Here is a 144,179-nt window from a genome sequence, read left to right on the forward strand (position 1 = left end):
AATACTAAAGAAATTTCATGTCATGTAGATTCTGAAATCTTTTTTAATTCAGTAAAGAGATCTACCAAGTGCGCAGACCATTAAGGATTGCTTCTAACTTCTCAAATTTTGCGCGTGAAACTATGAAACATTTTAGTTATTTAATGAAAGTTAATTAAGGAGTACCTTTTTAATCGTAAATTTTGTTTTATGAAAACCATATAAAAATTACATTTTACTATTTTCCCAACGTTCCAATTCACTAAGAAGAAGCTCTTTTCATAGTATTACTTAGAACTTTTAAAGAAACTTTATAACTGGATATATACACCTCAATCAATAAACAAGAAAATAAGTTTGAAGAGAATTTTTTCGAAAGTCCTTTATTATACAGTAAAAAAATTAAATTAAATGTTCCATCTTTCTAAATCTTGTGATAAAATTCTCCAGTGACAAAAAAATTGATATTTAGTCCAATTTATTGTCAAATTGAAAATTGCCAACAGAAAAAAATTCGTGCGGAACTTTTTAATTTTTAATCTGATTCTCTTTATGTTACATACGAAGAGAAAGCGTCAATATAGTTAAACGTGTTTGTTTCCAGGATTCGAGCCAAAGAAAAAAAACAGGAATTTTCAGCAATTTTACTACCAGTCATTAATTTCCACGTCATTAACAGACTATAAATTAAATGAATCGAACCGAAAACAGGTAAACACGTTTAATTCTAATTTTCTCTACTCTGTAATTATATCAAAATTCATTAAAAAATATTTTTTAATGATGATTTTTTATCATCATTTTATTAGTCTCCGTGGTGCTCTCCATCAATATTGTTTTAATTACAAAAAGGCTAGACAAGGTGGAAAGAAGAAAATGCAGTTAAATAGAGAAGGGAAGAAACTTTGAACATGTATATATATCTTTTACACAAGTTACTTATTCTAACAATTATTTTCGGATTTTTAAGCTCAGACAACATATAATTTTTATTACTTTTTTTATTGTAAATTATTGAGAAATTCTTACCAAAGCAAATCAAACTGCATTAGCATGGTTTCTTTTGTATGCTAGCTTGCAGTGTTTTCTTTCTACCTACAATGTAAATATTTATTTATGCCTTTGCTAACATTCAGGGGAAGAACTTTAGCCTGACGCAGATTTCATAAACATTCATAAGAGAAGAAGAAAATGAAAATATAGATGTATATAACTTTATATAAAATCCCTGCCAGTCCCTATAGGTCCCCCCTAATTCTATATTTTGCATGTCATGCTGGCCGCTCAACTGGAATAGTGGTTAGCGTTTCTGACTGCCCAACCGAAGGGCCTGGGTTCGAATCCCGGAGATGGCATAGATGTTTGCAAATGTATAGTGTCGGTGCGGCATGGAGGCACTCATATTTATAGTGAATTATATTTAGAGCGGCAAACCGTGTGGTTTGGTGGAAGGGGAGAGGGGTGGGACACCCTCGGACCTGTCCCCCGTGGTGCTCTCCATCAAAACTGGGGGCGGAACTGAGCCAAATCGCGCACTGTCACCTGTTAGGTGCTCAAGGCTGTTACCAATGACAAGCTTAATCTTGCTCTCCTTGCCAAGAGGAATTTCGTGGGCTTTGGCTGAATACGTCAGACAAATAAGCATAAACAACAACAACATGTCATGTTTCCTTTCCACTGAGATCTATATATTTGTCACCAATATACAACCCCGATGAAAGGCAAACCTTGTAAAAATTTCTTCCCCAAATGCAAAACTTGATCAAGATCATCTGATGCCCTACGATCAGGCAAGTACGCGACCCGCCAAATTTTATCCTTCGTAAGCTGTGCTGACTTTAAAGAAAAAAAAAATCGGGATAATTTCTAATATTTTCAGTAAAAGATATATAAATATTAAGTGAGTTCCAAACACTGCCCTAAACACGTATTTACATTATCAGCCTAGCCCTCGATAAAAGCCAGCCTCATTGAAAAAAGTCGGGGGCTTAGGATATTTTTGAATAAGACTACGTTGTAAATTTTTTCTAGTATTAGAAATATGAGGAGCGAAGGGCCCATACTTTTTGTTTCTTTTTTGCGTGTGAGATTAAATCTTCAGTTTTATTTACAGCAACATGCTGCGACTATACACAAGTCGGCACATTAAATGTGACTTACATTTTTGATAGATTTGTAGCAAAAAAGAAGGATCAGACGGACTGCAGTCCAGCTAAGGCAAAGCGTAGAAAGAAAGTGCGTAATGTTCAGGATGAAATCTTAATTCAAACTGAGTTAGTTTTGGTTCTCAAAGCATTTTGATTGGATAGTTAATATTGCTGTAAAATTATTATTGGCTGCTTGAGTTTTAATTCAATTTACAGCACCAGAATTATGTAAGAGTCATATGGCATAGATTTTTCTCGAAATGACGCAGTGCAAATAGATGTTGCTATTTTTAGAATAGAGAAAGGAAATTAATTTACGCTGCTAATTTAATCTTTTACATATTCTTTATTTTTCTTCCGTATATATATATATATATATTTACTAAAGTAATGTTGATTATATTATCTCCTAATATAAAGTGAGTAGAATGTATCTGAATGAAGTAACCCAGAAGTATGAAATATAATCCCGAAAATAATATTTTTAAAGGAACTTGAATTTAAATCATGAAAAATAGAAATGTAAATTTTTAATATGAAAATTAATAAACCAAATAATTATCGTCATTGATAGAAAATTGGTTGGCTTTTAAAGGGGAACAAACTAACTCCCGTTCAATTAACAATAATTAATAAATGCGAAAGTGTTTCGTCTTTTACTCATGTAAGAATGATGATGCCAAACTAGCAATTTTAGTTAAGGCCAAAATTGTAGTCGAGTTTTAATTCAATTAGTGAGATTAAAGTGAAATTTAAAGTGAAGTACTATAAAGAATTCATTTGAAAGTAGCAGTTCCGTTAAGTTAATGGATTTTTTAGAAATCTCGAGATATTAGAGCCAAATTAAGTAGTAAATATTTTTTGCAGCTATTGCGCAAGTATTATTTTAAATTTATTTCCATTTCAATGAATTTCAATTAATTAATTCTATCTCTATATATATATGCAGTAAACATGAACCACTTAATGGACCACTTTTAAGAGTCTTGCGGGAGTACTTTCCTCAAAGGAAAAGGGACCAAGAATGAAATGGATGGTGATCTATCAATTATATGTATGTGGTTCATAATACAGAGTGGTTTTGATTAAAGTTACCTTATTTAGACTATGTGGAGCCGTTCTGGTAAACCTATTTCATTGAAACTTGGTATATACACTGCTCGACATTGAAAATGCAACACCAAGAAGGAGTGGTCAGAAATTTATGCAAATTTTAGAGTAGACGCACGTCATTATGCGAATGATGTGAAATGCGCAGCTCTCCGACGCACGGGAAGTAAGATATAAGGGAAGGAACGTGCAGAAGGGGAAATATTCGTGTCGTTATTTCTGCCAGACGAATTATCGAAGAAAGTTGGTTTATGTCCCGGAGGATACGTGTTATAGGAGAGAATGTCAGGCCTCCGTCAACGAAGGTACTTCCAGCAGATAGATGATTTTACGAGGAGTATGGTGATCGGACTGAGAAGGGCGGGTTGGTCCTTACGTCAAATCGCAGCTGATACCCACATGGATGCGAGCACGTTGCATCGGCTAAGGCGAACATGGTTGGAACAAGGAAATGTGGGAAGAAGGAAGGGTGTAGGTGCAGCCAGAGTGACGTCAGCACGCGTGGATCGACGCATCCGCCGACAAACTGTGACGGTCCCGCAAGTCACTTGTACCGCGATTCTGCAGCATGTGCAAGATACCCTGGATGTTCCCGTGTCGACCAGAACCATTTCCCGTCGATTGGTTGAACGTGGCCTGCATTCACGGGGTCCGTTAAGAAGACTGCCATTGACTCCACAGCATAGACGCCAACGTTTAGAATGGTGCTGAACTGGAGCGATGTGGATGACAGAATGGCGAAACGTCGTGCTCTCAGATGAGTCACGCTTCTGTTTATCCAGTGACAGTCGCCGTATACGTGTGTGGCGTCGACGTGGAGACAGATCTAATCCGCAGTAACTGTGAAACGCCCCAGCGTGCGACAACGTGGCATAATGGTTTGGGGCGCTATTGCCTACGATTCCAGGTCACATCTAGTTCGTATTCAGGGCACTATGACGGCCCAACAATACTTGGATAATGTACTGCGGCCGGTGGCAATCCCCTACATTCAGGGGCTGCCTAATGCAATTGTTCAGCAGGATAACGCCCGACCACACAGTACTCGCATCTGCCAACATGTTCTGCAAGGTATACAGATGCTTCCCTGGCCACCGTACTCTCCTGACCTGTTTACAATCGAACATGTGTGGGATGGGATTGGACGCCGTTTGCAGACTCTGCCCCTGCCTCGTTCAGAAGACGAGCTGTGGCAAATGGTTGAAAGGGAATGAAGAGCTATCCCCCAGGACACCATCCACACTCTTATTGACTCTATGCCTAGACGTGTTTTTTCGTACATCGCTGTCCGCGGTGGTCCTACATCCTACTGAGCCGACGCCGTTCTCGCTCTGTATTCTGTCTATCATTTTGAAATAATGATCACTTATTGCTGCTTGCTGTCTCTGTCTTTTTTGCAAATTTCATCACTTTCTGACCACTCCTTCTTAGTGTTGCATTTTCAATGTCGAGCAAATATATATATACTTCATATGGACCACGGGGAAAAGAAATCTGCAATGCGAAATAGCAGTTTAAATTTAGACCAACAGACGGCGTTTTTCATGCAATGTAGAAATTTGGAGTGTTTTAAAAAGCCAGCAGTTAGTGCTGTAAAATCATTCTTAACCATGCCTTTAGAGAAGTTCGAGCTTTAATGATCACGTTGTTTTATAAGAACGGCAGTAAATTTTTAACTGCACTGTTAGAATATCGGCGCTTGAAAGGCTTACGAAAAATGTAGAGGCAGAAGTAAGGTTTGAAAAAAGATGATTACTGAATTTAAAGGGCCTGGAGATTTGGAAGTACTGAGAGGAAGAAGACGGAAAAGGATTTCAAATGAAAGTGTGGAAGAAGTTGCCTTTTTTCTGGTCGAAAGAGCATACAGTTCTGAATATTCTTCGACAAGTGCTCGAGTGATGTCACGTGATTTGTCTCTTTCTTGGTCAACAGTACGAAAGTTTCACTTTAAAGTGGTATCCATACATCTTCTGCAAGAGCTGATCTTGAAGACCCGGACAAACGCACTTCTCTTGCTAGCCTTCTTTTCACCAGAATAACCTTTGAGAATGCTTGGCTTTGGAACATTTTGTGCTTGAAGGTGTAGCATTTTACCTTAGACGGAGCAGTTAATGCTCAAAACTGTCGCATATAGGGTACTACAAATCTTAATGTTGTGCATGAACGGTCCCTATATCCTGATTACGTTATTGTATGGTGTCGGTATTCCCTGATTTCGTTCTCGGTTTCTTTATCTTTGAGGAAAATACTCCTCAAAACTTTTAAAGATGGTCTATCAGGGGTGCCCATTATTGCAGCCTTCTTCAGCAGCAAATCATTCCTGCCTTACAAGAACGAGGATGTTTAGAGACTACTGTCCGCATGCAAGATGATGATGCCCTCACATTACCGGACCAAAAAAGGTAATGCTTCGTGCTCACTTTGCAGATGACCGGTTACTTTTGAGACATGCCTATCCTCCTCGTTTTCGGACTTGAATTCCTGTGACTTTTGGTGTGGAGATTCCTAAAAGATCATGTCTATGGAGGAAGCATACGGACATACCTGGAGCAAGCATTACACGTCATGTTGCTGTAATTGATCAAGAATCTTTTCTACTATTGAACCCTGTGACTGAACTACCTCTCCCTATTATTCAGCACGCTATAACACTTATTGAATGTGTGACTGACGGAAATGGAATTCTTACTGAATGAATGCTTTGATCAAGTAAAGTTTTGCGTTTCTACTTTATATATATATTTCCTCATGTAGGTGTGTATTTTAAAATTATAATTATTGCATTTAATACTCGCTCTCATGCACATTTTCAACCCCCACTCACAAAAGTTGGGTGGGCATTCACAAATGTTTTAGATGATGAATGTATCGATGATTACTTCCGTTTTTGCATCACTCGCACCCCCCCCCCCAAATTTTACTAGTTATTTATATTTTTAGAGCAAAAAATATAAATCTAAATTTTATAAGCACCTTAATAAACTTCTAAATTTTATAAGCAACTTAATAAATTTCTAAATTTTTAAGCAACTTAATAAAACGCGAAACAAAAGAACAATAAAATATATCAATAAAGGTGCGGGAATAGGAAAAGCAGTTGTGTTTTAGCCGTAAATGCCCCCCCCCTCCAAAAAAAAAGAAAAGACTTCTTCTTATTGTTACTTCTATAAATGTATAGAGAGATTTTAGAAGCAGGCAACTGTTGCTTCAGTAGCGTTATTTTATACCTCACACTTTAATCCATCCTTTTTGTCTTTAGATTGTAGAGACATTAGGATTTTAGGAGCAGGCAAGATGAAAAATTAGCAACCGCCTTCGCCGGGAATGGAACCTCTGGAATACTGGCCCAGCGCGTAGAACCACTACACCACGAAGGCACGCTAGGAAGGCTGGTCAAATACCTTATATACTCCCCCTTTTGAAGGGCGGCTGTTTTTTTAGGGAACCCAATCGCCAAATCCTGGGTATGGAGAGTCATCATCTATCACCCTTTTAGTTCGGGCACCACTGTAGAGACATTAAGTATTTTTTGGAAGAAAGAGAGATGAAAAATGAGCAATTGACTTCGCCGGGAATCAAACCACGAACCTCTGGAATAACGGCCCAGCGTGGAGCACCACTACACCACGAAGGCACCACGAAGGCTAGGAAGGCAAGAGAAATACCTTATAAGATGTTGGATGTAAAAAAATTTAACGCTATTTTTGGATCACATAGCACCTCTGATAACATAACTCTCCAACATATTACATATGCACGATTGCAGTTTTCATCCTCATAAATAGTAAATTCACCTTAACCCAAAATCGGTATTGTATAAAGAGAAAATAGGCAAAACCTAACTTTGAAGAGCTCCAAATTTCTTGAAATTTATCTGTAACTAAAAGGATTATCAGTAATAAGGGGTGAATCGTTAGATCCTTAAACGCAGAAAAAATATTTCACAGACATCTATTTATTTAATATTTATGCATTTCACAAAACATATACTTCTTTAAATCGCTGAGAAATAGTGGCACAATAGCTTTGTAACCTTTCCCACAAAGACCTCTTCGAAGCACAAGCAAAAATGCATTTTCCTCTCAAAATCTTAGCCGTGACACCATTCATTTGTTTTTACTATATATTCGGAAGCTTTTACGTTTCGAAAGCTCGATAACAGGCCTAAATCGCGTCAACTTTGTCAGAATGTCGATGCAACCACCTTAATATGAGTTAAACTGCCCCGTGAAAGCTTTGTTGTGCTTTTCCTTTCAGTCTCTTATCCTGCTTTTCCCCTTCATTCATTCTTTCCGCGGAAGAAATATCACTTACTCCGGTTTCTCTGGCATCCCTTTTTTTGACCCCTGCTTTTCCTCCCCTCAGCACGTATAAAGTCCGCTCCATCTCTTCGCCAATCACCGGGGACGGATATCAATGACGTCACACATGTGGATCGCCAACGACCTAGATTGTCCCAGGAGGGGTGTGGAAGGAAAGGACATCGAGACAAATCTGAATGGAACGGACCATCAGTCCCCCCTTTCGGCTCTTTTTCGGGGGGGATTCCCGAATAAGGCCAAAGCCACCACCGGTAAAACGCTCACACCCCCGATCTGTCTTTTCGGAAATTGTAGAGTTGTCGAGAGCCGTAAGGGATGAGGTACAAGTAGAGCAGGAAGCAAGCAAAGCCCCCTCCCCAAGTCGATAGACCGCTTGCCGAGGAAGAGAAATATATATATAGAAGGGGGTAGATAGATCTCACATCAGATACGTCGTCTCGAATAATCGACGTGATGAATAGATATCACGGCCCAATTGGCCATTGCTACAAGGCCTCATGCCTCGCAATCTGACACGGACAGTGCTTCCAGAATGATTGGCTCGCCGTTCATGTTTTTTTATCACCGTCTTTTTATGTGTTTTTTTATCCCCCCCCAATTCCCCTTCTGCCTGCAGTATCTAACCTAGAACCGGGTTCCGTTTCTTTCTGATGCATAGTGTCGCTCTTTCATTTCCGCGGCGCGGCTTCTCTATAACCCCAGTAATTTAGCGCAATTTGTCACCAAAACCCCCTTTGGACGGCGTAAGCAGAACAAGAGGAGAGCGGTCATTAATTGGATCCAACGCTGCTCTGTAATTTTAAAATCAAATATGCGGGACCTTTCGATGGGGCCCGGTAATGGAGTTAAAAGTGCGCATCCGAAGAGAAAGAGATTTCGATACGAAAGGGATGGGACCCCCCTTCACACACGGCTGCCCCCTCTTCTTTCCGTTTCTTCCTTCAGATTTAGATAGACGTTTCTCTCTTAACTTTAGGATATATAGCCAAAGAAACTCAGTTTCTTTTATACGCTTTATTTTTACTTTATAATGCGAGTCTTCTTATAAGGTGCGCGCTCTCTTTTTATCAAATAAAAAATTGGAAGAGCAAAAGGGGGAATTAGACAAAATTGAACGAGGGGTGAAAGTAGTATGCAGGGTGGGAGGGCAAGTGTTTAAAGCTTTACTCGCTTGGGCAGGCAGAAATAGAAGCCAATTAGGAAAAAAAGGGGACTAAGGTTTCTGCTCGTACGAGTAAAGATGATTGGCTAATAAAATTGATACCGAGAACTCTTTGGAATTTTGTCTACCCTTAAAAAAACTCTTTGACTGGAAGGAACTTTACTTTAAAAAGAGATATGAGCTCTTCTTTTAATATCTGGACATTTTTTAGTTCTATTAACGGTGAAAGATATAAATTAGAAGCGCTCTCTCAGGTAAATGAAAATGATACGCTATAAGGAAAAGGAGTAAGTTTAATAATCGTAACTTTATCGAGACGGCTCTTTTATGAATGGATCTCTACTTAATAATACCACGGAGAGAGATAAATTTATTCAAAAATTTTATTAAAAGTAAGATAAAAGTAAGAAATATTTTACTTGGATAAGATGCACTGATAATACTGAATGGAATGCGTTACAAAGAAATGAAATTCTTCTTGCTATGAATTCTTCTTGCTATAAAGAAATGCTATGAATTAGGTTAAAAAATTGTCTTCAATCAGAAAGAAATAAACGTTGAAGTACCTTAATTCAAAACGTCCCCATACTCGTATTTTTTCTTTGATGTACTAAGTAAGGAGTATGGTGTATATTGAGAATACGGCAAAGCACACGAGGGCTATCTGCCTAAGGGGGGATGCCTTGAGGACTTTCTAAGGGAAACTCGCTCGTATACACGTTACACACGGGGAAAACCACGAAAACACCCATGCAGCCAGCCCGTTCGCGGGATTCGAACCTCGGACTGAACTACCAGTGTTCAGCGATTTTACCGCTCGGCCGCTGGTGGGCCACTAAGTAAGGAAAAGCATCATTTGAAAAAAGTGAATGAAAAAGTTTCAAAATTACATGAATCTTCTTCATATCGATGCTTCTTCATATCAAAAATGTATTTGTGAGGCCGTATGAGCCTTCGCTTTCCTGAATGGGCACTGTAGTACATTGTTTAAGTATTTAATTGAAGTATATCGTTTACTCCAAGCATTTTTAACTGTCTTATGAAAGATGCTCTATTCAAAGCTAGTGTTCTGAGAAATTCTTTACAATGCACTATATCATAAGGATTTATGGAAGGGTTATAGAGACTTGCTCTACAAGTGGATTTACTGTCACTGCATGAAAGAGTGGTTGTTAATATTTTTCAAATTTGATTCAGCGTATGGAAAGTCAGTTTCTCTAATATATTTGGTTTTTATTTTATACAGTGCAAGATTCTTATAAAGTTTTAACCTAAAGTCGCTGAGCTAACAAAGACGCTGAGCGTAATAGTTGTCGGTAAATACACTACTGGCCATTAAAATTGCACTAACATGAAGGAAGTAGGCAATCGATGTCAAATTGATTACTATAGAGCACTATAGGACATGTAAATGTTTAGCGTTGTAACATATATTCATATCATAGGGGTCGTAATGCCATCTAGAATCAATGCAAAAGAAAAGAAAATAGAACGGATTTTCCACATAGTCTTATCTCAATGTCTGTTTAATTAAAGTGTAGAATATGCATCAGTTATAAAGGGATATCTAGCAACATCACGCCATTTAATCAAGGGGAAAATTAGCAATGGTCTGAGTGTCGATTCGCCCTATTAATGTTTTTGTTAGTTTTCCTTTTTCTATGATACCAGGTAAAGAGTATTATATTCCCTCACCACTGTCCTCTCATTCTGGCTCCAAGTACAAGATGGAATCGGGTCAGTTAGGAATATTTACCTTCTCTTTCTCTCTCCCCTCTTATAGAATCATCATCATTATTATTATTATTATTATTAGTTAAAACAGGAGACATGAAAAATGTGCAATGCTCTCGCCGGGACTCGAACCCTGGACCTCTCGAACACTCGTCGAGTATGTTCCCAGTTACACCACGAAGGGAAGCGGAAAGAAGGGAGAAAATATCTTATGCTCTTTCATTCCTTCTTTCATTAGTTTTTAATTCCTGTTTCCAAACCACTAGCTTATGTCGATACCTTCAAATACTAGTCAATTATTTTTAATTGAATTTTGTTTCATGATTTTTAATGCCTCCTCCTTGGCTTAATAATAAAAACGCTTCTGCTCTTTATGATGGTTAAAAAAGTGTAATAATAACATCGTTTGAATAAAAGTAAATTTCCATATACATAAATTAGTGCTTACATTTATGCAATTACAAATATTTATTTTTTCTTTAAAATGTCATTCTTTTTAACGTGATTTAATGCAGAGCTATATTTTCTATACGTGATATTTTAGATACTTAGTGTAAAAACATGAAATATTTGATTATAAGAGATTACAGATTTTAAATATCGCAGTTCAGTCTCTCATTGACGGGAGGGAGAGAAATGAAGGCCTTTTCGACTAAGAGAATAATTTGGTTTTTAACTATGAATTAAGTCAATGAGAGCTTAATTTCCTTTTAATTTTCATTTAATTAGTGAAAATCTTCTTTAATGTTCATATATCTAAGTTTAAAGTAATAATTTAAAAATACCTGCTTTGTAAAAGTTTGCATATTTTCCTACGAAGTAGTTTCAAAAATATAAGTTGTAGAACGGCTAAACACTGGTAGTTTACTCGAGATTTATTTCTGGAAATTAAACAGGTTGGTTGCAAGAGGCTTTCACAGGTCTCCTAATTTACATCATAATAGGAGCCAGTTTCCTTATAAAATCGTCTATTAAAGCATTCCTTCTCGATCTATCATTCTTTTAATACGAGAGACTACTGAACACAGATATTTCGTCTTCGGTTCCCTTCTAAGCGATCAGATTAGATATTTAGAGTTTTCGTGGTTTTCCTTATGTATGATGTGGGGACAAGTCAGTTTCTCTTAGAAAGTCCACCATAAAGGCATTCTTCCTGTCAGGCTGATGGCCTTAATGTTAATTGAAATTAATCAAACAATCATTCCTCTTCAAACAAAAAAGGAATTGAAAATAAAACATTATATTCTGCAGTAGGGAAAACGATTCGTGTTTAGAAATGTCGCCAAGTTAGAAGAGAGAAACATCTTTATGACAATAACTTTCAGATTATTAGATACTTCGTGACGTTAATTTCAAGAGTATGACCGAGCTGCTAGTTTATCTGATATTTGAAGTGGAGGAGTGTTAAATGGGTCATTGTTAGGCCTTTAGTGTAGGCTATCTTGTTCATCCTGTACGAGTCGCCTTAAGCTGTGGCCAAGTGAAACATTGATTGTCACATAATTAGAGTTCATGTGAGCATAGGTATAAAAGTAGTATTAATTGAAGTAACCTCCTGCAACTGCACCTTAGAGTCGGGCCTGTGATAAGAATTTTATTACTTTTTACATAATTAATGATTTATATTACATTCTATCTCAGCTGAAATAGACTTTTTTAAGAACAGAAAACAAATATTTAATTTAGCAGTACCGGATCTTGTAATTAGCTATGTCACTTACATGTTAAACATTTACTATGAAATTAACCTTCTTGTATTCCCGACCTTCCTAAGACGACCAGTTCTATAAATGAGAGCAAAGCTAAAGTGATATTTTGCTGACAGTAAAGTATATAAATAAAGATAAAGCATAATAGAAAAATCGAACTAAACACAATGTCTTAATTTATTTCCGTATACAAAATTTTGATATTTTACAGCAATTTTGGTGTGTAGTGAGAAGGTTAGCAAACTCCAACCAGGTGGGAAAAAGCTGTAGCTAAAACGGATTAGTTTTAGCAGAATAACTGGCTCCACATTTCAGGCCTAGTCACTCAGTTATTCATATTTTTCTATCACATTGGATAACGGTATGTCACACTCCCGATCATATGGTCAGTCATATGGCTTTATAGACCACCAACTAAGTTCTTGATATTCTATGCGAATAGAAATACCAATTGGTAGAACATTATGGCGATTTCTGTATACAGATGATTTTGTCGACTGAAAATTCCATACGTTATCAGCAAAATGTAAGACTTCATCCAGTGTACAAACTTAAAACTGTAAAAAACTTAAAAACTTATCCAATTTTTTGTAATGATGGTAAAATAAACGGGCAAAGTATACTTTCAGGTTATTATGAAAGCATAGAAAACATTTTAAAGGTGATTCAGATTGAAGAAATTTCAGTTATATTTATTATTTTCAATACTGTGACAAAACATGTTAGTATAAGAGTTAAAAATGGAACTCGCCTGATACGACATGATGGATAACGTCAAATATTAGGCTTTGAGCGTATGATAATTTCTTCTACGAAACCGGATGCTGATTTAAAGGTAGTGAATAGACAGAATATGGAAATCCACAGAAATAACTGGAATTTCTGAACACTTAAATAAATTACTTTTATCAGTTCGCAGAGAAGAAAAAAGGCATAATTTAATTTTCTTGTACAGAAAGAAGACTTTTACTAGCTCATGATATGCACACAGGCAGAAGATTTCGCTTCATAACTTAGGGTAAGGTTACTATCGATAAGCCGGCTCCTTCGTTGAGCCACATCTATTATTTTCTAGTTGTTGGTCATTAGGCGCTACCTGTTGACCGTTTAGTATACTACATGAAGTTTGAAAATCGTCATCTTGACAGTGAGTTGATCCACGCTCAAACAGAGTTGCTTTACAAGAAAGTAAAATTTTGTAATTTTCTTCTAATTTATCAGTGTAAAGAAAATATAGATATCAGTGAGACGTTATTAGTGTGTTAGTTGTTCCTGATAACATTTAAAACTGTGTTAAATCAGCTTTATTTGACTATGTTAATAACGATTGTTTACTTTGTTATAACCGAAATCATGAGCATATTACATACCGACTGCTAGTTTCCTTCATTGCACCAGCCTGCATTGGTATGAATGGGCTGGTGGCCCAAACATGAAAACCATATCGAGGTTAACATTTTGTAACTTATCTGAGTTGAAGAATAAAATGCATATCAGTTACATCAATGAAAAAACATAATTACATCAATAAAATGGAGAACTTTCTACGACAGAGACGGAAAGGAGGAAAATTAAAAATTGTCACCTCGTTCCATATAGCAAGATTGTTTGGGAAAGCATATGGGCAAGCAGCAACAGTAGGAGCGACAATGAATGTTTTGCTAAAACGGGAGCTTAACCATTTAACAGAAATGCATTTCAAGACTCTCATTTTGTTGCAGCAACAAATGATGTTGCTGTTGTAGAAGTTCCTGATACAAGCCTAACTGCTTTTACAAGTGGAATTTCACAAGGCATGCAGGCTCCAGGGAGAAAATCTGTTGCAACCACCATTGGAATAGAATCAGAACCTCTTCCAGACGGTGCATCAACAATTTGTCTAAAGTTCCTTTGGGTGAAATCACTCCGATTCCACCTAAATTCTCAGTTGGAAAAGGCTCAAACAAAGCACAAAAAACAATACTGATAACAAAGAGCCCCCAGAAGCAGTTCCTGGAAGAGGCTGAAAGAAAACACAAGGAAGAAGAGGCCAACTTTATGAAAAGACAACTCCAAACTTCTGGATCGGAGAAGGCAATAAAGGCTAAACTTTCATTGCTTTCAGGAAATAGGCCTATTAATTCCAACGAGGATTTACGGTTCTGTGCTATATGCTGTAATAACTTCAAGGAAGACATGTTTCAATGTCTATCGTGTAAAGTGTGGATTCATGAGAAGTGTTCTGGTATCAGAAAGGGCTTAAAAATTTATTATTGCAAAAATGCAACTCAACTCATAAAGAACGGATAATTGATGCAGTAATTTGCGTGAGATTTACAGCCTAATATTAATAGTAGACTTGATAATTATATTATGCTATTTGAAAGTTTTCAAGTTATGGTTATTATTTTCTTTATATTAGCTTAACTATAAATTACCCTAAAGTTCTCATTTTCACTGAATTGTTTCTAATAAACTAAATTCAATGGTATTTCGTTGATTCTCATATTAGGCCTGTTTTATGATTGCAAAGACTAAACTAAAATCCAACTCCTGATTCCTTGTGAATAATGCGAAGCTATCCATATACGTATTTAAATTAGTTTTAGTGGTCTGTGTTAGTTTCTAACCAGCATTTTATATTTGAGAATCAAGCTACATTTTATTGACCTTGTATTAAGATGATCTATTAAAAAGAAAATAGCTATCGATCCATTCATAAACTCCCCGACTCAATAAAGGCTACCGGGTTCATTGATTGAACCAGTGGCACCTATTTTTTTTTTTAGATTTATTGAACATTTCATAATTATAATGTCTATTCCTAGATGTGTGTAGTATGGAAAGTAATATTTACATTAACGTGTACAAAAGTGTAAAACGTCTTGTAAGAATACTCTAATAAGTAGATGTGGGTTTAATTCGGATTTCCTGATCCCATTTTGATATCAGTTTAAAAGTTAAAATATCTGCTTATTTTTTGAAACAATTACCGCATTCTTCCGCATTTGCTTTCGTGTTACATAACTAGCTAATACATCGAACTAGCAGTTGGAAAATTAGAGTTTCGAATCTGATAACGGAACAATTGATTTTTCATGGGTCCTGGCTCCGAAGATATATTAAAAAACTCTACAACTAAAAAACGTTGTTTGGAAAACAACAATAAAAAACTAGGTTGTGTAAGAGTTGCTTTTATTTCTTTTTTATAAATGTTTTAGAATAACTTTAAGTATTATAACATTGCAACATAGAAAGTTTCTTTTCACCACTGATAGATGTTTCCTTGAATGATTAAGTCGGCTACAGATTTTGAGATACTTGACATATGGACAATGTGTATCATGAATGATTGATATTCAGATTCCTGAATAATGTAGATCTGCAAGAGCAAAGAAGTTGGATATTTGACACTTGGTATATCTTTTTTCGCGTAGCTGTATATCAAGAGCAAAAACGTGTCAAAAGCTTGTAAATAATTTATGTAAAATGAAATGTTTTCAAAATAAAAAGCGCTTTTTGAAAAGGAGAAAATAGAGCGTTCAGTTTTGCAATTGTCAGTGTAACGTACACAGAATTTTGTACATTGAAAGAATGGACATACCTCTGAAAAAAAATGGAATGCAAACAGCAGAAAACGCATTAATTAAAATTAATTAAATAACAATTCATTTTGTCGCTTTTGCAAGTCTAGAATACATATTTATATTAAAATAAGAAATGAAATAACCTTAAACTGTAAAAGTTTGAAAGTTTATTAAGATTGTCGTGCAAAATGAAATTATTTCGAGAAAACTAAAAATAAGACTTGATAAAAATTAGGGTACTTGTAAGCAATCAGAAGTTTCAGAAATATAGAAATATTTAATAGTGTATTTTCCTGAAGACTATAGAATTAGAAAAGAATTACTCCATCTATGTAAGCACATCAGAGACTTCTTGGACGTTATAATTGTTGGCAAAACTCGCGTGTAAATCATTCAGCTCTTGTTGAAGTCCCTGAAGATGAGGGCGTTTATCTGTGTATAGTTCCTTTAAGAAATAAAAATTGGAAAGTTATGCTGACAGATTACAGATAGATATAGGAGAAGAAGGTTCAGACTCTCTGATTCCGTCCCTTAGGATGATCACAATTTGTATGGAGCTGGGTAATAAGTTGTATCAGTAGTAGAACCAAAGACCTTAGACAGTAATAGACGTTGCTATTTACAATTAATTACGTTATAACTCTTTATAATTACTCACTTGTCCGTTGTTTTGTGAGAATGAATGCCAGATATGAAATTAACAACAAGCACATCGAAAAAGAATAGAGTTTCTTTAAAATCCTGTAATACGAAGTGTATAGAATAGGTAAAATAAATTCGTAACCGGAATAACGTTAGGCGGTAAGAGGATTTAAACAACTTTAATTAATGTTGCCGAATATTGTTTTCTGCACCATCATCCATTACATTCCTTCTATTAATGTATTCAAGATGTAGATGATGGAAGTGGGTTTATGTTGCTACACCTTTAAGTAAAAATGTAGAGGGCGAGTGAGTGGAGCGGATGTGCTATTCGAACTCCACTTTAGTGTCTCATAGATAACATTTTAAGCACGTGAAGATGTTGTATTGTGTGTTAAATCTCCTTATGAAGTATTTTTGAACAATTCAAGACCAAATTTATGGCTCTATGGTGCGTTGGAGGGAAGATATGATATTATTTTGGTTTCGGGATTGAAATGCATAGCGTTGCCATAGTGACTGCTGTTCCTCTTGAAACACCCTTTAACAGAGTGGATACGTGCATTACAGTGTGTAATTTGTGTACAGCAATTTGCCGCATTCTGATGCCAAACAAGTTTTACTTCGGCGAAAAAACTTCTGATCTATCACTACTGCTTTGTTTACAATTTCGATTTCAGCAATTTCACGTCAATTTAAAAATTTTTGATGTGAAAAAGCATTCGGATCAACTACCAGCAAGTTAGATTTTTGTTATATAAGCTTTACGGATTTTATAAATGCTATTTTTGTGCTATTCCATAATCATTCGACATCAACATTGTGTATCTTATGTGATTCAAGTGTAAAATTTTATGAAGTGCTACAACATTTTTCATCATTTTCTTCTTGACGAATTTCTTATATCAAGAAGCTGCCAGTTTGCTATTTGTGTATTTATTCTTCTGTTTACAACGATACCAGTTTCATTTATCTGTGATTATTAGTTCCGTAGTTCAAAAAGTGTTTCTCCATTTTCATTCACACAGTGGTGCTGCAAATTTTTGTAACTGTCAGTGCGATAACATCATTTGATACATGCTTGAAATTTGTGTGAAATTTTTTATTTTAAATCAAACGATATTAATATTATGCCTTTTGATTGCAATTTGATGCCGGTATTGCATCTAAATAGTTTTGATTTGTAGTGTTCGTGGTCATTCCCAGAGTTTCCATGTTTGTTTACATATTTTCATTTACAAAATTTTAGTGTTTATATTGTACTATATACATTATTTTAGTTCTATTCTATTGTTCTATATACATTATTTTAGTTCTATTCTATTGTTCTATATACATTATTTTAGTTCTATTCTATTGTTCTATATACATTATTTTAGTTCTATTCTGAGCACAGTGTAGATCAATAATAATTTTTGTACTAATTTATGTTTATTTACACCTTAATTAATTATTTTCCATATTTCGTATGTATGTAAGATTGACGATACTGTTTGATGCTTTTTTCTTTTAGACCTATTAGTCCTTTTTTTTATTTCCCTAATACCGGCTTTTAATTTATTAATTTCTATATTTAAGGACTCACAGTTAAATTCCATGTCCTTTTTTAACTGTTCTTTCGCATTTTTCAACTGCATTAACCGGTTTTTAAAAATAAGTGTTTCCCATATTGGCTCCCTTATTGCCTTGGTTTGTCACCAATCCATTTACAACTTTTTGGTAACTTAAATATTAGAATAACTATATGCAATTCTGGGGTACGCCACATTCCCTTTTAACGTATGAAGTTGCCACTACTATTTTACTAAATTTTATCTTCATATTATTTTAATATTCACATAATGATAGAAATTAAACTTTTGTGGCTCTTTCTTGGATAACTCAGTAGACTTTAATGTTAAATACTGAGTACTGAATCTACTTGTTCCCATTGAGTTATTGAAATAGTTACAGTGGATGGACAAAAATATGGAAACACCTTGTGAAATGCATGTTTGAAAAGAAAGATTGATTTTAATGAAATATGTAGGTGGCGCTGGCGTTTTTGACTACTGACGCCACCTATACAACTTCGTAAATGTGCTAAACAGTTCAGTTGTTGTCGGAATACTGTTATGTGAGGTTGTCATTGCATTATGTCAGAGTTAACAGACTTCGAACGTGGGCAAATTGTTAGAGCACGTATGGTAGGTGCTTCCGTAAGCAAGGTAGCCGAGGTGTTTAGTGTTTCAAGAGGTACTGTATCGAAGATTTATTCCGCATATTTGAAAAGCGGAAAAACATCATCTGCTAAATCACAGCGCGGACGAAAGTGTGTCCTGAGTGATCGTGACAGACGATCATTAAGGGCAATTGTGACGAAAAATAAGAGGACAAATGCAAATTAAATTATGGCCCAACTGACGAAATTACCTCTATGGAAGATGCAAAACCCATGGATATATTTATGGCTTTTATCCATCTATTTATCCAAATTTCCTTATTCTGTACGTCCTTATGTTTTCACTGCTGCAGAAAAATTACATAAATTATATTTTTTTTTCTGATGATATACTTTGTAAAATAAAGTTAAAAATTTATATTTGATGCAATTTTTAAATGCAGTTTTTTTTATTCGGAAATTTCGTCATTCATTGGAAATGCGTACGGAAAAAGATAAGTTGTTTTTTCCTACTAACTCAGTAAGTTTCAAAGTCCTAGACGCGCGCTGGTTTCACAGCGAAACCACCACCCACAGATTAATGGGCGGGAGTAGATTTTTTTTAATTCGTATATTATTTGTCTCTAGGATCATAATATTCGATTTCTAGTGTTTTTAGTTAAAAAAAATTAAATAATATAGCGCGCGTCAAAGGGTTAAAGTAACGTTTGAAGGGTGAGTATTTGGTACAATTATTTTGTTAGATAGATCCCTCAAGCGTTATAATTTAATCGAATTATATTCCTGGAAAACTGATAAACGCTCTTTGTGACAAGCATTTTCGTTTCCGTGGAAGTGGAGCTGGAAGTGTCATAAGCTGAGGTAGACTCAAAACTGTCCGGAGATACATTAACAGTCATCCCACTGTTACTGTCGCTGCTACTGCTTACTGTAAGACAAAAATTTGTTGATTTCTTTCGATCGCTGATGACAATAAGTGTGGAAGTTCAACTGACGACTGATTAATAAGAACATGTGATAATAGTTATTAGTTCAATTGTGACGATGTTGGACTTATGTTAAATGGGATAATCTAAGAGTAAGAGAGAGAGAACGGAGGACGTGGGCACTATCCCTTTACCAAACGGTTAATCAGTATAGCACCACGTCTACCATTATCCATAGCACTCCTTCAAAATACATAATGCCAGCTGAAAGGAGTTCAACGTGCACGACAGGACATACAAAAAAGCATGTTACAGAGTTACAGATTAATATTCAAGATACATTACTGATGCAAATATGACTGATGCAGAACTGATACAAGGCTGATATAATATTGATACTGATATTAATACTGATTAATACTGCTACAATACTAATTCATTGATATAACACATTATTAATGCTGATTAAATAGGAATGATTTTGCATAGTCGGTAAATAAATCCACTAAATAATACATTACAGAGACTAAAAATATTGCGAATTAAAATATTACAGATTGTTACGAAGCGATTAACGATACTAATGCGTAGTTCGAAAGGCTAGCAATAACTTGACGATTCTTGTTCGAACGCTAATTTTGTTTCGACGAATATGCATCAGTGGTAAATTTGATCTTGATTTGGATACAAAAAATTCATGACGATATCTTTCATTTATATTTAATGAAAGCACCAAAATATATCACAGCAATACACACACATCGCAATGGCGAACTACAGTTACATAATGTAAAAAACACAGAATTCTTTTGGCGCAACAGCGTCCTCTATACTATGAAAAGTTCCAACACACCCCACCTGTGCTCTTTTAAGAGCACATTAAATTTACATATCAATAATATATTTAGATATAATCAAAAATCAATATGCACGAATTAATACTGAAAACTACATTGCAAATTAAATACAATACATGAAACAAACATATATATATAACTTTAAACTTCAAAAGGATAGATTAATTGGACGGGTCTTCGATAAAGTCCTTGAGAAGTACGAATCAAACATGAACGCACATACCCATCCCTACCTTTATAAACTTCTTCTATAATTCCAATAGGCCATAAAAATTTTGATTTCGTCGACCCCTCCAGCAATACAACCTCACCCTTTTTAAGATTCCTTTCAGGAGATGGATTTAGAAAAGTATGCGCAGACCGTAATTCGAGGAGATAATTCTCCTTCCACTTTTTCCAAATTTGTTTCAAAAGATTAGTTTGATACAGTTTTCTCCTAGTCAAAGTCTGCCTGTTCAATGGTTCATTCCTGAAAAGGTCGGCAAAATGTACAGGATAAGAAATATTTTCTTGCCCTGGAAACAAGAAATGGGCAGGTGTAAGAGCTTCTGGCTCTTTTATTTCATTATGGACATAAGTAAGAGGTCTATGATTTAAAACTAAGTCAATTTCTGATAGAATAGTCATCATTTCCTCAAAGTTAAGAAGAGCCCTTCCGAGAACCTTTCTCAAAGGATCTTTGATACTTTTCATAAGCCTTTCATAAAAACCACCCCACCAAGGCGCGTGAGGCGCAATATATTGCCAAGTTATGCCGTTTATTGATATGAAATCTTTCAATTTTGAATCTATTATAATTTTTGCTAATTCTTTAAGAATTTCATTAGTGGCTCTAAAGCTCTTAGCATTGTCGGAAATGATAACTTTACAATTTCCTCTCCTAGCTAAAAATCTCCTTAATGACAAAATAAAATTTTTTGTTGACATATTTGTGATTAATTCTATGTGCACAGCTCTAGTAACACTGCATGTAAATAATGTTATGTAAGCCTTTTGAGGCGTATCCTTTCCTGATTTTATTAAAACTGGGCCAGTGAAATCTATGCCAGTTACAGTAAAAGGAGGGTTTTCAGTAATTCTACATTTAGGTAGTTGACTAGTTATTTGTTTAGCTGGTTTCAACTTATACTTTCGACAAATTAGGCAGTTACCTAATACTCTTTTTATAATTTGTCTACCTCGTGGAATCCAAAATCTAGACCTAATTTTGGCTAGCGTAAATGTAACTCCACCATGAAAAATTTTATTATGTTCTCGAATAATAATTAACTCTGTAAATTTAGACTGCTTAGGAAGAAGTATAGGATGAGCTTCATCCTTTGTAAACGCTCCTTGTTCTAACCTTCCTTTTATGCGCAATACACCACAACTGTCGAGAAATGGGGCTAAATTTGAAAGTGGTGAGTTTTTAGGAATCGATTTACCATTTTTAAGGTTCTGTAATTCTAAGTTGAACTCTATGTTTTGCTCATGTTTTATCCAGTCTATTTCAGCATTTTGAAGTTCTTCTGCTGTGAGGGGACCTGCAATCGTTTGTCGTTTTTGAAGTTTATTAACAAACCGTTTAACTAGTGCAGTTACTCTTAGTACCTTTAACAAACAACTATATTTCCTTAAATCTAAAATAAATTTCGAATTTTCTACCAAACAGTTATTTTGCACTGTACTTTCAAATTCTCTTTTTAGCTCTAAGTCTACGTCTGTAGATTTTAAGTTCTCTCTTTCAGTAGGCCAGTATTCAGGTGATTGGCTTAGCCACGGTGGACCGTGCCACCAAAGATGGTTTGTAGCTAAATTTGCTGCAGAAATTCCTCTGCACAAGATATCTGCAGAGTTATCCTTACCAGGGCAATGAGCCCAATTATTGGTATCTGATAAAGATTGAATTTCTTCTATTCTATTTTTTACGAAAGTTTTGTATTTACTAGCTTGTCCCTTAATCCAACATAATGTAATCATCGAGTCGGTCCAAAAATAACTAGAAGCATTAAATTTAAGACATTTACTTACTTGATGGACTAATCTTGCGGACAATAAAGCTCCCATTAATTCCAGTCTTGGTAATGTAAGACTTTTCAGAGGAGCTACACGACTTTTAGAACAAATAAAACTGATACTTATCCTCCCATATTCAGATATAGCTCTTAAATACAATACAGTTCCATAGGCTAAAAGAGATGAATCTGAAAAAGAATGAATTTCAAATGAAATAAATTTACAGTTCAAATTTGAAAAATAACATCTAGGAATTTGAAGATCTTCTAAGTGTTCGATTTCACTGCACCACAACTGCCACTTGTGATCCAGTGACGATGGAAGTTTATCATCCCAGTCTATGTCATGACTCCACAGTTCCTGTAGAATGCACTTCAGCGTTATGATGAAAGGCCCAAGAAATCCGATAGGATCATAAACACAACCCACTACTCGAAGAATAAACCTTTTCGAGGCAGTTCCGTTTTTGACAAACTTTGATAATTCTTTCACGTTAAAAGATATACTGTCTGCATCTGGATCCCAAACTAGACCCAACACCTTGGATGGTGTGTCAAGTCCCGTACTTGAGCTCTTTTCCTCATCGACGTCGAACTCAGCATCTTTCCACAGCTTACGCAGTTCCATGGAATTGGTTTTCCATTTTCGTAATATCATGCCACATCTTTTGAGAATTTCTACACTTTCAGTCGTAATTTCCAAAGCCGCTTGCAAGACTTCTTCACCTCCAATCAAATCGTCGACATAAAACCATTCTGACAGTAATTTGCAAGTATCAGGAAATTCTTGTTTACATTTATCAAAATGATATTTCAGAGTTGCAGCTAATAAATATGGACTTGGTTTTAGTCCAAATAAAACTCTACTAAAGTTCATTTTTTGATATGAATTAGAATCGATATCGTCAGTCCAGAAGAATCTAGTAAATTTTCTATCACTAGGATCGATCAAAATTTGTAGATACGCTTTCTTTATATCCGCTGTGAAGGCGATTGTATTTTGTCGAAAATTTAAAATCATTTCAAATAGATTTGGATACAAGTTTAGTCCTTTAAATAAACAGTCATTAATTGAAAGTTGTCCTCCTTCATGAGAAGAACCATCAAACACGATTCGAAGTCGACTAGTAGATTTGTCCTCGCGAATGACAGCGTGGTGGGGTAAGTAGAATGACTGCTCAGAATATGACACTTCAGTATCTGACGACGAATTCTCAATGATACTTTCCCTACGATAATCATCAATTACCTTTTTATAATCCTCATAAAAAGCTGTATCATTTCTAAATCTCCTAACCAGACCATCGAAACGTTTCCGAGCCACTTCTCTATTATTTGCTAATTTCTCCTGCATACCTGGTTTCCACGGCAACTTTACACAATACCTTCCATCTACGAACCCAACAGAATTATTAAATTCATCAAGTATCTCCTGTTCCACTAAAGTCAAACACTCCGCTTCCTTGTTTTCAATACCTAAACTTTCCAGTTCCCAGAAACGCCTGAGTTCAGCTGATACAGTGCTTTGATCACCTAAAACTAAGTTTACAGCAGCTGTTTTACTCATATCACCACAATTTCCCTGCAAGGACCATCCAAGTTCTGTGTTTACAGCTACCAAAGACGTATTTAACCTTTCAAAACCTTTTGTCAACTTCCAATAAAAATCTATACCTATTAACAAGGAAATTTCATTATCATCTGACGCTTGATTATAACCCCTCGTTAAAGTTAATCCCTTGGCTTCCATTTCAGTTCTTGTACGCTCATTCGGCAAATTAATCGCCGCCCTCGAAATTTCATCTGTTTCCAACGCCTGTATTACGACTTCATTTCCATCTAAAATATTTCGCAATCTCACTTCAACTCTGCGACATGTTTGCAACCTAGGATCCTTTGCTCCAAATGAATAAATCTTTAATGTTTCTGACCCTAGACATTTTAATCCCAACTTCATAGATACATTTCTTTTAATAAAACTCTTCTCACTACCGTTATCAAACATTGCAATAACTGTACCTGAGGATTTACGACCAACAATTTCTGTCCTAACACACTGCAATAAAATCACATTCCTATCATTTACAACTGAATTCGAAATAGTAGGCTGAATTTCCAATTCCTTTGGTTTTTCTTCTTCCGGTTTTGAATTAGATTTACACTTGCTAGAGTTTTCAAATTTAAAACAAATAGCTTTGGCGTGTCTACCAAAGCAGAATGAACACTGTTTAGCATTACATTTTTTCACATAACAGTTTGTGTTACAACATAACAGACATCTCCTTTCGTTAATTAATTTATCCCTTTTTTGCTGTACATTCATGTTCTCACATTCAGTCTTACAGTGACCTTGACCACAGAATAAACAAACTTCGGAAGTTTTCGCCATAAATTCTGTTACTGACGCGTGTTGATTATTGCGACCCGGATGAAAGTTTCGTTTCTGATTTCGAAAATTGTTTTGTTTGTGTTTGTTAGAATGAAAATTATTATATGAAGATACATTATTAGAATTAATACGGAATGCCTTTTCTCTTGCACTAATAGCATTGTGTAAAAACTTCATCAATTCCTGTAAATCATGACAATTATTTATATTTTGCTTAGAAAATTCAAGAGTCAATTCTCCTGGCAGATTTTTTAGTATTATGTTAGTCAGTATTGTTGTGTATGTTTTCGATTTGACATTTAATTCCTCTAAACATCTAATTTGAGTTTGGGCTTCAAAATAAAGGTTACGAAGGGCCTGAATGTTAGAAGCATTTTTTACAGGTGCCAGATTTAATAAATTTGACAAGTGAGCATTTATTAAAATGTCTCTTTGCCCAAATGTTTCAGAAATTAATTTAACAGCCTGTTTATAATTCTCTGGAGTAATTGAGAATCCTTTGATGCTAGCTAGGGCTTTACCACCTAATAACGACTTTAAATAGCAAAATTTGTCAACCTCAGTTAAATTAGAATTATTATGTACAGAATTCTCAAACTGATTCCAAAAATCTAAATATTCTGAAGGCTCACCATAGAATCGAGGAAGCGAAAGTTTAGGAAGTTTAGTTCTGTTTCCTAAAGTTTTATTTTCTACGTGAACATTTTCTGGATTTACTGTTTGTTCACCTGACTGATATGGAACTTTTCCAATTGATTTAATTTTGTTTTGCAACTTTACTTTAACTGCTATTATTTTTTCGTTATATTCATCTACTGTGTTAATTTCATCCTTAATTTCTTGTTCTTCTTTCAACAATTCATCAATGTCACTATTTAGTATGTTAATAATTTCAATTTTACTATTCAACTGTTCTAAATATGAATCACATACATCTATGTCAATATCTGATTCATTCAAATATATGTTTATTTTTTCTACTAACTTTAATGTTTGTTCACGATGTGTGTCACGCTTAGTTCGAAGCTTTAACAATTTAGCCATTTTCAGTTTCTAGCAACAAATTTTACCCCTCAAATACTTTAACAATAAATTCTAATTCTAGAATTCTAAGAAAACAAACTGTAATTTTCAACAACAAATCACACTTCAAGCATTAACAACAAATTCTAATTCTAAGAAAGCACAACATTTTCTTATTTTCAAATACCAATGCAAATATTCAGTAAATGCGAAACCTAAAGTTGTAAATTTTTATCAACAACATCAAATAACTTTACCACTTCAACAATTACAAAATATGGTTGATCTTTACATTATGGTAACTTGGCGTTTTTTTGGCGAAAATTTGGCGACCAACTCTCCTACAGCAACCCTCTATTTTTTTTCCCGCCGCCATTTTGTCTTCACGAAGTAAAGACATGTTTCTTTTCTTTTTATCTACTGAACACTTCTTAAAACAATCTACTAGCCGAATTACACTTATGCTAGAAATTTTATCTAACAAAACTGCTTAATCATGACAAATATTCACTGCAAAATCCAGAAAAAGTACACAATACCATACTCCTTACGCGTTTTTCAAAATAACACATACACATAAACCATGTACACGCCGACTTATTTTTACTTAAAAAAACATCCCAGAATTGCACAAAAATGGCATTGCACACACTCTTCACTATATCCATGTACACTGCTTTTTTCTCATCAATTAGAAAAATTTCACGAAAATACATGACAATTTTCTCAATCTTTAAACCCGGTAAAAAGAACATATATGAAATTACCTGATCGCGAAAAAGTATTTACCCTTTCCAAATATGAACATTTCCACATATAAAATAAACAAAATATCCAAAAACTTTTACCTCTAAATCATCTATTACATTATACACGTCACCAACGAATTCATATCGCAAGCATTACAAATACTTAGTATCAAAAATATTTAAATTATTTCCATGCACGTTTACTTCAACTTAAACGTATACCAAATTCCTACAAACATAAAATTCACAAAATAACTATCATTTAATTAAAATATCACTAAACCATGTACAGCCGACTTACTTTTACTTAAAAAAACATCCCAGAATTGCACAAAAACGGCATTGCGCACACTCTTCACTATATCCATGTACACTGCTTTTTTCTCATAAATTAGAAAAATTTCACGAAAATACATGACAATTTTCTCAATCTTTAAACCCGGTAAAAAGAACATATATGAAATTACCAGATCGCGAAAAAGTATTTACCCTTTCCAAATATGAACATTTCCACATATAAAATAAATAAAATATCCAAAAACTTTTACCTCTAAATCATCTATTACATTATACACGTCACCAACGAATTCATACCGCAACCATTACAAATACTTAGTGTCAGATATTTAAATTATTTCCATGCACGTTTACTTCAGCTAAAACGTATACCAAATTCCTACAAACATAAAATTCACAAAATAACTATCATTTAATTAAAATATAATTAAATTCAAAAACACTACTTAAAATATAAATGAGCACATACATTAAATTAATACATACATAAATACCCATTTCGAATTCACTTTAGTTACGGCCATTGTATCCAAAAATTCACGAACACTGTTTCACACAACACAGAATAAAGCCAAATACAAAATTTCCAGATTTTTTCCCGATTTCCCCCCTTTTCCGATTAAAGAACCGTAATTCGTCCATTAATATCACATGACATATCCCATGATCTCTCATTTCCCTCACACAAAATAATGCGTAATCGGAACTGAGTACTGCTCACATTATTACCAAAGTCCCAGGTAGTAACCTTTATCGCCTCTACCTCGCCTATCTATGTCGCCAAACTACCAGTTACCATATTGTAAAGATCAACCCAAAATATTCTATTCAACCAAATTTTCAACAAAACTATTTACTCACCCCACCATTACGATAATTCCCGGCGACGGCACCACATGTTACGAAGCGATTAACGATACTAATGCGTAGTTCGAAAGGCTAGTAATAGCTTGACGATTCTTGTTCGAACGCTAATTTTGTTTCGACGAATATGCATCAGTGGTAAATTTGATCTTGATTTGGATACAAAAAATTCATGACGATATCTTTCATTTATATTTAATGAAAGCACCAAAATATATCACAGCAATACACACACATCGCAATGGCGAACTACAGTTACATAATGTAAAAAACACAGAATTCTTTTGGCGCAACAGCGCCCTCTATACTATCAAAAGTTCCAACACAGATCAATGTTCTACTGTTACATTACTTGTACATTACTGATGAAATATAACTGATACACTACTGATACAAGGCTGATATAATACTGATACAATACTTTTAATGGTGTAAGACTGTTATATTGCTCATGCAATACGCATATACAATACTTTACTGATATTAATACTCATATATTACTTATATATTAATACTCATACAATACTGATATTAATACTCATACAATACTGATATTAATACTCATGCAATACTGATATTAATACTCAAAGAATACTTATATATTAATACTAATACAATACTGATATTAATACTCATACAATACTTTACTGGTATTACTAGTCATACAATACTAATTAATTGTAAATGGCAAAGATTTTGTACAAATCGGTAAATAAAACTACTGAATAACGCGTTACAACTTAAGCTATTGCAAATTAACACATCACATATGCATTATCGACACATTACTGTTACATTACTGGTATATTACTGATGCAAATATGACTGATACACTACTGATGCAAGACTGATATAATACTAATACTGATACACCGATACAATACTTTGCTCATATACGACTGTTACATTACTGATACAAATATGCATATACAATATTTAACTGTTAAAATACTGATACAATACTTTACTGGTATTAATACTGATTAATACTCGTACAATACTTTACTGGTATTAATACTGATTAATACTCGTACAATACTTTGCTGATGTAAGACTGTTATATTACTGATACAAATTTGCATATAATCCATACGGAGCATACGTTTATGACAGCAGGAGAATTTACGCTGTCTGACATAAGTCCATGCCCAGAGCAGACAGTTTGTCCATTAAATTGGCAATCTTTGTAATGAGATATCTCTGCTTTATGATAAATTTGCACAAAGCCTGCCTGTTGGTACTTGGCAGCTGAATATGAAGATCAGTTGTCAATGGACATGTGGTTAGGTAATGCTCTGGGGACCCAATATCTCTGCAGCAGCAGAACTCAGTATGGCTGAATCCGCGTTTTGCAAAATATTGCGGAAATGGACCATGGCCAATGATAAATCGGACGAGCTGAGGGTTAGAAATGATACGGTCAATGTCCACAATACGCTATGTGATACTGCGTTCTAAGAGTAAGAGGAAGCCGTAGGCAACTAACCGTAAAGCACAGAAATCTCTCATGTACTTTTCTGTGCGTGTGCACTCAGATTTTTTTCTCTAATGGCTAATAAATACTCGAGAGAGAGAGAGGGAGAGACTTATCTACTGTCTTTCAAGAATGAAATCAAAATAGTGATTATCTCTTTGAATTTTTTTTTCCTCTGATCTAGTCGATAATGAACAACTCCGGTTCTATAAAGAGGCTCATAGAGACTTTGTAGAGACATTAAATATTTTTGGAAGCAGGCAAGATGAAACAGTAACAAACGCCTTCGCCGGGAATCGAATCACGGACCTCTGGATATCGGCCCAGCGTGCAGAACCACTACACCATGAAGGCACGCTAGGAAGGCGGGAGAAATACCTTATAACTTAATAACATATTTTGGGCACATTATAAAACTCTGCTAACAGATTTCTGTAAATTACTTGATTCCACAAAGACAACGGTTCTGTGATGTTGGAAGTAATAATTCCGTTGCGTCTGTGACAGGATTCAGTTAAAAATCAAAATAAAGCAAATTGAGATGAAGCCACATCCACCCAAATGATACTTATAAAATAAAATAATGACAAAAAAGTGCTTCTTTATAAAATGTGCTTTCAGTTCCTACTATATATACTCATTTTCTTTTATTATGTGCCTAAATTACATTTCCCTTTTTTTTTCTGAACATTGTTGAAACTCAACTGTCGTATACAGTGACGCTACTGTGCAGAATTTCTATTCGTTCTGGATTACGTAGGAGCCAGCCATAAAAGAAAAATAACGCGATACTCACGCTACTCAGCAAGGTTGAGATTTTCTATTCTCACACTGCTGTATTGCAGAGAAGCCTTTCTAAATTCCTTAAAATATTTCTTTTTTCTTTTAATGCAAATTTTTGAATTTTTTGCTCGATTACAGAAAAACAGATAAAATTCCTCATGCATATATACATATATTCCTTTACATAACTTTGTAGAAGTAGCAACTGTAGAAGTAACATTTCTACATGATTTAATTAAACTTTGATTCGATTAAGCATTTTCTCTGTCTTTTGTGCATGCTTTCGGTGTGTAACAGTAGCACGCTCGGCGCGTATTCGAGAGGTCCAGGTTCGAAGCCCGGCGAGGGCGTTGCTCATTAATCACGTCTTCCGTATCCAAAAAACCCTAATGGCTCTACAGTGGCGTCTGGTGGATGATGATTCTTCACCACTAATATTTGGCGATTGGGTCTCCTAATCCCCAGTCGCCCTTTAAAAGGGAGGTATATAAGGTATTTTTCCCCTCCTTTCTGCATGACTTCGTGGTATAACGGTAGCACACTCGACTCGTATTTGAGAGGTCCAGGTTCGAGTCCCGGCGAGGGCATTGGTCATTAATCACGTCTTCTGCATCCATAAAACCTAATGACTCTACAAAGCCTTAAAATGCTTTATACAGACTCAGTGGTCGTCAGATTACCAGATTTTTAGCTCGTGAAAAAAATATGCCATTTATGGAAGATTTTGATTATGTTACGTTATTTCTTCTTTAACTAGAAGACGTTAATTGTTTTTCTGTTTTCTCAATAAGTAAAAAATAACAAACAAAAGTAATTAAAGAAAACTGATAAAATTTTGCATATATAAGAAATTCACAGACTATTTGAAAGGTTACTAAAAAATCTAATTAATCTTTAATTTTTCTTTTAAATCTAATTCATTTTACTTTTAAGACTGCTATTTACTATATCATTTCTTGTTCTATATACCTTGACACACTAAGCCGTTTCGATTTCTGTCAAGTCATAAATGACAGCAGCCTTAGAACTCATTAACGGAGCAATCCAGCAATTCAGAAAAAACTCGGTTAAATTAATTATTTTAAGTGCTCAGTAATCTTAATAATAGCAAAAAACTCAATCGAGCTAATTTAAGTAAGCTAGCAATCCCCGCCACGATTTACAATGCTGTTTTGGATAGAAGTTTGCGAGGAACTCATCCCATTTAATGCATATTTTTCATTATATTCATTCAAAAGCAAAAACAAGCAGAATGTTTCATAATTGCTGAATAAAATAAAGATCAGCAATACATTTAATTAACAGTTTTTCTCGAACAAATGACAATGCTGAATTTTTATTTTAGGTTATTAAGTTATTTGCTTTCTAACAGCAATTCAATTTTTCAATTCTTTCGTTTGGAAAGTAAACAGTAAAAATCTAACTGAAATATTACTCATGGCACGCATTCTTTAGTTGATTACACACTCTATCTTCTACTCAGTTAAGTTTAAATATTGTACACATTTATATGAATGATATTGACTCCATTAAAAAAATCGAAATGCAAACGGTAAAACTTACTTTAAATACGCTTCTAAAATTTCTCTCTGATCGTTCATGTTTGCATTTTTGATTTTGCTTGGAGTAAATAAATATTTACTTCCACTTATTAGTTTGACGTTAATAAGGTAATCGCCGCTTTCACTTTCTTACCTCGTTAAGTAATCATCGCGATAATTAGAGCTTTTGGTGTCTTGGCGATTTACATGTGAATTAAGAGGATAATTAGTCAGAAGCTTCAGGAAGTGACGCTGTATTGATTATGAAGCCACTAATATACTTCAGGCTAAACTGTGACGACATAATTAGTGAGGTAGTAAACTATTAACGTAGTTGCGTGGAATGCAGTATACAGGTTTTTCTTTGAACCCATGAAATATTAAATTTTTAATTTACAAAGAAACATATTTTTAGAGTAAGAATTTTAAAATTCTATTGGTGTAGCTGAGCTCACTCACATTATCATTAAAAAAAGGTACTAAATTGATTGATGACTGCTTTTTAAAATCGCATTTTCTTGCTTTCGTTTTCTATCTTTTTGTATCCCTCCTCTTTCTTTTTCTTTGTTTAAAAAACTTATTTAATATAGAATAAAGTTTTGGTTTGCTTTATTTAATTATGGTAAAGCACACTAGGGCTATTTGCCTAAGGGGAAGGATGCCTTCGTGGAGGACTTTCTAAGGGAAACTGTCTCGTATACACTATTTTTTCCCAATGGCAGATTGTGAACAGTTACATTGTAACCCAGTCCATTAACCTATACAGATGTGGTGGTCTCTTTATTATGGAGGCACCTAATAGGTGGGCCACCATCGCCTCTTGTGAAGGGTTGGACAGTTACAACCATGCCTTCTCCGGGATTCGAGCCCAGGCCCTTCCCATTCCCTTCGGTATCACAGTCAGCTTCCCTAACCACTATACCGATTGGGCGGCTGTCTCGTATACACGTTGCACATGGGGGAAAACCACGAAAACGCCCATGCAGTCAGCCCGTTCGCGGGATTCAAACCTCGGACCGAACTACCAGTGTTCAGCGACTGTACCGCTCGGCCGCTGGTGGGCATATAGATTAAGGAAGGCCTCTTTTAAAAAAAAATCTCTGATAAAGTTTTTGCTTTTCAAAAATCTGCATTTATGTTTGAAACGAACTTCTACTATGTGCTGAGAAGTAAATAAATGTTTTCACTTGATTTATGTATCAGCTGAGGTTATATGCATGAAAAGTTGCTGACATTAAATTTTACCATTCACAATAAGTTAATTCTTCAGTTGTAGGCTTCTTTCGATTACTTTTAACCACAGTAACTAGAAATTTTGATAACGGATGCTTCGAACTTAAAATTGTTTCTGCAATTTTCAATTCCTCTTTATTTCTTTCCATTTTACATTGCAATAGTGAAATGCAATGTAATTACCTTCTTCTCATTAATAATATCACTGGTTTTCCTCGTTATTAAATTATTTCCAGGGACGCTACTTAAAGCAAAACTCAGATTTCTAAATATTAATATTTTATTACTCGTAATTTGAATTAAAAATTCATTATTACTTAAAACCAAAAATCGGGACCAAATTTTAGAATTTTAATGTTATATTGTTTTGATGTAGTTTTAAATGCAGTTCGTTAAATTTACAAATGCAGTCAGAATCGCGATATTTTCTTTCCGTTCATTTTCCTATTTAGCATTAGATGGTTCCTGACCTTCAAGTTTCTTATTGATATGTTAATCGCAACTGAAAGTAAGACATAATGTGTAATTACATTTCCACTGAAAAAACATATAAATTTGAACGTGATGATTCTATACAATCTTTCTCTCTTAAATAGCGACCGAGGAGAGATGTGACAACAAGGCGACTTAATCCAGGTAGGAAAACAAAGTTTCGCTTCTGACGTCACTGGAAAGAATAGTTAGAGTTTTGGAGCAACAAGCATGAAAAACTCAATTATTTCCTTGCCTTGGATTTTAACTATGGCTCATTCAACTGCTAGTAGTATGTGCTAACCACTTACACCACCAGACATACAACGGCAACGCGATAATTTTTAAAGACGTTTCAAGAGCAAAGTAAGTTCTCAAATATGTGGCTCCCACTTCTTAAATCTGAACTTCTGCAGTATATATTTGCATTCTAAGTATTTTATTATAAGGGCTTTCTAGAGTAGATCATTCTGTAAGTATTCCACTAGTCGTACAGATATGTATAACTGGCATGTTTATAGGGAAAAGTAAAAGTTTCACGAACAGCTTTAAAAAGAAGCAAATTTAAAATTTGGTTTGGAGTATATTTCAACAGCGAACATTTTCAGAAATTAATCGACGCTCTTGGCAGCGTCAGGAAAAGCTATTTTGCAAAATCTAATATGTGAAAATAGCGTCCGTTGAACGCTGTTAAGATAACAATCCGCTACAGTAAAGAACTGAAAAGCAATGGAACAGCTCAACATATATATAAATAATGTGTTGCCTGAACACTGTTAAATTAAAATCTCAATAAGCCAAGGTAAAGCACTGGAACTATACCACTTACAAATCTCACTTATAGAATGCTCCAAAGCGATACAAAAGCGATACAAGGTTTCATCCTATCAAGGAAGGAATGTGGGATTAGGAGAAGGAGTTTCCTTACCAAGATATTGACAATGAAACAGAATGTTTACTGAAAATATATTTCCAACAGATTGAGGAGGGGTAAAAATAATAGCATCGGAGATTTTCAACAGTCCCATTATTCAGAGGACTCATATATGGTGCGCACCATCTTGCAGCGTTACCTTAATTCAACATTTAGGTTTGTTGCTCAGCAAACAGTTTGCTTACTTACGGTGAGAGTCCTCAGCAACAAACTGGACATCAAAACAGAAGAGAAACACGGCACTGTGAAACATAAAATTAACAAAGCAACAACCTTGGGATTAGGAGCAAAGAAATCTGCAAGACCCAGTCTTACAGATTTCTTTGCTCCTAATGAAGCGGAACCTGTACCTGTTTGCCCTAGAAATCAATTGAGTTCTTAGCTAAATCAACGCCAAACACAAGGTTGTTGCTTTTCTAATTTTCACTGGACATCTTTGACAGGCGACCATTGTTCCAACTACTAGTGACTCTACACGACAGGATTCTGCGATTACAATTATATTTAGAATATCCCACATAGCAATTGATTGTTATTGCATTACTATTTCAGACAAAAAATGCTTTTACGTGCAATGATGATTGAATCTATGCCTAAACGTACCCCAGCAAAATATACATGATACCCTGTTAGCCACTAAAATTGCTAAATCGCGAAGAAAATTGAACAAAATCAAAATTTGCATGAAAACAAAATTGAGCATGGCCAAAAAATCAAAACTGAAATTTGCATGAAAGATACATGTATGAAAGAACATGCTGGGTTATACAAATGATTAGACCTGCACGCCATGCGCACATTACATGCGCAGGTAATGGCACATCGAAGAAGTATAATATGTTAGACTGAGATGCCTATGTTTCGTTCGGAAATCGCATTTGCTCTTGTTCCTTGTGTTGCAGGTTCCACTATGTTTCTTGTAAGAAGAAGGAACTCATACCAGCAAGTTCAGAAATCGACCGAGAAAGACCTACCAAGACAGCGGACTATCGTGTTGCGCAATTGTTTCTCGCATTGATCGAAATCCAATTACTGTAAAAAGTTGCAATTACAATTACTCAATGAGTGTTAATCAATGGGTCTAGAATTGCAAAACAGAGCAACGGGTGGACCTCAACGGGCCCTACTCACCAATGCCCAAGACGAGAAATATTTTATATGCATCGCTGTTAAGTCAAGTTCTTTGGGTCCGGAAATCAAGTTCATACTATGATCGAATCAAGTTCTTTGGATCGGGAAATTGGGGGCTAAATACCACAAAGTATCCCTCATACCATGTGATGATATATATAACGCCGCATATTGTCAAAAAGGTAACCATTTCTTCGGCTTTACTTCACGTTACGGCACAGGAATCAGAGCCTACAATGGCAAGTTCAACAACCGACATGAATACACTCTTGGCGTAACGTAATCTTTTCTGATGAATTCCTCTTGTGTTTACAACACCATAATGCTCGTATCTGTGCATGGAGACACCGAAGGGAGTGAACATTTTGAGCTTGTACTTTTCTCCGTCATACCGGCCCAACATTTGAATTGATTCTAGGAGGAGTCATTGGTGACACTGCTTTGATGTGTCATTGTATTCTCTTCTACTTCTCAGACTTAATACTTTGACCAGGCATCGTTATATATCTGAGATGTAAAAGTCAAGTTGTCCCATATCTTCAGATTCCTTCACCCTACCTCTCTAAAAGACAGTGTAAGACCACATGTTTCCCAAGGTATCTTATATTTTTTTAATACATGCCGGCGAGGCAAAGAGCTTTGACTCCTGGCTTCCTGGAAGCATTCTTTAAATCTCTGATCAACTGAAAACATGAGATCAATGGTTTTAGAGAAGCTGGCACAATAACACTCGCTAAATAATACGATAGATGAACTCTGACATAGAACCGGGTGCATAAACATGCTGCCATCCAAAGTCTGTTCGACTACATTCAAAGCCGTATGACAGCTGAGTTTTTTGACAAGGGGCGATTTCTCAGGATACTGATTTCTGCAAATTTTCTACTTGGAAATGAACTAAAATTGAACCTGTGTTCAATGAGGACATCGCAGCATCGCAGATTTGTTACCCAGAACAAGTTTCTGCTGATTTCGTGCAAGGTGCTTAGATAGCTGCTATGCCGTTATTAACTGCTTTACGACTTTAGGGTAAGGTGCTTAGTTTTGAAAGTTTTGAAGTTTTGAAATTAGAATGTTGCTTGCAAATGACTGCATTCTTAGTTACCAAAGCATGTAGCTTCTTATTGTAATATTTTTAATACAGCAAGCCGTCACTTGTTGTAGTTTGTGTTAAAATGCAACTGTCACCCATTTGCAGTGGTAAATAAATTATTATCTTAAATTTTATTAGACTTATGACTTTTGTTGACAGTCAGATAGTTCTTCTGGGTGATAGCTTACCAGCAGATTATGACAAATCAATTATGTCTCTATTTATCAATAAAGCAATGTGAAATGACACGCAGCATGCAGAGTCGAATAACATTTGGGCAGCCATCATGTGTTATTGATACCATGGCTTCACATTTCGTCAGATTTTTGCCAGATGAACAGACCTTTAGATGACTAGTGATCTTTTGATAGCTAATGAAAACAGCAATTAAAGTCTTTCTTGGAAAAATGAAGTCAAAGCTTTGCATTTCTTACAATCTTAAAATATAATGGCTCAAAATGATTTAAAAATTATGACATTATTCTTTGTCTTCTACAAATGCACAAAATATTTTAATCTTAAATACATATTTTCCTTCTTTTGCATTGCAACGAAGGTCATCTTTATGACTTTATGACTAGTTAGCATTAGCTTGAATAAGACTAATGTAATGACTGTTTTTCTAAAAGGATATTAAAGTTATATTATAGAATTCTTTTAAGGAATTTAAATTCCTTATAATGAAAAAAATTTTGATTTAAAATTTTATTTAATCATAAGTTAATAAGCTTAAATTATAATCAATGTTCTTGATATTTATTGAACTACAAATATAAATTCGTAATTGTCTGATAAAAGCTCCATCTTAAGTTTATCTTTCCTGCTGGCTTCTACTGCTCCTGTTCTATTAAACTCTAATGTTTTAGTTTGGGTCATATGAAATGAAGCATCATAAAATAACCATATATATGATCGTTCGACACTCTAGTATGTCATAAACCGTAATCTTTCAATGTGCATAAAATTTTTGAGTTAAGCACTTATTCATTTAATTGCTGTATGCTTCTATTAAAGCGTGAATAATAAAGAAACTATTAGTTGTAAAATTCTAAACTAGAGTGTATCTAGTGAAATTTATCGGAAGATGTTAGTTGGACAGTTAAATATTACTTCAATACGAATTTGCTATGTAATAAAAATAACGAATATTTCTTCTGACTTGCGTTTGATTAAACTGATCTGAAATGAAGTATTTTTCCTCTTCAGCTCAGTTTTTACAAAGACTTAATTCGAAAACGATTCCGCAAATTCAGTTAAATTACCAGCGTATTTTGCATTTTACTGAATTTTCAGAACATATGTTTAGTAGAGACACGTATCATTTGTATTAACTACAAATCTGTGTGAAGATCTGATATGAAGATGTATGAATTTTCAGTGATAAATCTTCAATTCCCATTTCCATTTGATATGAAAACGGTGGGAAAAGTTAAAAAAGGCGACAAGGAACATGATGTTTTATGAGGGTATGCTTTTCGTTGGTAAAGTAGTGACTGTGATTAGATAAATCAAAGTTCCATAAAGTACATTTGAGATGGAAAGCCATTCATAATCTTGAGACTGGTCAAGCGAAAGTACCTCACTAGTTATAGGTCTTCAGAAGAAGGGCATGGAAGCTGGAGAAACATTTCCCAAGGAATCCACAGTGTTACGAGAAGATCAGTCAAATGCTGTAAAAACATTGTAATAAGGTTATCAGTTGTTATTGAGATTAGGTTATTTCAATACGGGAAATCATACATAATTACGTTTCTTACATAATTATTAGATTATTTCAGATACTCAAATTAATTTACAGCAGAACAAACACTTAAATGCGATGACAGCGGTCTTTTGTTTTTATTCGCTGGATAAGCCTAGGTAACGTACGTTAGCTTATTCTTCACATTTTTCGATCTCAAGAGACCTTGTCACACACTGTCAGTGCTAGTTTACAAGATCCATGTGTCTTCCAATCAGAGGCAATAAACTTCCTAAGTTCTGCTTCCCAGTGCCTTCTAAAATCTAAAAATTTTACCGCACCCAAATTCTGCTGCACATTGCCTCCCTTAAACTCTAAAAATTTTACCGTCCCTTAATGCTACATTCTGTGCAGCTGCACTGGCTCTGGCAGTGGCCCTGCATATAGTTAACATAACGTAAAGCGACCGGTGAGTCGGGTGGTGTAATGAATGTCCGTACATCACTATACAACTTCAATGGAGAGAATGTCACTATACTGTGCTAGGGCTAACAGCTTCATACAGAAGCTGCTCTTGGAATACCATCAAATGCGGATTTTTAAGGTTGCAATGGTGAGTGGCCCCGTGTTCCAGGGAATCGTAAGTTGGGCCTCCCACATTAGAAATCCGCCAGTGGATGCCATCCGTTCTCAATTCATTTTCATGAATAACAAACCTAAGGCGAGCACATAATGTTCTACGGAGAACCAGTATCTTCCTAGGGCTCTCCACGAACATGTTATACTGCCAAAGAGCAGGATTATTGCTATAAAATGTTTCAATAGTCAACAGAAGGAAACGTTTTGAGAGTTGTGTAAGTGTTCAGAAGACCCCATTCCCTATTTGCCTCTTTTTTTCTGACAAATAAGCTACAGCATATTTATATGTTTTCGGTATCCTTACACAGATTTGTATATCGAAAGAATTCAAACACTTATTTTAATTTTGTATTATTATAATTCTTTATCATGATATGTAGTAACTGTGTACCAAAATTCATTTAAATTCACTAAGTATTTTCTGAGATGTGAGATACCGAAATAGTTTAAGTTTCAGTAGACAGACGCATCAAAATAAAAACACCCTAATACACCTTTTGTTGCAAATTAATCAGGCATTTGAGAATAAATAAATAAAATGTTTTTTCTAACTCACTTCTGGTAACCCTAAAAAATGCCAAGACACATGGGGCGTCAAACACGTCAACTATGTTAATCACGTGATATTAATATATCCCATCATCCTTTTGTTCTTTAGTTGTTATTAAGCTTCTGTATGTGCTTGTATTAACACTGATGTACCTATCGCTTATATTATTTTAGTTGCAGTAGAATAAATATTTTATTAGTGTTTAAATCTGCATCGTATTATTTATGGATAAATACCTCATATCATCATCAACAATAGTTTCGGAGACTCGCCTGATATCGTTGTAAATCCCGAAACTAAAATTTAAACTGTGCATATAAACTTTATTAAACTGCTAAGTAAGAATTAATAATAGCACAGTCAAGTCTTAAAGATTGTATGCAAATAACGAAACTGAATTCCGAAAATTACGCTAACTGGAAATTCAAGATTCAAATGCTGTTAATGCGTGATGGGTTAGATGATCTTCTTTATTCTCCCCCACCATCTAAACCTGATGATGAATTTTTAAAGAGGGATAAACAAGCACGAGCTATAATAAATCTAGGCATTGATGACTCTCAGATTATTCATGTTAGAAATGAAACGACTACCGCCTGTACATGGCAGGAATTAAAGTCAGCTCACGAGAGCTCCAATTTGAGTAGCAAACTATGTCTTCTAAGAAAATTATATTCAATAAAAATGGCAAAACACGGTGATATGATCGCACACATCACCCATATGATGGACTTGGTCGAAAGACTGAAGGCTATCGGTGAGGACATTTCAGATCAGCATGTAGCCGCACTTTTGTTAGTTTCGATTCCCGAATCATACAACAATCTTATAACCGCCATTGAAGCTAGAGAGGAAATTCTTATAACTACAGATCTTGTAAAAACGAAAATCACTGACGAGTACAATAGAAGATTAGAACAACAAGCAGATCGAAATTCTAATTCTTCAACCGCTTTTAAATCTGCAATAAGTGCAAGAAATTATGATAAAAATAGACAAAAGAAATTTTGTACCTTTTGTAAACGCAATGGTCATACTCGTGAGTGTTGTTATAAATTGAAAAACAAAAATAACAATAATTGTCCTGACAGCTCAAAATCCGAAAATCGCGTGACCAAACATGTCGAAAAAATCGACCCAGAATTGCATGAGCGCAGACACTTCCGTTAAAGAAAGCTATAAATCCAGTTGTCAATTGGGTTCAGTCAAAAACATTGCTTATGAAAAGGGTTTAATAATTACTCCACGATATTGCTCAGAATAAAATATAAATAAAAAGATTTTGTACGTCGATTCCGGCGCCAGCAGTCATCTAATAGAAGATAAAAGTTTGTTTACAAAACTGATATATGAGGATTCTCAAGCAAAAATCATTTTAGCGCATGGAAAAATTTTATATTCGCAGGGAAAAGGATTTGTTGACCTTGATTTAGAAGATGAATGTGGATTACAGAAAATTCGATTGACTGATGTTTATTATCGTTCCTGATTTAAAGAGTAACATGACTTCCGTTAAGCAAATTGCTAGTAAGGGATATTCTGTTACTTTCGAAAAAGAAAAGTGTTACGTTGTGGTGTTGCGTGGCCCCCAACTTGCCCGCAACAATAGTAGTGACTGCTATGAACTGGAAATTACACAAACTCTTAAGAAGGGTTTAACTCCCTTTTTATTCCACTTTAGAAGTTACAGATGCGTTCACTTGACGCTCACAAACTACGCCGACCCGGCGGTTAAATAAAAATAAGAAAGTACAACTAAAAATAAATAACAAGTCACTATCTACGAGGCTCTATAAACGTGACTAACTTAACCGCGTTCTAAGATACAGCTGAGATTTCAGCAAACTTTCTGAATGAAGTTGAAAGATTCAACAAACTGCCGAAGTAGGCACACAGGCCGAAACGCGCGGTTCTTAAATTTCTACCTAGCAACCTTCACACTCGTGAATCAAGAAAGCACACCTACAAACTCGTTTCCCTTCTATTTAACTCAAAATTACTTCTGCTGAAAATTTGAATACTCTGCGCGTTCTACTAAAATTTACATACTCTGGCATTGGCAATTCCAGGGGAAAGTAAAGGCTTGACAGGAAAGATAGCTTAAACTTAAAATAAATGTTAGTTAAAATAAATATAAACCCTACAACGTAAAGAAGGATAGCCAAATAATTATGCGCGCGTATTCTGATGATAATAGTTTGTATAAAATTGTTTTAATAAAAAATTCAGAAAGCGCTAATTTTGCAGTTGAATGTAAAAATAAAAACTGTATACAAATATGGCATTCTAGGTTATTTCGTCGAAGTTATGATGCATTTAGGCAATTAGTAAGAGAGAATCTTGCAGAATCAATAAAATTAGATAACTGTAGTCATAATGAAAGCTCTTCAGAATGCATAAAGAATAAAATGCGACAAATTCCTTATCCAAAAGCTGCTAGCGTTCGAGCAAGAAAACCACTAGAACTTATACATAGTTGACATTTGCGGGCCTATGCCTATTCCAAGTATTGGTGGAAAACTTTATTTCGTAACATTTATTGATGACTTTACTAGATACACTGTTGTAATCTATTTACTCGCTAAAAAGAATGAAGTTCTTAGTAAATTAAAGGACTTACTCGACTTAAATTAAAGGACTCGGTATAACAAGAAATAAATTTGGGAGAACCATACAGACTCTTCGAACCGATAACGGTGGTGAATATACTAGCAAGGAAATGGAGGAATTTCTATCAGATAACGGCATCAAGCATCAACTAACTGTTCCATTTTCGCCTCCTCAGAACGGTGTGAGCGAAATAAAAAAATAAAAGCCTTACTGAGATGACCAGGTGCCTGCTGTCCCAAGGCCGACTTTCAGACAATTTATGGAGTGAAGCTGCTAACACAGCAAATTACATCCAGAACCGCCTTCCAACCAGAGCTTGTGATAAGACTCCCTATGAATTATGGAGCGGAAGAAAACCTAATGTAGCTCATATGAAACAATTTGGTTGCACAGCTTATGCATATGTACATAAAGAAAACCGTAAAAAATTAGACCATAAAGCAATTGAAGTAATTTTTGTCGGTTACGATCAACGATCAAATGGGTACAGAATCTACACAGGTGAAAACCGTATAATCATCAGTAGAAGTGTAAAATTTGTCGAAGAATTATCAGCGAATGAAAATATGGAAATTTCTCTTCATCCAAAGGTTGAAAATGATGAAGAAACTGAAGAAAAACACAAAATTATATCCAAGGAAGAGCCAAGACGATCAGAAAGGAAAACGAAGGGAATACCACCAGAACGTCTAGGATTCTTAACAAACACACTCAAAACCATACCTGAGAATTTTCCGAAGAAAAGGAAAAATGGTTACTCGCAGTTGACGAAGAAATCAATTCCTTATCCCGAAATAAAACTTGGGAACTGGTTGAGCTTCCTCCAGGAAAGAAGCCTATTGACTGTCGATGGATTTTCAATCTGAAAGAAAATGAAGATGGAACAGTCATTCGTTACAAGGCGCGACTAGTTGCCAGAGGTTATAGTCAAAAATTTGGAACTGATTACGATCATACCTTTGCACCAGTAATTCGACATACAACTATCAGAACTTTTCTTGCTGTCGCAGCATATGGTAAAATGCACGTGAGGCTTGTAGACGTTACTACAGCATTTCTACATGGAAATATAGAAGAAGAAATATACATGAAACAGCCAGAAGGCACTGTTCAACCCGGACAAGAAGAGAAACTGAAAAAACTGAAGTTTGCAAACTGAAAAAAGCTATTTATGGATTAAAGCAAGCTGCTATAGCATGGAATAAAAAAGTCGAAGAAGTATTAAAGAATAGTAAATTTTCGCAAAGCACGGCAGACCCATGCTCGTTTCTAAAGAAAGATGGAAATGACATGATATTGTCTATGTCGACGATATCCTTATAGCATGCAAAAGTGAAGAAAAAATCAAACGGCTAATCAAATCTCTCAATGAATTCTTCGAAGCAAAAGATTTAGAAGAAATCAGAAGCTACTTCGGAATCAACATGAAAAGAAATGAAAACAAGTTTTTATTGAGTCAAATATCAAAAATGGAAAAATTGAAGATGATATTTTGTCCAGATATCCACAAACTATCTTACACACCAATGGATACTTCTTATCCAAAGGAAGAGGACATCTCTCCACCAGTGGACAATACCAAATACAGGCAAGCCGTTGGGGCTTTATTATACATAGCCACTGTAACCAGACCAGCCATTACTCTTGCAGTGAATCTATTAAGCAGAAAAAATGAATCTCCAAATGAGAAGGACTGGAGTTCTAAGGGTGATTGAATACCTCAACTCTACAAAGGACATTTGCCTGAAAATTGACTCTGGTAGCACACCAACACTTTCCTGTTACACGGATGCTGACTATGATCTGATTTAACCACCCGACGATCAACAGGTGGAAATTTATTTTTCTTAGGAAATAGTCCAATATTTTGTTCCACAAATGGATATCAAATCTTCTTAAAGATTTTGGAATAACTCAAAAACTACCCATTAAGATATTTGAGGACAATAAGTCCACAATAGCTTATAAATTTCTTATAAAACAGGGGAAAATGAATACAAGGCTAAAGCATATTAATGTTAATTATTTCTTTTTAAGGGAAATGGAATAAAATAAAATAATCGAGATAACTTACTGCAATACAAAATTCTAGGATTGCAGATATTTTTGCTAAGCCATTGCCTAAACCAAAATTTCTGAAATTAAGAAGTGAGCTAAATCTGATTTCCAATATTTCCCAAATGCATGATTAAATGGAGGGATTGTTTCAAATTAATCAGGCATTTGAGAATAAATAAATAAAATGTTTTATCTAACTCACTTCTGGCAACCCTAAAAATGCCAAGACACATGGGCGTCAAACAAGGTCCGTAGAAATTACAAACAAGTTTTAGAATCTAGCGACTTATAATTTTATGAAATTTCTTTTTTATCTATTAAAATTAATCATATATTACAGGAAAAGTTCATGCGAGTTCATCTGAAAAAAAAGTAAACTAAGATTTCTAAATGAAACAAGTACTGCAGAAACAATTGGACCGAAAGTAGCCTTTAGCAAAATAAAATAAATTTAAATTTCAGCCAAATCAGATTCCAAACATTAGGTACAAATTTGTACAGCTTTATAGAATAAATATTCTTAATTTGAATTTCTTCTATTTCACCATTTAAATATCACTACACTACATATTTTCCAGTTCTTGTGAAATGTGGGTTTTCAGTCTGTTGAAACTAAAATGAGTAACGGTATAAACAGCTGAATCTTGATTGGCAAATTCTGTAACGAAGTTTGGAAGATTTCTGGTGAAACAATAAATTACTGAGGGAACTTTTCGTAATTAAGACTTATTCTATACAGTAAACAATATTTTAGGTAGTTAAGTTTCAACTCCAAATATTATAATTTTTACTTTTCCGATAAGAAACAGAAAATATTTCAAAAGGAAATACGAAACTACTATTAGGAGATGCTACAGCGAACTTCAGTCACATCTCAACCGAACGAGTCGCTGGCTTTTCGTTTGTTTACTCCAAGTGAGCTAACCTGTTCTTTCTACGGACCTTGGGCGTCAAACCACGGCCAACTGGATGTACTCTATTCGCGAAAGTCACGGTCAATGTCCATGTCCATGTCCTAGTCCTAATAATTAGTATTCGGCCCTGGCCCTAATAAGGGCCTTTACTAATATATAATATCATTCCCTGGAAAGGGAGCCTATTTAAGTTCGTCATCCGAATGTGGAAGAAGTTTGCGCTCCTAGCGCAAAGATAAAAAAGCGATGCGTTGAAACGATGGTAACATGAAGTAAAAATAACGTGAAAGCAATTAAAGTTGAAAATCTGAGGTGAGGATGACTAGCTGAGTAAGAGCAATTTTCGTAGGTAGCAAGGCATAATATCGTCAAAAGCGATGAAAGCAATCTGAGTGTTGGCATAATCCTGAGTAGATATTGTTAGAATTTAGAATTGTGGAGGTGGGAGGAGCGTTGTATTTAGGGTGCCTACACGAAGGCTGTGATTGGTAGTTCTGATCACGTGCAAAGTTCATAACCAAAAGGTTCACGATAAGTCCATATTCTTATCAAAACTTGAATAATAGTAAAAAATAGTAAATAAAGTAAAATAAGTAAGTAAAATCTTGATTAAATATGAGTAATAAGATAAATATTTACATATATACAGTAACTACCAATTTTCGTCGTGGTAAATATTTCTAGGCCTCTTATGTTTTTGCAGAATAGTAAAATCGTAGTTGTTGAGATTTCTGATAATATTGTCAGAGTGATTATCACAACTTGTGTGAAAATTATGGCTTGTTTTTAGAATTTCGCTGTCGCGTGGCTTGATTTTTAAGTCGTTATGGATGACAGTATTACGGATAAACCATGGTGCTCCTGATATGGATGTGTAAGATTTTATTTTGAGTCTGTTGTAAAAGTTGTCTATTGCTTCTAGCTGTGGCTGCCCATGCAGGTGAAGCGTAAAGTAGAATGGGACGTATGGCTTGAAGATAAATAATTCGTTTTGTGGCAAGGCTGAGTGATGAATTTTTTCCTAGAAAAGCATAAATTGCCATGCAGGCTTGAAAGGCTTTATTTCTTGTTTTTACGATGTGTTGCCGGAAAGTTAAGCGGCTGTCGATGTGAACTCCTAAATATTTGATGCATTTTTCTTTGGGAATATTGTTGTTGTCCATAGTAACGTCGCCGATGTCTTGGCGTAGGCAATTTTTTCTAAAATAAATGAATGCAGATTTAGAGGTGTTGACTTTTATTTTCCAGGCGCGGAATCATTGCGAGAGAATATTTATGTGACTTTGGAGATTTTTTCTGGCGGTTTGAGGTTTCATAGATTTGCAGAGAAGACCTGTGTCATCAGCGTAGCAAGCAGTTAAAATATTGTTTGAGATGGGCATATCATTAACATAGATATTAAAAAGGGTGGGAGAAATAATTAATCCTTGAATGACGCCTGCTTTGGGTGTTTTGCTGGAAGAAAGATGATTTTTAATTCTCACTTGAAAAGAACGTTGATGTAGAAAATTGGAGATAAGTAGAATCAGGCCTGGAAGGAAACTGTAGTTAATTAATTTAATGAGTAGACCATCGAACCATACTCGGTCAAATGCCTTCTTGATGTCTAAGAAGACTCCTGCGACAATCTCTTTTTTATTAAAACTCTCTCCTATGAATTCTATTATTCTTGTGATTTGATTGGTAGTTGGATAGCCGGATCGAAAGCCAAATTGATTATTGCTCATGATATTGTTATTATTGAAGTGTGCTTTGATTCTTGTGATGATGATACGTTCAAATAATTTTCCTAGTGCTGGCAAAAGAGATATAGGCCTGTAATTAACGGTCGAGGTAGGGTCTTTGTCTGGTCTCTTTAACACGAAAATAATTGCGTGTTTCCATGCTTTTGGGAAATAATTCAGTCTGAGGCTGGCATTAAAAATATTGGTGATAAGAACAATGACTTTAGAAGGGAGATTTTTTAAAGCTGAATTGGAGATGTTATCATAGCCTGCTGCTTTTTTAATGTTGAGATTCTTGATGATATTCTGTACTTCTTTAGGGCTTGTAGGTGGATTAGAACTGTTGATGTTATAAATAATATAGTTTTGAACATGATTGGAGACATAAATATCATTACTGCTGGGGTAGGAATTGTTGGAGTCCTGTGCTTCATACTTGTTTGCGAAGAGCTCCGCGATATCTACGGTATTGGTGAGAGTGATGTTATTTTCTTTTATGGGACCAATATTATTGCTTTTATTCTTTAATGCTTTGGCGATTTTCTATAAAGAGTGATCAGTATGCGAGATATTTGAAACAAAAGACCTCCATGAGTCGTCAGAGAAGGTTTTAATGAGTTTTTTTAGTTCCTTGTGACTTCTATTGAAGTTTCTTTTATCCTGAGGGTTTGAGAACGTTGATATATTTTTCTCTGTTTTTCTCATTAATTTTTTGCCGAATATTGTTGGGGAGAGCACCAGAGTCTTCTTTTTGAGGAACTTTAGAGTTGTTAATGGCGGTTTGTATATCCTTAGTGAGAGAGTCGACTGCAATATCTATATTATTTCTAGTAGAGAGAGTAGGAGAAGCAGTCTGGATAATGTTGCGAATTTTGTGGGTGAAATTATTCCATGAAATTTTGACTTTAAAAGGAGATAGTCCGTGCTTGAGTCCATATAAAGTGAACCGGATGGGAAGATGATCAGAAAAAAGTTGATTATCAACATAAACATAAGACTATTGCTGCATTTTACTTGTAGTAATGATGTCCAGTACATCAGGTTGTTCTTGAAGGTTGATGGGGGTATAGGTGGGATTTTTAGTTGCAGAGATAAAAATGTTGTGGCTGAGCATATAGTTATTTAAGATGCTTCCATTACTGTTAATATTTTTGCTGTTCCAGTTGATATGCTTACAATTAAGGTCGCCTGCTATAATTGTGGGGTAACCAAGATTAAGAATATTGTCAAGATCACTTGTGAGAAGAATATTGTTAGGAGGTTTGTAAATAGAAATTAGCAGGTAGTCGGTGTTATTGCTTCTGATCAAACATCCACAGGCTTCAAAACTTTGTAATATAAGCAGAGTAAAGGGAAGGCAATTTAGGAATTTTTTTCGTTGCAATAAGCGTACCACCTCCTCTGTTTTGAAGTAGGTCGTAATTTGATGTCGTAATTTGAAGATGTCATAATTTGAAAGCTTTACAGAATTAGTAGCTCTTAAATGCGTTTCATTTATCATAAGAATATCAATGTTGTTGTGTTGTGCGTAATCTTTAATTTCGGTAAGTTGTCGTTTAATTCCATTATTGTTAAAGGCCATGAATTTAGCATGATTAATATGATTTCCACCTGGTTTGAATCTGCTATGGATGTGACTTGTGTCTTCAAAAACCTTTAATGCCTCTAAGGCGATCCTGAGTTTAGTAGTAGTATCCGTGTTTTGCCTGTATTTTTCATATATTTGGTGAAGATTTGTCATAAATATAGTGAATTCTTCCATGGAGTTTTCGGGTTTATTTTTCCTGTTATAGCTGGTGTTATTTGTTTCTGCTGGCTTGGGAATATGTGAATTAGGAATTTTAACGTTAGCAGTAATATTTGCATAAGAATGATTTGGGATTGAAGTGAAGCTTGCTTGTGATTGGCTCTCAGTGGCCGGAGTGAGCTGAGTTTGCATAGCACTAGGAGTGATTGATTTAATTTCCTTCTTTTTAAGATCTGGTTTGTTTATTGGATTTTCCGGGTATGATTTGTCGACTGATGCGTGTGTGCCTCCACAGAGGACACATTTTGGAAGTAAATTTTTGCCTTCATCTGGACAGTCGTATGATTGATGGTTACCTGAACATCTCAGGCATCTCGGTGTATTATGACAAGCACGCTGTGCGTGCCCAAAGCGTTGGCATTGGAAGCTCTGGACGGGCCCAGATCTTCCTTTATAAGCAACAATGCGAACTCGCATATCCATGAGATATTTAATTTCATACATTCTTTTTCCTTCAGGGGAATTTGGTGTCTCTATAAAATACATGGGGAGGGCGGCTGGTATCCCATCTCTCATGCGGACCATTTGATTTATTTTAGAAACTGGTACTTTGCATTCTAATAAGGCGGCTTTAATTTCGTCGGCACAGTAATCAGTAGGTAGGCCTTTTAAAACACCTTTAATAGTTTTTTCTGAGTTTAGGAGGAAAGTATGATAAGGAATTTTAAGTTTGTTTAAGTAATATTGAAACTTTTTATAATCTTCTGCTTCTGAGACTTAGATAACAAAGTTTTCTCCCTCTATTTTGGCTTCTAGTTTTCCTATTTTGAGTTCTTCTTTGAGTATTTTCCTGTGTTCTTTCCAGTTTATTTTTTAAGTGATAACAAAAGGTGGGATTTTATTTGCAAATTTATTGGGTTTAATGAAGGGTGCATTGTTTGAATTATCCGTATTTTCAGTATCATCCATGTTGTCAGTTTGATTATCAAGATTTTGGTCTATTGTGAGGGTGTCGAATTGATTTGATAATTGAGTGGAAGGTAAAGAATCATTTGAATGGTTACGTGCTCTTTTCCTGGGAGCTATCCGTTCTGTGTTTTCAGCAGTTTTCTCTGAGGTAATGTCCTGTATAGAATTATTATCGGTAGCCTGAGCAAAAGTACTAGCCTGTTGAGAAATTATTTGCTGAAATTTAAAAACGAGTGCGTTTTCTTTAAGTTCGTTTCTTTATATTTAAGATTTTTCGGATCGGAGTCCGATAGAGTATCCTGATTTTAGTAGAAAAAGGCTATTTCGGTTTTCAGTTTAGAAATGGCGTCAATAAGAGTTCCGAGTTCATATAAGTCATAATCGCTGGGCGTATCCATGCCGTCAACGTAGTTCAAAGATAAGCAAGATCTTGGTAAACAGTCAACTGCCTTAACTGGATGTCGATGCATACAAGAGGATCAGAGACATACTTACGAAAAATCAAGATGGTCTGGGAGAGAGAAAAAATTCGATCCTGTCTCCTAGAGCTCAGTCAATGAGTCTCAACGTCACGGTCAAACACGTCAACTATGTTAATCGCATGATATTATTATATCCCATCATCCTCTTGTTTTTTAGTTGTTATTAAGCTTCTATATGTGCTTGTATTAACACTGATGTATCTATCGCTTATATTATTTTAGTTGCAGTGGAATAAATATGTTATTAGTGTTTAAATCTGCATCGTATTATTTATGGATAAATCCCTCATATCATCGTTAACAATAGTTTCGGAGACTCAACTGCTGCTACTTGAGTTCACAAAAGGTATGCTGATTTTGCTATCTTTATTCTTCACCTTTACCTTTCAACACATGAATCATTACTTATACCAGCTTTAATTGGTACGAGAAACAGATAGTAAATGTTCTGGTAAAATATATCGTAGAATTGAAAAGTAACGAAGCATTTTTTTAACTTCTGCTATATTTAAATAACGAAGCTTATTTATTTCATTGGTTCATAATGAATGAAATTGAAAGAAAATATTATAATTAATCATTTTAGAATTTTATGAACGTGTAAATCTCACGTTTACTAAGCATCATTTATACCTTAAAATAGCTTCAGTGGATTTATTATTGTATTTGCAGTTTTAAAGCCACAAGAACTTCAGAACACTTTCTAAGAACTGACCAAAGTATTCATCTCTTTAGAAGCCATTCTGAACACATTATACATTTTTTTGTTTTCTTTTGTTCTAACCTTTCACAAAAATTTTTGCATATGCAACATTCTGAAAATTACTGGGCATTGTACATTAAATATAATTTTTCAGTTTCGTTTTTAAGTAGTTATTTCTTTAAATGGGTTTTGTGCGCAATTTTTTGAAAAAGTAACTAACAGCTATTTGTAATTGATCTTATTAATAGAAAACTAAGATAGAGACTCAAACACAACTCTTGTAGAGATGAAAAATTTATTTTATTTTAAAAAGAATTCTTTCAAATTAAACGATTGTAGGAGCTGTACAATTGCGACCAATATAATATCCGGCCTTTCATAAGAATATCTACATATATACAAAGAATAGGATATTGCATGTAATTCAGACAGATGTATCAGTTTATGTCTTATCAAGGCTTATATTATTATGCATATTTCCTCGAACTTTCATACAAAGTTTTCACATGTAGGATTTTCTCTTATACAAAACTTTAAACAACAAATACTACCTTGAAAATTTTACTTAAATTCTTCAAACTGAAATAAGTAAGTAAATATAATTTAATTTTAAAATCTCCGGATACATGTACACACACATAGTATATATATATATTTATAAAAGGCACCAACAATTAAATTGGTAAGTACGCAACATAATAATAAATACACAGGTGTTTACTAGGAAAAGATTTTCACGTTATGGGTATTATCTAAAATACTACAAGAAATTGTGAATATGGGTTTCAAAATATTTAACCATTCGAATACAAATAAACGTAAAAAGAGATTACCACTAAATAAATAAAGGGAAACTATAAGAATTTAACTATTATGATCATTTTGCCAAATAAATAAACTGCCATCAAAAAAAATAGTGGTTGTAACTATTAAATTTTAGATTTAAAAATAGAAAGGATTTGCACAGTAAAGAAATGAAGATGCTTCATGTTTTCTTTATTTAATAACATTTATGCAAATAATATTAATTCTTCAATAACACTTTTAGTGTTTTTCAAAATTATCGAAAATATCATTGTCACCATAAAAGTTGCTTGTGAGATTTTAAATCATACTGATCCTAACTTAATAGTGTTAAAATGTTTTTAATTCTCAGATTATGAAGAAAAACAAGTTAAAATCTTATCTAAAGGGCTGTGTTTTTTACCCAATTAATTTTTAGCCAACCAGCGGACGAGCGGTTAAGTCGCTGAACACTGGTAGTTCGGTCCGAGGTTCGAATATCGCAAACGGGCTGGCTGCATGGGTGTTTTCGTGGTTTTCCCCATGTGTGCTTTGCCATAATTAAATACACCACCAATTAATTTTTAAAGTAGAATTCAGAAGCGAAGTTTGCAAACAGTATTCTTTTTTAAACTTTTGTTTTAATTTCCTGAGCTAAATTTTACTAACACGTTCCTACAGTATGTCCGGAAAGTCCCTAGATTCTTATATCATTTCTACAATTTGCCGTTTTAAATTAATTAAATTACTTTATGGGTCAACGCGGCACATAACTTAAATGCTCAACTATGTTTTCTTGATAATATTTATTCATAGCGAATTCATAGTTTTATTTGCGAAATTCTTTATATAGTAGATTGGAAAATGAGTTTTACATTCAAGAATGTCTACCATGGCTTCATGTAATTCTGACTTCCCCCTCCGAATATATCGTTATATGCTATTTTTAAGAGGTAGGTTAACGAGCCTCGCTGCGTAACCAACGTTAAGTCGGATAATAAAGCTTTGAAATATGAAGTTCAACACTTGAGATGCTGGAAGTTAGGTTTATGTGATTACGGCAAAGTCTTGAGGGCTATCTGCTTAAAGGAAGGGATTCTTCGTAGAGGACTTTTTAAGGGAAATTGGCTCGTATACACGTTACACATGGGAAAAAGCACGAAAACTCCCATGGAGCCAGGCAGTTCGAGGGATTTGAACCTCTGTCCGAAGTACCAGTGTTCAGGGACTTTACCGCTCGGCCTCTGGTGGGCTTGAGATGCTGGAAAGAATGGCATAAATTATATGGAGCAAAATAAACTTATGTTTCCGAGGTTGTGAAGACGCATAAATTTACGTTTCCAGTATGAGGATTTACATACAGATTTCTGGATACCTAGCTAACTGTGTTCGTTACATTACATTATAAGAATATATGGTACGAGGTGTAGGGACTAAGGACGCATTGAACTATGATCGAAACTAACTTGTTTAAAAATATCTTATTGAGTTCTTTCTTAAACTTAACTTTTCAGAAATGCCACTCTTTTGAATGTGAAAGTAATTCGTTTCCTTATTAATGTGAAGTTAATATTTCTCTTTTATCTTTCAGTAATTGAAAAATAATTCCTATTAAAGTATTTGTTTTCAAGAGAAACAAGATTTTAACTATTAAATAATTAAAAACTATCACATTTACATAATTCTAATAAAAAATATTTTGATTATCAAGCACTGTATTCCTTCTTTTACTGCTCCTTAATACTTTACTAGCAGTACGATATCATTCTCTAGAGAAAAGAAATCCAGATGTCAGATGTTTTAAAAGCCAAACAGCATGTAAATAGTGACTTAAAAAAGATGTTAACATGCATAATAAACCTTGCAGAATATACGAAAATTAAGAAAACTGCTTAGTAATTTATAGTTATTCAACGCCATGTTTCGAAAAAAATCAAAGTCTTTTTTTTTAATCTATAAAACTCTTTCGGCAAACAGAGAAAATTTGTTTAGTTCCGACAGATTAATTGTATATATAAATTTGCACTAAAGAGGAAAAAAATTGTGATAAAGACATATTTAACCTTCCCTAAACGAAATTAAGCAAGGGCATAATTTGATAACACACTTATGAAACCTCCTATATTGCATATTAAACACTTTTTTAACAATCTCATAATTTTATAGCTCATATTCTTTTATTTAAATTAAATAAAACTGAAAACTATAGTTTCGACCGTATTAGTTCCTTCACATCCTAAAATGAGTAAATATCAGTTTATTTACGTTTTGACTTTGTTAGGTAAGAAACAAACAATAAACTTTTTTTAAACAATTTCTGAAAAAGGCTCTGTAAAGTTTAATATATAATAATAAATGACAGAAAAATTAAATTTCAATTCTCAAAGGAGTACTTGATATTCATTTTCCTTTCACTCCTGTGCATTATAAACAACTTTGTGAAATTAAATTCAGTTTATATTATTCTATATATATATATATTCAAATAGGTGTTATATACTGCTTAGCTTAATAAGAAACATTTAAAATCACGGTAAGGAAATGTCCCATTTTATACCTGCTTATAAAGTAATCAAAATTTTTACAGATTTTGTTTTATGTTATTATTATTGTTCTACGAAATAAATACAGTTACTATAAATTTAAACTGAAAGGAGTTTTGGGTTTAATATGAAATATTTTAGAAATATTATAACTTAAGAGATATATTTCTAATTAAACTAACTAGAAGGAAATACATACATATTATTTCTTATCTGTGATGATACTAACATGACATAAATTTGCAGTTTATTTTTTTAAAGAATTAACGAATTTCACATTTGAAAGGAGCGGCTATGATGAACAAGAATAGAGTTAGTTTAGCATAAAAATAAATCTGTAAGAGCTTATTGAAAGTCTTTTCAACACCAAGAAAACGTGCTGCTGTAATCTTTTAAAATGCTGACTTCTTCCTGAAGTGTATATTAAAAGCAGACTGAATCGTGTGTGACGCAAAGAAAGTCTGATATACCAACAAATCAGCGATGTCGAGTAATTAAATAACAGAAATTAATAATAGTAGATGACATGGAATGTCATTAGTTGCTACATTTAAAACAATAAAACTTTCAGGGAAGATCACCGAAGAGTTAAGAACACAAGATTTCTTTAATTGCTGTAGCTAACAAAACCTCCAAATATTTTAACTTGAAAGAGACATTTTTATCATTTGTATAGGAAAAATGTCCTTATGACGTAGCTGAGAAAAATATTTAAAAGTTACAGATATGGTAATGTTATGATTAGCCTTGATAGCTGCCTTCAGTACCATTATACTGCCACACTGAATTTTCGAAATTCATTTACGATTGCAGATTTCCCTTGAAGAGTTTTACAAGTTCTGAATTACAACATTGTTTTTAAACAAGTAACGATTTAAAACAAAGTAAAATGCTTTTTAAACATTTATTTGATGAATTCACCGCATAAATTCATTATCATGTATGTCCCAAAGGATGGAAATAAGGATGTGATGGCTGAAGAACTTGATATGGCAGCGCAGCAGGTAGGTAAGGTAGCTGACCTCCATAAAGTATACTAGCTGTACTAGGGTAACCTGATGTCGAACCATAAGTGCTGGTCAGTGTAGAGCTTTGTGATGGCGGTATAGTAGGACTATTAGCGTCCATGCCAGGATTTTGCTTTTTCCACTTAGTTCTCCTGTTTTGAAACCAAATCTTAACTTGAGTTTCAGTGAGCCTTAACGATAATGCCAAGTTCAGGCGTTCACATACAGAGAGGTATCGCGTCGTCTTAAACTTATTCTCTAAAGCTACCAGTTGCTCATATGTGAAAGCAGTTCGAGCACGGCGTGGTTTTCCAGCTTTGCTGCTGTCAGCTCCTGATTTTTTTTTCTTGTTATTGCCCATAGAAATTTTGTTTCCTATTTTTTCGTCTCCACTGGCAGTGATATCCGACATATTGCTTCCCGTGTTTCGGTGTTCTTCTCTCGAACATGCTGAGTTACTTTCTATTAGGTCTTCTGTTGTAGAATCAGCTCCATTTATATTCACTGAAACAAAAAATCAAGATCAGAAACAGAACATTTTATTTAAACATAGCTACTAAATTTATTTGCTTGAATGAAATATTCATTTGTTTGGCGTTTTCGACTAACAGGTAAACAAAGAAATAGAATACAATTGATTGAATTCTAGAAGTAAATATGCTGCATAAAAAAAGGACCAGTTTTAATCTGTAATTTCCTATTTTGTTTATAAATAGTAAACATATTATAACTAAAACTAACATAGTAAACATAATCGTTTCATAACATTTCCAAGCCGTTATGAATTTTAAATGCATTAAACGATTTTTAAGTGAACTGAAAGCTGTGATGGAAATTTTAATATTTGTGACATAATAGCCAGTAATTCACCTTTATATTTTGGATAATTACTTGCTTCACTAGTTGGATTAGGCTTAATACATTGGATGGCAAAAGTATCACACAAATGTTTTCAGCATGAAGCCTTCAAATTGTTAGTCCATTATGTACATTTTTACCTCATAGGCCATAATTTCGGATTTAAGTCCATATCTGTTTGTGTGTGTGCGAGGTTTGGTTTATTAGATTATGACAAAGCACTCGAGGGTCATTTGCCTAAGGAAAGAGTTGCCTTTGTTGAAGATTTTTAAGGTAAACGTACCCATGGGAAAAAACACGAAAACGTCCATGCATCCAGCCCGTTCGCGAGATTTCGAACGAGGACGGAACGAACTACCAGTGTTTCGCGACTTTACCGCTCGGCCGCTGTTGGGTCGTTTGTGTGTGTGAGAAAGAGAAAGAATATTCAACTCCTTTTCTTGGCCGTTTTCGGTTTTGATTAATGAAAGTTGATTGGTTTCTTGAATGTCCAAACAGAAGCATAACTGAGTTCATATAGAACCTTGTTTTAGTAACTTGTGTTATGATAAGAATACAATGAAATAATTTCTGTAAAATTGAGCTTTATTTTGACATTTTGGAGACGACGGCAGCAGGGAGAAGTGAAGAATTTCCTGAAAAAGTATTCGTAAACTATGTTTCAAAAGTCAGTCATGAAAAACAAAAATTTTGAATATACGATTTATATATTTGTGAACTTGCCATATGGATTTTCTGTATTGTCAAGAAATACGCGCTTGAAATTTTATTTACCGATAAGTTTAGTTAAATAGCTGAATGCTTCATAAAAATTTAAAATATTGTTCACATGCTCTACTGTAGTTCATATCCTTCTTGATTGCACACATATCTGTCCCTTTTTAAGAGACAGATTGGAAAAACTGAGAGTCTTGAAATTTTCAAAAGTTCACTCTGTGCTTGGCTGGAGTCGAACACTAGTAACTAACAAAATGTGTTATTCTATACATTACAGTAGAACACGGAAGGACTACCTTAAGCCTTTGCAACATAAATTAGAAACTAATATCTTACATCCCAGTTTAATAAAACAGGCATATATTGTTGAATAGCAGTAAATACGAGTGAGCAACAAGGGGACAGTACATCTTTAAAATGATCAAAAAATCGATTTTTTGAATTTTATTGTATTTGGTAGAGCATTTTGTTCTGAATAATTTATACCATACTTTTACTTCTCCGATAATTATTTGTCGAGTTATAAAGGAAAATATGAACCTCACTTGACGGTTTTTGATTGAAATGCCCTGAGTCAGCCGCCATGACAGTTTGTTTACATTTTGAAGTCGCACTGCACTCATCCTAACTTTGGCGTTGCATGCAAAGCCTGATTTTTTTTAATCTTAAGCCTTATTTTTTTAAAAATTTTAATTGATTGCCGATTTTTTTAAATTTTAATTGATTTAATTGATTTTAATTTTAATTGATATTTGAAACTCTAAATCATAGATTATCATCTGTGTTCATGATTGAATATGTGGGTTGTAAAAAACTGAATTCTTTCAGAAATTGTCCTATGATGGGAGCAAAATCAAATGTGCCTGAAGTAAACAGGAGGTTTATTTATGCTATGAGATGTATTGGCCAAGGTCTGTCTGGAATGAAGAATTTCTGTGGTGCAATGGATTTGCCCCTAACCTGTCCAGAAATGTGCATACCATAAATCATTGAAAAATATTGCCCGTTGTGTGAAAGACGTTGCTGAGTTATCAATGTTAAAAGCTGCAAAGCAAGAAATTAAAATGACAGGACAGTCACAGCTTACCATCAGTGGTGACGGATCGTGGAAAACTCAAGGCCACTCGTTGAAAATTGGAATAACTAGTGTAATTGGCATTGAAACTGGAAAAGTACTAGATCTTGAAGTATTGTCTTCGTACTGTAAAGTGTGTGAATGGAGTAAAAAAATAGAAATGCTAAAGAATTTGAGAATTGGAAAAGGAGCCATGATATTGACTGGGCGAAAAATCATTTTGGATCAGCTGGGAAAATGGAAGTTGTTGGTATGTTACGAATATTTACTCGTTCTGAAGAAAAGTTTAGTGCTCAGTACATAAACTATAATGGGGATGGCGATACTAAAACATTTCTTAAACTTAAAAAGAACAATGTTTATGGGCCTAATATTGAATTAAATAAAGTAGAATGTGTAGGTCATGTATAAAAAAAGAATGGGAAGTAGATTACGAGAATTGAAGCACTTTATGAGAGGAAAAAAGCTGGAGGATAGTAAATCATTGGGTGGAAAAGGGCGTTTAACCGATAAATTTATTGATCAAGTAACTATGTATTATGGACAAGCTATACGAAATAACAAAGACTGAGTTATGGATATGCGGAAAGCTATCTGGCCGATTTATTACCATACGCGTTCAACTGATGATGAGCCATTCTATGATTTTTGCCCACAAGGAAGTGTGTCTTGGTGCAAGTACCAAAATGCCAAAGCAACTGAAAAATTGAATGATTTTAAACATAAAAATGTAATGGCTGCCGCTTGGTGGTCGAACACTGAATCCCTCAATTCTGTTATATGGAAATTCTGTCCAAAGACAAGTAGTTCAAGCAAAGTAATTGCTGATATAGCTGCAAATGAAACAGTTGTAGGATTTAAGAGGGCACAGGACCTTTGGGCTCGTCAAAACGACCATAAAAATACTCAAACTCGAAAACACAAAAACTCATATTATATAATTAAAACGTTATACATTTTTTACTTTATACCTTAAATAGATTTGGAAATGAAATAAATAAATGAAATGAACATTGTAAATTAAAAATTTAAAAATGTACACAAGAGACATGTAAATAAAAATTGTCAAATGTTGCGAGCATCATAAATTTGAAAATATTGCATATAGAAAACAATTTTTGATAAAAATGTATTCGAAATACATTAACCTCTAATGTAAAATCAAAATATGTAAAAAAATCAAATCTTAAATTTGAAAAATTATGAAAACATTTTTAAATTTTAAAAATATGTAATTTTTTTATCACTTTTTGAAGGTAAATATATGTATATATATTGATATATGTAAATTTTTTGGTTTTAGCATGCAGAGTAACAACAGTAGCATAAACACTTAAATTTTTATAGGCGTAGCATATATGATTTGATAATAAGACTGCGCGCAAACTTGAAAATTATCAATTTGAGAAAATCGAATTTAAAGATACAATATCACTTTTCTCTAATGTATATTTTTCAAAACACATTTAAAATGCACCAGAAGCATAAACTACTCCTTCATTTTGCTTACGAAGCTCATCAGCTTCCTTTTTTTTCCCTTCTGGTAATTCGAGCCTCTAAAGTATTGCCCTGGGCTCGTTTCTGTGCGAATTTAATACGAATTCTATTTGTTTCTGCCGCAAATGCTACACAGTTAGCTCCAGGTATACATTCTAGTTCTTTCATGACGAACAGCGTTGCCTGTTTTCCATCATTAAAGTTGGCTACTGCTAAATTTGCAGAAATTTCTACAATTTTCCTACTATTGTTTGTTGTTTTCGGACAAAACGTCCAGATCAATGAATTTAGTGACTCGTTCACATTTTGCGTTCGACCACCAATGCATCTCTTTAGCAAGTCTGGGTGGGACAAATCTTTAAATACGGGTTTTATAGCATCCATAACTGCTATAGGAACTGAATTTTTGTGTTTAAAGTTTTCATTTGTGCCATTTACAACTGCTCTTTTGTATGCGCACCAAGAATCAACACCGTCGGGGCAAAAGTCATGAGTTATTTCATTATCATTTGAACGTTTATGGTACCAAATAGCCCATATCGCTTTTTGCATATCATGGTAATTGTCAGAATACTTCCTAATGGCATTACCATAATATGATGTAATTTGATCTATCAGCACATCCGTAAGTCGACCTTTACCGCTAAGAGGTTTCTTGTCATACAGTTTCTTGCCACGGAATTCTTGTTTTAATTTAATACTGCACGCATCTTTTACTATTTGTGTATTATTAAATAAATTTACAGTGTATTTTTAATCAGATGTTCTTTCATAAGAATTTTTATAGCATGATACGGTTCTCATTGGGGTAGATTGCATAGTTATGATCTCACTTTGTTTTCAGAGAATTTTTTAATGTAATTTTGGATATGCTACAAGCTTTCTCGTATAATGTTCATGCTTTAAAACATCTTTAAAATCAAACTTTTTTCTCATATATTTCCCGAAATGTTGACTTGTATGTTTATAATTAAAAAGTATCTTAAGATATTGGATTGAATGTTGAAACATCCTTATGAGAAAGAAAAAAAATTGGCTTTTGCTTCAATAGGATTCCATATAAAATCATGTATGTAAATCAAAATTTTATTTAAATTAATATGTTTATGAATTTTGTTATGAAATATCACATATATCTTTTTAATATTTAAGCAGTATAAATCAGTCTAATTAATTTAAGTAATACAAATTAATGTAATAGTATGTATTGTACAAAGAGTTTAAATATTTTTAAAAGAAAAAAAAAAGAAGAATGTGTAAATTAATTGAATAATAAGCATCTATAAACTATATTCATGTTATTATATGGAATGATATAGATGATATATTGTAATATCAGTGAGTTGTAGAAACTTATTTAAGTTTATTATGTTTATTTTTGTGGATAACACATCAGAGTCTACAATAATAATGTTCCATTATTAATATTTAAAAAATTCAAATGACAACTTTTTGCAGACGTGAAATAATAATTTCAACTTGCTAATCAGTATCTTATAATATCGTAATGACTCGCAGGATTTTCATTGCTTAATATTGTGTATTTTTAATCAGATGTATTAAGAGTGTATTTTTAATCAGATGTATTAAGAGTGTATTTTTAATCAGATTTTTTTTCATAAGAATTTTTTGGAGCATGATATGATGCTCAATCGAATTGATTGCATGGTTATGATCTTGCTTTTTTTAAGAGAATTTGAAATATATTTTTGGATATTCTGTGTAATGTTTTTGCTATAAAACATCTTTAGAATGAATCTTTTTTTCAATATGTAGACAAAACTTAAGATATACTTTTAATATATTAATAAGATTTATGTATTACACTTAATGTTCACATGTGTATTTATTATAAAAAAGCATCTTAGGATTTCTGATTGAATCTTGAAAATTCTTTATGGGAATAAAGAAAAGAAAGAGTTCATTTTGCTTCAATATCATTGCACCGAAAAACAATTATAAATCAATATTTTATTATATTAGAATCAATGAGTTCATATTAATTTTATTATGAAATACTATATATGTTTGTTTAGTATTCAAGCAGTATAAATCAGTTTTCATAATTTAAGCAATATAAAATCATTTGAGAGCCTTAACATATTTTTTCTTTTTATTACAAAATGAAAACATCTCATGTTTAGTTCATTACATATGTTATATTTTCATTGATATTAACATACCGTATAGTTTTCATAAATAATTTTATGCCCATTTTATTTCCGTATAAAAATTCAGGTATGTTTCAGTTTATTTAAATCAGCTCTGCTAAATTTACAATATCATTCGAATCTTATTTTTATTTTCTGTTTGATAAATCGGTAGAACGGTATTTAGTATTTAAATATCATTACGATATAACATAGTACGTTATTAATCCTAAAATTCGAAATATTAGTTGTAAAAATTAATTTCACTTGACTTTTGTTTTTGAAATAAAACGCTGCGTACGACATGAATGAAACAGTCGCCTGCGCCTACCGTGGGAACGATCGCCTTCGATTGTGACGTCACAAATCGGTGGAGCAGGCCTGTAGATATCTAGTTGGCCTTGGTCTGGTGCACGAATTTATTCATGGAATATATATATATATATATATATATATATATGTCATTAAGACAGGATAAAAGAGTAATACATCTGCTGCTAGAAATAAGTCACTGGAAATGCTTATAAATTAGAGGTTAGAATACATTTTAACATTATCAACCGGTAGATTGAAATCAAGTTTCTGTAGCACATTTTCCATTAAGGATGAATGTCTCATTAATTTTAAAATCATCATCCAATTTATAGTTTTAACAGTAAATGTGATATGATATAAAGATTTGCAACAAAAGTAGTGAAGCTGCATCTGCAGTGAAAGCAGTTCCCTACTATTACGAATTTATTGAAGCGCATATTCATTAGCTGAATCCCCATGTTGATTTCAACAGTCATTAATAAGCGATTATTTGAAGTGAACTACAGATGCAATTTACAAACTCTTGATTAGCTAAGTTGGTAGCAAACGTAAATTTAACTTTAAGAATGCCACTAAAACCGCTTAAGGGATAATAAGTGTGCTATTCCGACGTCTTGAACATTAATTAATAATGCATTTTTGATGAGGCGAATTCGATGGTTATCACTGGTAATTCTAAGAAGGAAAAATTAGAGCTGAAAGCTCCGATGGGACGTCAGCATTAATGCTGGCAGTGGAATAAATAATTTTCATAATTTGTGGCTTATATAATCACAAAATATCTTAGCTAATTATTGCAGCCCTTTTTTAATTCTTCTGCTGGTCCTGTTGTTAAATCGCCCTGAATAAATGAGACATTAAGCATAAAACATTTAGTTGTTCTGTTGTTTTACGTAAAATTATTAAAAGTTGTCTTTCATTTTCAATGTCTTTTCTTTTATACCATGGAGTAACAGGCGCTTAAATTCAGATGCTCGAGGAAAAAACTTCAAATTCAGATGATCGTCAAACAATTGTAAATATCCAAAAGCTCAAAATATATTGCAAACTATGAATTTGTAAAAGTTATTAGCCTATTACATAAAATATATTGCAGACTACCCTTTGGTAGAAAAATGGTGTATACGCAAACAACAAATATTTAGCTCAAAGCATACAAACATAAAAAAGCAACCAAATGTAATCAAGTATGATAGAGGGTTTAGGTAGGGGTCTTTTAATCGTGTAAAAGCTAGCGAGGCTATATGCTTCAAGGAAGAAATACCCCCACAAAAAACTTCTAAGGAAGCTGACTTATAAGGTATTTCTCCCGCCTTCTTAGCATGCCTTCGTGGTGTAATGGTCAGCATACTCGGCACGTATTCGAGAGGTTCGTGGTTCGAGTTCCGGCGAGGGCACTTTTTTTTTTCATGACTCTTGCTTCAAATTAACTTAATGTCTCTACAGTGGCGCCCGAATTAAAAAAAAAAAAGGTTGTGGATGATGATTCTCCACCACCAGGATTTGGCGAGTGGGTCCCCTAATTCCCCAGTCGCCCTTTAAAAGGGGGAGTATATAAGGTATTTCCCCCGCATTCTTAGCATACCTTCGAGGTGTAATGGTCAGCACACTCGGCGCGTATTCAAGAGGTCCGTGGTTCGAGTTACGGGGAAGGCATTGCTCATTTTTCCTGACTCTTGCTTCAAATTAACCTAATGTCTCTACAGACTAACTGATTAGCTTTTATATTACACACGAGGAGAACCACCCACAATCCCTTCAACGCCGGATATAACTCGAACAAATTATCTACGTTTCTGAGCTTTCACCTAAAGAGTGTTAATCAGATGAAGGGTTTGCGAAGAATTTAACTGTGCCAATAAAATATCACATATAAATTAATTTTAAGCACCATGGTGAATATCAAAATCAAATTCTAAGACAAATGATGAATTTCAGTTAACACGAAGGGATTATAACATGACTGTGCATTATTATGAGGCCGTAAATTCGTACCCCCCAATTAAAGCAGCAAACATGTAATAATAATTATGCGCAAATTTTAATAATTTCTCACATTCATTGCAGGCAGGTGAGTGACCAAACAATATAAAATTAACTCCTTAGGTCATATTCGCGCCAACTGTTCAACATTAGGCAGCCGGTTTCGGATCATACTTGCAGCAGCAGAGTAGCGCAACTAAACTGTATACATTGGCGAAACGAATGATATTCGACATGAGATATGAAAGAAGTTACGCGATATCTTTTTCATTTACCATTTTGTCCTGCTAATGACATGCAGTAAGCTCATATATAACAAAAAGACCTACATTTATTTCCTAGAATTTATCAAGTTTTCAAGCGTTGCTTTCATCAGAATCTTTTCTTTCTCAGAAGTTCATTTGCTTGAAACATGTTGCCATTGACAGCGGCTTTTTCCACACATTTATTTATTTGGTACAGGCCTCCAAAAATTTCCTTATTGCTATCCTAAAAGTCATTCTGCTACTAGAAATAATTATGACAAGATGTAATCGTAATTTCCTTTCATCGTTCTATCAATTATAAAATTGTTCATATTTCCCACAAGCTCAACTTTCAGGTTATTCTCTCACCTATGATTAAAAGTCGTTGTTTAGTTCTTAAATGTCCCATTTCTGATGTTAAATTCTTCAGATTTATAGAATTATGGTTTAACATATATCGGAAAAACTAAAAGAGCTCTAAAATTTCTCACATTACGTTAAAAGAGTGTTGAAATTTCTTATGATCGTAGAATATAAATGCTATGCTTATGAAAAGCAGAAATAAACAGGTCTACGATACCTGATCATAGATGGTCAATAAGCTATAATTATTGACTATGATTCTGAGAAAAATATCCATAAACTTCTTCAGTGGCTGAACGTATTGTCTTGCAGCCCTTCACGTTTACAAAAATTTAACCTTTTTAGTTAATGACGTTAGTAGCGGTAAGTAGAAGTTCATCAGAGGTGCTGGGGCTGGGGCCTTTGTTGTCACTCAGGGGCATGGTCAGCGATGTCACAGGTGCAACATGCAACGTCATGCAAGACGTCACGAATCCGGATGGGGTTTTTAGGGTGCTGGTTAAGATGAGTTGTAGACTTCCTACTGCTTTTAGTTCAGTTTCACATTTGAATTTAGTTTTAAAAAACTGGTCATGGATCAATAGGATTTTTGCCACGTTTCGAGCTGTAGAACCCCATTTTATCACTACTCACGTTAATTTTAGTTTAGCGCTTCCCAACGCTTTCAAAATGCTAGTATCATAGTTTTCTTTCAGTCTTATTACTCGTTTGTTCGGCACATGGCGCTGCATTTGTTTCACTTTTGCTTCGACACAAAATAGGTATCGCTTCTCTCTCCTTTGGTCCGCGACTCAAATATTTTCTTTAAGAAAAGGACCTACGTCCGATCGCCCTTGAAATCGACAGAATTTAACTTAAAATCTATGTCAGTCTATGGGTGCTTTTTGCCTAATTTTAAAATTTATATTTGTGCGTTTCTCTTTAAGAAACTCTCAACTTTTTCCGAATTCGTCTCCTTATTTTCTTAGTAATATATTGTTTTCCTATATTAAGACTTATTAACGGTAATAATAATAATAAATATCTTTGATGAATAAAATTTTAGTTAAGAATGGATTTTTAATAAATTACAGCCATACGTAAATAGTGATCGCAGGAGATAAAATCAAAAATTTCGCCATGGATTTGATGAATATTTAATGTGCATTTGAAAATATAGTCTCGTATGATTAATATTTTAAAAAAATTGCATAAAATAGAATTTCATTTTATTACACAAGTTAAATAAAAAGGAATCAAATCTACGCAATTTAAAGCACTTTTATGAATGCAGAAAGTTAATAGCTCTCAGGTTAAAAAAAGATTTTGACAGTGAAATGGTGTTGAACATTGATTGGCTGTTAATAAAATGACATTTATCTCTGGAACAGTATTTACAATGTGCATAAATGCAAAATAATTGGCTTTCATATATTTTTACAATACTTTTAGCCAGTTTTACATAATCAGAAGCATTAAATGAATGCTGTATTTAAAAAAAAAAAAAAAAAAAAAAAGAATCCTGCGACATAAAGATAATATAATCCTATGGTATAAAAATAATATACGTATGATTTAATAAATAATTAACTAAATGAATAAGTTAACAAATCCATTTAACGACTGAGAGTTGATAGCACATCACTAGATGGTAGCTGAAAAGAAGGAAAACGTGACAACGTATTTCTTAATAGCAAAATTTTCTGCAAAAAGAAATGATACTTTTTTGCGGAGGAAAAAAATATTTTAATTTAGTTTAACTTGTCAAAGATTCATTCAAAATTTATAAAATTAGCTTTAAAAAGATAATGATAAATAAAAACGCATTGATATGAAAGTAGCCAAGTAATTGAGTTTATTATTCTTTGCTAAAACAGCATTATGTTATCTGCTGCAGTTCCTAAAATCGCTTTGGTAAGAATATTCCTTCAGCCCAATTCTTAAACATAGGATGGTAAAGGTTTTAGAGCAGCTCGATTTTCACAAAACTAAAACGTCATTATCTTTTTCATTCATCTCTAATAAGTCCACCGCACCATTCAGGTCTCAATTACTTGAGTTAAAAGGACGGCAATTACGTAACACTTAGTTGATTTATAACCCTAATCGCTGAAACATTCAAGTTGACAGCCGGCAGCGGTTGAAAGCTGTGGCCACCTAAGACGCGATCGGGAATCTCCCTCTCCTACGATGCTGAACTGGAAATACACTTAAATGAGAGATTGGTTGGAAGATAAGAGCGGCTTAGGGTGAGAGAAAAAAAAGATTCCCGTGACTAATTAGTTTGCTTGGAGTTTTGGAGCTTATTTTTAGGCAGATCCCCGAGCTGAAGGAGCATGCATTGTGAAGACGGCGAAAACTGCTTAATTGTTGTGAAAACTAACGACACAAATTAGAAATACTTTTTTTTTTTTTTTCCCCACACGCCGGTGTGCTATAGCACTTGTTTCAAGCAATGCATTTTGATGACTTATGAATATATAAAACATGTACAGATCATCACGAAGTTTCGTAACTAAGCAATTTTGAAAAGTTCAAAAGAAAATATGTTTAGTTACGTTTAAAATAAGCAACTTTACTTTAAAAGGTATGCCTAGGCAAAATGAAAGGCTATTTTTCAACGATCGTTTGTTCCGAAATAAGAAAACTTAATAACTTTAAGCCTATAACATTATATTTATTTTTAATTATGTTGTTTAGGTACATGTATTGGGTAAATAAATAAACTAATTAACTAGCTATATAAATAAAGCTGTGATTCCTAATGCCGTCAATATCTGCGGAAAAGTAAAACTTGGGTGGGGCGGAGACAGTTACATTCATCTTGGCTATTTATTTAAATTGCATCTAAGTCCAAGTGCATCCGAGTGTGCCACCATTACACTACGAAGGCGTGCTGAGAAGAAGGAGAAAATACCTTATATACTCCCCCTTTTAAAGGGCGACTGGGAATTAGGTGACCCAGTCGCCACATTCTGGCGGGTCCGAATTGTGTCCACCACCTTTTTCAGTTCGAGAGTCACTGTAGAGTCATTAGGTTATTTTTCGATAGGAGACGTGAAGAAAGAGCAACGCCCTTGCCGGGAATCGAACTTAGTCCTCTCGAATACGCTCCGAGTATGTTTTCGTTACACCACGATGGCATACTGGATGCAGGGAGAAAATACCTTATAAAATGATGTTTCTTCTTTTTTTTTTTTATATTATTCTCACTGTTTCTCGACTGACCACTTGCTGTCGTCATAATGAATGGCAAAATCCCTAGGCAAATTACCCATTTAAGGAGGTGAGAAAGGTGTCTGTCCATCTTCTTTCACAATATGTAACATGGAAAAGAGGATCGCTTAGGACAGAAAAACGAAGATTTTGGTATAGCCGTATCGTGGGGCTCAGACACGAATCCTGGAGAAGGCACACATGTTTGCAAGTGTCTGTGCGGCATGGGGCACTTAAAATACTGAACAGCTGAATGTTTTTCAAGTAATTTGGTGGCTGGAAAATGGAACATTAGGGAAGTGGGTTTTTTTCCCCAAACTCGAATCTGGACAACGGGATCCTGATCGGAGTGGTATGGCCACTCGAGCGGCCGACAGGCTTTATGATTAATGAACCAGAAAACAATAGTACTACATTTTACATGTCGTAATTTAAAAACCATGTTATTTTAAATTACAAAATACTAAATTTAGAAATGCTAACTTAAATTAGAAAATGCGTATAGAAAAATAAGAGATTAAACTAAATATTATTTACAAAATCCACAAAATAACGAGAGATGGTATAACAGCAGACTACGTAGAGAAGGAAAGGCATGGTTGACAAAATGCATTCCCGGGTCTTTTCTGTTCAGTTACAGCTAAAGAAGATAAACTGCAGTAAATGCCGCAAAGAAACTGTTTTTAAAAAAGGAGCAACACGAATGAATGCTTCAGCTTTTTGCTTGGTAACACAGCACTCCATTCAATGTCCTTTTTACTTTAACGGTTGCCCAGCAACTTTAACACGCAGCTTTTGAATAACTAAAATAAAAATAATCTATCATAGTATATAGTTGGACAAGGATACCTTGGAGGCTACTTTCGAAATACATAAATTGATAGGTGTGTAGTTTCCCAAATGATTCTAACCTTTCTCAAGAGAGGCGAAAATCATTAGATGAAAAGGTACTGATTTATATTTTTAGGGGTTTTACGTTCTGTATGAATGCTTGCTGTGAGGCTCTTATCAAACATTTAGCTCTCTATTATTCAAAAAAAAAAATTTTCTGGCGTATGGTGAGATGAAGGTATTAAAAACAAACGGAAGAGAAAAGGGAAACTGTTTTTAAACGCATTATGATATAGAAACTCTTGATATTAAAGTTACATTTAGTCGGCTCATATAGTATTCGAAAAAAAGCTATATGCTTTTCGAATGTTTTACGAATTCCTATAATTTTATTTAAAACGTTATACTACCAAACTGCAGTACAGGATCCTAGAAGAAAAAATACAGAGATTAAATTTCCTATTCTCAGGTGCAAAATTTAAACCGGCCTTTCTATACATTACCGTTATGTAAAAACTTTACGTAAGAATAACTTTCATTGTAATTTCCTTTATTTATAATATACTTCAAAAATATACATATCAGATACATAAAATAAGAAATAAGGTACAATCCTTAGTAATAGATAAACAATATACAATTCTTACAGAGAAGTCTTTTTATTTTTTCCTTACTGCGAAAATATGCGAAGTCAGAATACAGTATAAAATATTGCAATGGAAGGGAGAAATAACGGAACATCCGTGCAAAGAACAAAGTTATATTAAAATACGAAATAGATAGAAATATTACTGGGGTATACATTTCCTGTTTCAATATGTTCAAGTTTTATTAGTGCAAAGAATATTCAAAATTTTATCTCGTAATAGATAAAGAAATATATTTAAGAAAAACAATAAACATTCTTTTTAATTACGCTTATTTGAACACTATTTAAACTCTCATGTACATATAACTATAAAAACATAACCATAATAGCATATAATCAAAATTCGCAATATATCAATGTAGCATACAATCGTAGTTACGAGAAAAATATATGTGGGAATGCTCTTTCCTCGTAGCACATAATTTCTGAGTAGTTTATAATTCTCATTTTGCGATTAACTTTCAGATACTATTACCCTTATCATTTACGTGTAGCTTATATAGGTACTGAATATATTAATCTTGCCTGTTCTTTGTTACTGGAGTAAGGTTTTTCATCTACCCCGTCTCCAAGCAAATAACTGAAAAATCAGTGATTTGATTATTACTAAATTCTTAATGCAACAATTCAGTATATACTGATAACAAATAAAAGCCATCCTTTTTTATAAAATGAGTATACTTTTATGCGTTTGAAAAGTCAGGAGGCATTTAGTATATGCTGCAATATGGAAATCGTATCAGCTCTTTTTTTTTTTAATTCCCATAACGGCTATCGTGATTAATCCGATAGGTGTTGAATAATTTAAACTCTAACTTGCCGTACATCAATTGAATAATTACTTAGAATACATGACAATGGATAGTGTTTGAGGAGAATTTGAAATTCATATCGCTATTAGTTTAGTGACATACTAAAATCCAGAGTTGTGCCATTCTCTAATACAATGAAATTACAATAATTGCAACTAAATAGAGTTTCAGAACTTCAATTTGTGTACGAGCTTTTAATTTACTATTCCAAACTTTTCAATCACAACTTTTAGTTACTAATTTAATGGTTTATGTACTTATAGTATATTAAAAGGAAAACTTCGAATTCCCTATTAAAACGTACACGCACACGGAAAATATAATTATGGCTAGAATCCCTACCAGAATGCTGACCAGGTAGCATCTGATGAGTAGATAGCTAGAAAATATTTTGCTACAAGTAGTGTAAAGAGTTAAAATGTTAAATACTTTCTTATATCAGTTTTAAAATTTGAAAATAAAAATTGCACAGATTATTAAAATGTTAAGCAAAATCTTTTCTGAGTTTTTATGCTCTTGTAATTTTTAAATACAATACAAATCTGTGTAATTCTTGGTCAAATTTCTCTTTCTTTAATCATAATTCTTAATATTTTAGAAAAAACATTATAACAAAGGCTCCTTTTAATTTATAAATTGTCCAGAAATCTTCTGTAACCGAATCAGATAAGCATGCTAGAATTCAGTTACATTTAAATGATACTCGTATCTAAGTATGAAACAGATTATACTTCTGTATCCAATAAATTATTACCACTGTGTAAAACTTTTGATTTAAGATCTGCAATTAATCCAAAAAATATTTCCCAGTATACTCTTCAGATTTTCATTAGAATCTTTTATGTGTAAAAGAAATCGTGAATAGGATATTCTTTAAAATGTATTGGGGCCCACCAGCGGCCGAGCGGTAAAGTCGCTGAACACTGGTAGTACGGTCCAAGGTTCGAATCCCGCGAACGGGCTGGCTGCATGGGTGTTTTCGTGGTTTTCCCCATGTGTAACGTGTATACGAGCCAGTTTTCCTTAGAAAGTCCTCCACGGAAGGCTTCCCTCCCCTTAGGCAGATAGCCCTAGTGTGCTTTGCCATAGTTAAATACACCACGAACACACCAACACCAGTGTTCCTTGTTTCAGAGATTAATATATTTTATCCTTTCCTAAGGAGTGGAAATGTGATGTATAAGATCACCATATCAGATGAGTGGAATTTCGAGGTCCATCTGAAAATAAAGGCATTGGACAAAAGTTCCTTTAGACCTTGTTTAAATGAGACCTTATTGTTAACTCTTATTTAACTTTAACTCGTGCTTACGGATGATTAGATGGAAATATCATAAAATGTTATCAGATATAATCAGATATAGACGCATATCTTTGGTTTTTATCATAGTCATGCTTTAAAATAAGACAGTCTTTCGTATAAATTCTAGATCTGCAACTTACTCTTTAAATCCAAACAGGCGGAAAGCATAACGGAAGTCTACTTATTTGCGTGTATGCAATTTCCAGTTAAGAAACTCAAAGAAATGTAAAGCAAGCATTCTGAAGATAAAAGCGATTGTTACGAGGGCTAAATTATTATATTAATTTTAAAAGCGTTTTGGGGACTATACAGACATTTGCTTCAGCTTTTTTACTGTTTAAAGCTTAACAAAAGTTGTGCGTCTTTAGCTTATTATCTTTTATAAAAGGTTAAGTTCTATTATTTATTTATTTAGAAATAATTGTCATTTCAAAAGAAAAATGAATGAATTAGATACAAATGGTCGAAAACAATGAAAGCTTTAACAGTGAGAGGTCGATGCTCCCCCCTACACACTATAAAACAATTTCTCATGCAGTTGTCACCGTGAACAGAAGAAACACATATAACAGTTTCCAATCATATTTCACTAATTAGAGAATTTTTAATCTTATCGAAAGACATTACTAATGCGAGTTTAATCTCCATGCATCAGTTAATCCAAATCAGTATCAGAAAAACTTAAAGATTTTTGCTAATATAAACACTCTTCTGCCCGCTATAAAACAATCCGTCATGCAGGCTCACACGTGAACAAAAGAAACACATGTAACTGTTTCCAATCATATTTCACTAATTACAGAATTTTTATCTTATCGAAAGACATTAGCAATGCGATTTAATTTTCATTGCATCAGTTAATCAGAAAAACCCTCTTAAAGATTTTCGCTAAAATAAACGCTTTTACACAATTAGAAAAGAAATATTTTAATTTCCATAAAACTATTCATTTGGAAGATAAGTAATTCAAATGCATGATCATATAATTGAGCTTGAAAACTAAATTTTAACTAGAAAATTACTGATTAATTTCTGTATGTGTATCAAAACAAGAACGGAATATGATCACTGCATTTTTTAAAATTTGAACACATTTGGGGGAAAATATTAAAATTGAATCAGGGGAATGATTTTAAATTTACATTATTTCGAATGAATATGATGCATACTAGCGCGTTAAGAAAAGATGCTCACGTGATTGATCTCTTTGTCATTAGTAGTGTATTTTAATTATTTGAGAAATTTGTTTTTATAGTTAATATGATTAACTGAATTAAGATCACATGATGCAATATAATAGAGTAATTTGACTTACAAATTTCAAAAGTTCTATAAATGAATTCATCAATTATATTTCTGTCTGGAAAGCTACAACACTGAGCTGTTCAAATAAAATATTCCATGTAAGATTTTACGAAATTTTAAGCTGAAAAATATTATTGTCTTTTGATTCGTTCTCCCTATTTTTACATCTTATTTCTATTTTATATTTTATAACCTTTATTTTTTTTTCTGTAGAAATTTTTATAGGGAATGATAATACACAAAAACCTTTATTGCACTAGACACTTTTATTTACTTCTAAAACTAAAAATAAGAATTATCGCAAGTCAGTGTATTATTGGTTATTAATTTAAGATATATACACTTATTTAATGAATTTAATAGCTTAAGGTAAGTACTAAAAATTATACATTTTTACTTAGCTAAGTTTATTAAAAATAGGGATTATTTAATTTAATTTTTCTACAATGAATTTGGGAGATAATAAACCTTCTTCAAAGTAACTTCGAAATTGTGGTTCTGGAAATATTATTTTAGAGAAGTTTAAAGAGCTTAATGCTAAATCATATAAATTAATATTACATCTTGAAAATATTACTCGCTTCTGTAACTACAATGTACAAACAAATTTCTTTCTTTCAACTTATTTCTAGAATTAGCAGAGGTGCAAATGGCAGTTCGGTTTAGTATTAATTACAGATATCAGGCAGATTAAAAACTGATATTATGTCATGAGACATAAGATTTTACACTTTCACAGACACACACAAATGTATGTACACATTGAATAAACTAAATATTAATGCGAAAAGCGATAACAATATTTTTGGAAGAAAAAGACTGAAATTTGCCTCAAATCTGAAATTTTTCAAGGCTCCGGCTTATGATTCATATTTATGAATCAAATTCACGAAAAGAGGTGAATAATCCCAAAACATTTACTGTTTATTTTATTTAGAATATCACTAGCACAAATCTTCTCCCCTTACTACCTGCAGAGGAGTGTCTTTTCTCCAGTTTCCCCACTGTTTTCCTAGTCTCAGTCTCACGTATCAGATGGAGGGAATACATATATCACCTAATTTTCATTCAGTTATCATTAAAAATAATCCGTGAACGTAAGAAAATTCTTTTATATATATATAGATATGTTTCTATACAGTGTGTTTCAGAAAGGCTATTATTAAGAATTTATATTATTCTATTAAGAATTTATTACTAGTTATCACGCAAACGATTATTCTGTACTACGATACGTAATATACGGCATTAGAAACATCTTTTATGAATTAAAATTATTTGCATTAACAAAATAATGGCACATTCTGGATATGCTAGATATTATTCTAGATGAAAAAAATTTTATAAATGAAGGGTAATTTTATTTTTAAGTTTTAATTATTTTCTTTCGCAGAAATATCTGGAATCATTTCTCTGATGGATACAGAACTAATTATCACATTAAAGAGTGGCATTATAAATTAAATAAAGAGGCTTCCGGTCCCGTTTTAATTGAATATTCCTTGATTCAACTTCTAAATGAAAATTAATCAGTCATGCGGAAGTTAAGTTGAGGCAATAAACCATGAACATCGTAGTTAACACATACAGAATTAAATAAAAAATTGAGAATTTTAAAGAAAAATTAAAGGCATCGAAATTTTATTAGAAATTTATTTCTATGTTGTGAGCTATTACATTCATTTAGAATCTCAGGTGTAGAAATACTAAATAAAATTTTTGTTTTGTTTTGTTTTTAAATAGTTTTGTTTCACATTTTCTAAACATTACTCGATTGTCTGTAACTCATTATAGCTGAAAAATGCTTTTTAGCATAAATAACTTAATACCTTGAATATAAAAATTTTAATCTTAATTTTTACATTTATTTATTACACAGTAGGCATAATTTTGGATAATGAGAAATAATAAAAAGTTATTTTACTCCTTACGGTAATGGTTAAATAAATGTAATAACATCATTAGTTTCACAAATTAAACTTCCACATACATAAAATAATACTTGCTTTCATGCAATAATAAGACATAATTTTTTACTCGGATCATGTCTATTTTTAATGTCAAAGGAAATAGTGCAGAGTAACATTTCGGGAATGTGTATTTTAAATACTTAATGAGAGTGAAAAATGAACCATTTAATCAGTAAAATGTAACATTTTTTGCATATCACAAATTTAGTAGCTTATTGGGGAGAAAGGAAAACTTTTTACAAGATGAATACTAGGATTTTATTCAAAACTTTTGATAATAAGAACGCTAAGAATTTCTTTTCCCTGTGCCTGAGTTTAGAGCAGTAACATCTTAAAAATCTTCATTTAAACAAAAATTGCATACATTTATGCAAAGTAATTTCTTAGCAAAATGACTCACTAATCGGAATTTTAAATATATATTCACGTGATATAAGCTTGAACACGAGTCAATTTCCGGTAAAAAAAACCTTCCATACAGACAATCCTTAAAACGGTTTTCCTGGCTTAGCAATTAATCAGAGCCCAGGCTTCTTTAAAGGTAGATAGCCTAATCAACACTTTAATTCAAATTCAGATTTAAACTAAATTTCGAATTCATCTTCTAAATTATTGTGGTATTATTTCTTTATCCCTGAACTATGCATAGTAATTTTGTCGCTTCGTTAAAATATTTCCGTTTTACGCTAATACTAAACACCAATGTAATAATTAGGTGGTTATACAATAAAGTAAAATCGTTTTTCGCCGTCACATGATGAATAAAGGTGTTGCAACAAATTGCCTTAAAGCTGAAACTGTTCAGCTGCAACCGGAGTTATCCAAAACTGAACTGGAAAACTATTCACTTAGCTGAATAGCTGAAAGCGAAGAAACTTCATCAGAATTAGAAGTGGCTTGCCTCTAAGAAAATCGCTTAAATTGTGGAAATTTGAATTTTTGTCTCAAGAGAAAGTTATGTCTTTGGCATTTTCAAAGTGTTTTAGATTATGTAAATACATAACAAATGAGTTAAGCAGGCAGGCATCGTATAATCCTAAATTATTTCGTGAAGTCGTCAAAATGCTTTAAATAGATGGGTAGTTATCAAATAAATAAAAAAAATTAATATTTCTCCCATTTATTGAATTTAGTAATAATCTTATAATACATAATAATACGATGAGAAATACTGTTATTTACGTTGTACTGTTACGTAAAATATTTTATGAAGCCAATAATATCTTAACTAGAAGAACAACTCAGAGATTCGAACGAGAGAGAAGTGAGTATTATCGGAAGGATAACCCCTTCGCTGAGGGAATGGGGTAGAAGCGATTTGGGCGAAAGAATATCACAGAGAAAGAGAGAACTATTAAAGTGAGGTCAAATTGTTATTCCTCGATGGTGGAAAGGAATCTTTCGACGAAACGTCACCGGGCGAAAAAGCATATACATGCATTGATCATGTAAAAGTTACAGTCATTATGGTAGGTAGAAAGTATTTTAAAGCATGGTTTGAAGTTTCCACTGTTGAATATTGAATGTATGCCGCAGCATGGGACTCATCAGCGATGAATCAAATGTGGGAACACTGCTGGTCAGGCCTTGTTTTAGTACCTTTTTTATTAAACATAATAAGGTTCGGATGTTTTGAAGCAAAGAAATATTCAAGTTTTCCCTCTTTAATCTTCGACTAATCCCAGAATAGAAAAAGTGAGTCACCAAATATTTTCAAATTATTAGCAATATATACAATACAGCGCATGGAAAAAAACTGATGTTTTTATATGCAGACTAACGTAAGGTACTCCTATTGACCATTTTCTAAAAATGGTGATTCCTCCCCCAGGATATTGATTTTTCTTTGACTCCAGCTTAAAAGTGTAGTATGTACTTCAAATGTTTGAAAGCCAGCATTCATTTTTGATAATTGTGTATATTCATATTAAATGCCTTATGCTGAAGATAAAACGGACTGTTTGTATGCACAAATATAACATCAAGTTTCTAAACTGGCTAGAAGCCTTCGAAATCTGAGACTTCACTGATACTGTGTGACAGAAAAACGCAGTTTACAGATCAAATAAATTATCGACAGTTCTTAATGTCCTTCGGCGATTCGAAAGGAGGATGGCCGAATTCGAAAGGAGAATGACCTGCACTCGATTTGTATAAGCAAATAATTTATTATACCAATTTTTCGATTCTTTTCTAGAAATGATTTCCTGCGATATTTTTGTCTTATTTCTGTAAGATAGGGGAATAAACTACCATTTAATTATGAGATTAAACTATGCTAAATTATAATGATACAAGAACTATAGAAAGATTATAACTCTGGGAAGTATAAAACGGCTAAAGCAATTTATTTGAAATAATAACTTGCTTCTGCAACTTGGTGACCATCCCCTAAAAAGGGCTATAAATGCGATGAACAACAACATTAAAATAGAGCAGCTTAGCGAGAAAATCACCACATCTCAGATTTAGCCCTTTTATACCTCTGACTCTTTTCCTTCTCCGCTCTTTTTCTCCAGTCGATTGATCTTCAACAACTTGTGTATGGGAAAGCATCGGCGATTGCCAGGAGATCGGCCACCCAATAAAACCACGAATCTAAACAATTTTCTCCCGAAACATCCGTCGTCCAAGTTTCAGCCTTCATAGTCAGAAACTCCGTTTAAAAAGAAAAGAAATAAAAAAAAGGCATCATCCCTAGCTGATATGCCTCACTCCTCAGACAGTTTAGGATTGTTAAAACGCTCTCCCGACTAAAGGATATTTTCTTTAAAAAAATCACCCTATTTCACTACAAAAAAGGCTGCTGGAATCATATTTCCCTAAGGTTTTCTTCGGCGGCCATTTTTGCATCGCTTCAAAGTTGGCTTACGCGAATGTGTAGTTTGTATCTGAGAAAAATAAAATTTTATTTGAAGAATGCTTTTGAATTTTACTAGATCGAATAAAGGTAAACTAGACAAAGCAATCTTGGTTTATTTCTGCAGATTCCATTTTACTGAAACTTCTAAAAATTTAGAAAAATTATATAAGAGATAGAGAAGACGTATAATAATATATTTTGCAGTATTTTCAGATTGTTCATCTTATAAATTTTAAGACAAAGAAGATAGTTGATATAACGCACTTTAATCAGAAGACAGAGGTAAAATCTATACTAGTCAGAGGTATAAGTACCAGTTAAAAATTTTAATTGAAAGTGAAAAAAAAAATTACTTAAGAAGTTGCGAGCTTTTTCCAAAGTTGTAAAGTATGAAATTAAATTGAAGTGAAACTCTTGATATCTGAGTGAGTATTTGAAAACGTCAAGAGAAGCAGTGGTTTAAGAATTAATTAAAGGACCATAAGAAAACGTCATTAAACAACTTAAGAGAAGTTTTAAAATTCATTCAAGAATTACAAAATAATTTTGAATGCCTCTGTAAAGTATTTTTTCTCTCCTTATTACGTGCCTTAGTGGTGCAGTTAGAAGCACGCCCAGTTAGCAATCGAGATGTCAGAAGTTCGACTCAAGGCGAGGGCAAAGCTGATTGTCTCACCTTCCCTGTTTCGAAAAGTCCAAAAACCTTGCAGTGACGTTTGGATCCTTGCCTTTCCAGCTTCTTTAAGTGAAGGATAATTTAAAGAATTTTCTCTTTCTTTTGCAAATGCCTTAGTGATGTAATTGGAAGCCAGTCCGGTAACCACTTGAAAGGTCGGGAATTCGAATTCCGTCGAGGGCTTCACGGATTTCTTAGGTTTTCTGGTTTCAGAAAATTTTAAATCATTCGACAGCTCTTCTAATTACTTTTTTCGGAAAAATATTGAAAAGCAAAAGCTCATTTATTAAGTGAACGTATTGAAGTTCCCTTTTAGCCAAAATACCCAATGAAACTGGATTAAGTATGTTCCAATTCTTCTTTACAAAATAATTAATAAGGTAAAAAGTTAGGAGAAATGGCTTACCCCAGCGAACATGCCACAGTATGCTGATTTTGAAAATTTGATAATTTGTTCCTAAACCTGAGAAGGCGGTATAAGTTGGATGACAATCAGTTGGAGGATTTGTACATAGTGTAATTACAGAATTATAGATAATGTAAAAAATCATTGTTTTCAGAATTTTCTTATGCTGTTACTAAAAAATTGTGCCTATTTCGTAACTAGTCTATCAAATAGCTCGTTGACAGTGAAAATTACTTTTTTTCCCTTTTTTATTCTTTTTTCCTTTCTTCTTTCTTCTTTTTCTTTCTTTTTTCTTTTATTTTCAATTTTTCTTTTTTCTTCTTTTTCTTTTTTCTTTCTTCTTTTTTCTTTTTCTTTCTTTTTTCCTTTCTTCTTTTTTCTTTCTTTTTCCTTTCTTCTTTTTTTCTTTCTTCTTTTCTTCCACGTTCCGACACGACAATTAGCCAGAAATTAATTAATTTCCATTCACTAGTTAGTATATTCAAAATTTTAACAGACGTTTTCACGCACATAAGAACTCCACAACAAACTTCCCTCAAACATTCCTAGTCCCTCTCACGTACCAAAAATAGCTTCTCAAAATATGCACCGCCTGTGATAATTCAAAGTATCCCCACTGCCGATAACGGAATTTCAGAATTTCGGACACATACCCCTTCTGAGTAAGACACAGAAGAAAGCAATTTACCGACATCCCACTAGAAAGAAAGTAAGTTAATTAACCCGGCGGAAGTCGCACCAAGGAAAGTTACTAGAGTGGGCGCGTGGGGTATCACATACCCCAATATTTAAAATACAATAAAAATAGTATTATTAAGTTTTAAAACTTTTTTTTTTTTTTTTTTTTGTTCTCGTGTATTATAAATAAGTGAATAATAATTGGGTTTCAAAAAATTAATTTCCGAAATAATCTTAGAGTTAAAATTAAGAAAAATGAAAATAATAAACATCATGCCTCTAAGTTTCATTGCATCTCTAATACACCATGCTTATTTTATTTCTTCACACTTTGAACGAAATACATTCATGTGTTCTTGGCACAGAATGTTTTCACATTTTAAACATTGCATTCACGTTCTTCTGTCCTTGGCGCGAGGGCAAAAAATTTAACACATCTTTCATACTTAGTTGTTTCGAATTTCATGTATTCGTTTTAATTCTTCATCGAAACTTCTGCTTTTGTTTTGCATGCAGTGCGTCAATTTCTTGGAAAAGTATTAAACTCTGATCTTTGTTCAATACTTTTATTCATTAATTGTAATGCTAAGTCCTTCAAAAACAGACGTCTGTTTCTTGTTGGTGGATTAGCAGTTGAATGTAATATAATTCAAGCATTTATTACAGCAACATTCAGTGCGGTAAAGAAAATTACCATTGGCCACCTTCTTGTTATTCTGGCAATTCAATAATTGGCTGACATTTCATCCCCCACATCCATTGCTCCTTTAGTCATATTATTAAAACATATAATTCCTGACATTTTATTTTCTCCAATAGTATCATCTATAGTATGATCGTTATATAATGTTGAAAGCATAAGTTTCCTTTTTAACAGTTTTTCCTTTTTTAGGAACATCAGGAATTAATGTTTTATCTTTTTCGAAACCAAAACATTGTAGAAAATATTCTTAGGTTCATCTTCAGTTTCCAAAATGCAATCTTCATCGCTTTCAAATATTTCTAATAAATCTCACATGCGTTGCATCTCCAGTTCATAGGGACTCATTCTTTTTACCATAATGCAGTTAGAAATTTTTAAGAATTTAATGTCAAGTACTTTAAAATCACTTGCGAGTAGAAATATTTACTGTTACACTCTAGAAATAAATTTCTGAACTAAATATTCAGTCAGAAAAACACTTACACGGACAGGCGCGTGAAGTGTGTCATACCCCAGTTCCAACAAAATACCGATAAATTTTTTTCTGAAACACACAGGCAAAGAAAAAGCGGTTCTGAAAGTCAACCACAACTAGAAACTCAGCTACTGAAAGCAGCACAGAATTTCAGTTTCACAAGTTAGGAATATTCCACTTTTATGTAGGGTTGGGGTATGATACACCCCACGCGCCTTCCCGCGGGTTAATGCATTTTCTGGCCTTTTATATTTTCATGTGCATTTCACATTTTACATTTCATTATTTCTTATTATATATATTTCAATTTTTTAACTTTTATTTGATTTGTTTTTGCAAAGATAGCATAGTTATGTTTCTTATTTTTTTCATGTTTATTTCAATTACTTTGAGTTCTATTTCATAATTCCAGTTAAGATTACTACTGCTTATTATGTTAATTTTTATAAAAGTAGTCTTGAATTAACATGCATAAAAGCGAAAGTGTCGGAAGACATTTACTCAAGTATCTTGTAAATTTTACAACATAAATTGGCTTTTCACTCAAAATTTCTAAAGAATCTAGTATTAGTGAAAATGCTTCATTCAGAATGAGTTCTTTGATACTCTACTTTGGCTATAAATCCCATCACTTCACGGAACTACAATTTTGGCCTAACTTAATTTACCAGTTTGGCATCATCATTCTTACTTGAGTAAAAGACGAAACACCTTCGTATTTATTAATTATTGTTCATTGAACGGGAGTTGTTTTGTTTCCCTTGAAAGGTCAACTAATTTCCGATCAATAGCAATAATTACTTGTTTTTTAATTTTTAATTTCTTTTCCAAAGTTTAAAATTTTGCTATTCATGATGTCCTCTTAAAAAGTCATTTATTAAGTGAACGTATGGGGTATTTATTAAGTGAACGTACATATATATATATGTAATGTTTTTGAAGCGTAGTCGTGGTGGCAAAGTGGCAGGCTGGAAAGACGAACAGATGACGCGGACACAAAAATGAATTAGACGAATTCAAAATCTTTATTTCCACGCATATAAAATCATCTCCGTAGATTTTTATCCAATCATAATGAAATCCGATAGATTTCTAATGAAATATGATAATTTTCTATGTACATTGGCTTTAAAAAGAAATGACGTAGGCATTTAAGCAAAGGTAAAGCGACGCGATTTCGACAGAGCAGCAGTTAAAGAAGAAAGAATGACGTATTTAATTCGCCAGCGGTATTTATACCAAGTCTGATATAATTGTAGAGACAAGCTATGATTGGTTAATTTGAGGTTATTACATAACACAGAATGATCTCGAATTTGGGAGAACGGATGAATTTAGGAGGAGAGCATCAAATCTAGAATCGTTAATTTTGAGGTCGTCAATTATTTTTAAAGCAGCTATCGTATTTTCTTATATCTTACACACACACACAAATATATATATATATTTACATAATAAACGTAAAGTCAAAGCAAAGCGATTTCTCAACAATATTAATAATTGCATCCTTGTAAAGGGGTTAAACATAAACTCAAAACATTTCAAAATAAAAATGATCATAGGAGTACAAACTCGAAAACTAAAAATTGAGTTTTATTTTTGCCTCTTGTTAAATTTATTTATATATATACATTCATATATATGTATATATAGCAGTAATAGTATATATATATAGAAAATGTTCTTATTCATTTATTCCCAGCAGTCTCCGAATGTTTCCGTTTCCGAATGTGAAGTTTCTTAAGTGGTGTGGTGTGTGGTGTATTTAATTATGGCAAAGCACACTAGGGCTATCTGCCTAAGGGGAGAGATACCTTCGTGGAGGACATTCTAAGGGAAACTGGCTTGTATACACGTTACACATGGGGAAAACCACGAAAACGCCCATGCATCCAGCCCGTTCGCGGGATTCGAACCTCGGACCGAACTACCAGTGTTCAGCGACTTTACCGCTCGGCCGCTGGTGGGCGAAGTTTCTTAAGACATCAGTTTGAAAGAATTTTTAGAGATATTTTGAGATTATAGATATAGATTTATAAATTTAGATATTTAGAAATCAGTTTGAAAGAATTTTTGGAGATATTTAGATTTTCAGATATTTAGAGAAACAAAACGAAGAAATTAGAGTGTTTTCCAACAACTGACAATTACGAAGTCATGCAGAGTCTTATGAAAATGCCAAGATTATATATGCAAGGTATATTTATAGAAAGAAAAGCAGAGATGAATTTGTTTCTTTAAAATTTCGAATTTTTATGCATTCTGGTTTTAAATTCATGCACGCACTGTGTACAGAACTCACTTAAATAACAATACACGTGCTATACAATATAAATTAAGCTAAAAATCTCAAGGAATTTATCTCTTTCTCTCATTCTCCATTACTTTGAGTTTTCTGGACCTAATATTTACTCTTTCGAAATTAATCAGCAAAATAAATTTTAGAATTTGGTAAACTCAAGCAGTTAACTTTTAGCCTTCGATTTCCTTAAAATCAAAAATTGTTTTGCCTTTTTTTTTTCAGACGAATGTAAGCGAAAATTAAAGTTTTAAGTTAAAATTTAATTCTGAAATTAGTGGGCTGAAATTACATTTTATTAAAAATTATTAAAGAATTCTTCTTATTAAAATTTATCTCGTAATATAAGAGAGTTTCCTTTAGCTAATTAATGTTAAATTTAATAATAAGAATTATCTAACATCTAAACTGAAAAAATATATTTAACCTGAGTGAAAGAGTAAATTGGTAAATTAGCCACTATACCATTTTGCTCTTTTTTTAATGACATGCAATCCGACAGTTGCCACTTCTGAGTGTTAACAAACGCAGTATCAGAATCACTGTAAACACAAAAATAGCTTATAAATACTGTGGTTTTTATATGATGATTATATATTTTTCAAATGGCTTTCAGAATCAATTTCAGATCAGAATATATCAACATTTTAGAAATTTAATTTTTTATTTATTAGCTAAACTACATTAAAATAAATCCTACAAAAATGTTTCTGCAAACTAGAATCATAAATTTCTACAAATTAGAATCTAAAATCTTATATATGAAAATCCACAGCAAGTTAGAAGTTGCTGGGTAAAGCAACGTACAGTCACAAACTGTTTTACTGAAAGCATGTTCAGAATACCTGAAATGGTATGAACTGCATAAAATTAATCTAGTTAATGATTAGCAGTTATGATTATCAAATTTGAAACGGGTAACAAATAAAAAATAAAAAAAAAGTTTTTAAAATGCTAGAAACAGTCTTTTTAGATAAGTAAAATGTATCAAAAATTCTGTTGCATCTCTCTAATATTCAATATTTTCACTGATTAATTTAATACATTTAAATTATGAGACTCATTATGTGCTCACCGAAGATTCAAACAAAAGGTTGCTGCCATAATGTAAAATTTTATCTTCCTTTTTCTTGTACTGCATGACAGTATAACAGATATTATAACATACGGGCATGAATTCATAATACTTGATTGGTACCAATGCGTCAAAATGGGGGATGGGAGATTTAGTGGAGTCGCCATTTAATTTTAAATATTTAGCCCACCAGCGGCCGAGCGGTAAAGTCGCTGAACACTGGTAGTTCTGTCCGAGGTTCGAATCCCGCGAACGGGCTGGCTGCATGGGTGTTTTCGTGGTTTTCCCCATGTGTAACGTGTATACGAGCCAGTTTCCCTTAGAAAGTCCTCCACGAAGGCATCCTTCCCCTTAGGCAGATAGCCCTAGTGAGTTTTGCCATAATTAAATACACACACACATTTTAAAGATTTTGTTTCCTTTTCATATATAATTATGAATATTTAGTAATAATTATTGATTAATTTGTAGCTATCCATTATTTAGGAGTTAGAACATTTATTTATTATTATTTCATTTTTGCATAATATTGTTTTAGAATTTTTATACTCCCTTCTTTTTCTTCGTTTTTTTTTTTTTTTTTCGTTCTATTCACGAATTTCGATTTTTTTTTCGTTCTATTCACGAATTCGATAGATTTGTTTGCATTTATGTGACACTGAAATATTTGGGAAACACTGCTTTTCTCGGCCATTTGATACAGTATATGAATGGCGCTTTCTGAAGAAAAACGCTTGTTATATCAGTTAGTCAAGGTCCGTTATCATCGTGAAGTAGAAATCTAAAGAGCCGAAAGCCGACTCCAAAGATCTCAGTTAATAAGAGCATCCTTTGGAACTAAGGGAAAACCTTTGGAGAAATATGGGACCCTACACTGTCATCCTCTCCCAAACAACAGCTGCAGAACGGGAAATGCACGTTTGATTAGAAACCCAAAAATGAAAAGAGCAAACACGTAGGGAAAGAAAAATACTGCAATCTCATCGTTAAAGTAGAAATTAGTCGGAATATTTTTTTCCATAGTTGTACGACACTTATAGTAGTGATTCTTCATTTTCTAAAATCAATAACTGAGAAAAATTGAAGAAAAATAATTGAATAAAATTAAAAGAATCTTCTCTTTTAACAGTCATAAATAAAAGTAGGAATGCCAACAAATTTAAAATTTAAATAACTTGTAAATTTTATATGCACAGTAGACTGAGAATCATAAATTCTATGGACTATTAAAACTGTGGAGAAGTTTCTGTAGTCAGTTATATAGTTTACCTTTCTCCACTTTCTTTTCCGATCGAAAGTATATGAAACGGACAATGGATTTCCCATCACAATATCGAAGGTACTTGGATACGTCCAAGTTGTTAATGAAAGAACACATGGAATTGTTAAGATAAGATGAAATAATTAGTATTTTATGTACATGAGCGAAGTTTCTAAAGCATATTTATAAATAGTTAGGAGTACTTATTTATTTAAAAAATAATAGAACTAACAATATTTTCTTAACAAAACTTGCATCAATTATTTCCACTACTGACTGCATCAAAATTCTTATATTATTGGATGCGTTGTAAGATACTTCAGTAATAAATACAGCAGCTTAATTTATTTTGATTACGTCCGGCACTTTGATTCTAAATTTTGAGACAACTATTAATAAATTACGTGGATGTTAACTCAGCATGTAGACTTTCTACATGCTACTCTTAACTACATGTAATAACATAATTTATAAGAAAATCACTAGCTAAAATTTTAGCTTCTGCTTTATGGATCAGAATGTTAAATGAAGGAAACAAAGATTTCATTCTCAGAAATTTTACAGTTACATTCTGCACAACAATTTTACAGTTTCCGAACGTTAAAAAATAAATAAATAAATAAACCCTTTGGAAGTAAAGGACGAAAAATCTAAGTTGTTAAAATGCTTTGCCATAGATACTAAAATATCAGTGTTTAATTAATTTTTTCTTAATTAAATAATCCTTTTTTTATCACTTTTATACTTTAAAGATTTTGTTCTGATTTAAATACAATTACCAGAGAAATATATCCTACAGATGAACGAAATATTTTGCTTGACCATCTTTCAGACCAAAATGAAACCTTGCAACTTCTTTAGAGTAAGTGTTACCTAATTAAAACCATTAATATTTGTACTTTTAATCTCAAGTTTAGTTTCTTCTAAGTGCTAAACTAGGAAAGGAAAAACTTTAATTCAAATGTATTTTCCCCAAATATTTATCAACTACATTTACATTCAAATAATATACGTAGTTCTGTCTCCATTAATTTAGCTTTAACTTGTTTCGAATTGTGGTTCTCAAAAAAGAATGAAATAAATAAACCACTTTCATAGAATTTGGTTAAAATCCCTTTTCCCAGCAAATACAAGTATTTTTAATTTATCACGAAATAAGACTCATCTTTATTCGAATGAAACGCATACATATAAGAATAAACGCATACGAATAATGCGTATAAGAATGCTCTATCGAATTGTAACTAAGATCCTTATTTTTTAAAGTTCATCCAACGCAAATTTTGGAAGTAACAGCATCCACGTGTTATAAATATTTCAAAGTTCATTTAAATTTCACAAACCAATAAAGCTTCAGCCGAGAGTTGCAGCTATTTCAAAATACCAATAAGAAAGGTTTTTATGACTTAACCTTTAAGAAAGCAAATTCGAGAGGATATTTGAAAAGAAATTTCCAGATCCAAATCATTGGTTAAGTGCCCCAGTTGGTTATTAAGACCTGAAATTGAAGAGCTCTCAATTTTTGAGACATGGCAATAAAATTCAAAAGTATTTATCCAAATTAATGCCGCGTTTTTCTCTCCGAGCACTTTTTCCTATCCAAAAGGAAACCAGCGAAGTATAGGAAATTAATATTTATAGCCTAACACTCATTCAAGAGGAAATGTAAAGCTTCCTCCTCGAAGATATAAAATAATGATGTGCCACTCTATTTAGATCAAATGGATATAAAAAGATAAGCAGTATCTCTGAAATAGGTTATTAAATGGAATAATTTAAACTGAAGGCATTAAGTTGGGTAAACAAATCGCGCGCAGCAATTGAACCTATTTGTTTATGCAATAGTGATAAAAATTTCGACACCGAAATACATTTAAATTAATGGCTAAATATGAGGATCATCAATCTTTGATAAGATGTTTTATGAATTTTATTGTGGTAACATTTCTCTGCTTTGTAGAGTTGCATTTGGAGAGAGAAATATATCTATATAAGAATTTCATCATTTCGTTATTAATAAATAATTCTTTTGATGATTATGTGATTTATCCTTATAACTTCTCTAAAACATTTTGACCAATCAAGAAAAGATAAATACGTAATGTAATTTTTTTTAATTTACCTTGCATGAATTTCTGCTAGCAAGAATGATTAAAATTTCCTATTTACCACCTAGTGAATTTTGCAATATTTATAAATAAAAAATGAATAATACCATTATAAATAATGCTCTTCCGTTATAATGCTTCCGCTGTCCTGTTATTAGGCGGGTGTTACCTAAAATCACATGCAAATAATGTGGATATGGCATAACGTGCCTGGCAACAAAATAATGATTTTTTTTTTTTTTTTCCCATCAAGTACTTTTCTTAGATGGAACTCGTTAGAAATCCGATAACTCTAAAAGGAACATCGACCTTCGCGAAGTTACCATCGGTCAAAAGTTTTAATGTTACAAGAAAACATAAAACCAAATGGCAATTGAAAATTTTAAATTCAACAATGAAAATCAACCAACAGTAATCGGTAATAAATATCCAACAATCATTTCTGCAAGAAATAACGAAAAGGCAGTTAAACAATACCACTTCATACACAGTTGCGAGCAAGTATGAGCACAGCATTCAATTTCCGAGAAGTTTACTGTCTATTGTTGTAACTTTATGGGAATATTAGTTTTCCCTTTATTCCCATCTCCAGAATTTGCATTTGTATTACTTGCGCAATACAATATAATACTGTTTCTATGCCAAGACTTTTTAAGAGTTTAAGTTGTTGGGATGGGTGTAAGTTTCATGTCTAGTACTTTGGAAGCTTCTATAAATATCGTAACAAAATGAACACAATTTAGTTAATAATTTACATATGTTATAAAACCCGAAATTATTAGTTAAAAATACAGACATTTTGTCAGCTTTACTTAAGAAGATGGTGTACAGAAGACTGACGGCATAGGTATGACTGAGACATTTAAAATGCAGTGATCGTACTAAATATACAAGTATGACAAGCCTTTTATAAGAGGAAATATGTTTTATTTTTTAGTATGACATTTCTTTCATTGAAAACATTTATTTAATAACTTTTGTGATTATTAAAGAAGAGGCAAAAAAATTAAAATGGCTCTGAACAGTTAAAAATTTGTCCTTTTTTAGTTTGTCAACAAATTGAGTGAAAATTACTGGTTAATTTAAAAGCTATTCTTCGTCTCTTCTTTGTTGTTATTATTAATACTATTTGCTAATTTTTTCATATATAATTATTTTTTAATAAAATTTACAGTCTTGATATAATTATTTAAATATTTCGTTTTCGCAGGTTCAGTTGTTTCGTTTTGTTCATTTTTAAAGCTACACAAGACAAACTATTTCTTCTAGAGTTCTCACTTCTGCAAATGGGTTGAATACAAAGACGCGAAATATAAACATGAGACAGTTTTTCCTTTAAAATTCTCGATGAAGTTTTCTAGCAGAAATGGTGGAAGTTTTTGTGTAGTTTGGCATAATCAAAATATTTACCTTAGTTGCTTCACTCCTTACAATCAATAACTCAATTGAAAAAAAATTAACAGGTATAATGCTTACTTTAAATCTTGATATTTTCTACATTTTGCAGTCTTCTAAAGCATTTAAGCATCATTGGAAACCAAGAAGTTATTCAGCCTAAAAATATAGAGGATGGGTTTGTAACTAGCAGGTTCTTTTATCTTATTTTAAATACGTGCGTTTCCATCTAAGTCAAATTCTCTACATTAAGTTTTCTTCCCTTAACAAACTTTTTAACATATACATCCGTCATATTTATAAAAGTCTCTAAACTATTAAATGGTGAAATTCAATGAACTTTTAAAAGAGACTAAAGCACTAAAGCTTAGTAAACATAATAATGTTATTGCTGATTCCTTGATCGGTTAGACGCTACTCTCAAAGAGTTGCAAATGTAACTTTAATATAATTTTATTGCTATACTAATTAACTAGAAATGAATTTGTTTTTATAAGAATCAATCATTTCCAGAATAACAACTTGCATAGTTAATTGCTTATTCATTCGAGACTATTAGGTTTACACTGACGGGGGAGGGGAATCCCAGCGCCAAGAAGGAATTGTGCAAGATAAATGAAATTTTTTTGGGTGTTTATACATATGAAAGATGACGTCTATTCATATTTCGCGCTAGGCTCGTGAGTGCGATTCTAGTAGCGCCGCTATGAATAAGTAAATCAGGTTTGTAACCCAACATGCTCTACAGAATGTCGACAGGTTGCCTTGGCCTGCTAGATCACCTGACCTTTCTCCAATCGAGCATGTACCGGGTATCATTGGACGACAATTCCAGCGCCATCCATAACCAGCATTAACCGTCTCTGTATTGACCAACCAAGTGCAACAGGCATGGAACTCTATCCCACAAATTGATATCCGGCACTACGACACAATGCAAGCACGTTTGCAGGCTTGCATTCAAAATTCTGGGGGTTAGAACAGTTATTACTGTACCAGCAGTTCAGATTTGAAAAAGCTTGCATTAACCTGTGGTCTTGAAAATTTAATCAATTAAATATGTTACTTAGACAAACGTATTGCCGAACTTTCATTACTCTACAATTATTTTTCCTTAGTGTTGGGATTTTTCTCCTTCAATGTAGCTAATATTAAAGCTCAAAATAATATTATATTAATTTAACTACATGCTTTTTAACTTCATCTAAATCACAGAAAGGTAAAGCAATATGATATATATCTTTCAAGAAACCATGAAATTAATTTAGACTGTGGCTAATAATGTCTTTCGGTTTACAATAAAACATACAATTGCTTACAATAACAAATATTGCAACCCAATAAATATGTGGCATTATCTCATGTAATTAAACAGTATGTCACTAAATTTTAAAATTGTTTTGGAAGCAAGATTTCCCGAAAATGTACCCATGCAAGCATGGAGTTTTCTATCAAGCTTTTGCACTTTCATATTGCAATAAAGCACTAAAACTAATTCTTAAAGGTTCAGTCTCACCTTTTGATCCATGAGGCGAATGTGCCAAATCTGTACCATATGATTATTTTTTGTGGGGATGTCTGAAAAGGAATTTATGTAGAGGAAATTTTCTGCTCTATCGAGAAGCAATGTAGAGTGAACTAATATATTACACATCCTCATATCGAGAAACATCACTATATTTTCCCATATAAAAGTAAAAAGTTATGAAGCATCATTATTTAAAGAAACATCAATCTGTGTTTTTCGTAAAAGTAAAAAGTCGTGAAGCATCAAAAGTAATCCCTAAAATGTTTTGTTACCATGTAACAAGCAGGTGTGATATATATTCCAGAACATTTAAAATTTTAGCCTATAATTTGTAGAATGATGAATTGATGAGAGGGAACATTTAATGGCATAAAAATCAATTGCTAACTCTAAATATTGTACTAATATACCAGGATTAAATACTGCAAATATAAAAAGTGAATAAGCAAAATATGTATTTTTATACTGTTCACCTAATATTCTGCATAATATTCACCAAAAATCGTAATAAAATTCAAAGTCACACTTATTTAGTAAATCACTGAAACCTTATTTCGTTGCATCTTAAACGCACATTTTTCATATAGATGCGTTTAATTGACCTCTTTTGTATATAAATTATACTATTTATATATAACATCAATTATATAAACATCATTTAAGCAATCTGCTGTGATTAAATAATCGGCATGTGATTTACCTCGATATAAGACATCCAAAGACAATAAGCACTAAAGAGATGCTTATTGCCTTTGGACCTGACAGTCATGATCCTGCTACGGATGCGAATTACGGACAGAAATTATTAAGAAGCTCTTGCTTTATTTGTTCGACACTCTAATAACCATTTTAGAGAATTATTTACAAAACATAGAAACTATCGGTCTGAAAAAGTTAACTAACTTATATTGCCACTATCATGTTTGTCAGCCCTTCTTCTAAACGGCCGACAGCTCTACACTGCAAAGATTCTTCCAAATGATGCTTTGCAACATAAAAAATATTTTGACTCAATAAACTTTTCATAGAAGTTGGAGGGGAAAATTTCTTTGTACAAACGTTGTCATACCATTATTTACATATTAAAAGCAAACTGGTTAAGTTCTATGGAATACTAATAATTAGGGTTCAATTTGCTCATTTAAAGAATAAATAAATAAGATTCACTGATTGCTACATGAAATGTGACGCACTTTGCAGCTTTTACATTTTTTTATCCAGTTACGTCTTGCTAGAAATAGCCTGGTTAAAGTTGTAGAGACATTAGGTATTTTTTTTTTTGGAAGCAGGCAAGATGAAAAATTAGCAAGGCCTTCGCCGAGAGTCAAACCACGGACCTCTGGAATACCGGCCCAGCGTGCAGAACCATTACACCGCAAAGGCACGCTAGGAAAGCGGGAGAAATACATTATAAAGTGATTTTTTTCCTTCTATCAAAAGCTGTACGAATATTACATTCAGTTATATCGTCCCCAGATGTACTGAGTGAAGCAAATATATTTTTGTTTCTATTTCTATTTTTTACATACTATAATTTACATTTTTCTCATTTATGCTACAATGTTAATTTATGGTCCCAATATTATGGTTTAAAAATCCGGAAAAATCATTTTCCTTGCCAAAAATCAGTGTCACATTTCACGTTCAAATTTTGCCGTAAATAAGGATGCAAAAATACTGTTCTATAATTTTCTAACCATTTAAAATATTTCATGGGGTTCGGGAATTAAGCAAGAGGCAGAAAATCTATATGCACCCTACCTCCCTTTTTGAATACTGGACTCGATTCTTGTTCTTGAGAGATATCTTTACAGATCTCGAAGAAAAAAAAAGGCTCCATAAAGAAGAGCAATGTTTGCTTGCAGCAAACAAAACGCTCCTCCATCGTGATACCTCCCTCCGCAAAACTCAAAGGAAGTCATAGATACAAGTAAATATGAAATACCTAGGAAGACGTTCGATATTTAAAAGACCTCTTTTAGTAAATAAAATGCTTTCAAGGAACTTATTCTAATAAACAGCTGTTAGAAGCCAAAAAATAGGAAAGGTCTGTGCATGTAATTATAGCTTAGTAAGGAATTAAACATATTTCTCTCATATCCTTAAGGTGAATTGATCAGCATCCAAATGTTTTAAAATTTTGTCCGGAAATTCCGCATTCAATTTCGAGCAAGTGCTGAGCCTCCTTTCAGTGATCCCTTATTCACAAACTTCTCCCACAAACGCGCCCGATCTAAAAAAAATGGATGACAGTTTGTTATCAGACTCGGTTAGGACGAACGGGAGAACTTGCCTTCTCAATCGCTTTTATGTTACGAAGAAATGTAAGGAATTAAAAGTTTTTCTCCCATGCGCTTTGGTGGTGTAACGGCCAGTACATCGATCCGATAAGTTAGAAGGTCCTAAGTTCATCTTTAGACAAGACATACTCACCTTTTCCGACAATTCCTCTCTTTCAAACCTTTTTTTTCTGTGCAACGCCTGTACGTTCTTCTGCGTAAGGTATATTGATTACATAAAACCTGTGTTAAGGAATATATTATAAGGTCATACTTATACCTTCCAGTGATTTTAATATGAAAAACGAATTTTAGAAAAGTATCGATAAACTTTAAAGTCATTTAATAATTAAAGCGGTTTTTTTTTTTTTTTTTTTTTTTTTTTTTTTTTCTAGATTTCTCCTACTAGGTAAATTTCAGTTTAGCTGTATACTGCTTTGAAAGCGTGAATACAAAAGCATTATGTGAAGTAGTATTTTGAGCATATGTAATTTTTCTTACAGGAAATATTATTGACTGTATTACACCTTTTAAAGTTTTCAGTGATACTCAGAATATTTTCTGAAAACAATCTGCAGGTTACTGATGCAAAGTTTTACAATGAAAAAAATATATTAAATTATTCTTTACTGTTTACTCTGTTTCTTTATATTTCTATTTATACAGAAAAACAAAAGCTTTATTTAAAACAAATTCATGAATTTTTCAGCTTTACTGGAAACAAATTCCATTTTCTCTGCTTAATTAGTTAAGACGGAAAAAAGTACAAAGTCTTTTCCACAAATATAATATGCACTTCTAAAGGAAACAAGACCATGAAGTAAAGGAATTTCAACGGCTCCTTTTAAGAACCTGGATTTTTTTTTTTTTTTTTTTTTTCATTTTATTGTGGGTTGAGTTTTATGACGGAAAAGGAGAAAAGCGATCACGTGACTAATTACTCCAGCAATATTAAAAATTGCAAATCAGTCAAACTGCAAGTCGAACATTCAAAACTTCAGAAACTTTAGTAAACCAGACAAAGTATTCTCACACAATGCTCAAAAACTATTCAAAAAGAACAAAGCTAATACATACAGATGGCAAGTATAATATAAATGATAAGAGATGAAGTTATGTGAGTAAAAAGGGATTAAAAAACTAGATCTTATGTGTGATATTTGTAAAAACGCGAGGAGGGCTTAAAATATGTACGAAATGAATAGGTGAGGATACTAAGTAGAATAAAACCACCACTCAAGGTAATACACTAAATCAAATGGTAAAATCCTATTTCCCTTAAAAAGGGAAAATAAATTGGGATTTTCCCGACTAACGTGTATAAAGTTAAATGTTGAGTATTCAAATATCTCTGGCGAGCATAATGAAAACTTGGACACTCGATTAAAATATGTCGCATGAATATCAGGACATTACGACTTGTACAGAGAGAACCAAACTCACCATTTAACAAATATTCATGTGTGACCTTAGAGTGCTTTATATTCAGCCGAGTTAAAAGAACTTCTTCCTTCCTATTCCTACCCAATTCCCAGCTCACTACTGTAGGTTTAATGCTTCTTAATTTATTATTTGTCTCAAATCTCCAAATCTTCAGCCATTTATTTATAATTTTCTGCTTAGTTGCAGTTTTTATGCTTGAAAAGGGTTTAACATTTCAGCAGCGTTCTTTGCCTTTATAGCTGTTAGCTCATTGCCTTTTATGACGATATGTCCCGGAACTCAGAAATAAAGAATTTCGAAGCTTCGACTTTTCAGGCTTACAATTTTGTTCCCAATCTCAACAACTAAAGCATTGCCTTCATCACAAGGCATTCTCAAGTAATTTAAAGCACTGGATGAATCAGAACAAATGATGAATTTTCGCGAGCGCTGTTTAGATATAAATGATAATGCATAGTAAATAGCCATCAATTTTGAAATGAATACAAAGCAAACCTCGTGGAGCTGAAAATTGAACAACTGAACACATACTGATGGAACTGACAATCGACAACTGAATTACAAAGGTTGCACCAGCATAGTGTCCAGCTTCTGTAGCATAGGTACATATCGGGGTATACTTATTATACTCAGTTCTATTTTCAGCAAAGGGTTGCCCTTAAATGACCTCACTTGTAATATTTTTGTCAAACTGACTTAAAATATCAAGATGATAGACTTATGCATTATACTAAGGAGGAATTTAAAACTAATTTAACATCTGAACATCGATCCCGGGTTATGCAATATTCCTCAAGCAGAGAATGAATCCTCAACGAAAACGAAGGCATACATTAGGCGTCGCGCTTGAAATAATGGCTTATTTGAATTATTGAGCACTGGAACTAGAGCAAGATGGTTTTGCCATTACAATAAAATAGTAAAAACGAAATATTTTTTCACGCCTCAGTTGAAGCGACGGTTCAAGGTATTCTACATATGGATTCTGCACCGGAGATGTTCTGAAAGTTCCTGAACAAATCCGCATAGCCTGATGATGAAAGGGATCTAATTTCAGCAATACAGAAGACTGTGAAGATCCATAAATAATTTACCCATAATCAGTTTTAGACCAAACAAGAGATCCGTAAACGAAAAGCAGAAAAGACCGATCTTCTCTTTGCCATGTATTGGTTAAGAGTTTCAGAATATTTATTTTTTCATACACGTTTGAAATATGAGAAATGTTTGCGAATATGAGAAATATGTATGAAATATGAGAAACCTCTCATGTTTGAAATTTGAAAGCGAAAAAAATCTTGTCCAATATTATACATAAGATTTTGTCTCTTATGCAGCCGGAATCAGCGTACCTCTGAAATAGTTCGGGGTGAGGACGCAGATTTCTTCTGCGACAAAAGTGGACACAGATGGTCTTCTGGCTTGAAAACTTAAATCCATTACATTCTCTATATTGAGTAGCTTTACTTAGAGTTACTTGTAGTAGTATCTCGATAAAATGCATGTTTACACTTTGAGAGCTATTTTGCAAGTCATCAACATATAATGCCGCATTCATAGCACAGAAAAGTCCTTTTTAATTCTTAGACTGAAAATTGTCATACTCAGCGCACAGCCTTGAGATACACTCTCTTCTTGAACAAATACATTTGACAGCAAAATATCAATCTGAACTAGAAAATGTCTGCTCGTTAAAAAATTCTGCGCAAAACCAGATAAATGTCCGCGTAAATCCTCCTTATAAATATGTAAAATTAACCAAAAGTCAGAAGAATTAAAGAAATGTGAAATACTAACCCCCCGAAATAAATATATATCGCAGGATACCATACCTCCCCGTCCTGTCGTAAGCTTTTTCCATAGCGAAAAAGATGGATACCAAGTGATTCCTTTTACAAAGGCAGTACGAATAAGTGTTGCTGTTTCCCGTAACAGAAGGTTGTCTGTACTAGACCTACTTTTTTGGAATCTACTTTGATATGATGACAGCTAGAGATTTCTTTTTAGATATCAGGCTAAGCGGCAATTAACCATTTTTTCAAGAAGTTTATACAAACAGTTAGTCAGTGCAACTGGCCGATAGTTTGGATCTTTTCAAGGCTTCAATATAGTTATAACTATAGCATTCCGCGAAGCGTTTGGAAAACTGTGCTAATTCCACAATATGTTTAATAATACTCAGCAGGGTTGCCAGTGGCTTACCGGGAAGATGCTTTATCACATCATAGCTCGTAGAGACATTAGGTTATTTCGAAGCAGGAGAGAGGAAAAATGAGCAATGCCCTCGCCGGGACTCGTACTCCGGGACTCTCGAATGCGCGTCGAGTGTGCTGACCACTACACTACGAAGGCATGCTAAGAAGGAGGGAGAAATACCTTATAAGCTTATGCCAACCGGACTAGGGTCTGTCCAACCTGCCTTTGACAATGATATCTCGAATTCAAGCCTAGTAAATTCACTGCTGTAGGATTTTGAGTTGGGAGTGTTATATGCAATTTGGATTTTCTCTGACTGCAGCTTGCAGAACAGAAATGCAGAGTGGGTAATTACTACTATTAGAAATATCAGCAAAATAATCCCCAGTGGCATTTGCGATTTCTTCTCTGCTGTTAATAATTGCGCTGTTCCTTTCTAATATGGAAAAAGAGCAGTTGGGATATATAGCCTTAGCTTTACGAAATCTTTCCAACACTCCTTTGGTTGATATAGAGAAGTTACCGAAGAGACATAAAGCGTCCATGAGTCTCCATGTCTTCATCGGAATACTTTCCTAGTTTTTGCTCTAGCTCTTTTGTATTCGAGAAGATTAGACAAGGCATCGTCGGAAAATATCTCAGACTTTTCTCTGTTATGTGTGAGTCTCGTGACACTTATGGTTCTATATGCAATTTGGATTTTCTCTGACTGCAGCTTGCAGAACAGAAATGCAGAGTGGGTAATTACTACTATTAGAAATATCAGCAAAATAATCCCCAGTGGCATTTGCGATTTCTTCTCTGCTGTTAATAATTGCGCTGTTCCTTTCTAATGGAAAAAGAGTAGTTGGGATATATAGCCTTAGCTTTACGAAATGTTTCCAACACTCCTTTGGTTGATATAGAGAAGTTATCGAAGAGACATAAAGCGTCCATGAGCCTCCATGTCTTCATAGGAATACTTTCCTAGCTTTTGCTCTAGCTCTTTTGTATTCGAGAAGATTAGACAAGGCATCGTCGGGTGTCGTCGGAAAATAGACTTTTATCTGTTATGTGTGAGTCCCGTGACACTTACGGTTCTATATGCAATTTGGATTTTCTCTGACTGCAGCTTGCAGAACAGAAATGCACAGTGGGCAATTACTACTATTGGAAATATCAGCAAAATAATCCCCAGTGGCATTTGCGATTTCTTCTCTGCTGTTAATAATTGCGCTGTTGCTTTCTAATATGGAAAAGAGTAGTTGGTATATATGGCCTTAGTTTTACTAAATCTTTCCAACACTCCTTTGGCTGTTATAGAGAGGTTATCGAAGAGACATAAAGCGTCCATGAGCCTCTATGTCTTCATCGGAATACTTTCCTAGCTTTTGCTCTAGCTCTTTTGTATTCGAGAAGATTAGACAAGGCATCGTACCTCGGTAGTCTAGAAGATGACCTTGGAATAGAAAATTCAGCTGCCTGGAAAATTATTTTGGTAACGAGTTGAGAGGTTCATCAATAGGCAAAGTGTTGAACCTCTCTTCTGTGAAAAGTTCAAGAGTAGAAATATGTTTCCAGTTCGCTCCATAAAAACAAAGTCTAGGATTTCTTTATAAATGCTCTGTTTCATCTTCAGCAAAAGATAAGATAATAGGAAGTGATGGCTATTATATGAATAATTTTAACACTAAAAGATAGAAAAGGTTGGAAAGATCATTACCAGATAGTTAAGTGAAAAGCATGATATATTTTTGATGGCTCATATAAATAGGTAATTTCGCCATTGTTTAGGAGATATAGGCAGTAATTGTCAATCATTTGTTCTATATGTCTTCTTTTTAAGGTAACATTGCTACTTACCCACAGGATATTGTGCCCAATAAAATTACTAATAATAATGAAAGAAGCTTGCATCTGTTCTTTAAGACCATCTGGGTACCTCGACCCAGATGGTTGATCAATACCCTCATTCGGAGTTATGATATACAGAATACACAAAGTTTAAGACTTTTGTGTTTATCTGGACTGATGCAGCCTGAAAACATGTTGTTAGTGGTAAAGTAGACGGAGGACGGTCATGAGCAGCAAGGACATCTCGTCTGCGAGCACTCGGTCACCACTGACATTATCATTCTTGGCTGTCGAATATCTCTGAACCTTTGCAGTTCAGAATTATTCCTGCTCCGCAACGCAGGTAGGGTAGTGAGCTTCTGTCAGATCTATAATATTCGTAATATTTTGGCGAAAACTGCGATAGTTCAACGAAATGAAGTAGGCCATCCTGAATGTTTATTTCGGCGATGCTGTTTTGTAAATTATTGGGTTAATAGATGCTTTAGAATGTGCTCTCTGAATCAGCAGGATGAGAACACATACTTGCAAGTGAGTATTGCTCAGACTTTTATCTTTTTTGGTTTTGGTTACATTCTTTGATGTTTTCTTAAAATTGCTTGCCTGATCCTGTAAAATTTGTGTGATTTCTTTTTGCTGAGATTTTGAAGTGTGTGTGGATTCTTGAATTTTATTACTTGTTCCATATGTGCCTTTACGGATTCAAGTTTTATTATATTATTTGGGAAAATAAAATATAGTTTCTGTATCAACTGCACCAACCGATTTCACCCTTTTGGAATATAATGTATTTTTGTTCCTCTGCGTAAGAAATATTTTTTATTCCTCCAGGCATTGAATCGCGCATGAAATATTTTTTGTTTGAACCTCTTTTCTTGTACTTCCGTTTTGGCTATTGCGTAGAGTATGATGTATGCTCCCCCTTGCAGTTTACCCATAAAGACACAGAGGAGTAATTTTCCCTTTCATTGCCAGGCATTGAGCCCCGAGCATATGCAATGCTGCGACAGCATGATATTTTAAAATGGCCGAAACGCGAGGTAGCACTGGCAGCAACGCGAGGAGTTAAGAATATAAAACCTGACGTAGCAATTAAGACATCCAGCCTTAATATACGTGTGCAAGTCGAGTGATATAAACGTTAAAATTACGTGTTTGATGATAAGTAGCCCGCCATACCTCCAATAACTCCAATACTACCAATTAATTCTAGCTGCGCATGCTTCCTGGTCAGAAAATTCAGATGTAAATTCTTCGTCAGAAACCGAAAGAAGATCTAATCCAAATATAACACCACGAGAAAAAAAAAATTGAAGGCGCTGTGTGCTGAAATTTTCGCACTGATTTCTCCCAATTGCGCCATTTTGAGCAGAATATGTCTCAATGACAAGATCCTCGGAACGAAGCTTTTTGACATTTTTGGTTCACCTGTAGAGTATTTCAGATATTTATGGATTAATAATGGCGACATTTTTTGAAAATTTCGTGAAGAACTAGTAACTACAAGATAGCTGGGACTCTGATCTCCAACAGTACTCACATTGGTTTGGCAAGCAGTTTTTTAGAAGGTATACTAACATTTTCATTTTTTGAATTAGCCCTACAAGAATGAAGAGAAAGATTCCGACATCGGCCGCACAGCCTACCACAGAGCCCCAACAAGTGGATGAAGCCTATGCATCAGTGCTAGCAATGTCTATATTCTGTCAGAACCTCTCTGAAATTGCCATCCACCCTTAAAGAGATGTCCAGCAGATGCTCAGATTGCTTAGTTCTAAGATAAAGAATAATTCTACCAGCTGATTGATACATATGGAATCCGTATGTACCTCCTGATTTAACTGAAACGGAGGCCAAAGCAACGTGTTGGGAACAGTACCTCGCTCCTCAACTACACGGCTTCTCCTTTTCAGCCTTATGGGTCTTCCCGTACGGCAAACACGCAGGGAATTTTCTCTCAGTTAGAAGCTAAAAACAAAAAGATGTAACAGCATTTCATTTTGCGTCCAACCTCCGAAAAGGAAACCACAAGGGAGAAAAAAAAGGAAAATCAGAAGCCAAGAAAAGAGGAAAAGGAAGAACAGATCACTGAAGCCAACGAGTCGTGATACCGGTCTCACCAAAACGGTAAGCCTTGAAATGCTAGGGTACCTCGGAATTGCTACACCCGTACTCACAGTGTGAATCCCTGAGGGCCGTTTTATTGTAAGAGAGATTTGCTTAAGTTTGGCCATTTTATATTAAACTTGTTATTTGATATTTTGCGTTATATTTAACATTTGGCATTAACCCTTCTTTTATATTAACTAACTCTGTAATTAAAAATTAGGAGATGAATTATTTACCAGTAATATAAAACTTACATCTGATGCAAAGCTCTGTATTTCAGGGTAAAGAATAAAAATTAAGTTAAAAATTGTGAACTTATTTGAAATTTATTTGAAAATTAGATACTAACAAAGCATAAAGGAATAAAATGAGTAATACTGTTACGGCTTCCTTTTATTGTGTATTTCTTTTCGAAGGGAGAACTAGCTTATAAATTATTTCAACATTGAGGTTATTCTGAATGTTTCAAATCGTAAACTGCCTAAATTTATTTGACAGGTAATATTTCTCGTTTAAGTTTCTTTTTTTGGAGGAGGGAGAATTTTTTTCTCGCTTCTTGCATTTAGTACAGTAGAAAACTTCCAGTCTCTTAGTTATACTCCGCATTTATATAATTTTTTAAACAGTTTCCATTTGAGATATAGCAGTTAAATACCTTTTTTGTTTCACCTTCCGGGTGTTCTTCAAATGCATTTATACACTCAGGGTGAGCGCCTCCTCTTCTAATTATCTAGTTATTTTCATTCTAAGGTCATTTATAAGGCCATTGATTTACATCTGAGACCCCAGAAGCATCTCTAACATAAAGAAATCAAATAAATAAATAAAATATATAAAAAAAATTTAAATAATATCTATCTAACAAGTTTGAATACGACATTCTACTGTCGGTTAATTTTAACAAAATAATGTTCATCTATGCTAGTAAACACAAACATGCCTTGTACTATCGAAATTGTATTTCTAAATGAAGATTTCATTCTTACACAATAAAAGCAACGTAAGTTAATTTCTTTAAAAACGTACATATATTATACAAAATTAAGCTATTAAAATTACTAACACTTGCGGATCACATCAAAAGTGATCGCGTTCAAGCCTGAAGAGTTTCCTTAAAGCAAATAATTTCAATTAATTTGCGTGTAATTTTTTTCTCTTATTTTTTAACTTTTATTTTTCCTACGACAGAGATAGTAAGTATTATGTAATAATAATAAATGAAAATGTAGAAAGCAATAGCAATCCATAAAAATCATGTTGTAGAGACATTATGATTTTTTTTGGAAGCAAGAGAAGTGAAAAATATGCAACGCCTTCGCCGGGAATCGAACCGTGGACCTCTGCAATACGCACCCAGCGTGCAGACCACCACACCACGAAGGCATGCCAAGAAGGCGGGAGAAATATCTTATAATGTAAATAAAAAATTAATTTGCCACATTTCCTGCCATTGTAATAATAATTATTCTGTGACAAAGAAGAATCAGTTGATGTCAAATAACTAAAGAAATTAAAGATATATATATATATATATTGCTATTATATGTGTTATTAAATAGTCATATAATAGCAAAGCCAGGATAACGGGGAGGAAAGTAAGGCATTTGCCTCAGACGAACGGAAAGGAGGGGCGCAAAGTTAGCTAAAAAGAATTAAATGTTCATAAAAAAAATAATAATAAAAAAAAATAATTAATTAAAAAAATTTTTTTTAAATTATAATTGTTAACTTCCAACTTCGCATCAAAAAATTCCCTTTAATAATTTTACAGTAACGATACATTGTGGTAATACATGGCCATGTATCTGGTTTCCATTAATCTTTCCCATTCTTCAGCGCCATATCACATGACCGTTTTAATTTACATTTTGCATTACAGAGTAGTATAAAAAAGAACAATAAAATTATTTAAGTGTGAATTAAGAGACATACGTTATTACTTTTGTTATAAGTATTCTCTGAACCTGCAGTCTTTCTTTAATGCCATATTTTTTATTAATTCCAAGAAAAGTAATTTTGTAACCTTAAACAAATAAACCTAAATTAAAGACATCAGTTTAATTTGGCTTTATTTTCACTCTACTGCGTTCACTGTTTTCTAAAGGAAATTTAATTTTTCTTATTATGTAATGAGGTTTTTACTTCTTATTATTTTCAATTGTATAAGCGGAATTTGCTTAAGAAACGTCATGTCACCAGTAACAGTGATTCTCATATGGCATCTGATCCATCTTTTCATATGGACTGTGTTACTCTTGAATTTTTTACGGAACAATGAACAAACGTTAGGATATAAATCACCATGTTTATTTCTTCTTTCCAGTTGACATCAAGTAGGCTCAAGAACACTAAACTCACCGAATCACACAAATATCTCTGCCTTCTTTCATCCGTTTCCACACACACAAAAAATGCACTATGCAGTTAAAACTCCAGTCATTTAAAAAGACTGAAGTTCCATATCTTCGTAGGAAATTCAAGAATATTTTTTTATTTTGCAACTGCTACGCTTTTCAGCCTGCTGACGATGAATGAAAATAATATTAAATTTACCTAATGTTGAACAGCATCCGTTTGCCCCGAACTGCAGCTTTTACTCCTGTTTCCATCGTAAGAAATCGCGTTAAAGCTTAGAAAAATCCAACGTATCTATTTTTTTTTTCTTTAAAAACATCATCAGTTGAACATCGACAGCTCAATGGTTACCTGGTGTTTCAGTAGATTTAAAGCATAGAAGTTCATTAATGTGTTACCAAAATATTACAAGGATCTCCGAAAACGAAACATTCTTTCTCTTTTTAGCGTGTAGAGACATTAGGATATTTTTTTTTTTTTTAAGCAGGCAAGATGAAAAATTAGCAATCGCCTTCGCCGGGAATCGAGCCACGGACCTCTGGAATACCGGCCCAGCGTGCAGAACCACTACACCACGAAGGCACGCTAGGAAAGCGGGAGAAATACCTTATATACTCCCCTTTTTAAAGGGTGACTGGGGTTTTTAGGGGACCTAATCGCCAAATCCTGGGTGTGGAGAAACCTCATCCAACACCCTTTTAGTTCGGGCGCCACTGTAGAGACATTAGGATTTTTTTGAAGCAGGCAAGATGAAGAATTAGCAATCGCCTTCGCCAGGAATCGAACCACGGGCCTCTGGAATACCGGCCCAACGTTCGGTTCTTAACAGGAACCACTACACCACGAAGGCACGCTAGGAAAGCGGGAGAAATACCTTATAACCGAATAAAGTGAGTAAACGAATTATTTTCAAGTCAACGAAATATACAGTACAAGTCTGTATCCTGTTGCTTCCTTATTTATGCAGTTCAAGTCTGTATCCTGTTGCTTCCTTATTTATGCAGTTCAAGTCTGTATCCTGTTGCATTTTTATTTAATTTATTTCGAGAACTGTGCATCTGGCTCTTTATAACTGTTTCTAAAAAGTTTATATTTAGCAATCATCAGCATACTCGTTTTATTAGCTCTCAAACCTGAAATGTAAAGAGACAAAATAAGGTGTGATATGAAACAACTAAAAAGTGCTTGATATCAAAGAATGAATAAAACTTTAAAATTCATCGCGGAAGAATTTTACTATTAATTCTAAATAACTGACATACAAGAATTTTTTTCATCTAATTTTAATGTAGTCGATATAAAATATTGCATATTAAAATTTCAATCCTTTAATTCTCTGGAAAAGGATGTAAAAATGCATTTTACAAAAATCTATTTTTTCTACAGAAATTTTAAGAACACTTCGAAGCTTTTCTACGAAATTTTAAGAACTTTTAGAACGATTAAATCTTGAACAAGTGCTAAACAGGAGAACGTAATAAAACTCTTGATTTCGGGCAAAAGATGAAATTAGAAACTCTAAATCAAATTTAGATCAGAGGTGAGCAACTTAATTATTGTTGCGATAGACTTTTCGGTTAAAAACTCAGACGGGTTATAAAATTTAATACAGTTAATCTTTTGCGCAAATCGACAACGGGAAACCGAAATGGGCATGAAGCATCAAATCATAGTCACTGTGCTTTAAAAAAGTTATCTGACAACTGCATGGCAGAAACTATTGCAGAAGCGACTTGTTACCAACCTCCCAAAATAGAGCTATCTCTCATACTAAGTTCAGCTTAAGCTCAAATAAGCCTTTCTAGTAACAAAAATTCAAAAATCAAAAGCTAAAAAATATTCGAAGCGAAAAGTTGTGATAAAATACGTACTAGCATTAACGATTAGTTAATCAATTACAGAAAAGGAACTGACAGATATCTGTCTTAGGAAGGCTGCCTTCGTAGATGATTTTCTAAAGGGGATACTATAAGTGTTCCTGTTATACATGGAGCAGACACAAGCAGTTAGAAAATCAAACCCGAAAATAAGCTACCAGTATTCAGTAATTTTTATCCATTGGGCTATATCTCGACATGAATATTTACGAAAGAGAACGGAAGCATAGAACTTACTTGCTTATTTGTTAGGAATGATTTTCGGGATCTGATATAGTTCTCAGATGGAAGCTGAAGCATTATAAAATTCGAATTATAAATTCGAATTATTATTAGAAAGATTATAATATCAGAATGCATATGATAATGCAAAATACTGTATGAATAGAAAGATCTTCCAGTCCTTAACAGCAGATGACAGAAAAAATTTTGTAAATAATTTTTATAAATATGAAAACGTAGCTTTAAAGTTGAACAAGTAAAGAATGTAAAGAGAAATGAAATTGCGGGATTAACAAGCAAGACTAGCAAGAGTCATTAATGAAAGAATTAAATTTTCGTGGTTTGTTGCTTTGCAATTTAAATATCCAGTATATAAAAAATGCTGCATAATATCTAGTTTTGAAAAGCAAACAGTTTTATTTATAATGTATCTTACGGCTGTTATAAACTTAGATCTTTTAAAGATTAGGAAGAATTAACGATTTATTAAATGATTCATTTAAAGAATTTATGAATATAGTTTAGTTTAGTCTTATTCAAATTTGAAAGTTGTGATAAGAATAACAACGCCAGTTATTATTGCTAGAAGTGAAAAGAACATTGGTAAACTTAATACAGTAAAAAATTAAAATCTGCACTTGGCCAAGAAGAATTACCACAATGGCTATATTCTATGTTAATATTCTGCTCCATATTTATATTTGAATTTATACTCATATTCTATATTCTTAACAGGATATGAACTAAAGCAAAAAGCAGATTTCAAAAGATGCTGATGACTTTGCTTCGTTAAACGCGAGAAAACTAAACTATAAAAAAATGCTCGATAATTAGAGCATTACTTTTTACTTTAATTGCACTTCTATTTATATAATTATTTTAATGTCCTTTTAATGCCGCTTTTATTCTAAACAGATTTTAAAAAAGGTGTTTCAAAACTTTTCTCAATTTAAAATTATGTGTACTGAAATGCATTATTTTCTGGTTCTTAAAATGTAATAAAAAATTAATATCAGAGTTACAGTATTGTGATTTAAAATAGTTATCTTAGTTCATAAATATAGTTATAATAGTTCTGCATATTTAATTTTTTTGCCTCAGGTGAAGAAATACCTTTTTGGCTTTATGTAACTGATGCAAGTATAAAATATATCAATATGCTACATCATAGCAAATTAAAATATTCCTCGTACACAGTCTTTGCTGCGATGGTTAGCATACCAAGACGGTTATTCAGAAATCTCGAGTTCGAATTCTGAGGCGTACACATAGTATATTTTCAGGCTCTGGGTTTCTATAATAGGGTTATTTCCTGACACGGTTAGTAAGATTTGTGAAAAAATATAAATTACAAATCTCATGGAAATAGAAGATTTTTTTCAATAAAGTCACTGCGTGCAGGGTTTAAAAAATGACATGTGAGTTATACACTCTTTTTTTTTTTTCGTTTTAATTATTATTCTACCTGTTTTTTTTTTGATTATCATTTAAAAAAAGCTGAGTATAGAACTTATTAGTGGGACTTATTTTCCGAGTTTCACTTTTCTCCTTAGTTCAGGCTCTAGAAAGTCCTTTTTGATAACATACAATAGCTTAATTTAGAAAACGGAAATTATTAACAATTATATATTTGGTTTTGTTTAAAAAAGCAGCATGTATTTTTTTAAAATAATCAGTTTGAAAATAATCATCTTTATAGACAGAAACTGCGAACTGAATTTTCAAGAACAAATGTTGGTGAGCGAGTTTTTTTCGTGTGATTCTGATAATAAAATAATGAAAGCTGTATTTAATCTAATTCTGAAGGCATAAATGAGAAAGCCGTGCGGTTTTAGTCCTCCTCCCAACATACAGAAATCGATATAGGATATAAACTCTTTTGCTTCCAAAGCTTAGTGACGGAGATAAAAAGGAAGAAAGGTAAATCTCAGGCGTGCCTAATATCAGAGCTTAAATTGCGCCGGAGCCCACCGGAGTCCGGCTCCGGTACTTCTTAATTTTTGGGATAAATCATAATTGTAGGCGGAGTGCACTGGAGCCCTAAATAAGAAAGCTCCGGCACTTCTTTTATGTAACTGAACAACAATTTCAGTAGAAATTTGATATCGAAAATTTTATTTTTTGCAATAAAATAATTATAAAAATCGCATATTAAATTTTAGTTTATCTTCTTGCATTTTATTTTACTTTAATTGTTTAAATAAATAAATAATAGTTTTTTATTTAATTAAATACTAATTTGATAAATATTAATTAATTACGGATTAATTTGATAATAATTAACTATTTAATTTAAAAATTATTAATTATTTTAATAGTCATTTTATTTATTTATTTTTGTTCCTCTTTGCTGACGGTCTTCTATAGGGCTCCGGTACTTCTAATATTAGAAATTAAGCCCTGCCTAATATTAAAATCAAAGTTAAGAAAAAAAGCGTGGGAATTTTTTAAAACATTATTGCTTGGATATTTGTATGTATTTACAAGAAAAAGTAATAAAACTTTTAAACTACAAAACTAAACGATATGATTTAGAGGAAATGAAGAGTTTATCGACTTTTTTAGAACCACAGAATGAATGGAGAAATAAATGAAGAGAAAGAAAAGGAAAGACCTGTATAAACATAAATATAAGATAACTGAATATTTCTGATTGTAAATATCAAATCCTCAATTCCTAAATTGCATAGAAAGGCATATTTTACCGATTAAAAAAAAGGCCAGAAACAGAATTTAACTAATCATACCGTGAATACAGTAACGCAGCTAAAACGCTTTAACGTATTTGCCAGATTGTAAATTAGTTCTTATATATTTCAGTTATGAGAGAACATCGGGATAATCGTTTCTGTTTTACATTTATACGAAGTGAAAAGGTGTATTCCCATCAGTTAAAAGTGCTAGTTTGTTTACACTTTTCATTCTATATTTTTCTATCACGGTGACCTAATGGGTTCGCTGTATGGGGTTTTTGCGTTTTCCAACGTGTAACGTAAATCCCACTCTGTTACTTCTGAATATCCTTCCTGAGAGGGACCGATTTCGAAAGCTTTGTTATATTAAACAACCTAAAACCTTCTCTTACTTAAAGGATAAAAAATGGTGTGGAGGGGCAAACCGAAGAAAATATTAGTAGTTATATACCGCGTTCAATTTATGACAGAGGGATTGGCTTGAATAAATGCAATTATCTAATGGATTTTTTTTTCGTTAGTAAAGTAAATATAGGTCTGTTTCCTTAGAAAGTCGTCCACGAGGGTTGTTCCGTAGGGAAGATAGCTCTTGCAAGTTTTAGGAGCAATAATTAATTTTTTAATTTAAACTATTTTATTTTTCTATATTTTCATATTTTGTTCGAATCAATAAATAGGATAAACGGCTAATTCCTTCAGGGAAATGGGTGGGAAGGACATTTACATGTATTTGAACATGTATCGTTCTCACTTGCTATTTGACAGAAGAAAGATAAGGGATAAAAGTATTTTATAATTGTCGGTTCACGGAAAATTTTAATTTTAAGGCATGTGGCTATTTTTGCCCTTTTCATCCAGTTGAAATCATTAACAGTACTCTGTTAACATTGCAGTTGCCACTAAAAATCCCAATTTCCTACACTGCAAATAAATTACGCAATCACTAAGACAAATCCTAGATATGTCCTGCAATGATTCATTCAGTTTTATTAAAAAAACAAAATCATGCACTTTCCAAGTCACTTTTCCCCAAACATTAATTAAGAATTGATTAATCAAATTTGGTGAGGGAAACACAATTTATCATCATAAAGAAAATTTACTGTCGCGAAGGGATATGAAGAAAAGGAATTATTTCCACATTTCCAGTGCAAGACACAAAAGGCATCCCGCATTATCAGTTTTGCGTCTTAATAAGAAATACTCTCTTACTGTTTCATGAAAAATCATCTGAATTTACAGAACAGTAAATTAAAATGATTAATTTTAATAAAAGAAGTAGAAACTTTTTTTCGTCACTTACACTTTAGCTTGAAAGACTGCTATTATGACTCAAAGTTTTGAGTTATAGTAGTAGTTTATTATCAGTGTATTATAACTCTTGCATAAGAAAGAAAGTTTTTTTTTTAATAGATAACATTAAATATATTTTGTTTTTGTCATTAACATATCAGCAAATAATTAAACTTTCAGTTCTTGTAATTAACATTTAAAGAAACTATTTCATTTTCAAGACACTAAAAAGTTAGGAAAATTATCTAATTATAAACAGAACATAAGAACACCCAAAGAATACATTTTAATCTCCATATTTACTGTAGAAGTAAAACTTTGAAAATTTCATCTAAGTCTGATATTTAAACTGGCATTTTCAGCCAATTATTTCAGCCTCCTATGTTGCTCTTATTTCTGCCGCAAACCTTTTTATCACTACGAGTAACGAGTAATTTTGTTTTCGGAAGATATTTTTTAGATTATTAAAGCTTCCATTGCTGAAAATAAACCAAAACGCTACTCAGATTTATGTTAATGAAAGTAATGCAGAAAAATAACTGATTATTGTAAAGCAGGGAAATGTATGTCTTGGAAGTACGGCTCTCTGAAGATTGAGGTTCTCTTTAAAGGTATGTAAAGGAAACTTACTCGCATTTATGCCACATATATGGAAATGGCGAAAACAACTAAACAGATAGCATATTTTGTCGGAAATCTGATGCACATGAAACTCGTGAAAATGAAACACATGAAAATCTGATACTCTGATATACATTCAGTAGATTTATTCACTCATATATTAGTGGATAAATCTACTGAATGTACTAAAGTACTGAATGTACAACAAATTCAAGATATTAGTGAACTTCGTATTGAATGATGATTTTTAAATTTTTAAAGCATTCTTACTTTAATGATAGATACTGTTCGCATGTACATATGTAAAATAATAAAAGATGAATATATGAGAGAAAGGAAAATAAAATACTTATACTCCTTTAATTACAATTAAACTCTCGAATTATTAATGAAGCAACTGAATGCGACGTTAGTAAAAATAAAAATTTGTTGATTTGCATTTTTTATGCAAATTGTATTAATAATCTGAGCGACTTTTACTTGCATATTAGTATCCTAAAATAACGCCTAAAAATATTGCTCTTTGCGTATCGAATTTCATTATACGAATCGAAACCCAGTACACAAATCTGTATTTCGAAAATTCACTAAACACTATCATTTTTCCAGAGGAAAGCTGGAAGCAGCACTTAGGAATACAGTTTCGTCTCTGATACAGAAGGCAGAATTCCATTTACTCTGCAGTTCCTACCCCGAGGCTCCATCAAGTGATTAAGTTAGTGAGTAGGTTTCATACGGAGTTTCTAGCAAATTAAATTGCCATCTTAAAATGCTTTAATGAGCTAGAAGCATATGTAATGGACAAATATTTTAATGACTGTGAATGAAAATGGAAATGAATTGATTTATTAAAAGAGAAGAATATAATTTTAATCATACAGGCAAGATCGATTCCGCGTTTCTCCATACTTTTCTTGATTATTCCTCTCCAGTCTTTTTTCAGTTCATTAATACCAGACCAGTAAATGATGAAGTTACAAACTTCACAGCTGTTTACATCAATGCATAAGTTAGCAGTAAATTTATCTATAGCCACAAAGTTTGGGACATTACCGCCTTGATGTCATTTTTAGATGTATTTTCATTCCTTTTCTTATTATTAGGAATTCCCGCAGACTGCCATAACTCACTGCATTTATCAAGAGTGATTTTTTATTTCATTTATAAAAAAACATATGTAGTTGGATCTTCTTAACAATCAGTACAATTTTTATGTGTCATTTCCGTCCCCAACTTTTAGTTCATCTTTTCATTCACAGAAAATCACTGAAAAAGAAATTTTTAAAAGTTAAGATTGATGAAGACGCTATTTTCTCTAAAATTTTAGTCTTTATATAGTCTGTAAAATAAGTGAGTTCTGCATGCTCCTGGAAGAAAAGTGTCTCTTTTAAGTTTATTCATTGTGAATTTACAATATATCTTAGCTTGGTTAGTTATTTAGTCTTTCAAAACTTCATGATTGTAAAAAGACTGGATATAAGTTTCAGACTATTGTCCAAGTCGTACATCTTAATCGCTAAGTTAATTCATTATGGCTTCCAGTTATAATGAATTATCGCGTCTTTTCCACGCGTATTCTGGTGGTGTAATTGGTAGCACGTCTGGACAGCATCGGAATATTCGTCTTTCAAATCCCAGAGAGAGTATAGTCGATTTTTCATGTTTGTCTCTCTAAAAATCCTCATAAGCTCTATAGTGGCGTTCGAATAACATGTGGTGGACGATTGTCCGTCATCACCAGGATCTGGTCAAGCGGATCTCGTTTCCCTCTTTTCAGTTACCCTTTAAGAAGGAAAGAGGTAATATTTTCGTCTTTTCCACTGCCTGCTTTCGTGATGTAACTGGCAACCTGTGTGGTTAACAATCGGAAGATCCGAAGTTCGAAAATGGAATAAGAATCGCTGTTCCCCTGAAAATATTTCTTAGTTTACTTTTGATAAAGGCGTGACTGATGACCTGTCAGAGTAAAGGTTAAACATTTGACGTAAGCAACAGTATTTTCGAAGTTATTTTTGTTTTGATGCGGGAGGGGAGCATAAGTAAAGAAATATATTTTTATTGGGATTAAAAAGTTTCTCTCAAAGTTACTGAAGATTATTTTCATCATTTACACATAACCGAGAAATTATATACGCACGAATTTTGTTTTTAACTGATTATCTTAGTGTTGTTCCTGAAACATTATTCCCACTGGCAAGTTTTCCTTAACGTTTAAAGACAGCGAAAATTTTTCAAATCCTTAATGAAAACTGGGCCGAATTTTAAATTATTAGGTAAATTCCGCTATGGGCTTATCTTTCTCACATTTCTTGCGCTTCTAAATCATTGAAGTTAATAAAGAGAAAATATTTTTCGATACATGGACTTCTCAGTTCATATTGATAATTTTTTCAAAGTTGCTCACTTCAGTATATTCAGTCTACATCATTTTTCATTTAATTTTCCTTTTCTTAAATGTTTCTTAGAAGAGGAGAAAGTTAAACACGCCACAGTCATTTCTAGAATACAATAACTGCTAAAGTAAAAAAGGCGAGTGTTGAATTTTTGATGGATAAATAAATATTTACTTTCTGACAATGCTCGCTCGTATTGCTTTCATCTTGAAGATTTCATTACATTTACGTTATTTCACATAAAATAAATCAATTTTCTAAAAATTATTTTTATCCCTAAATTTTTCATTTTCATTCTTACGTTGGAAATATACTCTTTCGTTGAACTATTTTCTAGCACATCTCAGTGTAAGAGTATTTAGTCTTATATGATCTCCGTTTTATAACTTAAAATTTCTAAATATTATTTTTATACCTTAATTTTTAATTTTTCGTTGTTTCGTTGGAAATATACTTCTTCACTGAACCATCTTCTAGCACATCTTGAGTCTGAGAGTATTCAGTTTTATATTATCTCCTTTTTATATCATGTAGTTGTTCGTAAGCTGTTCGTAATCTTAAAAGAATTTATTTCTCTCTCATCAGAAATTGCAACTCATGAATAGTAATTTTAATTGACTATAATATTAAATAAATCCCAAAAGAACAGTTTATTTTCTTTTATATATATATATTCGATACAATATATATATATTGTTATAAATGAAAACTTTTAACAACATAAATATAAAATACAAAATTTTGATAAGCGGCGAAGAAAACTTAGTAAGTAAAACTTCAGTTGTATAATATGTTGTCAGACAACTGATTTTGGAGTAAAGAAAGAATGAATTTTTCTCTAAAAATGTCCCAATGCATTTTTCCACCTCATAAAGTATCTCTGATAGTTATTAATGATGAAGAAGTGTTGAAATTTGTTATTTAAAAAATAATTTTAATTAAAACATTTTCATGCTTTTGTCTTTTATTTTTCAATGCCTTAATTATGATTATAAACTGAAACTATCAGACCAGTTTCACTTTGGAAGAATTTAGATTCATCAGTACTTTCTAAAAGTGGTAAATGACACATTTCTCTTCTCAACCCTTCTAAGATAATTTTTTTCTTTAAACTTATATCTCCCTTGCTTTGAGAGATTTGTAAAGCTTCATGTGTCATCGGTATCCGTAATAAGCGACAGACATTAAAATATTTTATGATTAAAAAAACAAAATGGTTAAATCTGTGTCCAGGAAAGGTCAACATATTTATTTAAAAACGCGTTGTTATCTTAAAAGTAGAAATCCTTTAAGTTGGACTATTGCAAACAATGCTTCGGTCTCCCATTTCAGTTTATTATTTGGTTGCAAATATAAACTCTTTAACTGAGATCATCAAGTTCTCCGCATTTCGCTTTTAAAGCTCTAACTTGTAGTCCAATCATTCATACTGTGTTTTATTTATAAGGATATACTGAAATATTACTGAAAGAAATGGAACGTAAAAAAATTTGCATCATTTAAGTAGTACCTTACACATATTGTGTGTGTGTATTTAATTATGGCAAAGCTCACTATGGCTATCTGCCTAAGGGGGAGGGATGCCTTCGTGGAAGACTTTCTAAGGGAAACTGGCTCGTATACACGTTACACATGGGGAAAACCACGAAAACACCCATGCAGCCAGCCCGTTCGCGGGATCGAACCTCGGACCGAACTACCAGTGTTCAGCGACGTTACCGCTCGGCCGCTGGTGGGCCCTTACACATATTGAAAGAAAATACTAAATTAGCTATGAATTAATATACTTTTGTAAAAATTTCTTTATAATATATTTAAAATTCCCGATTTTGTGAGGTGGGGACTGTAGTTTGACCTGTTCTCTTTTAAAAAGATCTCAGTTTCTCAGTTCTAGATTAAATCACATTAAAACCGTTTCTGTGGAGTCAATCTTAATTTTTTTACCTTACTTTTAACATCCAGTTTTAGACTTTTAATTTCTATATATAATAAAAGGAAGAGTCTATGTGTGCGTGCCTTTCGTTCGTGCTGCGCAGAAGCTAATAGACACAGGGCTACGAAATTTGGTACATAGGTGCAAGACAAGAGCTAGTGCACCTCGAAGCAATGTTTTCAAAATTCGAATGAGGGTTTTTTTTTTTTTTTTTTTTTTTTTTTAATGTTTTTTTATGAAGTTGCATCAAATCGATGGCATGCAGCCATTGTTGCTGATATCAGCGCTGTCGCCACTCGAAAAAATGAGGGTATTAATTTTGTACGGTTTTTAAATTTAATGTTTCTCTTGGATACGATGTTTGTCGAGAGGACGTTTGTTTTCCGGTACATTTAAAAGCCAGACGAGGGCTAGCTGCATAGCGGCTAGTAATAAATAAATGCTTAAATAAACACGGAAAGCCTCAAAGTGAAAATAGCGGAAGGAAAAAAAATGTCTGTTAAATAGCAGTTTGAAAGTTCTAATCCAAAAGGTTTTTATTCGTCGTCTTCATACCAAGCATCCATTAGTTAAAAAGTACTGCATGTAAAATGGGAAGTAAAAAAGTACAGACAGAGTATTACGATGGAATTAAATTTCACACTTTATGGTGATATTTCAATGATTAAACTTATTGTTTTTTCCTGTTCAATTGAATTAGCTGACATTATAAAGGGAAAGATTATTGTTTAAAAACATCAAAAAGCTACTGATATTTGACAGATAATCTGTGAATTTCTAATCATAAAATACTATATACTTCTGAGTTCAATCTATCAGGAAAAGAGGAAATGATAATCCTAAATAAACTTGTTTAATCGTTCTCTAATAGTCTACCTGGTGACGTAAAAAGAAAATACACTACCAAGAGCATTCTTGAATACCGCTCTAACTGCATAACAGATTATACCTTTTATATAATCAGTAGAACTTTTATTACGGTCATCAACTTTTAATCTTTAAAGCTTAATCCACTTCGTCGACCCTTTAAAATTCATCGATCACGTTATTATCTTAGCTTAAATTATATTCGAGGAAATTTTTTCTAGGAATTTCGAATTGACTTTTAAGATCCTGTTTTACTTCCAGTGAAGACGTACACATGTAGTAGGCAGTAGCGATTTTAGAAATCTCTATTTTTGTCTCGCTTTACATGAAAATACAGTAGGATTAAAATTTAACAAAGTAATTTTTACGGCATCTGCATAGTTAAACGTCATACCATACGGTAATCATTCAAATGATTGTCAGAAAAATAGCCATTTTATGCTTCACTAATGTGAGTTAGCTTTATCAATATTATAAGTCGGGATTTTTTAACATTATTTTCTATTAGGATATGTGGTAATAATAGTACTAATTTTTGACAGAACCTGGATAAAATATTAACCTGGAATGCTATCTCATATGTAACGTTTAAAGGAAACATTTAGCGTTTTGATGAAAAATATCGATTTATTTGACCCATATATGTGTACCTGGATTTAGATTGGTGATTTTGATAGAAAAATTTCAAAGCATGCATTAAGTAACTTCTCCTTAATAAGCAATGGACTTCGTATATACCCGTATATTCCAAAAGAAAACGAATTATTTTTTAAGAGCAAAATCTTCATTTAACCAGATAGTGTAATTAAAGCTGTTACATCTCTAATTTTCTATTCGACAAGTATTTGGTTTCTACATTCTTTTAGTATTATCTATTACTTAAGTTCATAGATAAAGCTTTCCGTTACTGTTCTTATTGTATCTGAAAACTGATAATACGTACAACATTTTCTTTTTAAGTAATGTATGATCCAGATATTTATTCCATCTGAGTTTAAAATATTTATATAGATTTATAACAATATATTTTAGCTATTTTTCTTCACGGGTGAAGTAGCGGGTTTAAGTAGTAATTTTTTATTTCTCCACTAAGAAATGTAAACTAACTTTATCATAATTATGTTAAGCTTCTCCAAGTTTTTATAATTTTTTATGTAAAATACGGCTGTAAAGGCTATACTCCTTGACGCTCATAAAATAGTGAGAAGCACACCACATGTTAACTATTGTCATTTACGAGTATATTCGAGTATTTTTAAGAAAAACGTACTATCGATTCTTTCGTAACTAAAATGTTCTAGCCACAGATCTTCCCAATGGAACTGGTTCTGAATTCTTAATAATTGTCTTTTTTCAGTGATTTTTAAGACAAATAAATGAAGTTCTGTTTATTTGTAAAAGCTGTCTATCACATACTATATTTCCCAAACAAGATTTGTTGCCAGAAATTTATATCAATCACAAATACAAAGACCACAACTTCTTTAAAATATGTGGCATTTAAGTGGACAAATTTTATTAATTTTTTTAATGTAGTTTGACTCAAATATACTTGAGCATTTAAAATGGAAAAGGCCGGATAATTTTATGTAACACGATGTTAGATTATAAAAGGTGTGTCTCTTATTAAATACTCTTTAAATTTTATTTATTTTTTTTTTAATTTAGTTTGACTCAAATATACTTGAGCAAATGAAATGGAAAAGGCCGGATAATTTTATGTAACACGATGTTAGATTATAAAAGGTGTGTCTCTTATTAAATACTCTTTACTTTTGGAATTCTCTTTCAAATAGTAAAGTGGGCCCAAGTTATGTTCCTCATTAAATATTTTTATGTTTCGTGAGTGACTTTCCTTTCTGTAAAAATGATGCGAATTCTTTCAATCAAATCAGTAAAGTGGCCTTTAAATATATTTCTCAAGCACACGCAGAATTTAGACGAAGTTTAGGAATTTTTTTATCCCCTTCTACTTCTGTTTTACAAAATCAAGAACTTAAAAGCTGAAAGATGTTTCTTTAAAAAAAAGAAAAAAGTTCTGTGTATGTTGTTCATTACATATACAGAACTTTAATGCCTTTTATTATCAGCATTTTTTGTTTGAATGAAATTCTTTTACGGAGTTACTATAAAAACAATTTACTGATTGCTGAGACAGGTAATTATTAATGCTAGTCTAAGAACTCGTTTAAAGACAGCCTAAGAATTCATTTAAATTAAACTCATTAGAAAGAACTGCTATGGTAGAAAGAGCAGCTGTAAAAGAAAAATTGCTCTTATTTATTACATAAACAGCATTCCTAACACGCTAAACGCTCAGATCCTACCTAAAAGAAGGGGGCAAAAAATACCTCGGTTTTTGTTCAGTATGTTTTCAACTTAAACAGGAATACTGCTCTTTTGATATCAGCTACTTTTTAATTTGTCTATTTACATTATTATTACGAACAATTAGGACTGAAGACTATTTCTTTCTTAAATTTTATTTAAATCCTCGTTTACTTTATTAAAACACAAAATTCAGTTTGATTTTGTTTTATCACATTTTACCCTTAATGTATGTTTATTTACTTCATGTACAGTTTAGACTGCACTGAGATGTGGTCGTAAATCGTGGTAATACCTAAGGTAATGAAATAACCATGTTAAGCATTGATGCATAGTATGCTAAGATACAAAATTTACTTCTAGTACAGCATTTCAACATTTAAATTACTTTTAAAAGCAATTCAAGCCCAAATTCTACTCGTTAACTTATGTTTATTAGTTTTAAAATTTCAACATTAGATAATATTTTATAAAGTGTTTCGCAGTCTAAAACCTGAAGTTATGGTGAGAGTAAACGATAATTATTAACAAAAGAGAAAAGGAGAAAAAAATCAACATACACACTAATATTACTGAGAAATTCTAATCACTCCAATTAGAATATTTTTTAGGAGGATGCTCTTGAGTTTTAGATTTAGACTTCGTAATGTAAAGTAATCGGACTCGGATTACTATTCTACTGCACATTGAAAACAGAAAACTATTAAGTATTACTCTCTATATTGTAATGGTTACTTTTAGATGGGACAGGTAACTAACTTCTGCCATGAACAAACATGCTCCGATAAGTGGATTACACATTTTTGAAATGGGATATATATTTTTAACTTATAATTAACACAGTTGAAATAGTACTGTAGAAATAAGCATCATGAGAGTCATTTATAATTAAATTTTCACTTTAATTACTCCTTGAGCCATAATTTTTATTGCTGGAGCGGCTTAATTAAGTGCTCGATCCTTTACAACATTCTGAATTAGCTTTTGAAAAAGGTTATTTTATCTCGTTAAACTGTTTATGTCAGAAATAAAGAGATTAATCAGTCTTTGTTGATGTCAAGTTTTCTAATGTTCAGATCTATACAAGACGATCGAGAAGGATAATGCAATACAATTATCTTCACACTACAACAAACTTAATTAAAAAAAAAATAGTTTTTTATTTATAGACTATATTTTCGTATTTTTTTTATCACCTCAGGTTTTTAGCGCCAAATCAAATAGTCTGAATGAACGAATAAATTGAGAATAATGATAAAATATAACTTTTCAAAAACTCATATTTATTTGCTTCCACGATTAAAAAGTTTCAGCTAGGTACTGAAGTCATTCTCTTTGCTTATTTAAATTATTATATTGAATTCCTAAAATTTAAGCGAATTTTCTTCACTAGTTTAATATTTTATTTTCATTAGATGATAAACTTTTATATAGCTCCATTCGGTTAGAATAAGTTTACGTTTTCCTTTCAAAGAGCAATTCTTATAAATAGAAGAAATAATGAATAATAATTGTAGTATCAATATTATAGCACTGTCCTATAGCAACAAATGTAACATCAGTATTTCTCCTAAAAAGAGAAATAATGCATAATAATTGCAGGACTTATTGTTGAAGATCTGTTTTCATGTGCAGCTATATTTTGTATAAAATTTTTATTCCTTGTTTCGTCTCCTTCGATTAAAAAGAGTCTAACATACTCTATATAAAACAGAGCTTTTGTACAGAATATAAACAAAGTTTACACAGACTATTTTCCAAATAATTAAAATACAGAGAGCAAGAGAAAAGAAAAAATACTGGTTCATTTATAATAATTTGTTTGACTTTGTAGCCTACTGAATTTACGGTTACCTTTAAAAATGATGAAAGAGAGAATTTTTATAAGCGGAGAAAGAGTAAATGCGTTTTAATAATTGCTTCTGTAGAAAGATGAGAAAATGTATTCACCTTTAACTCCATCTTTGCTACTCCTACCAAAGGGATCAGGAGACCTTGCCGTCCAGCACGTACTTCGATACCGGGAGGAGCCCGTAAACTTTTCCGGGTCCAGGATGTCATCGACGGAGAAAGGCGTGTGCACCACGCCGCTTCCCTTGTCTCCTTCGCCGCAGGTCTCTTCGTCCATGGTACCGGGGCTGGAGCCCGAGGATTCGCACCACTCGTCCCGCTGCATTGGCGCGTTTCAATCCCGCCCACCGGCCGCATTTGGTCTTAGATGGTAGCCGCGCGCTCCCTAGTTGGTTAGCCACTGGCATACGTAATGCTCAGTGGGCGTGCGCTGTGAACAAGGTTCGTTTAGGATGGACAGCCGTCGCGTGCTTCCTTCATTTATTTATTTTTTCCACTAGATCGGTTTATGTCGGCAGTTTTGGTTTCGGAACTTTTAGTCGAGCGGCGAAGTTTGGTCTTTTTAAAGCGATAACATCGCAACAAATACAGTTTCGCAGGCAACGGGAATTTAATACTCATGTTGCGTTTAAATGCACACCATACGCACGTGGTGTTCAGTTCTAATGAGCAATGCTTAATTTACTGAGTGACCCAGATTATATTCGCTAATTCCAAACTAGTCTTCATTCAGTTTGAATATAAGTAAATAAAACCCTAGAACGAATAGGAATTTTGTTTGATTGAATATAAAACCATTCTTGATTTTTTTTAAAAATTTAATTTTTTTATTTGCGCATTTCTCTCATTAAGTAATAAAAGAATTTAATTGAAGTAAAGAAAAAGGTTACTGCTCCAAGTAAAGTAAAATCTAAAAATAGAGATTTTGCAGCAGTTATGATCTGAATAATTTTAATTAGCTTATTTAATTTTACTTATTACGTCATCCAAAACAACACTCTGCTTCAGAGACATTTTTAATTAAAATTTTAATTAAAATTGAATGCTCCATTTTTTAATTAAAATAATATGTAGAGGACTATTTGTACTTTAACTATTTTGAAATTATTTTATGCAATGTTTAAGAAATTCTGAGCATTTTCCCTGACAGATCGAAAATAAATTTCTATTTTAACTTATCATATTCATATTTTATCCCAATCTGAGCTTTTTCAAAAATACAGTGTTAATCCGTTGAATTTCTCAAAATCTTCAGATTTTCAACTGGTGGTGCTTTTCACAGCAGATGTGACAACCATATTGATCTCTTAATCCCTCTGATATTCCTGCAAAATCATGCTTCTTCGAAGTTTTAATGGAATAAAAATGAGTTCATAGATTGGTTTCTGATTTTAAGAAAGTGCATAATTTTTTTTTACAATAAAGTAAAAATTTTGCATGTAAATTTAAGTATTTATTTAAAAAAATGCCATGTATTTAAATGATAACAGTTAAGAGAGGTTTAATTCCTTTTTTCTGAAGGGATTAAGAGGTGCTATTGGGACTGCTTTTATGTCTGTTTAATCTTCTGCAAAAAGAAGTGCGATTGTTTAAAAAAATAAGTAATTATTTCCAACCAATTAAAGAATGAGATAAATTTTATTTCTTCGTACAGCATTTTTTTAGTGATAAATCTGGTAAAATATCAAATGATAGAGTAATCAACGTGAAGTTCATTCTTTGTTTGGCATCAGCAATTTTTGCCTTTCATTGGCCTCTTTCATAATTGGAATCCGTAACACAAAGATTTAATTAGAGTACTTTTATTTTTATGAATTATCTAGTATAATTTACTGCTATCAGGGACAAAGAATATTGCCGACATCAGGGACAAAGAATATTAGTTTCGAAGAAAAGGAGCTACATAGAAATAAATGAAGATAAATATGCAAAGCTGAGGGTGTGGAATTTCGTCCAAATTTTTTAACAGTGAAATTGAGTTTAGTTTTATGTAATGTAAAATGTATTTTTGATCTGAATAATTTTAATTAGCTCATTTAATTTTACTTATTACGTCATCCAAAACAACACTCTGCTTCAGAGACATTTTTGATTAAAATTTAATACTTCATTTTTTAATTAAAATAATATGTAGAGGACTATTTGTACTTTAACTATTTTGAAATTATTTTATGCAATTTTTAAATGTCTGTACATCAATACAATATAAGAATTTAATAAATTTTAATTAAATATTTATATTATGCGTATATTTACCTACATACAAATGTTAATAACTCGTTTAAAATAACAGTACTGGTTGAAGTGCTCCTGAAAGTAGACCTATAAGGTGCAATATGTTAATATTATAAGAAACTGTTAATATCCCACTTGTTTTATAAGTAAATTTATTTTTTATATCCTATTTATTTTAAACAATTAAATGTTTTAATTTAGAAAGCTCAGTGTTAAATATTATAATCTTATAAAATTTCAATAATAACACTTTCTTTCAATACAGTAATGCTATTACAGTAATAATATTAGCTAGCATAACAGTGTATGCTAATTATTCTGAAGTATTTGTTATTTAATTCTGAAAAATAATTATTAAAATATGTATAAAATATTTATCAACATTTAAAAAGTTATAAGAGCAGCTTCATGTACATTAAATTTCTTAAGCAGAATAGAAGTGTCATAATTTATGCAGATATGTTTACATGCATGTCTGTGCAACGTTCAGCATAAAATACTTGAGTATTTAATTTTTTTTATGCAGCAGTTGCACAATATTTGTCTATCTTGATTTAAATGTGTTCTTCATTAATGATTTGCAGTCATAATTTTGCCCTTTTGTGTTTTTAACTTATTTTATAGTAAATGTTTAGGTAGCTATGATAATACGAAAGCTATGATGGTTAGCTATGATAATACGAAAGCTATGATGGTTAGCTATGATAATACGAAAGCTGTGATGGTTAGCTATGATAATACGAAAGCTATGATGGTTAGCTATGATAATACGAAAGAAATAAATGCGATAGTTCATCGAATTTTGCATAGATGTATTCAGTTAATGAATGAATGACTGCACAGATATCAAAGAGTAGGTATTGTCAACACAAAATAATGCTTCAAACTCAGAATTCAAGTCCTAAAATGACACATCTGAAACTTCTAAATGATAGCAATAGCCGTGAAGAACTGAGTAAATATAATTGTTACAGAGCAACGTTGTAATTGTTCCAACCTCCAAAGCAATACGAATAATTTAATGATAAAATCATCAGCTGTTACGGAAAAAATTTCTGTTTTGCCACTGCAAGAAAGCAGAATTTAAAAACTATTTGACATAAAAAAAAAAAAAGAAGAAAAAATAAAGGAAGAGCTAATATTAGAAAATTTGAATGAATGAATTTCTGCATAACGATAAATTACTATCATAATACATACTTTTAAAATATAAGACTGTATGAGTATATAGGAAAGAATATATCTAAATACCAGATTAAAAAATTTTTTCTGATTTTATTCCTAAACTGACGGGCCCACCAGCGGCCGAGCGGTAAAGGCGCTGAACCCTGGTAGTTCGGTCCGAGGTTCAAATCTCGCGAACGGGCTGGTTGCGTGGGCGTTTTCGTGGTTTTCCCCATGTGTAACGTGTATACGAGGCAGTTTCCCTTAGAAAGTCCTCCACGAAGGCATCGCTCCCTTTAGGCAGATAGCCCTCATGTGCTTTGCCATAATTGAATAATCCCAATCCCATCCCTGAACTGACTCTGCATAATAATAATGATCCATAATAATACTTTTATAGTAACCATTGAAAAAGCTTACAAAAATCTTATTAACTCCTTTGTAGAAACAACACAGATTTTGAAACACAGATATAAAAGAAGCGAAATTCGCTTCTATTTGACATATTATAAAATTTACCGTTAGCATTAATTAATTTTTAATCAGATAGATGCGTAAGATCTTTCTAGCGGGTAGTCTGAAAATGTGCTTGCATATTTCCATTTAATATTTCTATAATACAAATATTTTGTGACTAACATCAAAAGCAATATTGGGGGTGTTTTAAAGCAAAAAGGGTTCTTCATAAATACAGAAATTTATCAATGTTTATTGTTGATAGGTTACTCTTTATGTATATATATGTTTAAAAAAATTATTGTGAAAAAAATGAACTATATTTAGCGTATATTGGATCTTAAAAATCAGTTTAAGCTTATGTTTTACGCATACTATAGTTTAGTTTAGTATACCACAACTACATTACTAGTTTATATATAACTAAAAAAAATCTCAGTGGCGCAACAGCCCTAGTAGGCCACGGCCTGCAGTGTCCCGAATTCTGCTTTCTTTACCTTGGGCCCCGGAGTGCATCAGCATATGCCATGAGCAAGTGGTCAGCTTGTCGTAAGCCTCCCGGTGTTTAGCCCCCAAGCGAGCTTGGGACTCATTTTATCCACCCATTCAAAGAATGAAGGGCTGAGTCAGCCTTGTCCAGCCCGGGGATCGAACCCCGGACCTGCGGTGCAGCTGCGCACTAGTCACTTCGCCGCCGGGCTGTACCAGTTTATATATAAATACATATAATTTCATGAGCTAAAATCTCGGGTCATATTGTCTGCTATACATTACGCTGCCCAGCCCGGTTACTGACAAGCGACTCTTACTGCCGTACCGAAGGGCCCGGGTTCGAATCCCGGAGAAGGCATGGATGTTTGCAAATGTGTAGTGTCTGTGCGGCATGTAGGCCCTCCTGATGTTACGGTCAGACAAGTAAGCTAAGTCGCAACGACAACAGCAACTATACATTCTTTTAAAGCTTTTTGATTTTCAAGCAAATGCTTACGAAATTGAAAGTTGAATAAGGCATTCCCAAAGCTAAAGATTAGCAAGCGAACCCAACTACGTCATCAGTCTCTTTTTCCGATATTGAGCTGCAAGCAGCCGTAGTTTGGTTTGGTTTGGTTTACGGCAAAGCACTCGAGGACTATCTGCCTAAGAGGGATGCCTTTGTGGAGAAATTTCTAAAGAAAACTAGCTTGTATATACGTTAAACATAGGGAAAAACACGAAAACGCCCATGCAGCCAGCCCGTTCTCGGGATTCGAACCTCGGACTGAACTACCAGTGTTCAGAGACTTTGCCATTCGGCCGATGGTTAGCCCCGAGAAGCCGCAAAACCAGCCCTTTGGCGCTGGGTATATATGCAGATTACATTTTAGTAGGCTTCATAATGCATTTTAACGCACTATAAATAAAAAGGTAATGGTTAATAAAAGTTATCCTCTATGATTTAGAGGCTTGCGCTGAAAAATTTTCAAACAAAATCTGTTTTTGTGTGGCGAGAAGGCAAGGGAAACTTCTTACATCCAGGCAAACACTTCTACAAAATCTCCAAATTTTAACAAGCAGGTTTAAAGGTAAATATCATTGTATCCAAAGGAAAATAAGAATTATGTATTGAATAATTTGCTTTTTATAGCTAATTATAATGAAGTAAATATCTATAAATTACATGTTAATAACAATGCATCATTTTTATTTTATTCTAGGAAAGCAATTTCTCTTTTAGGTTTAAATACTGGAGATTTTAAATCTGTTCTCGCAGCTATGTACATTTGTAGAACAGTAAATCGTTATGAGATAAAAGCTGTGATTTAGTTGGACTGTTTAAAGAGATAATAGTCAAGCCAAACTGTTAAAAATAATTAAAGTTCAGTCATATAATATGTAAAATTGTACAAATTAAAATTAACAGTTATATAATATGAAATTACAAAGTTGCCTGTTTACACCTTTTCACATAAGGATGTAAAATAAACCAAGAAAGTTGTATGAAAATGACTTCAGAACTTCTTATGCAATATGTTATTTATAATTCCTGCACGGTGCATTTAGCGGAATTAAACAGCAAAGATAGTAATATTAATAAATTCAATTTAATTTACAAATAAAGATGCATTATATATCAAACAGGAATTTTTATTGAAACTCTTACCAGTTTTAGGTATAGTTGTCAGTGACTTTTAGTGGAATAATTTTCTGTTCACATATTTCTTGAATTTTTTTTTCAGCTGTTGCAATGGGTAATGATATCTTAGCTTAGTTGTACTGGTGTGTAAGACATTCAGTTTTGTAAAAATATATATAATGTATTTTTATATACATGCTAATATATTGCAAGTATGTCTTTTAATGATACATATTATATACTTCCATTCTTTAAAAACTAAATCATAATCTTATCCAAATAAGCCAGATTCCTATGGTAGCCATATTGTCAGTAATTATTATGCCTGAGCTTTCAATGGTTCAAAATACTTACAATTAATACATCATAATAGTTAATTCTCTAAGGTATTCCTAGATCACGGTTCAAACATATTCCCAATCCGTGGTGCTCCCATTTCATGGTTTAACATATTCCCAATTCATGGCGCATCGTGTTCCTAGTTTATTGTTCGACATATTCCTAATTCATGATTCAACATTCCTCACTCATAGTTCAACATACTGCCAGTTCATGGTTCAACATATTATCAAATAATGATTCAAACAAAGCACCAAGAACAATGATTTGTCATCTTTCGGTTGCTATTAATTTAATACCATAATATGGGGAAAATTTGACCCGAGTTTTTAACAGTGATAGTATGTTCTACCAATGTCTATAAGTAATTAAAAACAAAAGCTTTCCAAATGAATATTTATCATCTACATAATTTTAAAAATGTTTTAATTTATTAAAGTGAAATGTTTGATGTTATGTAACTTTACCTCCTAATTTTCGTTTGAATTTTAAAATTATTTATAAAGTGTTGTTATTTTAAATCATTACAAATTTGTTTAATTCTCTTTGAAATTATTTTAAAATTCGCTTATGATATAGTAATGCCACCTTTAAATTTAATTTTGAAAATGTGGTTAAATGTACAATGATTTTCATGAATTGTTAAAATTTCTTGTACCAAGCTGTATTTCTTAAATGATATATTGTTTTAATAACTAATTGAATTTGATTATTGAATTTTATAAAACATTGTTTTCTTCAATTATTTTCATGTACACAATGAAATATGTACATGATCACAAATGAAATAACAAACGTTTCTCCTCCTAACCTAAATGTTCTGTGTTTTATGCTACCATTATCGATCTTGAATTAATGCGAGGCATATTTGGATTTCCTGAACAGATAAATATTTTATCAAAAATAAACTAACGAACGCGGAATATTAAAATACACTTGTATTCATTTTTAAATAATCGTATATTAAAATTGTTCCTCCTCTTGATTTTGAAATCAAAAAAAAAAAAAAAAAATCCATTTAAAATCAATATTTTAAAATTTAGACTTTATTTTCATTAAAATTAATCTTCATTAAATGGGTTCGTTACAGTTCATTGTAAATTTAAGATTTGTTATAAAAGCAATGAAATATAACTTCTAATAAAATGTATATTACACGAAATACTAGTTTTATAAATTCAATAAACAATGCTAATTAAAATGCTTTTTTTGTGTGTGTGTCTCACTGAAATACGTTATAGTTCTTCAGTAAAAGAAATTGAAAAATAAATCCTGCCTTTTAAAAAGAAAGCCTTGTCATTTGCAAGACAATTGTTTGCAGATACGATTTTAAGCAAATGAATTCCCTTTTTTTATGTACATATTCCACTTTTATCGCTAATTTTTTTCCCTCACTCTCATTCTAAAAGTAACAGTATTTTGAGGGTAAATTTTTCTGTAAGTTAAATATGTTTTACAATGAAATCTGACAACTGCTTGCATTTCTACCAGGATATTCTATGTTGGCGCTTCCCACACTTTTTTAAAACTCGAAACTCTTATGCATTTAGTTGCTACTTTTCGCTAGCTACAAGCATATAGTTGTGACTAGTTGTAGAATTTTATGGAGTATAAACTTAAAAGTTACGAAACGCCAAATATGTAGTGGGTCCTTTCATTTGGTATAGAGAGTGAAACCAGAGATAAAAAAAAAGGTTCAAAATAATGAAAGAATGGTGTACTAACAATTGCAAGAAATATGAAAGATGAATGCAAGTATGAAATCAAGTAAAATTAAAATACATAAAATGCATGAAAATATTTAGTTTGTCTTGTAAAAACTTTAAATCTATTCAGATCAGATGATAACATTCAGTCTGTCTTAAATATGGAAGAAAATTAGCACCGACCTTTTTGCCAATGAAATATTGAAAAGATAAATCCCAACTATTAAAATGCTTGTGTCTTAAAATGGAAGCAGTTTGCTAATATGTGACATAGCGATTGATAAGCATTAAAATTAGAGTGCAAGGGTTCACTCTCCGTTTTCAGTAGGTGATTATGTGTAGCTCGAAAATGAGCGATTCTAAAGTAGCGTTAAAATGCTTTTTCCTTCTGGGTTCTAAGTTGCCTTCATTATTCCTCTAGAGGTTTTGCATCTTTAAGCCTATCATTAACTTGAACATCATATATTAGCTATCTCTTTTTCAAGATTTTCTCCTTATGACTTTGCGAGTATTTCTAACCAGAACAATCCAACTACACAAATCCAGGGAGGCTTTCGCTTTCCGTGGAACAAGCGGTCAAACATGTCATCGCACACATGTCTGCCAGCTTTATTACCTTTCATCCGCACATGTCCACGAACCCAGCAGTAAAGAATATGATATTTAAAAGTCCTTAAATTTAAATGTTTCTTTAAATTTTCAACAATTACAGGATTTGGCGGGAGAGGCTAATTAAAAGTTTCTAAAGCTTTCAGTGCACTATACGAATTGGTATAAATTCTTTTTGGTTAACTATGTATGAAAGGGCAAAATACAAAGCAGTTAATTCCGATATTCTCTACATATAGTTTCCAATCACAAAAAATGTTCCGACATGACAAACTGTTTTTAATCATCTGTATGTATGGGGACTACTGCATTTAAGCATAAAACTGCATACACTTGCCGAATTTCAGCCTGTTATTAAAAAAAAAAAAAAAGCTGTTTGCAGATGACCTGGTTAGGATATCTTAAATCATATTAGTGGAAAACATCAAGAAGCTGGATCAAGAAGCTATTGATGATTCTAAGTAAAATGGAGCATTCTCCCAAGGCAGGATCTGGAAGTGTTTTACTGCTCAAGCATTCACATCAGATAAACAATACGCTTTAGTCAGTAACTGGGCTGCCGAAGGATAAATGATCAAAGATCAAACAAGCGGTCAAACATGTCATTACACAAAGTGATCTTATAGATGGAGAAGATATGCCAGTTTTGACTGTATATTGAAATAATGACGAAGAGATAGCTGCTCGTGCCGTAACTGGAGCGCTGGTTTAAACATATGGACAAGAGAAGTTTTAAATGTTCCGGAACATATGCGAAGATCCTGATAGCAAATAAGGTTTAGCTTCAGTAATACAGGTAACCACTGAACCATAGTCCAGTTTAGAACGGAATTTTGTCCTGCACACACGAAACATACGGCAGCGATCTGCGCCCCAATAGGTTATAATAGATTTATCATATTCTTTACCCAGTATTTTAAATAGATTTGATGTTCTAACGCATTTCTGCCTTAAATATATCACATACTGGAGGAAAACTAGCTTTCGATCGAACATTACTCCTAAAAATGTCACTTCTACAGGAACCAATGAGCCATAAAAATGCAGCTCAAGGTGGCGATTATGCTTTTTTAAAAGTGAACACACAGTTAAAACACGACTCAAAAAACTGAAATCATGCTGAGTTGAACAATTTATGATCCTGTTAATCGCAGTCTGGAGTTGCTTCTCCAGATATCTCATTGCTTGATAAATTCTTAATTCCCCCTCCCCAAGAACATATGCGAAGAGCTTGATTCTAATAATAAAGGGAATCTTAGAGCTTTCTGAACGTAGAGAAATTTCGTTTAACTCCACTTTTCAGTAAATTTTAATAAATACCTTTAACACTAGTCTTGCGACTTAAGTGTAGCCCACAGAAACTCCTCTTCCCGAAGGATTCGCTTTTTAATAAAGATCATTTTCTTCCTTAGCTCCAGTTTATCCAGGCATTTTGCCCTTTCCAGGAAAACTGAGTCTTTGATTCTGTATCTAATATCAATATCATTTCTACTAATTTCTAAAAAAATGTAGAATGAATATTTCCTGTTAATATTGCAATTCAGTTCTACAACAGAATTTGCCTTATTAAGAGTCGGTATGCTCTGGTTGGAATTTCGATTTCCCTCAAAAGTTGATAAATACCCAAACTGAATTCGAGACCTTCAACACAGCGCAATTTTTCATGTCTTAAAATAGATGCTAATAACGGCCACAAATTGTTAAAGTCATAATTTAACCTGGCCATGTTCAAAGAAAACTGTTCTTTAACATCATAAACTATCAACTAGCTAACGTGTCGGGTTTTTACATTTATATTTACTGTTCACACTCGTATTTTTACAATTTTAAAGTAATTTTTATTTTCCAAGGGACAACCGAAATCTAAATATACAATGATAAAAGCCCTTTAAAGGGCTGTCCGTTTCACTTCCGATCACGTTGCGGAGGAAAAGGAGAATTCCCTTTGCACAGGCAAAATACATATTTGGTTAATTTACTGTACCTGGACAGCATGCAGGGGCAGGATCAGAGAAAAACGATAGCGCGCAACTCATTTTGTTTTATATATATGATACTAAGTAAAATTAATGATTCGCAGCAAAGCTGCTTATACTGATAATGAGATACCGTAATACCGATCACATAAGTAATTAATACAGTACGTATCATTAAAGTAGTATTTAATCAGGACTTTGTTATACGATTGGATTAAAAATAATAATTCAATAATTTTTTTTCGTAATTATAAACTTTTAGGCATGAGTCACATGCATAGCATAAAACCCTGTTTTTAACAAAGCCTCGAATTTTTTTTTTTTTTTTTTTTGTGTGTGTGTGTGTGTGTGTGTGTGTGTGTGTGCTTGCAAAATTTTCTTTTAGGTCTGTTTAGGAGAATACTGATTTAGCATTTTTAGCAGCATTTGCATGGCATACATTTTTCCACTTAAGTGTTAGAAGCCTTCCGTCCAGCTTCTGAATAAGATTTTTTTTCTGAGTTATTTCAATGACGAGCACTTCTTTCTCAGATTTCCACTTGGGACAGGATCTAGAAAATGGCGTGTAGTCACCCTTGCAATTAGCACACAGTGACGTAGCTGTGCATGTTTCATCGTCATGACCAATGGCGAGCGGCGTGATCAGATCGTCGCAGAAAACTAGTTCCATAGCATTTAAAACATAAACATTTGATGTTAAATGACATAAATTTAAAGGTAAGTTTTTTATCATTAATTTACCTTTTAACTAATTATTCTTTTTAAATGTTAATAAATCTCTTTAATTTTATGTATTTTATGCAGCATGAATTATACAGTTTTAATTATTTCATCGGTTTTCAAATCATCAAGTCAGAGCCATAACTACAGGCGTCTCGGGAAACTTCCCGATAGCCACATCTGCTCCTAGTCATGACTCACCACACAGCATGAAGAGTATGTAAGTTTACTACAACAGGATATGTTTGGATAGCAATCTTAATATCGCATTGGGTTTGGATTATAGGGTCTTAAAGGTCAATTTAAGTACACGGCCTTAATATATTTGCAGAGCAAGCGAGTTGAAAATCAATATAATTACTTTCGTGTTAATAAACTGACCTTCCTTTCGCGTTTTGATCAACCTGGCAGTACACGACTTCTGATCAGAAAGGTCCTCTAGGAGTTCCTCGTCAGTAACGCATCTCTGGATAAACTGGGGCTACTGTGTACTGATGCTTTCACAATTATCCGTCCCATACTCGTCCTACTAAGAAGTGAATCTATTTTAGCAGACAATGCAGGTTTACTATTACTTTAGGGGGTAGATTTCCAGAAGAAAACAATTTTACTAACATATTTTACCCCCTAGTTTTTTAGCACAAGGCACAAGGTTCTGAAAATTTGTTAAGTATTCTCGTGATTTTTCATTCCTCAAGACATTCATAAAAGGGGTTTCTCTAAATGTTAAAATGGATTTGTCCACGTAGAGGTCGTTTTTCTCTTACTAACTGATTCGATGGTGGATTTGAGGTACATTGGCTCTGACTGATGAAGCAGTAGAAGAACTCCAAGAAAACGGAAATGTCTAACACTGTTAATGGTTTCCGAAGATCATTGTATATGGGAAGACAGTTTGAACGGCGACGAAGACAATGATAACAGTGACGATGCAATGATTTACAAGTTATAGAAGACGACACAAACAACAGTTCTAGTAGCATTAAATGATTTGCGGCCTCAGGAATAGCACTGGATGACAATAAGAGCATGCCAAATTCATGGCATAGTGAAGTAGAAATGAAGATATCTGGTTAAATATTGTAATGTTAATATTATTATGCACTAGCTGCTACGCGGCCAGCCTTCGTCTGACTTTTAAATGTACCGGAAAAATCCCTTAAGGGAACAACACCAAACATTAAATTTAGAAACTGCACAGAATATTACTTTGCAGAACAACTTTATTAAAAAATATGTATTCATATAAAAAATTACAATGAAATAAGTAATATCCCTTAATACGAATATTAATTATCCTAATAAATAAATTAACCAACTTCCCGTTGCCTTCTCTCGTCCAGTATCCAAGAGAAACATTAAATTTAAAAACTGCACAGAATTATTGCCCTCATTTTTCCGAGAGGCGACAAAGCTGATATCAGCAAAAACGGTAACAGTGATATATCAGCAACAATGGCTGCGTGCCATTGTTGCTGATATAATGAGAGAGAATTATCGGTTTGATGCGATTTCATAAAAAAAAAAAATAAATAAAAATAAAAAAATAAAAAAAAAAAAACATAAAATTAAAAACAAAATACTTATTCGAATTTTGAAAAAATCGCTTCGAGGGGCTAGATGCACCTATGTACCAAATTTCGTAGCCCTGGGTTTATTAGCTTACGCGCAGCACGAACTAAAGACACACACACACACACACATAGAGAGGACTGTTCCTTTTATTATATGTAGAGATTCTTATTGGAATGCAGCTGTCTTATTGGAATGCAGCAGGTAGTTTATCCATGAATACTTTTGATTTGTTATGTTCTTACTGTAATCGCATGCTTCAAAATTAAATTTTATTCGCATAATTTACCCTCTCTCGATTTTCACGCGATAAGAAAATGTGGAAATTAGTGGAAAAAGGGGTAAAATACGCGATTAAATATGGTAATAATGAAATAATAATAAGCAAAGGCATATAACTTTTAACAATTAATTCTTATTTACAGGGGAATACGTATAATTATAAAACAAGAAAAGAGTACTTGAAATCCTTTAGCGATTCCGTGGGAACCACTGGAATGTGATATCTGTCACTATGCTTAGGTAACCAAGAAACACAAGGATTATACCTCTTTTCCCAGGTCAGAAATCAACCTCTTTATCCACATTATTTCCCATTTAATCTCGCAAGTATCAAAATCGAAGAAATTCCTGATTACTATATTATTATAACAAGAGCATATGCAAGCTTGTTTTCTTTCAGTAATTTTTGTATACAGCGTGCGTACCCTCTAAATTACATCGGCAATCTCGGAAACATGGCCAAATGAAAAAGGAAGCTCACAGCTGATGGTGAATCAAGATACTTCCCCGCATCCCTTAGGGGATGGGCTCCCCTCTATAATCCTCTCCAGGCTTAGCAATATAAACATCATTATTGAAGAAGACGACCTAAGTGACCACGTTTTTTGTCCAAGGGCTGGGAATAAAATGTTTATCATAGCGATTATAAGCATGATTCAGTTTAAGGTCATCGTGTGTTACGGATGGATGCGTTGACAGGACGGGGAAAGACGTGATTCAATCCGCGGTAATAACAGACATTCAGTAACTGAGAAGGAGGAAAGTGAGAGCCTGTCTCTTTACGAATGTCTGCCATCAAAGCTATTGAGAGCGAAGAGAGTGGAAAAATGAAAGAAACTGCTATTTTTATTCTCAGTCTAGTTCCGTTAAATATCTCTTTTCGGTTCAAATAGTAATAACAAATGTTTTAATCGCTTGATGGAGCAAGCAAGTGAATTATATCAGCTTAATGGATAAATAATTCACATAACGTATTTGGCATACATGTTCCTCTTAATAAGCAAAATGTACAAATTTAGAAATTTTTATCCATATGTAACTAACGTAGTTGTTAAAACTATTTATACTTGTGTTATTCAGAAAGATGTAAAAAAGCCCTTAAACGCTATTTTAAAAACGAAGAATAAGATATGTCCACCCTCAAAGCTATGCGCATCAGCTGCCGTACAGTAATTTCTGTGAAATTATTCAAGTGATTTTACTTCCTTTGTACTAGTCAACTGCGAGACACCTACTTACAAAACATTTAAAATGAACCAAATAATATGATTTGAATTTTATCAAAGGGAAAGAATATAAAATTAAAATCTTATATCTATTGCATGAAAAAAATCTGATGTGTATACCACATGACTTCCTTGTACGGAATATTAAATTATACGCATTTTTTCCTGCAACTTTATTTTCCCGATTTCATTAGAGATATATTTCTCATTCAATTAATTCAGTTCTCATTTCACGGCAAGGCAATAATACATAAAAACTCAAAATATTTTCATTAAAAATTGAAAGATATAGAAAAACATAAAACACCAAATACAACTAAAACAATAAAAAAAAACTATTTCTACAATTAAAAATTACAGTTTCGGCTAGCAGACAAGAAATTTGGCTAGCAGACAAGAAGGCAGATATTTTGGTGCACAAAACTAAAAGATTCCTTTTGGTCTCACTCGGCAAAAAGACTTTGAAGGGGCAGAAAGACTTACTGTTCTGCTAAGTTTCAAATGTAAACAAATATGGCTGCTACGGTAAAACAAATTTAGGCTTAGCCGCACTTAAACAACTTTTAAATTGTTGATAATTCTACAACTATTGTATGCAGATTAACTAAAGGCATATAAACCTTAACCGGAAGATAAGAATGCATAATTCAATAAATGATTGCATGGCAGATATTTTGTGCACCAAAATATCTGCCTCCTCTCTTTCTCTCCCTCTCTCTCTCTATAGATATATACTTTTGATGCAGCCCATTGCAACCAAAATCAGAGGTGCGCAACTAAATATTATAGCAATCTTATATACAAAATTTCAACGTCCTGAGGCTACTCGTTTTTGAGTTATGCAAGATACATACATGCGTACGTACGTACAGATCCACGAAAAACTCTTCTGAATCTATTTTAAATCAGTTTTATAATTCGTTTGGGGAAAAAGAGTCCTTTATTCTGTACTTACGTACAGATGTCACGCAGAAACATCGTTGAATTGGATTCGATAGTGGTAAAAATGGATATTGTCGTTGAAATATGATACCCGGAATTTTTCGTGATTACAGTACTTTCTTTACCTCGTACAAGGAAGTAAAAATCAAAGCTATTCATTGCCCCGTAACTTTGCAAACGGTATGTTGTAATTAACGAGTTTATTTCTAAGCCATATAGTTGTAAGAAAAATAAGAAAGGATGTTTCAGATGTCGGTTGACTACCATTTATAAATAGGTAGCTTATCTTGGCATAAAATCGTGCTTTACACAATGTGATTTCACATTTAACGATATCCCATATAGTGCATTTAAAAAATACCGTTCCTGTTACATGATAAAGATGCACTAATGTTTAATGAACTTCGAAATTCATTCTCAAATAAGAAAAATTACATTACGGGCACCGGAGTCGTAAATAGGAAGGCTTATACACATATTTTACGTAACAACTAAACCCCAATTTCAGCGGAAAGTTCTTTTGATCTCGAAAATTTTACTTTCATAATGAGCAAGCTTTTAAAATCGATTCTAACTTCTGAACGCATACCTGTCTTTCCCCGACAAACAAACCCTTTAACGAAGGATGAGACTTTTAAGAAAATAAAGCCCCCCCAACCACATGTCAAAGGCTTATCCTCAAGAAAGTTAATGAAATTATGAGAGTGGGTCAAGTTTCATCCCAGAAAGTACTAGAAGGAATGTCCAGCACTAGTGACTTGCCTATAAAAAGACCATCTGCAGACTTTCAGAGACGAAAATTGTTACTGGAATTGGACAATTATGTTACTGGAATTGGACAACTGTTACTGGAATTGGACAACTTACTGGACGAAAATTGTTACTCGAAAATTGTTATGGAGGACGAAAATTGTTACTTTTACAGAAACTTGCGTTTGTTCTCAACTAACAGATCAGTCCTCAGAGTTTCCGAAATTTTTACTCTTCTTCGCATTCTCTCCATTCTCATAGTGACATTTAAACTTTAGTTTTTGAAAGAAATTGTACTTCTAACCGAAACTCCAAATAATGCGAGGCCCGATACTTCATTTTGTTATTTAACTATTTATCATTAATTTAATAATTTATCGACTTTTTATTTATCTCTTTGCATTTTAATTTGTATAATAATTATTAGCCCAAAGGGCGTTAGCCCGGAAGGGCTATTAATTTTGTTATGGCATTTTGCGTCGATTCACTTTCTGCGTTGATTCACTTTTCAGACTGTTGCTACCAAATATTACAATTGATTTGTTACATTAATTGAATATTGTTACGAAATGTACAGGCGCGGTGAGATGGCTTCAACGCAAAGCAGTTTTAGGGTTGCCATGAAATGACAAAGGAGGACAGGGTTGCCACATTTGGCGAGAAATCGCTCATTTGGCCACAAAATTGACGATATACCATGGACGGTTGGAGAACCTTCTGGAACGAATCCTTACGGTTTAGCCCAGAATATTCCCGAACACAAGCCGAAAGCTATATAAACCCTGCTGGTCCGCAGTCAGTTAGTGTGTGTGTGTGTGTCTCTCATCGAGAGTGTATCTCAGTGTGTGTGTTTCGTCTAGCGAGCTGATAGTCAGTCATTGAGCGAGTGTCTCGAAGTCTAGCGCCGAGGTGGTCGTCGAGTGCATCAAGAGAGTTTTTTAGTGCGTCGTCGAGTTTTGTCTTAGACTGTGCTGAGTCGAGAGCTATACTCTCGTGTGTCGTCGAGTGCATTGCGAGTTGTAGCGTGGAGAGTCTCGAGAGTACGTGGAGTTCCGAGAACGACCAAGCAGAGTCGGGAGCTGTACTCCGGAAAGCAGAGTCGGGTGCTTTGCAGGAAGCTGTTTCCACCGTTATTGCCTGACAGTGTGAAGGCTGTGTCGCTGATTGTTCCAGCGTGTTTATAGTAGATCTTCGACGACTGTAAAAGAAAACGTGTTTTGGAGCTGTTCTGACAATACTGACTAATAAAGTGTGTTTCGATACTTCATCAAGTGTCGTCGTTATTCACTCCAAATTCACACAAATCCCGTACGAACGTGAACGAAGAAAATAACGCAACAACTGGTGTCAGAAGAAGAAAAGAAAAACGCAACAATATGGAAATATTTAAAGAAATTAAATAACGTATTATATTTAAGGAAATTAAATAGTGGAGAATCTATATAAATGTATGTATTTTTCTCGCATTGTGATAAAACAATGGTACCTAGAGACATCAAATTTTGAATAATATAATCCTACAGCGAATATGGGATCTAGAAGCCCTAATTTGGAATTTGTTTCATTATCTATTTCATATTTTTTCAGACATTAAAGAATTTTTGATTAAGAAACTCAAAGATTTTTAAAGCGAGGAATGGCCACACTGTAGGGAAAAAAAAAAAAGAGAAAAATTTATCTCCGCCCCACGAGACTGTGCATCGGAAATTCTAGAGATATGCTCGTTTTAAAATTATTTTGCGATATTGCTGTTGAACTGAATTTTATGATTTAAGCGCGATGAACATGATATTTAATAAATAAAGGTAACACACAAAACATTAAAAAAAATCCCTTTTGGGCATAACGTAAAATCTGAAAGCTTTCAGATTTTTTTCTATCGTTATTTTTTATTGGTTATTATTTTTTCCCCCCGTTCTTTCTTTTCTGATAGCCTTCCATGGGGCACTGGCACTCCAAATTTTACAAATTAAGCACTGACTATATTTATGGAAGTCAAAAAGCACTCATGTTCCACATAGTATTTTAAGAAAACAGACTGTCAGATGGGGTAGCCGGTGGTTATGTTTCCTCAGCATTTGTCAACTGTTTTTTCAGCGACAATTTTCTATCCAGTGCGGAAGAATATACGACCCGTCGGTCAGACACTGACTCAAGAGAACATTTTAAATCACCCACGCGTTCATTTTTATAAACTTATTTTTTGAAAAGAGAACAGACAATCGGATATATTAAAAAATATATAATGCAGAATTTATAAAAAAAAATATGTTTCCAAGTAAACGTTGGCTGATTTTCTATCCTATCACTGCACCTGTGTATGACACATGACAATCGGTCATGAACTTGGCGCGCAAATTCCTTGCATCGAAGCACGAGGATGCACCAGCTCGCAGTGTTGAATTAACTGGGAGCCTTAGCGTAGGGTTCTAGAAGTGTAATAATTCAACTTTATTATTATTTTTTGCTATTAAATTCTCTCATCTACATACGTATGTATATCAAGTACATTAATCAGAAATTTCTGCTGAAATCAGTATTCTAAATGTATTTTTTTTTTTTTTTTTTTTTTTTTTTAAGCCCCAAAGGGTGTTAGCCCAGAAGGGCTATTGATTTCGTTTTGGCATTGTGCGTTGATTCACTTACGAGCATTGTTGTTTCACTTTCACTCACGAGCATTGTTGTTTCACTTTCATTCGCTCACGAGCATTGTTGTTTCACTTTTCAAACTGTTGCCACCAAATATTACAGACGTGCATTATAGTTAAAAGAAATTAAATAATGAAGAATCTGCATAAATGTATGTATGTTTCTCGCACTGTGATAAAACGACGGTACCTAGAGCCATCAAATTTTGAACAACGTAATCTTCCACCAAATCTGAGGCATGTGGAATTTGAAATATTTTAATAATTTGGAATTTGAAATTTGTTTTATTATCGATTTCATACTTTCTAACACTTCAACGAAATTTTTATTAACAAACTGAACGATTTCAAAGCAAGCAATGGCAAAACTGCACGATAAAAAAACATTTTTATCTCCAGTGCGCGAGACTGTGTATCGGAAATTCTAAAGATATGCTCATTTAAAAATTATCTGAAAGCTTTCATATTTTTTTAATTTATAATTTCGTTTTCTTAGCCTTGTACTATGTCGGCGGTTAAAAAAAATCAAAACAAACAATATAAGCTCCAGACCATATCAAACAGAATGGTTTAATAAATGTTGGGCGTTTGAAAATAATAAAACCACTGTATGTGTAAAAAAAGTCTTTTCGTGTAAATACGATGTATGAGGGTATTTTGAAAAGTTGCATTCAAATCTCGGTTTCTCAGTAGACTAAGGAAGGAGAGAATGCTTTTCACAAAAGAAAAAACAGAATCATCCACAAATCAATGTTTAAAAAAAAATATTTAACAAAATATAAAACATTACAGCTGCTAATTATCAAGTAACAGGTTTCATTACTCTCCATGGGAAACCTCTTTCAAAAGAAGAGTTTGTAAAATAAGGACTTTTACAATGTAGTGCGACTTTGCAGATTTGTAAGATAAAGAACTTTATTATAAAGCGTATAAATGAGTCACCAATAAGTGACAATATAGTTAAATATTGAGTAAAACAAAATTAGAAGACTAATTTTATTACTTGACTTGACTGTATAATTTCTTCACAAATATTTAATGATTTAAAGTAGGCAGAAATACGCTTTAGATGAGAGTAATGATGTAAATAGTTATGCACAACTAGCAGCTTTTGCTCGATATAAATCAGGCAGTATGATAAAAGATGAGGTATAGAAACTAATAGCGTTAAAAGGGAAGTTTTGATATTTTCTAAAAATTTGATAATACATTTAAAGAAATGGATATTGATCTACAGAAAATTATTTATGTAACAACAGACGGTACACCCAATTCGGTGGGGGAAAACTATTGGTTTTATTAAGCAGCTTCAGCAAAATATAAGCCATTCTACATAATTGAATTTCTTTGTGTAATGCGCCAGCAGGTTATGTGTGCGAAGCAAGGTTACAAAATATTATCCAGTGTAATGGCAGTTGTAATAAAAGTCATCAACAACAAAAGGTGTTAATAAACGAGAATGTGCACAATTATCCCTTTCCGGCACGCTACCTTTTAAAGTCGGAGTTTTCATAAAAAAAAATATAAAAAAAGAAAAGAAAGTAGGCAGTCTAATTAGGCCTAGAGGCGTACACAAGTAAAATTTTGTGAAGATAGCACTTATCGTTTTAATTCTGTGGGTGTGCCCAAAGTGGCACACTGATTGAATACAGTTTCGAAAAGAGTGCTGAAACGAGCATTATTGTCAATGAAATGACCGATGAGATGCGGAGAAACAAAGAATACAGACTCTCAGTTGTCCTAGATTATCAAGGTCTGGGCACACCTAGGGTTCGCCGTTTGATTTTAGGCAATATTTCAAGGTAAAAATTTAAAAGTAATATAGAATAAGGAGATTAGCATACAGCCAAAAAATAACATAGAAATTTCTTTTCAAACAATTCCTTTTATACCCTAAAAAAAAAATCTGGAAGATTTCTTTGAAAAATGAGGGTCTTAAAAAACTAAGCATGGCTAAAATATATGGACTGGCTTGTGTTGAGCTGCCATCTACTATAAATAAAAAAGGTTCATAGTAACCTATAGTAACATATAAATCATTTTTCATTCAATTTTTCTGTGCGTACTGAAGGAAATTTTTAGGTGTGTCTAGGCCGGATACACTGTGCCGCAAAGGGTTAACGGAGACGAGAAAAGTTTATAAGGGAACTCGAGTGCATTCAAGTCTTCGTTACTTTTGAATCGTCATAACAGTTACAGTCGAGGCCCGATTAAAACATTTTGGGTCTATACCATCAGGGACATCTAACATTCTCTCTCTCTTTGATTTCATCATTTGTTTCTCATCTCTTTGATTTCATTATATGTTTCTCACAGGATCATTGAAAGTTATTGGATGATTTAAGGCCACCCAAAATCTGGGCCGTAAGCTCAGCCTTATGAGCTTAGATGGCATTTAAGCCCTAATTACGACCTTGTTTACATGCTTACATGCTCGTTATAACCGATTTCGGATGCAGGATAGCAGTAAAGTGTGATATTTAGCGAGATCAACATAGTGTGTGATGTACATATTTTCTATTTCATTATTTAATTTTGTTCTTTTTGCTAGTTAAAGTACTTATTAGTTATCATGCAATAAACTAAAATTTCTTGAATTCCCACTATTTTCTGTGACTAATTTACTTATCTCATATTACTCAGCACTAAATTTAGAAACTCATTCATTTTTAAAAAAGCATTTTTCCAACTATTGCTAATAACTAAACAATTTGAAATAACAAGTACAGTCAGTTGTTTTTGACATTAACAAGCAGTAGGAAGAACGAAAAACGAATTAAATATGACCTAAAAGAGGAGATGAGCATTTGTATCTTCTTTTGTTTTTAAACCTCCTCTTCATATTCAAACTTCAACTAGATTTCAACGAAAAGCATTTTATATTTTATTGAAAATCTATTATTTGTTTTTAATGTTACTAAATGTTACTTGTTAATTTAATACACCATGAAAGATTAACATAATCTTATTTATTTTACTCGCAAAAGAACACTATTGCAAAACCAGGCAGTCAATCATACCAGAAGATATCAGATATATCTTTAGTGTGAAAGCAATCAAAGGGAAAAAGTAGCGAAAATTATGATTCAACTCATGGCATACGACAGAATGGAAATATGCCAAAGCTAATGAAGTTAAATATTTCTACATGCATTGAATAGGATACTCTATGAAACGAATAAAATGTGTCCCTATGAACAATGAAATATAAATATACACTAAAGCATTATCAAAATGCCAACTGTATTTCAAAATAAAAAAATTAGAATTTTATATAAAGAAACGTAAAATGCATGATTGAGACTGGCAACATGCAGCGACTGGCCAGTAGTAGAAAGGTGAGAATGCTGCACACTGTGTGATGGATTTCTTGCCGAGCATGTAGTAAAACAATTTCTGTTTCTTAAGGGAAGGATATTTCAAAAAGAAAACTATTGTTTATTACAGTGCCAGCCAAATTTATGGGCCCAAAAAGCCGCAATTTTTCCATACCTTAATTTATACACTTTTTTCGGGGGAGCAGGCAACAAGAATTTAGTTTTTCAATGAAATTAATCAAGTGTTTGTTTTCAAGTAGTCATGCGTCAAAATTTTTTAAACACAATAATCTTTAAATAAATTACATGCATACTTAATGAAATGGTTGTAATTCCAAGTTCATAGGTTTGGTTTATTGGTTTATTAGATTACGACAAAGCACTCGAGGGCTAGCTGCCTTAAGGGAGGGATGCCTTCGTGGAAGACGTTTTAAGGGAAACTGGCTCGTATACACATTACACATGGGGAAAACCACGAAAACACCCGTGCAGCCAGCCCGTTCGCGGGATTCGAACCTCGGACCGAACTACCAGTGTTCAGCAACATTACCAAGTTCTTAGGATAATACTACTATACGACGAGCTAAAGAATGCTATAGACTCCTAATATCATTCTATGACAGATCTTTTACCAGACATTCCACAGTTTCGCCATTTTGCTGCGTCTACATTTTTATGGTTTAATACATAACATAATAGTGTATGTCCTACACATGCTCAATTGGCGAAAAATATGGGGGACCTTGCTGGCAAAGGAACCACTGAGAAGAGACTCTAGAGATGTGTTAGCCGTAAGCATACGGGCATTATCTTGTTATAAAATGGTCCCTGTGTGACGTACCATAAAGGGTAGCATAGGTGCTCGCAGTATGTTATCAACATATCACTGCGCTATTAGAATTACACGTATGAGGGGAATATATTAAAGGAATTAGAAGGATCTGCTATCATAAGAGATAGTGCTTCGCACTATTACACCAGGAGTATTGGCTGCATGCCTCTGCACAATAAGGTCTGTTAAGAAGCTCTGGCTTGTCTTGCTGCATAAGCAGATGCGATTCTCATGTGCACCAACATTAAAGCGGAATTCATCACTGAAGACAATGCGAAGCTTGTCAATGGCCAGCCGTGATACTCGGGCACTGCTCCATTCCAAGCGACGTTATTGAGATGCATTGAGATGTCATTGGGCTTCCAAGCGACGTTCGATATTGGGATAGTAAAGGCAGACGTCTAAGATGACATGAGCGTGAGCGTAATCGATCTCAGCCAAGCGTCATGAAATGGTGGAAGATACTAGAATGGCTATGGGAAAACTACAGTGGTTGCGTCGTGGACAGTAATGAAGTTGAACATATTCGAACTCGTCACACAGTCAGCAGACCTTGCCTCAAGTCAGTGCTCCTTGGCCTACCGGAACTTTCATTCCGTTAATACGCCGCATCTTGCAGCAACTATTGCTATAAGCATCTTTATACGTTCTTGCCCGTACGATCCAAGTGGAGTCCTTATCCTACTTGGATCGTTCGTACTGGAACGAGATGACCAGCCAGCTGCACGCAACCCGATGATTTGGCCCGTGCTAAAGTCGTCCAGTAGAAACACGCACTATGTTCATTTTCACATCATTAGTCAGGAAACTTGTCATTTGCATACTTGGGAAAGAGAAATTTCCAGATTTCGAGCTCATCGGATTACTTTTCTCCAAACTGTATGCGTATCTATCTAATCTATGGATATAATTTAATTATGGATAATTACTAATCTATGGATATAATTTAATTAATAATTTTATTAATGTTTAATTAATTTAATTAATGTTGTTCAAAGTGCTGCTATGTTAATGAATTAATGAAGAGAAAAATAAAATATATACAGAATTAATACCAATTCAAAGTTGTATACTTTCTTACAGAAAGACACAATTTAAAACAACTGAATCCAAAATTTTTTGGAAAACTAGAATGTAATTAAAGTAAATTAATACAGATAAAATTAAGTAATACTTGACAACTCTTAGGTCAGCCGAAAGTATTATCAACAAAGTTTCTGAATTATATCTGAATGAATTGCAAAACAAGCAATGAAATAATAAATTTAAAATTATTATACAACACTTAAAGTATTAAAATCTTAAACTTTTAAAAATAATGATAAAACTTATTATTATACGTAGAAAATCATCTATATATATTCTATTCCGATGTGACTCGAAAATAGGCAATGCACAGAACAGACTGAAAATTATTTGAATAAGATGAAGAAAATTGAACTTGTGAGCATTATTTTTCACAACATATGGCGTGTATTTACAACCTTTCCTCGGTATCGCCCTAGAAAGCTATACATACATAATTATAGCTTTTATGTATGTGTATGTTTGGAAATAGCATGTAATTATAAATTCATTTAAAAATTCAGCGTATACTAATTTTCTTAAAAGAGACAAAACAATGAAAAACTGAATTTGTTCCGCAAAACTCAGAATCGTTGAAGATGCGAATTACAGACGAAATGAATTATTAAGAAGCAGAGTTTGTCTGTGTGTGAATATTTGTGAGTTCGCAAGCATCTTTGTTTCGCTTTTTCCAAAATAAAATACTAGAGCTCGATATTCTGGAGCACGACAAAAATATGATTCGCTCGACACGCTATCGCAGCATGGCTGGACTATCGGTGTGAACCAGCTGGTTATCCAAGTGTTGTCCTTCGTGGAACCCGAAAGCTATTAAACCCGATTGTTCTCCCCAACCTATTTCCGGATTCCGGATATGTTCCGGGTTATCGGGCGGAAGGATGCTTTTCGGATTAAGGGGCACAGAAGGGGATCCGCACGAGGACCGTAAATTAAGGCGTTTTGTGAGAGGGATTTTAAATTCGCTGGTGTGAGGATGAACTCGAATTAGAACTCGGAACTTTATTGTATTTTATGCTCTTAAAGGGGGGTATAAAAAAACCTTAAGTCTCTAGTTTTTTTTTTCTTTAAAAGAAAAAAATAGATTTTCTACTACCCACAGCTTAGCTTTCTTCCATGTATAATTTAAATGTGGTGATGATGTCATTAAATATATAGATGTGGAATAGCTAAAAAGGCTATCAGTATCACTTAAGAGATCAAATTGCTCGTTTCGAAGACATTAAATTTGATTCTTTTTTTAGTTTTTCTCTTCTATTTTTAAAAAGGTATCTTTAAGATTTGCACAAATTTTATTGCCATTTCAATAATGTGTATGTATTCGATGAATAGAAGAGGATTTTCTTTTATGCAATAAAAAACTTTAAATATTTTAGTTCTTTCACACAGAGATATTTTTTAATTTTTGCCTAGCAGCCATGTATTTTGGTAGCTCAGAATTACTGTGAGTCATTTAGAAGAAATTCATGAAACATTTCGCCTTCATTACAGTGCACATCCAGTTTTATTGAAAGTTAATATTTATGCGAAAAAGGCAGCAGCCCGTTCAAAAGTATCAGAATAATGCGAAATTTTCCAAATTAAGAATATTATGTTTTCGCATATGTAACGAAAAAGAGTAATTATATTTAGAAATATATTTAAAAAAACTAGCACAAATATTAGAATTTTTAAATTATATGCACATACGCATGACACAACAGGTTGGTTAATTAATTAGAACTTCGTTTATTCGTAAGTCTCCAGACAGTCGTACGGTGGTTAATAGAAGGTCCTTCCATTACCAGATGCAAGTAGTCGATCAGTTTTATAATAGCATACATAAAAATCAGGATTATAACTGAAAACTGGCTAACTAAAGCTGCTTATCTTGATTACAATTTTGTGCAGTAAAAATATAGTATTTCAAATAAATAAAAATAGTTTGTAGCCACAGCACAATAAATATCAAATATCCTTTTTCGTCGAGCGCTTAAATTTTTAATTTCATTTAAAATGGAACGTAAACTGTACGTTTTTACTTAATGAAGCAATCAAAACGTATGTATAAACATGCAGTACACATAGCATGATATTTCATTGTTGTTTTAGGTGCTGTACGGCTTAAATTATACATCAGCTACATTATTAAAATAAGCGCATCGTCCAAGTAGTATATGCATTTAATGCTACAGAATGTCGTACGTCATCGAACCTACACAGTAACTTTTGAAGGAGATGTCTTTTTGGGAGAGGAGGGGCTGAGTATGTGTAGTTTTATTTGACAGTACTTTACTTTTATTTAAAGTACATGCACATTGTTTTGGACCATACAGTATATTTTCAATTGCTATATTTTTTCTAATGTTTTTATACTTAATTTCATTCATTGTCTTTTGATGAATTAATTTTTTCTACTTGATTATCACATTGGAAAGATAATCCGGTGTGTAATAGGATTTGCATAATAGAAAAACGAAGGTTCAAAGAGGTGATGGACA

General features: G+C 33.1%; 1 protein-coding gene and 1 non-coding gene across 2 annotated transcripts; both read right to left on the reverse strand.

The window, feature by feature from the left end:
* Positions 1-50,654: 50,654 nt before the first annotated feature.
* Positions 50,655-118,054, reverse strand: LOC118181450 (NK1 transcription factor-related protein 1-like). Its single transcript, XM_035350605.2, has 2 exons — positions 117,829-118,054; positions 50,655-55,205 (listed from the first exon to the last, which is right to left on the reverse strand). Exons 1-2 carry the CDS (start codon positions 118,052-118,054, stop codon positions 54,631-54,633), a joined length of 801 nt encoding a protein of 266 aa, XP_035206496.2. The 3' UTR covers positions 50,655-54,630.
* TRNAA-CGC (transfer RNA alanine (anticodon CGC)) lies at positions 95,438-95,510 on the reverse strand. The gene has a single exon. It is a non-coding gene; the product is annotated as a tRNA-Ala (tRNA).
* Positions 118,055-144,179: the final 26,125 nt, after the last annotated feature.

Source organism: Stegodyphus dumicola, chromosome X1, assembly GCF_044657685.1.
Source record: "Stegodyphus dumicola isolate Sdum_Otavi_A_Nest chromosome X1, ASM4465768v1".
NCBI lineage: Eukaryota > Metazoa > Arthropoda > Arachnida > Araneae > Eresidae > Stegodyphus > Stegodyphus dumicola.

Bases quoted from the DNA above. Each gene is read 5' to 3' on its own strand.
- LOC118181450 (XM_035350605.2), bottom strand. From the start codon at position 118,054: ATGCAGCGGGACGAGTGGTGCGAATCCTCGGGCTCCAGCCCCGGTACC. The intron at 55,206-117,828 runs GTGAATACATTT...TTTTTGTTTCAG, and splicing joins TAGCAAAGATGGAGTTAAAG to TGAATATAAATGGAGCTGAT.